Genomic DNA, 144,179 nt, shown 5'->3' with positions numbered 1-144,179 from the left:
TGGTGATGAGCGAGATATACGAGTAGGGCGGCTTAGCGTGAGTGTAACTGCGCCGGTACGTCTTGGGGTCCCGCGCGCGGCTCAGGCCCGCCTGCCCATACATGGGGCTCATGGAGTTCATGTTGGCATAAGAGGCCAGGCCGCCCATGGCCCCGCCGCCTGTCCCCCAAGTGGCTCAGGTTCGGACTCAGGTGTGGTCCCATGCCAGCCACACCGGTCGCCCCAGCCGAGCCTCCCATGCTCGCCATGGCTCCTGCCCCAGGGGACATGCCGGCTAGGGAAGGGCTCATGCCCGCTCCCACGTACGACGACATGTTCATGGAGCCAGCGCTCATGTTAGTGGAGCCACTGCCCATGGCGGCTGCCGACATGCTCATGTAGGTGTTCATGCCGTTCATTCCGAGGGCGGCGTTCATGTTGCTCACGGAGGAGTACCCCTGCGGACAAGAACCCAGGGACGGAGGCACACAGCGTTAGCACCAAGGCTTGAGCGCGCCCTGACCTTCCAGGCACCCGGCCAGCTCAAGACCCGGCCTCCGGGAAGTCCTTCCCTTGCCTGCGCCATCCCCCTCTCCAGGTCCCCTCCAAGTCCTTTTCAGTCAGAGAGTGCCTTGATAGCCCCTGGGGAGGTAGCCAGCGGGTAGCTACTCTGTGCGTGTGTCTGGTTTCTAGCCCTTCTCTGCCTGGCTCAGATTTTAAAACAAGGGTCACTTGAAGCATCCCCAAGCTAGGCACCTCAAATGCATCCGCCCTCTCTATAGTGACTCCAACCCTTCTGCCAGTATACTGAGTTCCCGCCGCAGCCCCAGACCCCACCTCGATTTTAGCAAGCAGTCTGTGATACCCCTAGCAGGGCGACCAGGGCAGCCTCAAGAGATTGTCCCAGAGTCTTCTCTTCTCAGTTTTCTTCACCGGACCCGATTCTTAGCCCCAGGGGAACTTAAACCTAGTGCCTGAGCAGAGTCTGGGGCCCGCCGGAGGCACTGAATGAAAGGATAAGGAGGAGATCGCAAACTGAACTACACGCGGCTGTGTTTTCCAGCCACCAACTTTCTTTTGTCCTCTAGTGTTTTACTGTTTGCTTCTACCTCAGCCCCCAACTTCTGCCCACCTTCTGTTTTCCAGCTCCTCACCCCCCTTGTCCCCGACCTCCCACCCCTCCCCAGCCGCGCGCTGCCAAACATAACTCTGTTAGGATAGTGCGTGGCTCGGCCACGAAGAGGATTTGGAGGCGCCGCAAGTCAATATTTGATCACAAAGTTAATATTATCTCAAGGCTAACAGTGTGTTCTATAAAAAAGAGACCCATTTGAGTGGAAGTAGGGTAGAAAACACGGCTGCCCAGAGCTGCTGGGGGGTGCGTGGGTGGGGGGCGGGGGCGGGCAAGGAAAGCAGTCCAGAGGTTGGGGAAAAAGCAGGAGCAGTCACCCCAAGTCCCTCCCGGAAAAGGCGAGTGCCTACCTCCGGTTCGGCATAGTAGCTGCTCCAGTCCGACGGCTCGTGCCCTTCCATCTTCACCGCTCCCAGCATACTGGAAGCTGAGTGCATGGCAGTTTAAAATTTAACAGCCACAACAAATGACCGGCAATCACCCCCCGCCACCTTAAAAAAAAAAAAAAGGAGTCGGCTATGGCACTGTCTCCTCCCTCCCTCTCTCGTGCTCCCTCTTTCTCTCCTCCACTCCCTCTCTGCTGGGGCTGGCCAGAGGCGGTAGTTGGAAGTGGGCGGGAGGGGTAGGTGGCGGGTGGAGGGGGCTGAGGACCGGAGGTGGCCCGGACTAGAGACCTGGTGCCCGCAGTGTGCTGCCGTCGCCCTCGCGGGCTGCCGATGGAGGCTGAGGTTGGCAGTGCGGAGCTGCCAGGAGGTCGCGGGAAGCTCGTGGCGCGGGGGCGGGTGGGGAGGGGTGGAGAGTGAAGGAGGAGGTGTGGATCGTGGAGCCGACAAGTGCCGCAGTGACGTGGGCGGCTGGTGATATAGCGAGGCGCGCGGGCGCGGGCCTCCAATCCCCAGACCCGGGACAGCAAATTTGAATAATCAGCTCACACCTAGGTGAGAGGGAGCTGTGGCCCGCGCTCCGCACCTGCTCCTCTGCGTCCGCAGCCCTCCGCGCCTGCTTTCGGTGATGCGACAGGCGATCTACGGGAGTGGGAGCCAGGGCTTCCCATTACCGCCCTCGTTCTTCCGAGTTCACCCTGAGCGGCCTTGGAAGGAAATCTTGAGAGGAAGCCACCCCAGGAGCTTCCTAGGGCTCTGACCCCCGCCCTCTCCCATAGCGCTTGGCGCCCCGTGCTACTGTCCGAGGGCGCGCCCAGCTTCGGGGCTCAGTTTCCTTCTGCAGAACTATAGAAGCTGCATTTATTTATCCCGGTTTCTTCGTACTCAGCGCTCATTCTCGGTCAAAACAACAAGACATTGACAGAGCCAATTTGCAAAGCGCTGTAGTATTTAGAAAAATAGTGTACACACCTTTAATTCGCCCTGCCGCAGCTCTGGGAGGCCCCTCCCTATTACAGTTAAGACTTGGAACCGCACTGGAAGGCGAGGACCGCGCTGGTTGGCCACTTCGGCTTTTTGTCTTATCTGAGCCCGGCCTCCTGCGTCCAAATGTGCGGCGGCCAGCGGGGAGGAACGCTGTCCCTGCGCTGGGCGAACGAGGCCTCCAACTGCAGCCGATGGTTGGGAGACTGTAATTTGTCTCTAACATTCAGGACACTATGTTTCAAGGTTACGTTTAAGTCACAACCTACAGAATTTTAGCTGCCCACAGTGTGCAACCTACAGGTGCCCACAGAATTTTGCAACTAAAACAAACAGGGCAGGAGGTAGGAGTGAGGCAGGAGAAGAGAAAAGAATAAAGGAGTCAATACGCGGCACAGGGAATCTCTTCCGGAGGGTTTCTCTCTTCTCCGCTTTCCTGGGGAAGCTGTTTTATAAGAATTAGAAACCCCAGCAACCGTATACTTCCTTTTAGTTTTTGCTCCAGCTTCTGGGTCCAAATTATCACCTGCCCTGGAGCAGCCCGAAGACCCCAGTGAGCCCAAATTTGGGAGGGAGGGTGGTGATACTACAGGTGTTTGGAAGCGGGCTCCATTTCTTGATTCTAGAAACGCACCTGGGAGCCTGAAGATCTAGCCCTGAGACTTCCACTTCAGAGATAAAGGAAAAACTAGAAAATCGTGGGCATCTGGCCCACCTGTCCAAAGTTGTAGGTAATGGTGGCAAAAGACAAGGGAGGTGGCAAGCAGAAGGATGAACATTGGGAAGGGAAGCACTGGATAAAGGCTAGAAAGTAAACAAGGAAGAGTACTACAGCGCTTTACAAACAAGTAGTAGATGCAGGGCACTCCTACACCTTCCCTCTATTCCAGTCCCTAGGGCCCTCCCGTATCTTTGAACCAAAGAACGCCGGATGGTTTGGACTGATTCGTTTTGAGGGCCTTAATGAACTAGAAAAGCGAGTTATAGGGGCAGGGTTCCCCAAAGCCAAGGTCTGCGTTGCCCTAAAGCCATGCGTAGCGCCGAGGGCTTCCAGGAGGAGTATATACATACTTACTGTAGGCATGCAAAGGGGAACCAGAGGAATCAGATCACCAGCATCTATTACGGAGTTCTGGGGACTTGGGAACGACAGTTGCGCACTGGAGGAGTTGCCTGTTGTCAAACTTTGTGCGCAGGCCCTAGGGCACAAAGGCATGCACACCACTGCCACCACCATTACTACCTTAAATCCCTTTTCTCCTCCCCATGGGTGCTTCTTACATTCAGTAGAAAAGAGACGCCAAACATAGACAAAACTCGTGAAATAGAGACAGATAGCTTTCTGGAGTGTATGGAATTGAAAATGCAGAAGAATATTTTGGTCTATGCATGTGTATGAGTATCCAGTCTCTTTTCTCTTTTGGCTCCTGGCCGAAATTATGGTTTTAGACATTATTTCTTGAGCAAAAGGAGCTATCGGGACAGGGAGAAGATGTCCACGGAGTAGGGGCGCTATTTTCTTAAAGAGCGGAGCTTGGGAGTTCTCCGACTTTCGGTGGCCGGCTTCTGCGGGAAGCCGGGAGTGGCTGGCAGTAGCGTCCGCAGAGATAGGGCGCCCCCTGTCGGCCTCACAGCCTTCGGATGTGACCCGAGCCTTCATTTATCCCGCCCTCTTTCTCCGTCTACCCGGCGCACAGCTGTTCTGAATCTCTCCGAAAGGGCCTTCAGGGGGTTGACATTTATTTCGAGTGCCTAGAAGTTATGCGCAAACTCGAACCTGCCTCCTCCCTCCTCGGAAGTTTCGGAATTCTAGGGGAAGGTCGGGTGGCCTGTGGCACTGCCTGGAGTTCCACTCTGCTCTTGGCCTCCAGGACCCGGGTGGGAGAAGGAGAGCAGCTCAGAATCCGAAACCGGGAGCTATGCATGAATCGGGGACTTTCATCCAGCCTAGGATTCGCTTTCCTTCTCCAGTGCCCAGGTTTTTGGAGGCGCTACCTCTCCTATACAATCCTGGTCCTCTCTGGCAACTTTGGTTTCTAAAGGTTTATTCAGAGTGTCTGGCACAATAGTCTCTGGTTGGTCTGCTGTAAATTGCTCCAGGAGCTTCTCTCCAGAAAAAAAGTTCACGGGTAACTCAGACTGAAAACAGATATTCTCCCTGATCGCCATTTATTTTAAACCCACCTAGTACTGAGACCCACAAAGCTTTCCTTGGCAAGTGTCCCCCATTCTCTTCCTTTTTGTTCAGCGTTGCCCCGGTTCTGTATAAAGCAGCTTATAACCTACGATTATGCTTGGGGTTAGCACGCTGTTTTTTATTCCGGATGGTGTACCTGCGGATTTGACTCTGGCTAAATCTGGGCACCCTCTTCTTTTCCTGGGAAGAGGACGCTATGATCCTGCATCCCGTAACAAAACTTCTTCCTCCCAGAGCCCTCTGTCATATGAATCTAGCTTGGGGAAGGGAACAGGTCTCATGTTTCCTAAGGAAGAGCCGCATTTGGTTGATCAATAATACCACGATCTCCGAAGCCTTTCAGAGAATACATATATCGGGCAGACCTTGCTTCAGGGCATGGTCAGACAGGTCTGTAGGCAAAGTCAAGATCGAAGAGAAAGAAAGATAGCTCGGTGAAGTCTTGTGAAAATACACATTTCACTTTCAAATAAGCTTTCGGGTTGGCAAAAATCAGAGGTTCACAGCTCACTATTCACAGAGTGGAATTCTCAGGGTGAAGCTCATGTCTTAATAAAAAAAGGCACACACACACATACTTGTGTCAAAGGTTATAACTAATATTTCACTTCCTATGGGTGGGTTTTTATTTCTGAAATTCTGTTTTTTAAAAATCAGACTATTAAAAGTAGTTTATGCAAACACACTTACAGATACTCTTTTTTTCTGGATTTCATAGTTCTTGGATGATCAAAACACTAGTTGTTATGTCCTTTCAACTAGTTGAAAGGACAACTGAAAAGATAAGCTAAGGGTTATCTTAACAAAAGGAATTTATTAAAAGGACTGCAGGAAATATTCAGCATGCCCATACACTCAAAAGAATGATACATAACTTGCTCTCATATTAAGCAGTGACAATGAAGATGAGTTTATATATTTTAGGGCCATTCAGCAACTGTTTTAATGGGTACTTACTATATTCCAGATGGTGAAAATACAGCCTTGAATAAAGTAGACAAAGCCATGTACTTAAAGAGATTGTTTCTTTCTTCTTTCTCTTTTCTTTCTGCCACAGGTTTCAGCAAAACTTGTCTTTCCCTATGTTTTAAAGTTTCATTTTAACCATAATCTAGGAATTTCCCAGTGCCAAAATCCCATTCCAAGAGGAATCTACATTTCACCCTTCAAAATAGTTTACCTGCTGCCAGGGATGCACTAATACCCAAGAAGTGTTCTGCTTGAGTTGACCCAGAATTGATAGGAAAACCAAGGGTTCAGTCCTTGAAACAACCAGCATGACATCAGCAGAGTAGGTATGGTCAGAGTGCATTCACACAAGAGCTCTAGGCAGCCCAATACTTTCCCCCACAATTTGTAATCTCTGTAGGTTATGTTTTCCTTTGAAAAAAGGAACAAGGCAGCAAGAAGGTGCTCCTGGTGATAGAGGGTGCTGGCTTGGGAGCCCTGTTTTATCTGTGTGAGAACTCTGGGCTTGGCACACAGGGAGTGCTCAAATGGTTTTAATGTATATGTCTGTATTCACTCTGTCAATTTTTACTTTTAAAAGTAATTGCAAAGGAAGGATGCTGGAATTTTCTGAAAATCCTGGAGCTTTATTTTACAGGGAGGGGTAACACATTACAGCAACAGTGACCCAGAGGGACTGAGGTAATTAACCAGGTTCGGGACCACCCCTCAAATCTTTATGTGCAGAGGAACTCCCTGGGGACCTTGTTAAAATGCAAATTTGGATTCAGCAGCTCTGGGGAGGTGCTTTGGAGTTTGCAATCTATCAAGTTTCCTAGTTATGCTGCTGCTGCCAGTTTCTGACCAAAGGTGGAATAGCCCCACGCTTAAAAGACTTTCACTCACTCATCTTGCAGTCTGTCCCAAGTTGCCTGTTGGCATGTGATTTGCCAAAATGAGCAGTATTAAATCCATCTTCACTGTCTGACAGGTCTCCCCTCCCATCCACTCTCAGCCACACCAATGCTCCCCACCGCCAAGATGACAGGATTCACCTTCCCAGCCCACAGAACTAAGAACCTGTCTGCTGCTGGAAGTCCAAGTAGTGGGGTAAACTCTTTGAAGCAAAGCTTCCTACTCCAACACCTACTACATCTCTTTCTGGGGTGCATTTTTCCTAAACAGGGACCTACCTGGTTGACTAGGGAGGAGAGGGGAACTGTGGCAATTATCAGGTTGCAACGTGAAAGCTGTCATTTTCCAAGCATGGAAAACGGTCTAAGCAAAGTTTTAGCAATTACACTGCACCTGTTAAGGTCCACCAAGGTCCCTTAGCTTTTCCCTTTAAGGAAGAGGCCCTAGGAAACCCAGTTTATCCTGCCTTCCTCTGAATCTCTGGCATTGGGCTCACCATGAAAAAGAAAAGGGATAGGACTGACCTGTTCCTAAACATCCCTCAAGCTATTGTCCCAATATGCATTTTAGCAAAGCAAAGTAGAAAGATCAAAAAGAAGAGAAAGTGACAAGTAGAGTCCCATTTATTGACTTTTGAATGGGGTTTGCATGCCCCCCTTCTGGACAAGACCTGGGTCTCTTGTGATGGCAGCTGGGAATGTTTTCTTCTGTTGTCCACACAGAATTTGACCCAGTGCTGAAGTAGCACTGCCTGCCAAAACATAAGAAAAAGAACATGATCCATGTAATGAAAAATAAACCCACAGACAGCATCCAAATTAACCCCCTTGTTAAGAAACACACTGTTTTTCTTGCTTTGTCATCCAAATACCTCCAAATATAAATAAAAGAGGCATTTAAAAATTAAAGTTTGAACCTCAAAGGTAGAAGAATTTAGAAATTCAGGATGTTTCCTTAAAGTTTATGCTATTTGCAATATGAACTTATAACTAGTGCTAAAAATATCTCATCCTTCTCCTAAGGCATTCATTCTGAAAAGGGCTCTTTTCTTCCACATAAGAACCGCTAAAAGGGAGTGAACATATTTTTTCCCTGTGGGCATATGTTTTTTTATTTCTACCATATTTATATAAGCACATGAAGAATGAATGTAAATACAATGGGAATTTTGAAGCAAGTACTTAATCTATGTTTGATGTTAAAGCAGTGTGGATATGGGGTGAGAAAGCTGTGAGGAAATTGCATTAAGCTGCTTTGACATCCCTGGATGAAACTGGATATAAAGGACAAACTTATTTTGCAGTTGTTCCTTTCACACCTGGCTAGTAAATCTCCCTATTAGTTGCCTCTTGTCAGACTAAAGGATTGACATAGGTGCTGCTGACATTGAATGTACTGTTTTATATCATATAAAAGATGACAAGTGCTGCATAATATTCTCCAGTGTATTCTACATAGTAGGCCTATATCTTTAAAAATCCTGAGTTTAGCTCTTCCTTTTAAGAGTGAAACTTCATAAATTCATTCCTCTAAGTTTTCAAACTTAAGTGCTAAGTAGGTACTAATGAAGAGTAACAACTGGTCCAGGTGGCAGTTCTGTGTTTCAGACCTGAGACCCATTTCCCAGTCCGTATAGTTACATAGAAACTGGAAAGGGAAACCTTACCTCTACTTCCCTGTTCATTTCATTCTTTTTTCACATTTAACATGTTGAATTTAGAAATACAGAAGTTTTTCTTTCTGTTCATTCCTTGAATTATCTGCCCCCACCCCAGATGCATCTTGAATAAAGAGATGTTGTGGAAGGGGCTAATAGCAACCTTGGATTCAATGCTTCAAGCAGGCCTCTCCCATGTGGGAGCTTGCTCTCTTTGTTGCCATGGGAATGGGAGTACAGGATGTTGAGGGCCTTCTTCTGGTACTAGACCTTCAATTTTAGCCTAGGCTCTATGACCCATATCTTGACCTGTTTCTACCTTATGTTCTCAACCTTCCCAATTCCTTCAGTGAGACAGAGAAGACACCAGAAGATGGGAAAAGAAAATGCTCACAGGCAAATTTCATCTATTGGTATTGTATGTGTATTATGTGTAGTTTACCAACAACATGCCCAAATCATGAAACATATGGTTAAACAATAACCTGATATCAAAATCACAATTAACTATACAACAGTAATTCAGCACCATCTGAAATCTAGCTAAACAGAAATCCTATAACTAAGGATTTAAAAAAGCCGCCTTGAAACTTGCCGAGACATGGAAAGAGCTCCCCATACCCATGTGTGGTGAAAATTGAGAAGACTGTCTCAGCTGTAAAGATGTTCACGTGTATCAAGGGGTCCCATCCCCACACCAGATTTCCCAGCTCAGGGCTCCAGTGCCACAAACAGAAGTCTCCATAACTTCCGGCTGTGAAAATCATCAGGACTGTGGCTGAGTGAGATGGAAGGCTCCTGAAATCTCAACATTCCTCTTAAAGGGCCTGTGAACATACTTACTTAGACCCACTTGCTCTGAGTTTCAGCTCTGGGGCAACAGCTTGAAAGGTGAAAAGGATGTAGAGGGAAGAACTGAATTGTCTGACTTCCAGGCAAGAGCTGGTTGTGGTGGGGGCAAGTTTCTCCCAGACAAATATGCTCATAGGGCACATTGTTTCTTTGTTGACCCTTCCTCCTGCAGGCACAGGCAAGTCTGAGTTTCCATCAACATGGAGATTCTACCCCACCTAACTTGTGGGCCCACCCAAGCTGCTTCCAGGAGCTTTCCCATATAAGTGGCCTGTCTTGACTCATGCTTTGGACTTTTCTAAAATCTCTCAAAGGATTATAAACCCCAAACAAGCAACATCTGGACTTGATGTGTCTGTCCTATACCTCTTGCTATGTGGCTTCAAGCCTGAAACTAGCAGCACCTGGGTTTACTTCACAGCTTGGCTTCTCCTGCGTATCTCCAAGCCCAACACAAGTAGCTTTGTAGTTCACACTGAGTGGCCTAGAGTGACATGCAGGTAAATGCGGATTTTGGCCTCTACCTCCTGAGAGACCTCAGAGCCAGTACATCTGATGGACAGCTTCAGACCATCCAGAGCACCACCCAACCACCTCCATGAGCTATGCACTCATGGGTGGACTTGGCATGTGCCAAAGCCCTGCTTAAGTGAGTCCTGCTCTATGGGGTCAGCCCAGTATGCAGTTCCTCTGCTGTGGTCACAGTCAGTCCTCTAAGGCTACCTGTCTGGGGGTAAATCTCTACCACTGATATGCTGACAGCAGTTAAGATTCAACTACAACAGAAGAGTACACAAGCTCTCATCAGGGAGCACCTGGAGCACACAGCCTTGGTGACCAAGGTGGCTGTGTTGCTGGTCCCTACAGGACACCTACTATATTAGGCCAGTCTACCAAGATTGGAAGACATAGCAGCACTACTTGATACATAGAAACAAACACAGAGAGGCAGCCAAAATGAGGAAAAAAGGAAATGTGCCTTAAATGAAATAACAGAATAAACTCCAGAAAAAAAAATAAATAAAATGGAGACAAGACATCTATCAAATGCAGAGTTCAAAACACTGGTTATAAGGATATCCAATGAACATAGGGGAAGAGTAGATGAATTTAGTGAGAACTTCAGTGAAGAGATAAGAAATAATAAAAATGGAGCCCTGACAGGTGTGGCTTAGTGGGTTGGACATTGCCCTACAAACCAAAAGGTAGCTAGTTAGATTTCCTGTCAAGGCATTTGCCTGGGTTGCAGTCCAAGCCCTGTTTGGTGGCATGTGGGAAGCAAATATTATTTTATTTTTCTATTATACATCAAGGCCTTTTCTCTCAATCCTTTCACCTCTCTAAAAATAAATAAATAAAAGTTTTTTTTTAAATAAAGAAAAACAAAAATGGAGATAGAAAACAAAAAGAACCTGTCAGAAATGAAGAATATAATACCTGAAATGAAGTATACATTGCAGAGGATCAACAGTGGAGTAGGTAAAGCAGAGGATCAAATCAACAATTTGGAAGCTACAGTAGCAGAAAATACCCAATTTAAGTGCCCATCAGTAAGTGAATGTGTCAAAAAACTATGGTACATTTACACAATGAAATACTACACAGAAGAAAGAAATAAGGAAATCCTACCCTTCACAACAGCATGGATAGAACTGGAGAGCATTATGCTAAGTAAAATAAGCCAGGTGGCAAAAGACAAATACTATATGATTTCACCTATAAGTGGAACCAAATCGACAAAACAAACAAGTGAGCAAAATATAACCAGAGACATTGAAATAAAGAACAAACTGACACTAACCAGAGGGGAAAGGAAGGAGAATAACAGAGGAAAGAATGGGAAAGGTCATCAAGGAACATGTATAAAGGATCCATAGACAAAGCCGCCAAAGGTGGGTAGGATTGTGGATGGCATGTGGGGGTGGGTGAGGCAGGGGAAAGTAGTGGCAGGTAAATGGAGACCACTATATTTGAACAACAATAACAAAAAAAAAAAAAAAAAAAAGAAGAACAGCAAAAAGAAAGAGAGAATCCAAAAAAGTGAGGATAGCATAAGGAGCCTCTGGAACAACATCAAGTATGCCAATATTCACATCATACAGGCGTCAGAAGAAGAGAAAAAGGAAAGAATTGAAAACCTATTTGAAAAAATAATGATAAAAAGCCTCCTTAACTTGGAGAAGGAAATAGACATACAAACTCAGGAAGCACGGATGAGTCCCAAACGAGATGAACCTAAGAGGTCATACTAAGACAATTCATAATTTAAATGCCAAAGGTTGAAAAGAAAAGAGATAAACTTAAAACAACCAGAGGAAAGCAATTAGTTACCTACAAGGGAGCTCCCATAAAGACTATTAGTTGATTTCTCCATGGAAACTCCGCAGGCAAGAAGGGATTGGCAATGTAATATTTAATGATGAAAAACAAGTACCTACAACCAAGATCACTCTATCCAGCAAAGTTATCATTTAGAATCAAAGGATAGTTAAAATGCTTCCCCAACAATAAAAAGGTAAAGGAGTTATCACCACCAAATCACGATTAAAAGGAAAGGAAAAGTCTTCTTTAAGAAGAAAAAGAGATAAATGGTATGAATAATAAAATGGCAGTAATACATATCTATCAGCATTTACTTTAAATGCAAATGAATTAAATGCTGTAATCAAAAGACAAGGGATGGTTGAAGGCATAAGAAAACATGACATTTAAATATGTTGTCTACAAGAGACTTGCTTCATATCCAAAGACATATACATGCTGAAGGTAGAGAGATGGAAAAAGATATTTCATGAAAATGGAAAAAAAAATGATGGGGTATACTTAGACCAGAGAAAATAGACCGAAAAACAAAGGCTATAGAAAGAAACAGAGAAGGATCCATCAATCCTACTTCTGGACATTTATAAGAAGAAACCCAAAACACTAAGTTGAAAAGACATATGCATTCATATGATCATTGCAGCATTATTTATAGTAGTCAAGATATGAAAGCAACCTAAGCATTCATCAATAGATGAATGGGTAAATAAGTGATGAATAGATACAATGGAATATGACTTGGCCATAAAAAGAGAATGAAATCTTCCCATCTGCAACAATATGGATGGACCTACAGGGTATTACAGTGAGTGAAATAAGTCAGACAGAGAAAGACAAATGCCATATGATTTCACTTGTATATGAAATCTAAAAACAAATAAGCACAACACAAATAGACTCACAGTTATACAGAGAACATTTTGGTGGTTGCTGTATGGGAGGGGGGATTAAGAGGATAAGTGAAAAAGATGAAGGAATTAAGAAGTAAAATTTGGTAGTTACGGAATAGTCATGCAGATGAAAACTACAGTATAGGAAATATAATCAATAATATTATAATAATTATGTATAGTATCAGATGGGTACTATTTTTATTGGAGTTATTACTTCATGAATTATATAAATGTCTGAAACTAATATAATATTGTACACGAACTCTAGTTGAAAAATAAAGTTATTGAAAATTTAAAAAATAAACTATAACCCAAACTTACTGTGGAATATTGCCAGGTGTTATAAAGAATTATATAAATCACTATGAAATCATATAAACAGTATATCCACTTTATGATGAAAGATTAAATAGTTGCAGATATGAGTAATTTTACTTATTCATTCTTACTGTATTTTATTAATTATGTTATTACAGTTGTCCCATTTCCCCACTTCATTCCCCTCCACCCTATACACCCTCTCCCACCCACATTCCCCCCCTTTAGTTTATGTCCATGTGTCAATAAGTTCTTTAGCTTCTACATTTCCCATACTATTCTTGCCTATTTTCTTTCCCTGTCTATTTTCTACCTACGATCTGTGCTACTTATTTTCCATACCTTTTCCCCCTCTCTCCTCCTCCCACTCCCCTGTTGATAACACTCCACGCGACCTCCATTTCTATGGCTCTATTCTTGATGTGTGCCTTGATGTGTTCCTTCTTGGATCCAACTTCTTTGGGACTCTCTGAGCTTCCTGGATTTCCTGGAAGTCTATTTCATTTGCCAGAATGGGGAAGTTCTCCTTTATTATTTGTTCAAATAACTTTTCCGCTTTTTGCTCTTCCTCTTCCCCTTCTGGTACCCCTATAATTCAGATGTTGGAATGTTTAAAGATGTCCTGGAGGTTCCTAAGCCTCTCCTCATTTTTTGAATTCTTATTTCTTCATTCTTTTCTGGTTGTTTGTTTTTTTCTTCCCTCTGGTCCACCCATTGATTTAAGTATCAGTTTCCTTCCCATCACTATTCGTTCCCTGTGCATTTTCTTTCATTTTTCTCATGGTAGCCTGCTCTTGTTCATATAATTTGTGACCAAAATCAACCAATTCTGTGAGCATCCTGATCACCAGTGCTTTGAACTGTGCATCTGATAGGTTGGCTATCTCTCGGTCACTTAAAAAAAGTGGCTCTGGACTTTTAATTTTGTTTGAGCCACCTTTTTTATTATTTTATTTTATTTTACTTAAGATTTTATTTATTTATTTATTTATTTATTTATTTATAGAGAGGGAAGGGAGGGAGGGAGGGGGAGAGAGAGAGAGGGAGAGAGAGAGAGGGACAGACATCAATGTGCGGTTGCTGGAGGTCATGGCCTGCAACCTGGCATGTACCCTGACTGGGAATCGAACCTGCGACACTTTGGTTCGCAGCCCGGGCTCAATCTACTGAGCTACGCCAGCCAGGTATTTTATTATTTTATTTTATTTTATTTTATTTTATTTTATTTTATTTTATTTTATTTTATTTTATTTTATTTTATTTTGCTTTGCTTTATTTTATTTTATTTTATTTTATTTTATTTTATTATTTTCCTTTGGTCTGGTTGCACCTGTTACTATGAGGGGTGGAGCCTTAAGTGTTTACCAGGGTGGGGTGCTCCAGTCGCTGGGTTGTGACGTTGTATGTGGGTGCGGGGTCCGAGAGGGAACAATGGTGCTTGCGCTCTTGGTGGGACCTCAGTCCCTTCCGCTGCTTCCCCTGAGCAAACTGGGACCCTCTGGTGTCAGTTCCCATGTAGGTGGGCTTGTGCACACTGTGGGACCCTCCAAGGACCTGTCCTGAGAGGCTGGGGGTCCCTCCCTGCTCCTCAATCCCCACAGCTGTCCTCAATCAGTGCCTCGAGGCTTTATTTTCCAGTTCTGTGATCCTGGGTTGCATGCAGTGCCTTGCTTCACAATTGCCACCTTGCTGTGTCTGCTGTTTGCCACCCCTTGGCCGGGGTCTGCCAGCTGCCCCTTGCGTGCTCAGGGTCCACCCGCTGCAGTCTTGAGCACCCAGTCCCAACACTCTCCACTCTCTGCCCGCAACCCTTGCCTGGCTGCCCGACTCTGCCCCTCCTACCGGTCTGGATGAATGCCTCTATTTTCCTGGTTGTCCTACTTCCATTCAGATCAATTTTCTGTCAGATCTGGTTGTTATCTTGTTTCTGAATTGTTGTTGACCTTATCTTGGTTGTGCGACGAGGCACAGTGTGTCTACCTATGCCTCTATCTTGGCTAGAAGTCTGATTTTTTAAAAAATTATTTTATTGTTGTTCAAGTACAGTTGTCTGCATTTAAACCCCACCACTGCCTCTTCATCCCAGCCAAACCCACCTTCCTTTCTTATTTTCACCCCGCCCTCCTTGATTTTGTCCATGTGTCCTTTAGAGTTGTTCCTGAAAACTCTTTCCTCCATTATCCCCTACCAGTTTCCCTCTGGTTACTCTCAGATTGTTCTTAACTTCAATGTCTCTGGTTATATTTTGCTTGCTTTTTCTTTTGTTGACTAGGTTCCAGGTAAAGGTGAAATTATATGGTATTTATCCCTCACCACCTGGCTTATTTCACTTAGCATACAATTCTCCGGTTCCATCCATGCTGTTGCAAAGGGTAGGAGCCCCTTCTTTCTCTCTGCTATGTAGTATTCCATTGAGAAAGTGCACCATAGTTTTTTGATCCATTCATTTACTGATAGGCACTTAGGTTGCTTCCAGCACTTGTCTATTGTGAATTGGGCTGCTATGAACATTGGGGTGCATAGGTTCTTTTGTATTGGTGTTTCAGGATCCTTAGAGTATAATCCCAACAGTGGAATTGCTGGGTCAAAAGTCAGTGTAATTTTTGGTTTGCTGAGGAAATATCATACTGTTTTCCACAGTGGCTGCACCAGTCTGAATTCCCACCAACAGTGCAGTATGGTTGGTTTCCTTTTCTATACAACCTCTCCAACACTTGTTTATTGCTCTGTTTATGATGGCCATTCTGACTGGTGTGAGGTAATATCTCATTGTGGTTTTAATTTACATCTCTGTGATAGCTAGTGATACAGAGCATCTTTTCATATGTCTCTGGACCCTCTGTATGTCCTCCTTGGAGAAGTGTCTGTTCAAGTCTTTTGCCCATTTTTTAATTGGGTTGTTTGTCTTCCTGGAGTGAAGTTGTGTGAGTTCTTTATATATACTTTGGAGAGCAAACCCTTGTCCAAGGTATTACTGGCGAATATGTTTTCCCATACATTTGGTTCTGTTTTCATTTTAATGTTGTTTTCTTTAGCCATGCATCAGTTTTTTTAATTTGATGAAATCCCATTTGCTTATTCTTTCCTTTATGTCCCTTGCTTTAGGGGACATATCAGTGAAGATATTGCTACATGGAATGTCTGAGATTATCCTGTCAATGTTTTCCTCTAGGACTTTTATGGTGTCACAACTTATATTTAAGTCTTTTATCCACCTTGAATTTATTTTTATGTATGGTGTAAGTTGGTGATCAAATTTCATTTTTTTTGTAAGTAGTTGTCCAGATCTCCCAATCTCATTTGCTGAAGAGGCTATTTTACTCCATTTTATGCTTTTTACCCCGATTTAATTTTTATAAAAATAAAACATCACTGTCAACACATATAAAATATTTGAATGTCACACACAAAACTGTTCACAAACTAATTCCTAGAGGCTCTACTGGGAGTGGTATGGAGGAGACTTTCTTCTTCTACTTTATATATTTCTCATTTTTTAACAATCAGTGCTAATATTTTTGTCATTAAATAATAGTAAATAACAAACATTGTAAAGAATGTTCTTTTCCACTAAGTAGCTAGTTGCACACAAGAATTTCTGGTCTTTATTAATCAAAACATACACTTTACTGTATTTTGTTTTAGAGAAAATTAACAAGTCCTCTGGAGGAGCATAGATCATATTTGCAAGAAGAGAATCAAACTGGGAACACCCACAGTGAAGGAGAATTTAGGTAAATAAATGAAACCACTAAAATTTTATAAATCTGACCTAACTTCAAAATAAATAAGTGAATGTCACAGAGCAGTCCTAAAGAACCATCTAGTACTTTAATTTCTGTGAGCCTTAATTTTTTATGGTCCTCAGGAAGTGAAATGCAGCTTCTCTGTGGTTGAGCTTAATTAATATTTATGTCTGCAGAAGAAAATTAAATAAGGGAAATGGTGTAATTTTAAACAGCCACTGGTCATGGTTAACAGGACTCACAACAAATTCAGAAAGTGAGAATTGAGAAAGTTGTGAAAACTGAGAATGTGGTTTCACTTTTCATTTCCCCATCCATTTTTTTTATGTTGTACGAGACCTTCAATTCTGACATCTCAGAATGCTATAGTGACTACTTCACTTATCTATTTTACACATTTTTTTCTTTGTGAGTGATTGTCTGAAGGAAGATTTTTGTTTTGGAGGAGGCATGGCTTATGTACAAAGATGTTAGCTCTAGAATCATCTATAATTGCTCTGATGAGTGTTTATAGGGTGCATATTTGCCACTTACTGATTCTTTGCATGATTTGATAATTTGAGTTTTTCCATCTTGGAAACTAAGGACTAATGAGATTAGCATAAATTTCTGTAATGAGAACCCCAGACCATAATTTTGGTTCAACTCCTGCATGCTAATAGATGTTTATTGAATGGGTGGAGGGATGGGAGGATGGTTAGAGAGGATGGGTCAATGGAAGAAGAGAGGAGAGTTGCTATGTGACTTTGATTTAAGGACTCACAGTTTATCTGTCAGGACTGGTTTTGGATGGATAACATCAGATTACAACAAATTCTAGCTGAATACTTTTCAAACTTTAATTGATGGCTTGCTCATTAATATATTGTGACTGCAGTGGACTTCATTGAAAGTATTATAAGATAAAAGAAAGGAATAAAATAGATAGAATCAGTGCATCTCACATAGTAAAGGCATGTGTAGTTTTGAAAAACCTGTTTCCATCATAAACGTGTATATCTGCATCAGGAGGGAAAATGCATTTCTTATTCTGGGTTCCCCTCTATAAAGCCTGAAAGACTGGGTACACTGGGGTGCTGAGGGCTCATTGCTTTCTCTGCAAAGCAGTTTTAGATTTATCATCTGTAAAGCAAGATAATAGTAGGAGCTGCCTTCATGAACTGGGTGAGGACAAAATGGGCTGAGGAACCTGGCATACTGAGAATGTCTGATCAATGTTGCCTTTGTATCCTGTGCAGTGTAGCAGCATTACACTGGATGAAGATCTCAGTGCTTTGCACAGAGAGATGCTTTACAGTCCTACATTTTACAATTCTTCTAACTCTAACCAAAAACAACCCTCTTAAAAGGCAACTAAACTTACTCAAAATGACATCATATATTTTAAAAGACCATCCTCATCTCTTTGCATGATATAAGTGAGCTCTGGGCGAATGACTGCTCCAGGATTAGCAAATGAGTTCTACCCACCCATGATTCTTACTAGCCAAGAGCTAAACCTTGGCATCAAATCAATAGCTATTCTTCTCTTGGAAGGCTAAATTTAGCACATCATTTTTTATGTTGACTATAATTCCAAACTTCTGCCTGCTTCCAATTTTTTCTAAACCCTTTATTACCTGCAAAAACTGTATCCCTTTTTGTCCTCTTCTTGAAGTCAGTTCACCCAGAAAGCCTTGGCTTTGAAATGTTTTTGCAGCTCCCCTCTTTGCCTTCCCAGTAATATATGTTGCTTTCCAATTCTCTTTCTGATTGACCTTCTGTTCTCTTAAAAGTCTCTATACTCTCTCTCCTACCCATAAAGCCATCTCCCACCCCAGTGATGCTCCTCATGTGACCCAAATCCACCAGAAGCTTACTTCATCCATCTTTACAGAAGGACACTCAGCTGCCAGATGCAGCCTGCCCCCTTCTCCCACTGGCTGCTTAATATCAGCTTGGGGGACCTGCTCTTGGAACATTTTCCAAGTTTCACCCATTAGATAAAAAAACAAACAACGGCAACAACAACAAACCCAGCTTTTTGCTTGTATTTATTTTAGATAACTTGGAGTTCTCATGCTCTTAAGCTGACTAATGTGGCCACTTGTTCCATAAGAAAATAGAAAGGGTTTTCAGGAACAAGTATAAAGGGCACATAGAGAAAATCAAGGTGGGGAGGAATCAGGGGAGGGAGGTGGGGATGGCTAGGGTAGGAGGGAGAGGTGTGGGGGAAAGGCAGACAACTGTACTTGAACAACAATAAAATAAAATAAAAAAAAACCCTTGCTGTTAATGATGAAAATTTGTTCCCTTTTCCATTGGACATAATTAGTTGGAAAGCCAGAGCAGAGGCCCCTGTGATCAGCAGCTGTTTTGCTCATTGCTTGGACAAACAGAAGAAATCAGGCTGGTGATAGGCAGTAGGAGTGGGAAGAGTACAGGAGTTCTTGGGGGTGGTGGAAGAGGAGTGTGTGTTTTACTTTTCAATAGCATTGTTCTGGAGTATTATTTTTCTTCAATGCCATTTTAGCACATACATCTACATCATATTTTTTAAGATTTATTTATTTATTTATTTTTAGAGAGGGAAGGGTGGGAGAAAGAGAGAGAGAGAGAGAAACATCAACGTGCGGTTTCTGGGGGCCATGGCCTGCAACCCAGGCATGTGCCCTGACTGGGAATCGAACCTGCAATGCTTTGGTTTGCAGCCTGCACTCAATCCACTGAGCTATGCCAGCCAGGGCTCTACATCATATGCTATGTTTTGTTTTAAAAAATATATTTTATTGATTATGCTATTACAGTTATCCCAATTTTTTCCCTTGCCTCCCTCCACACAGCACCCCCAACTCCTTCAGGCAAGCCCACTTTAGCTCATGTCAGTGGGTCATACATACAAGTTCTTTGGCTACTCCATTTTCTATACTGTTCTATACATCCCCCTGTTTATTTTGTACTTACCAATTTGTACTTGTGGATTCATGCACCTTTTCCCCCATTCTTCCCCTCCCCAATCCCAGCTGGTAACTATCCAAATGATCTGCCTATCTATGATTTTGTTTCTGTTCTGCTTGTTTGCTTAGTTTATTTGTATTCCATTGTTAGTAGTTGTAATTGCATTGCCTTTTAGTGTTCATATTTTGATTGTCTTGTTTTTCTTAAATAAGTCCTTTTAACATTTCATATAATAATGGCTTGGTGATGATGCAATCCTTTAGCTTCACCTTGTCTGGGAAGCACTTTATCCTACCTTAGATACTAAATGATAACTTTGCTGCATAGGGTAATCTAGGTTGTAGGTCCTTGCATTTCATTGCTTTGAATACTTCTTGCCAGTTCCTTCTAGCCTGCAAAATTTTTTGTGAGAAATCAGCTGACAGTCTTATGGGAACTTCCTTTTAGGTTACCATCTGCTTTTCTCTTGCCCCTTTTCAGATTATCTCTTTATCTTTAACCTTTGGAATTTTAATTATGATGTATCTTGGTGTGGTCCTCTTTGCATCCATCTTGTTTGGGACTTTCTCGTGCTTCCTGAACTTGTACATTTACCTCCTTCACCAAATTAGGGAAGTTTTCTGTCATTATTTTTTTCAAAGAAGTTTTAAAATTCTTGCTCTTTCTCTTCTCCTTCCAGCACCTCTATGATATGAATGTTGGTATGCCTGAAGTTGTCCTAGAGGCTCCTTACCTTGCCCTCATTTTTTTGGATTCACTTTATTCTTGCTGCTCTGATTGAATGTATTTTTTTTCTTCCTCATGTTCCAAGTAATTGATTTGATTGGCAGCTTCACCAATCATTCCACTGTTCCACTGTTGGTTCCCTGTAATTTTTTCTTTATTTGAATTAGTGTAACTTTCATTTCTGATTGGAGCATTTCTATGCAGTTGAAGTACCCAATGAGTTCCTTGAACATCCTAGTAATCAGTGTTTTGAACTCTGCATCTGATGGATCGTTTGTCTCCATTTTGATAGTTCTTATTCTGGAGTTTTGTTCTGCTATTTCAATCTGCAGCCATACCACCCTGAATACACCTGCTCTTGTCTATTCTATTCTTTCATTTGGGCCGTATTTCTTTGTCTCCCCATTTTTGCAGCCTTTCTGTGTTTCTTCCTATGGACTAGGTAGAGCTGCTCTGTCCAAGGACATGTCTCAGTAACATGTCCTAATGTAGAAAAGCCACTGTTAGCCACTTGGTTGGGCTCATAAGTTGGATGGGGGCAGAGCCTCATGTAATCTCCAGGGTAGGGCAACCCATGTGAACCAGGTTGATGGAGTCTTAGATATAATGTCACTGCTCTGTGTGGGTGAGGACTCAGAAAATGAACAATGGCTGCTGCCTGGCCTCTGAAGTTTTGTCCAGGAGGAAGCTATGCTTCAACTCTTGCCCTGATGCCAGGCAGTTCAGTTCCTACCAGTATGCCACTGGTGCCTTTCACACTGCTACCTTGAGCTGGAGCACAGAGGGAGTGAGTCTGAGTAAGGCCATTATGGGCCCTTTAAGAGGAGATGCTTGAGAATCTCACAGTTCCTCTTGCAGAGCCCACCTGCACTTTGGTTTTACAACCAGAACTTATCTTCTTGACACTGGAACCCTGGGCTAGATGGTCTGGTGTGGGGCTGGGATCCCTTGTTTCAGAAATATCCCTCTCAATTTTTATCCACCACACATGGGTTTGGGACCAGCCCATTCTGTCTGTTCATGTATCTGCCCCTTTTGCCCATCTGGATGAATGTGACTTCTTTAATTCCTTTGTTGTCATACTTCCATACAGCTTGGTTTTCTGATGATTCTGAGTGATAGCCTTTTCATAGTTTAGTTGTAATTTTTGCAGTGTTTGTGTAAGAAGGTGAGCCATGTTTACCTACACCTCCATCTTAAGCAGAAGTACATGTCCATATCATATTTCAATTTGCTTTTGGGATCTCCCCATGTTGACACATACAGAATTACCTTATTCTTCATTGCATTGCAGTGCAATATGCATATTTCACTGTTCTTTAGTCAATCTATTATTATGTCAGTGTCTCCCCAGAAGCAGAGCCTTAAAGAAGCTGGGTGTCTCTCGTGGGCATGTAAATTATTAAGGTAGTTGTCCCAGGAAAAGTCACTGAGGGAGTAAGAGAAGGTGGACAATCCAAATAAGGCACATCTAGGCCAAAGCCCTCAGAAAGGAGTTGCATCTCAAACCCACAGGGGACTCTGGTTTAAGTGAAACCTCTCTCTGCACCCTCCTGGTTCCAGGTCATACATTCCCGGGCACTTGGAACTCTCTGTGGATGCTCACTAAGTAGCTCCCAGAGCCCAAAGTCAGGCTCTGATAGAGAAAAAGGTACAAAAGTTTACTGAAAGTGCACCAAATGGCAAAATGAATAGAGGAGAGCAAGGCAGCATGGCAACATTATGTATTACAGGAGGATGCAAATTTTGCTATATAAAGAATACTCAAAGTGAATATTCTTGTACATGTCTATATATAGATATGAATGTGTTTCTCTGGTGCATGAAAGTTCTGGACAAATCCACAAAAAAATTCCCTGTAATGGTTATCTTTGGGGTAGAAAAGTAGACTGAGGTAAGGGGTTTAAAGGAAACTTTGCCATTATCTGTAATGCTTTAATTTTTCTGCAAAGAGAATGTATCTGCATGTTATTTGTGCATTTAAGTTATACTAAAATATTTCCAAGAGCAACAATAAATTTAAATATTAGAAGTTCTTTTCAAGAGGTGGGTCAAGTCTCTCTTTGATTTGAACCTCTTCCTTTTGGGTTGCAGTCAGTGGTAGCAGAGATAGGACCTGATTCTCCCTTGCTTACAACCATTGTAATTAAGGGTTCTGTGGTCCTAAAGCTCCTGAAGCAGCCCTCATTCTTTTTCTTTCCTGCCAGTTGCAAAAGGGAGTATAAATTAATTGTGGTCTTAGCTGCCATTTAAAGGCACAGTTATCCATGCTGCTGGAGCAATTCAGCCAATATGCACTTGACAAATATTTACCAAATCTCCAATATTCCCATGGGTTCATGTCTCATGGGCACCATGGATGTCTTTAAGTAGTTCACAGAGTTGGAGGTTCACCAGAGTTGGAGGTTCATGTCTCATGGGCACCATGGATGTCTTTAAGTAGTTCACAGAGTTGGAGGTTCATCATATTGTGTTACTGCCACAGCAGGCCATGCATCCCCAAGTTGAAAGCAATGTACTTTTTTCTTGGATGGAAGTGTCAGGGTGTCTCTTCCCTGAGAGGTCAATATTGAAATCAGACACTGGAGGAACAAGAAGTGTTCACATGGCTGAAAGGGACCAAGTGCTCCTCTAGAGGAGGGAAGCACCAGATCAGGGGCATGAGCATGTTCAAATGCATAAGCCTGACTCAAAAGCAGGGTTGGGGTAGAGGCATACTGGGACAGGCAACCAGCTGATGGGAGAAGGGAAGGTCACCAGAGGACCTGAAGCCTAAGAAATTTGTCCTCTTTTCTGAAAGATGGGGAGCCATTGAGGTTTTGGAATGATTGTTCTCTCAACAGTGTGAGAAGAAGTGAGTTTGGACTCTGGATCGCCACTTTGCTGGCCCTTATCAATAAAAGGTTTGTTAGCCAGCACTGGGAGTGTTGGCCACAGGCTACCTTCAGCTGTCAGTCCCTTAAGGGTCACCTTGGATCCAGAGGTCACAGTCCTTCCTGGGTGGCCCACCCAATACCAATGGATGAGAGTGTATAAAGGCCCAGCTATCTCAGTCCAACTCTAAACAAAGCTGATGGCCACACAGGCTTGGGGAGTGCCCATGGGGTCCCCAAGGCTACTTTAGGGCTTCATGGAATCTCAACTTCTCCTTCTTTCCACTTTCACTAACCCCCACCCTCACCCTCCTCAGCCAGTCATTGACCCTGCGGATTCTCCATAAACCTGACACATGCTCAACTTCAGCTCTGAAACTGGCTTCAGAAAACCCATCTGAGACAATAACACTGATGCAGGTGAGGAGGCTACATATCTGGAGCCAATATTCTCTGATTTTCATTATTACAACGTAATGAAGACAGCCTACTTCTGGAGGGAGAGATCTACTCGTCTCTGATGGTCTCTCCAGAAAACTCCAAAGTGATACAGACAGAAAAGCATCAGGTGAACCAGACTCATTCAAGCTGGGGTGGCCCTGTTCCTGTAGGACCTGGGGTTTCTACACTCTTGACTTTCATGGGAAAGAATTCAAGAACAAGTCCAACTGAGAGTGAAAGCAAGTTTTATTTAGGTAGAGAAAAAAAAGAGGCCAGGATGTAGGTTCCTGGACACAGAATCAGGGTATTAGTCCAAGACTGACTGATGCTTCCCTATGCTCCTTTGGCTGCAAGTCTCATCAGTGCACCACTGTGAAAGAAGCAAAAGTACACACCTGAGTGGATGTGGGTAAAATCGCAAGTGAGTTGTGCAACACAATCAGTCAGTTATTGAGATTTTATGTGTTTCCAAGGGTGGGTTGTTTATGAACTTTGTGGTGCCTGATTCTAACTCTGCTTTCTGGTGGGGGTGTCTTTTTCCTAATATGGTCCATTCTGGAAGTGTCATGGCAATCATCTCAGCCCCAATTCTACTTGTTGCATCAGTTTTATTATAATGATAGTATAATTAACTTTGTGACCATTCTCTGGTCAGTGTTTCCTCCATCTTGGATTGATCTGGTTTTGCCAGTTTTTGTTGTTGTTGACAATTCCCTTTGATCATATATGGCAGTGGGGGCTCTGAAGAGAGGACTTAGATGCTTATCAACTTGTGATGACTGCTCCTACTTCTCATTTCACTTTTTGGAAGTTTTCCTTAACTTCTTTCTATCTTGTCCCCAAATAAAAATATAGACCCTGGAACCTAAAGGTCTGTGTCTTAGTTTTGGCTTCTCTAGAAGTGGATCCAAGGATTTGAATACAAGCAGGGTATTTGGCCCAGGAAACACTAAAAAAGAGTTGGAAAGTTACTCCAAGAAGGGAAGGCAGCCACTAAAGTACAGGTCATCAAGCTAGTTTCTATGACAGACAACAGGCTTAACTTGCTGCAGCCTCTGGAAGGCAGAGTAGAACTACCACCTCAGAGATATTCCTATCAAATGGGGAAGGAGCTAATGTATTTATACACCAATTCCTGTTAGTTGTTGTTGCTGCTGGGGGGCCTTACTCCTCTAGGCATTTCTAATCCTGTGTAAGGAGGGTAGGATTCTGTTATCCAAAAATACCTCAAACACATAGGTACGGATGTTAGAAGATGGAAGTTGGGCTTAGGGGATATATATTCAGGACTCTGACATCATTTGTTTAAGTTCTAGTGTCTCCATTTTCTTACTTATTTATATATTGATTTTGGAGAGAGAGGGAGAGAGATATCAACTAACTACTCCACTTATTAGTGCATTCATACATGTCCTGACTGAGGATAAAAACCTGTAACCTTGACATATTGGGACAATGCTCTAAAGAACTGAACTAACTGGCCAGGGCTAATGTCTCCATTTTCTAATGGCAAGAGCTTAGAGGACTTATTCCCCATGAGCTTCAGCCCCTTAATGATAAACAAAGATAATGATGATAAGTGCCTCATAATGTTTGTGAGCTTTAAATGTGACTTTGTTTTAGTTATCAAATAATATCTTTAAGAATGAGCGATGTGGCCCTGGCTGGTGTGGTTCATTGGACTGAGTGTTGTCCTGTGAACCAAAAGGTCACTTGTTCGATTCACAGTCATGGCACATGCCTGAATTGCAGACCAGGTCTCCTGTTGGGGATATGTGAGAGACAAGTGATCAGTAAAATTCTTGCACATCAATGTTTCTCTCTCTCCCTCCTTTCCCCTCTGTCTAAAAGTAAATAAATAAAAATATTCTTTGAAAAAAGAATGAGCAATATGGAGGGAAGAGACAAGTAGCTGTATAATAATATTAAAGGTTATCACATGCCCTAGACCTCAGAATTGCATTCCCAAGTGTGCAGAGGCCATGAGTCCTCTCCAGCATCTTCAAGATAGAATTAACCTTCCAAATTTGAATTACCTGCATTCACCAAAAGTTATATTTTGCCAAACTACCTCCAGAACTATTAAAAAACTACTCAGAAAAATGTGTTAGAACTTAGTAATGTTATTTCTCTACTTTTTAGGAATAACATCTAGGAACAGTGAAGTTGCTATCAACTAAAGGGTTAACAGGATTTAGAATCCTATCTCCATTGCAACACTCACAGAACAACAAACTCTTTTTATTACTTAAAAGAAGACAGGTAGAAATACCCAGTTTGAGCAGAAACCCTCTAAAACTATGCATTTCCAACACTCAGTGTGAAAGAGTCAGCTAAAGTATTGAGTAATGATGAACTTTGTTCCCTATTAAATAGAAGGTGCTTCCTGGCAAGATGATTCACTTATAGTGAAAGGGAACTCATGATAACATTATATTGCCATGGAAAATCCTCATAGTAAATGCTGAATGTCTAGCTGCTCCATAAACTCTGGAGGCCAGAACATACAATACACTGTGAGTTCAAATAAAGTAGAGATCACATAGGAAAGCTCTTATAATTTGACTGTTAACACTTTTGTGAAAATACATGCCTTGGGAAGATAGACATCCCATTTCCAGGACCATTTCTACAAACTACTAATAGAATTTCTGCCATTCTTTTAAGAACTCTTACTCACTGAGTTTCAGATTTGCTTGCACCAGAAAGCCTTTGATTAGATCCCCATGAGGTTAATGGATCCTTAAATCAGTCACAGGATTCTTCAGAATTTATCTGGAAATCTCACCCTCTCTTTGTTTTTATCAGTATTCTAATGGTACTTCCTATAATTGAATTTTATGTTCTAGACATTAATCATTTTAACTTTTGAATCTAGATAACATATGAAGGACTATTTCCCATTTCCTAGTCTCATTTGGCACAGTACAAACTGAATAAAAAATACAGTAAAATAATAAAGATAAAAGTTAAACAATAACAGTAATAAACAATAATAAAATTAAAAGTTAAGTACAAAAAGACCTAACTTCCTCTGTTTAAAAAAATCACACACACACACACACACACACTTGACATATTACATACTTTATGATCTGAGCATAAAAGGGCTAAGCCTTTGATTCATATTCTATTCAATCACCAGTACAGCAGTGCTGAAGGGTTTGCATGTTTAAAGGAGTGTTCAGAAGGACAACCCACATAATGAATTCTCCAGGGGTCTTTGCAGAAGACATGACTGGTGTCTGCTGCAAAGTCAGTGTTCTCTCAGCATGTTGATTGGACATCAGTTCTCAACAGCAGTCAATGGTAAGGTATCAGAGCAGAGGCCAGTGTTTTGGCTAGATTTGAGAGTAGGAAAGGATGAGTTGAGTGGTCAGCAGGCTGTACCAACTGGGGAGTGGGGGTGTATTTGCAGTTATTGAGAGGTGGGTGATGGGGATGATTCCTCCTCTCAAACAATCTCTTTAGATGGGAACACTCTTTTCTATGGTTTGAAAACCTAGAGGTAACAAATAGAAATGACCCTTGAAAGTATGAAAGACAAATACCATATGATCTCACCTTTAATAGGAACCTAAACAACAAAACAAACAAACAAGCAAAATATAACCAAAGACACTGAAATAGAGAATAGGCTGACAGTGAGCAGAGGGGGAGGGGAGGGAATTTCAGGAGAAAAGGGCAAGAGTCTACAGGAACAAGTATAAAGAACACATGAACAAAAACAAGGGGGGTTGGAAACAGGAGGGAGGTGGGGAGGGCTGTGCGGGGTGGTCTGGGATGAGAGTAAAAGGCGGAAAACTGTACTTGAACAACAATTTAAAAAATAAAAGAAATTCTGAACAAGTGGTAAAAAAAAAAGAAAACCTAGAGGTACCCCTTTCTTGATTTTATGTAGGCAATTGCATGAATTGCTTCTTTTTCTTGTGGGAAAATATACTGGAGAATGGAATGGGAAGGCAACCTTTGGCTGTCAGATTGGTAGGAAATTCTACATTAAAATGTTCCATGGTCTATGCTAAAACTGCAGCATTCATGCCTGTCATGCAACCAGTGATTGTTCACAGTAAATGTGTTAGAGGTATTAATCATGACCTGTACAAATATGATAAGATTTCTTTATAGAACAGCTATTGCAGGTTGTGGAAACAACTGAATGGATTTTCACTGAATTTGGAAGTGGGCTGACTTATAATACATGCTGTATAGTATCTGAGAAACTCCCTTTGTAGAGCTGTGAGAGTTCCAGGAGGAGAAAAAGGTGACAATTATATATTTATTTTGAGGATGGTTAATGCTTCCTCCAATAAAACTGGATACCTGTTTCCCCTGTTCCTTCTCCTCCTCATTATAAAGGGTGGGAAATCCTAATATTTGAGGTTGACATGTTGGAGTCACATCCTATTTTCCCACACAAGTTTGTGTAGAAGTGTCAATTGATCTGACTCAAAGCAAACATTTTTATTCTGTTTGTGATTATTTCTAAAACCATAGAAACAGAGTTTTTACTGTCATTCTCTTTTTCAACAGCTTGGAAAAGTCATTGGGAATAGCTTTGCCCCCAGCTCTGACTCTTTGGAGCTTGGTAATCCTTAGTGAGTTGTTAAATTCACTGAGCCTCAGGAACTTAACCTGTTTTATGATCAGAGATTTCAAAGGTGATATGATATTGTAGGAGGATGGAGGCTTTGGCCCATAAGTTGGTGCTCAGCGACATAAAAGGAGGCAAGCTGAAAAGCTCTGAGAAGTCATCCCACACACCATTTTCAGTTTTTCAGGAAATGGGAAGGGTTTGGTTTCATTCAAGAATTTTTCTTATTTTTGCTTTTACAAAGGTACACACCTATTAATGACTAGGAGTAAACACTTACTATTACAATATTAAACCAGTACCTTCCTAGTCCCTTTGTAAATCACATTTTCTTTCAATCCAACCATTGTGACACTTAATCCCTAAGGGAAGTATCGAAGAATTTTTTTCTAAACCATTGCTATTTAAACTTTATTGTGCATACCAGTCACTTGGTTGGGGCAGGGGGAGTCTTATTCAAAGACAGATTCTGATTCACAAGGTCTATGGAAGCCTGAGATTTTGCATTTTGGCAAGCTCCCAGGCAATGCCAAGCTGCCACTCTGGGGACCTGTCTTTGAGCACAAAAAGTCAACAATAAAATGGCAAACAGTCAGCTTTGAGACTCAAAGTTCTCTATTTTGAGTACATAGCAAGGAAATAACATTAAAAGGCAAATTTTAAATAAAGAGAAAAAGATATTTTAAACTACAAATCTTTCTTTGCATGTCAAGAATGAAAGCAGACTGATACTGACCATAAAAATTGACCGTAAACTGTTATAAAGGAAAACTGCAGGGCCTGATGTTAAACCATTGCACAGAAAACAGCAAGTGGAAAGGAAGAACCCCCTGGTTTCTGAGAGGGTCAGGGGGATTGGAGTAATAGGCGGGGCTTTGGCTGTTCTTCCTGAGGGTCAAATCCCAGGATGAAGGAGTATGCAAACATCTAGAATGTGTTTGCTGAGATTTCAAAGACTTCTGGCTGCATGCTCCTTTTTCCAACATGGGAGGGCAGCTGTAGAGAAGAATGAAAAGAAGTGGGATTTGGCGTGGACAGTCCTGACCTGGTATTTTATCTTCTACTCCTGCCTCCAAGGGAAGAAGGCAGCCAGGCATTCCTGGGAGCAGGTGCACAGAGTCATGAGATCTATCTTGCCTGCTGTGGATTCCAGGGTGAGGAATTCCTCCTGCAAAGGCTGTTTGGTGAATATTTCAATTAGGGATTGAAGGTCAACATGCTTGAGACTCAGAAAATCTGCAGCTGCCTGGAGGTAAGAGTTAGCCTTCCTTGGGTGTGGCACTAGCCCACTCCTGGCTCTGCTCCAGATACAAGCTCTGCAGACAATCTAGGACAGGGAACCCCCCAGTCCCCCAAAAGGACCAGGCCGGACCAGCTCTTCATGGTGGCACCTGGAGCTAATGTCTAGATCAAGTAAGAGAAATTCCTCATCTACGGATTATTCAGACCTAGAGGAGTTCCAGTATGGGATCAGGAGCCTGCCCCATCACCTGAGGATATGTAAGGATTTCTTGAAACTGGAGTCTTCTTGAAAAGGCAGAGGGATAAACTGCTCTGGTGGAAAGGTGGTTTTTGAATATGTGATAATTAGCTGACAGAGGCTGCTTAAATAGAGGAGACTGTATGACATTTAATTATCAATTTTGCTCAGGCTTCTTCTACAACCACCTTCAGAAGGAATGCAGGTGAGAGGGCCTTCAGAGTTGAGTTCAACTATAGGAAAAAACCCCACTTTTTTCTTGGTATGTGGAAATAGTACTGTATAATGCCACTCCTGCTATAGTATCATTTAATCTATTTAACAATAAACTAAATCTCATTACTTACAAAACCACTTTACATTTTTTCTTCAAGACTGACTTATACATACGTCCACCCATATTTTACCTAATAATAATATTAAATCTGATATTTAAGTCTCAGAATTGGACATTGTGTTATACATATGTTAAAGCTTGCTTAAACTTCTTAATCTTTATTTTTGTATATTCAACCTTGCTATCATTCATTGAGAAAAATAACAAATATGTATATATGTATGTATATGTATATTTTAGTAAATATAAATGTAACATACAGGCATACTTCATTTTATCGCACTTCATTTTATTATACTTCACAGATATTGTATTTTTTACAAATTGAATGCAAGACCTTCCATCAGCAGTGGTCTGGAACAAACCCTAAATACTCTGACATATGTCTGCACATACTAATCGTTGTGTGCCTCTTAATAATGGGGATACATTCTGAGAAATTTTCCATTAGGTATTTAGTGCACGTCATAGAGTGCACTAACATACACCTGGATGAGACAGCTTACTACACATTTCAGCTATATGGGTTAGGCTATCATTCCTAGACTGTAAGCTTGTACTGCCTGACACTGTATAAAACAGCAGGAGATTAAATCAAGCACAAGAGACAATGATGTCCTGACTAGAGTGGCTCAGCTGCCTGGGCATTGTCCTGCAAACTGAGGGGTTGTTGGTTTCCTTCCTGGTCAGGGAACATGGGGTGGGTTAGGGGCAGTGCTAGAGGCAACCAATCAATGTTTCTCTCCCACATCGTTGTTTTTCTGCCTCTCTTTCTCCCTCTGTTCCCCTTTCTCTAAAAATAAATACGTTTAAAAAACAGAGAGATAATGATGCCCCCAAGAGACTCAGTAAACTTGAAAAGTATTAGGCTACTACTGGCATAACACAGCATGCTGTTTTATAGCAATCTTTTTTTTAGCAAGTAGAAAGAATACTCTCTAAAATACTGATAAAAATATAGCATAGTAAACACATAAATCAGTAACAGTAATTTATTATCATTATCAAGTATTATATACTGTACATAATTGTATGCACTATACTTTTAGATTACAAGGAACACAGTAGTTTTGCTTATTTAAGCATTACCACAAACATGTGAGTAATGTCTTGAAGCACTATGACAATGTTACGATAGCTATGAGAGGTCTGTTTCATATTTATAACTGCTTATCAGAATTACTCTTACAGAGTTTGATCAATTGGCATCGTAACAGGAACCAAATATAGCTCAGTTGGTAACTTTTGAGTGACTCACATTAAGCACATTATCTGCCATTAAGGACTGTGGTGTTATGCAGGATTATTGGGGAAAAAGGAAATGGGGTTAACAAAGCTTTACAAATATTTATATCACAAATACAGCCCATAGGAGAGTTTCTGATCATGTGACCAACAGCTGAAAAAACAAAAATAATCTTGAAATCCCCAGTGAGTTCTGATGGCCTAAACACCATTGACACATAGCATAAGTAAGTAGGACCCTCATCCCTGCTGTTTTCCCACCAAAGTTCTGTACTGTTGGCCTGAACAAGCCCCAGGAGAAAGCATGCACTATGATAGTGGGGGCCTCATTCCTAACATTAAGATATTGCTGATAGAGCCATAGTGACTTCCGGCCAAGATGGAGAGTAGGTAGCACACTGTGCCTCCTCACATAACCAAAAGAAGGACAACAACAAATTTAAAAACAAAAATCAGCCAGAACTGCCAGAAAATCTAACTGTATGGAAGTCTGACAACCAAGGAGCTAAAGAAGAAACATTCATCCAGACTGGTAGGAGGGGCAGAGGTGGGCAGCTGGGTGGAGAGAAGGTGGTAGCTGGAGGACCAGGGTGGGCAAGGCTGCAGCTGGAGGACCTGGGCAGGGGGTTCCACATTTTCATGTGGATAAACTGGGAGGAACAACTAGGGAGTGAGACGGACTGTGCAACCTAGGGTTCCAGCATGGGAAATAAAGCCTCAAACTTCTGACTGAAAACACCTGTGGGTGTTGCAGTGGCAGGAGAAACTCCCAGCCTCACGGGAGAGTTTGAGAAGAGACCCACAGGGTCCTAGACTGTACACAAGCCCACCCACACAGGAATCAGCACCAGAAGGGCCCAATTTGTTTGTGGGTAGTGGGGGAAGTGACTGAAAACTGGCAGAGATAGGAGCAAGTGCCATTGTTCCCTCTCAGACCCTTGCCCCATATACAGTGCCACAATGCAGTGACCTGGATTGCCCTACCCTGGTGAACACCTAAGGCCCCACCCCTTACTATGTAACAGGCATGCTGATTCAAAAAAAATGGCCCAAATGAAAGAATAGATCAAAGCTCCAGAAAAAATACAACTAAGCAACAAAGAGATAACCAACCTATCAGATTCACAATTCAAAACACTGGTAATCAGGATGCTCACAGAAATGGTTGAATTTGGTCACAAATTAGATGAAGAAAAGAAGGTTATGCTAAGTGAAATAAAGTAAAATGTACAGGGAACCAACAGTAACAGGAAGGAAACTGGGACTCAAATCAACTGTGTGGACCAGAAAGAAAAAGAAACATTCAACCAGAACAGAATGAAGAAACAAGAATTAAAAAAAAAAAAAATGAGGAGAGGCTTAGGAACCTCCAGGACATCTTTATCTTTAAACATTCCAACATCTGAATTACAGGGTTACCAGAAGGAGAAGAGGAAGAGCAAGAAATTGAAAACTTATTTGAACAAATAATGAAGGAGAATTTCCCCAATCTGGCAAAGGAAATAGACTTCCAGGAAGTCCAGGAAGCTCAGAGAGTCCCAAAGAAGTTGGACCCAAGGAGGAGCACACCAAGGCACATCATAATTACATTACCCAAGATTAAAGATAAGAAGAGAATCTTAACAGCAGTAAGACAAAAGGAGACAAAGGAGTGAGACAAAGCAGTAAGACAAAGGAGTGCCCTTAAGACTGTCAGCTGATTTCTCAAAAGAAACCTTACAGGCAAGAAGGAGCTGGAAAGAAGTATTCCAGGTCATGAAAGGCAAGGCCCTACATTCAAGATTGCTCTATCCAGCAAAGCTTTCATTTAGAATGGAAGGGCAGATAAAGTGCTTCCCAGATAAGGTCAAGTTAAAAGAGTTCACCATCACCAAGCCCTTATTATATGAAATGTTAAGGGAACTTATCTAAGAGAAAGAAGATAAAAAAAATATGTTCAGTAAAATGACAGCAAACTCACAGTTATTAACAACCAAACTTAAAACAAAAACAGAAACAAACTAAGCAGACAACTAGAGCAGGAACAGAATCACAGAAATGGAGATCACATGGAGGGTTATCAGTGGGCGAGTGGGTGAGGAGAAAGGGGGAAAAGGTACAGAGAATAAGTAGCATAAATCGTAGGTAGAAGATAGACAGGGGGAGGCTGAGAATAGTATAGGAAATGTAGAAGCCAAAGAACTCATATATATTTATGTCCCATGAACATGAACTAAAGTAGGGGAATGAGGGTGGGTGTGCAGGGCAGAGGTGAATAAAGAGGGAGAATGGAATGACTGTAATAGCATAACCAATAAAATATATTTAAAAATATATTGCTAGGAAATAGGAAATATTTCATTCTATTATTATCCTATCATATATACAGTTCATCCTTGGCCAAAACATCATTAAGCAGCACATGACTGAATATATGTATTAAACACATGTAGGTCTTTCCTTTCAGTAAATGATGAATCCATGTTATAATCTAATAAGTTAGATATGACTTAGAATTGTAAATTCTTCTTGCTCCCTCATCTAACAAATATTTACTGAGTGCTTTCTGTGTATGGAGCATCGCAGATACTCTGGTGACTATGACGGGTGGCCCAGTCATTGTCCTAAAGGACTGGGCATACATGTAAATTCCCCCAGCACATGGCAGTTTGGGAGGCCAGATAAGGAGCATAAAAATTGCTGGAGTGGTTTAGAGAGGAAGGTCTTGGAGGTGGCATTTAAACAGAATTTTGATGGATAAGGTGGGAAAATATCCCATTTAGGAGGAATGGCATGAGCAATAGGGAGGCAGGGAAGTCAAGATATATTCTGGAAATAATGGTTAGGCAGTAGGATGAGAATATGAGCAGGGCATAGAGAGGAGAGGTCAGACTCTGGTTAGAGTGTTCTAGGCCTGAATGCCAGACCCAGAAGCCCAGATTTTATTCAATGAGGAAAAGGGAGTAATTTAAGTCTTTTTAAGGTGAGAAGTCACAATGATTAAAGTGGTAGATTAACCTGATAGAAACATCCAGATGTAAAATGATGTAGTAGAAATAAGAAAATGGATGGCCACTGTAGCATTCTAGGCACAGAGCAAGTGAGAAGAGGGCAATATGGAGCCTGAGAAGACACTCAGGATTTGGCAACTTACTTTCCCCACCAATGCCCATCCATAGGTAAATAAATAAATTTACATGGTTTGGCAATCTTTATTGTGCTGCCACCTGCCAAATTTGGAAGTATGAAAACTGGTGGTCTCTGCTTTTTTTCTGAGGCTGGCTGGGATAAGCCTCATTGGTTCTGCTGACTGCAAATCATTTGCATATTTATAATGGAATTCAGGTTCAGAAGGCAGCAATTGAGAATCAAGATAGAGAGTGTTGTTGGTAGGAAATTTGTGGGTCAGTGAGGTGATAAAATAATGAGTGACAGTGGTCCTGCTGATATCTATCAGTGTTGGCACAGTAAAGTGTAGTGATGAGCTAACTGAATTTTCACTGAAATATTTCATTGTCCTACTGGCCCACTGCAATAGCCCACAGGGTGGTGGAACACAAATACTCAAAGTTTATAGATCTAGGTGGACAGAAAGTAGTTTCTCTCTAGATTCTAATGTGCATGAATACAGGCAGCACCTTCCCAATTTGGTATATGACACTGGTAGTGTATGTGAAAATTTTAACTGGTGTACTGTTTGGGGAGGGAGTGGGTAAAGAGAGAAAAATGAAGCCCAAGGCGGACAGAATTCTAAGGTCTCCCCTATAACTCTCATGTGCTGGTATTCATGACTTACAGAGTCCCCTCTTGGATAGGACCTGAGACTTCCTTTAGCCAAAAGATTATGGCAAAGGGGAAAGGATTTTGTAGATGTCATTAAGGTCTCAAACTAGCTGACTTTGCATTAATCAAAGAAAGATGATCCCAGCTGAGCCAGACTCCATCAGGTGAGGTCCTAAAATGTGACATGAGCCCTTACTGAGGTCAGAGGCTTTCTCTGCCTGGTTGAAGAAGCTGGAATGTGGTGAGCTGGCCTATAGAGAGGGTCACGTAACTAGGGCCCATGAACAATGGTCTGCCAGCATCAACCTACCCTTGATTCCTAGAGACAGCTTTAGTCTTAGCTACAGAAAAGGTGACTGGGACAGTTCTACAGTTGACCCAGGAGTGGACAGGGACTTCAGAAAGCCCTCCATTTAAAGCAGTCATAACTTTGCCAACAGCCCCAGAAGTCAACTGGCCACTAGGCCACCTGCTTAGGTTTGAGAGGACCCTGGGGCTATTAGTAACCCTGGCTACTCTGTGACTACTCAGTCATCTCCTTTTGAGATAAGCAGGCTTCACAACATCCATTTCCTCTTTTTCTGGTCAGTTCTTGGTAACTCTATATCTTAGATATTCATACATTTTCCATGTGGTCCTTGAATTTGGGGGATGCTATTACATGCCCTGGCTGTGGTAGGTGTCTTGGGCATCATGCCTGAGCTAATTAGCTCAACTCCACCCCTTGGCCACAAGTGTGAATTTATGAGTGGGCTCTGCATTCAAAATGAGCCACAGTGAACCTGTGTTGGGGGTATCAAAAGAAATGGTGCTTCGCTTTTCTGAGAAGAGATCTATATTTTCTTTCCTTGTGGTGGAAGAAGTTTACAATCATGAGAATTTCTAGGAGGTATTTGCAGTTCTGTATGAGGCTGCCCACACAGAGAAAGACAAGAGAAACAGAATAAATTGAAGGATTTGGTGATTCTACTATACCTTTGAATCAAACAAACTTGAAAGTTTCCCTCCCTCTGGACCTCCAGTGAGGTGATCCCTGAACTTGGGTATGGTGGTCTTTCCCTGCAAAGGTTTAGTTGGGTTAGCTGAAATGTTAGCAAAGTAGAACCTCATTGGCAATAAGAATTGTCTTTTTAGTAATTCTGTGTTTGCACTTTTCAAAGACTTCACCGCCCAGCAGACTTCATAAATGGTGGTAAATATCCCTCAAACCACTGTCAAATGAAAATACTTGTTTCCAATTTGCAAAATGTCTACATTCAAAAAGTCTGAAGTATTAGAGCAAAGTGACAGTTTCTTTTTAAAAAATATCTACACCAGGATTACAACAGCTGTAAGGATTACTGAAAGAAAAAGTCACAAAACTTTTGGGATTGGGATTTGCATTCACAAAATAATTTGCAACCAGAGCTGCCAGGTAGCACTTCATGGAAATTAAGAAGAGAGTTTTGAATATCTAGGTCATCCCCTTACCCAAAGCATCCAAATCTATAGTAAAATCAACTTTATAGCTGTCTGAAAGAGATGTGACTAAATGCTCAAAGTAGCTCTCCCATAAATGCTGAATAATTGTGATAAAAGCAAATGCATCTAAAACATAATACTATTTAATTTACTTTAATTTTCTAAATCAGTTTATTGCCTAAGAAACTCTTCAATTCAGTTGTCTTTGCCCTGTGGCCAAATTCTATAGTTCCCAAAGCTGGCTCCTCCACCTTTAACTCTGAACCTGTGGCATAAGCATTGGGGTTGGTTTGAAATGGCAGGGTTTTCCCAACCATTTCTCCATTCAGGATTTAGTTCCTTCAAAGGATACTTTGTATATTTCGTGTTTCCTTCCCCTGTTTGCCTACATCTAAAATGAATCTGAACTAAAAGTACTTGTTGAGTGGTTATAATCCCAGCTGTAATTTGGAGTCAAGGTATGAATATTTTCTACTCAAAGAGGCACTGAAGATTTATAGGAGGTTTTTAAAAATAAATGAATACGCTCATTTGTGTTGGCATAGGCATACTATAGCTGGGGAAAAACAAAAATATAAGCAAACCCTCAGTCATTAGTCTTTAAAAAATGAACCTGGACTTGTGATTTGGGATGACTGGGTGTAAGTGTGGTGAGTACACAGTGTCCCTTAGAAGAAAGAAATACCAGGATGAAGGAGAACTTGGTAGGAAACAAAAACAAAAGCCACCCAAAGCCTCCGATCTCTAATTGAATCCACCCAAATTCTAGAGGTGTAGTTTCAGAAGGTGCTCTTCATGTCCTGGCAAAAAATAGGTGTTGGGCTGGAGAGCCAGTGTTCAGATGCCTGTGGCTTCCTTTCACTGCAAAAATAGACTTAAAAATATTCCAGTCTGGCAGTCTCTCCCATGGTGGAGTGGCCTGAGTAGCCCCTTTACTTTCACAGTGTATGCCATTGCAGGGAGCCCACAGCTAGGTGAGCTCATAGATAATTCAAAGATGTTGAATACATTTGAAAGAGAATATTAATAAATGTTAACTAAACATTTCCTTTTTTCTTCTTTTATAAATCTGTGAGGTTTGTGCTCTTAATAACATCTATTGGTGTACGGGGAGGGTCCTGTTAAGTATTTTTTTTTTTGTCTTTAAAAAACTAGAGTAGAGACAAAGCATTTTGGCTCTTTTAACCTCAGAAAGGATAATAATTACCCCAGAAACCTAAGGATAAAAATTACCCCAGAAACCTAAGCTTTCCTTTCCTAAAGATTTCTGTAGAAGAATATTCCAGTCACAAGTCATTTCTGATTTTCATTAAGTACTCTATATATTATAATTGTGTCTAATGCATATTGCTTCTCTTATAATGCCCTAATTTTACCCTAGGCAAACTATGTGACAATTTAGAAGAAAAATGTGAGTTTCTAAACTTTTATGGGTGGCTGCCAAGATCATAAGCACCTGTGGGGGCTTGGGTACATTGCCTTATAGTAATTGTTCTTACAGGACAATTCTTTCTTTTTTCCCTCCATCTGTAAGGGTTTCATTTGTAATGTCTAACTTCTATTTACATTAGGGAGCCTGTAAGTAGATTAGCCTGAGAGGAGTTTATAAAAATTCAGATGTATGCAATATAAAAATAATTAGATACAATATTCACCTATTAAATTGGCAAAGGTTTTAAAATTTCTTAACATGTAGCATTGGCCAAAGTGTGGCTAAAATGTGGCTATTAAGATTAGGTGTGAGTGTAAAATGAGTGTAACCATTGAGGATAAATTGGCAACATATTCTACCCCAAAATGATACTTCTAGTTATTTATCCTACAGCTGTAGAAGAGAGCAAAGATTTACATATTGCATTTATTGTGATATATATTGCATTTATTGTGATAGCAAAATATGGCAACAATTTCAACGCTAATCAACAGGGTACTCCTTATAAAAATGAAAAATATTTATATAAAGAAATATTATACAGCCATGAAAGAGATAAGCTAATTGGAATATGTAGACATTGGGAGATAGCCAAATATCGGCTTGAAAAAAAGAAAGGAACGTGTCCTGACCAGTATGGCTCAGTGGGTTAGGCACTGTCTCAAACCAAAAAGTTGATTCGATTCAAGGCCAAGACACATGCCTTGACTGTGGGCCAGGTCTCCAGTTGGGAGCATGCTGGGCAATGTTTCTTTTGTGCACATGATATTTCTCTCCCTTTCCTACCCTCTTTTTAAAAATAAATAAATCTTACAGAAAAAGAAAGGGACATAACAGTGTTTATAGTTTTACTCCATTTTATAAAAAGGTATACATGTCCATTGTACATTTTTTAGTCTTCACCTGAGGATGTTTATTGATTTTATTTTATTTTACTAATTTTATTTTTATGTGATCTTTTCTTTTTTTAATTGTTGTTCAAGTACAGTTGTTTTCATGTCCCTTCCACCATTTCCCCCAATCCTAGCCATCCCCATGTCCAATCCTTGATCCTACCCCACATTGGCTTTGTGCATGTGTCCTTTATGTTCCTGGAAAATCCTTCCCCCTTTTCCTCTCTTTATCCCTTCCCATCTCCTCTCTGGTTACTGTCAGTTTGCTCTTAATTTCAATGTCTTTGGTTATATTTTGCAATTTCTGAAAGGACAGGTAAGAAATTGTAATGACTGGTGCTTTTTAAGGTATAGAACTGGGGATCTGAGAGAAGAGGAGAGAAAATTCACCTTTTAAATGTTATGCCCTTTTGAATTAGTTGGTTTTGAAAAAATCATTATGTCTGTATTATTTTACTGTAATAAAATTGGTATTATTTGGTGTGTGTGTATTATATATATATATATGTATGTATGTGTGTGTTTAAACACACACGCACACACACACACATATATATGGCACCTTTACAGCATTATATATATGGTATCTTTGCAGCATTATTTACAATAGCTGGATTTCCATTATTTACACATACATACATTCTATAGCTTTTTTATCTTGCCACTTACTCATGAATGCTTGGGTTGTTCCCATATCTTGGATATTCTAAATATTGCTGCAATGAACATTGGGGTGTATATATTATTTCTAATAAGTATTTTGTGTTTCTTTGAATATACACAGGAGTGGAATTGCTGCTTCATAAGGTAATACTATTTTTATTTTTTAATTTTTTAAATTTTTATTTTTTTAAAGATTTTATTTATCCTTTGCAATACCAGGGATGGAACTGGGCAGCATTATGCTAAGTGAAATAAACCAGACAGTGATAGACAAATAACATAAAATCTCATCTATAAGTGGAAACTAATCAACAAAACAAACAAGCAAGCACAATATAACCAGAAGACATTGAAATTAAGAACAAACTGACAGTAACCAGAGGGAAGGTGGAAGGGGATAATGAGGGGGAAAAGTGGGGAGGGTTTTCAGGAAACTATAAAGGACTAATGGAAAAAAAAAAAAACAAAGGGGGTAGGATAGAGGGTAGGAGGTGGGGATGGCCGGGGTGGGGGGAATGGAGGGATAAATGCAGACAACTGTACTTGAACAACAATAAAATAATTTAGAAAAATAAAAATAAGTGAATAACATAACATAATGGAGACTAAAAAGGATTTTGTTTGTTTATTTTTAGAAGGGAAGGGAGATAGAAGGGGAAGGAGAGAACATCAGTCTGTGGTTGCCTCTCACATGCCTCCAACAGCTAAGGCATGTGCTATGACTTAGAATCGAACTGGTGACCCTTTGGTTTGCAGGCTCGTACTCAATCCACTGAACCACACCAGCCAAGGCAGGCAGTACTATTTTTAATATTTGAGGATCATCCATAAGGTTTACTATAGTTGCTGCACCAATCTGCCTTCCCACCAACACCAACAGTGCATGGAGGTTCCCTTTCCCTCACACCCTTACCCACATTTGTTGCTTATTGATTTATTGATGATATCTATTCTGACCAATGTGGGACATTTTCTCATTGTGATTTTAATTTGCATTTTTGTAATGATTAGTGACATTGGCCATCTTTTCATATGTTCATGGCCATCTGCATGTCATCTTTAGTTGTCTATTCAGGTCCCCTGCCCACTTTTCAAGTGGATTGTTTGTTTCTTGAGTTGTATGAATTCTATGAGTTCCTGAATTCATGCAAGGGCTCTTTTACTACAACACAACTGAACTTCTTTTTTTAAAAAATTATTTTATTGATGTTCAATTATGGTTGTCTCCATTTACCTGCCACCACTTTCCCCTACCACCCACTCCATTGCAGCCATCCCCACCTCCCTCCCTTGCTTCCACCCTGCCTCGGTTTTGTCCATGTGTTACTGAAAACCCTTTCCCCACCCCCTATTATACCCTCCCAGCTCCCCTCTACTTACTGTCAGATTGTCCTTAATTTCAGTGTCTCTGGTTATATTTTGCTTTCCTGTTTATTTTGTTGATTAGGTTGATTTTGTTAAAGGTGAGGCTGAACTTCTTATGTAAAAATCTGGCTGGGGAGAAAGGCTTAATTTTAATAGAATCAAAATGTCATACTACCTAATGGCAAAATGAGCAGGAAAGCCGATTTTGATTGTAAAATGAGGGTCCACATATAGCCCACCATCTAGCACAGCATACTCTCAGATTTGAGACTTATTCTTTGTATGTCTTCACAAGTTCCTCTCTGGTGTTGAATTTGATTTGATTTTTTTTCATAAATTAATTTATCATTGTTCAATTACAGTTGTCTGCATTTTCTCCCCACCACTCTCACCCACCCCATCCAAACCCACCTCCCTTCCTTGCTCCCACCCTCCCCCTTGGTTTTGTCCATGGGTCCTTTATAGTAGTTCCTGAAAACCCTTCTCCCCAAAGTCCCCTCCCCACTCCTCTCTGGCTATTGTTAGATTGTTCTTAATTGTAATGTCTCTGGTTATATTTTGTTTGCTTTTTTCATTTGTTGATTATGTTCCAATTAAAGGTGAGATCATATGGTATTTATCCCTCACTCCCTGGCTTATCTCACTTAGCATAATGCTCTCCATGAGAAGCCTCAGCATTTCCTTGGGCTGATCTGGGCCAGTAAAGAGCTTCCTAAAGTTGCCATGTTTCCATGGTCAGTAGTTGAGTAAAATGTTCATTTTGGGGGTAGCACTGGCATACATGATACCCTGTAGTTTCTTTTCTGTTTGGCAATTTGTGCCTTTAAAATCCCCACTGTTATGTGTGTTCATTTATAAAAAATAAAAAATTATGAAGAATTTAAAAATGAGTTCTGTATAAATTTTGAATACTAACCCCTTATTTGATGTATCATTGCCAAATATTTTCTTCCATTCAGTGGGTTGTCTTTTTGTTTTATTCATAGTTTCCTTTGTTGTATGAAAACTTTTTAGTTTGATAAAGACTTATTTTGTTTGTTTGTTTTTTTCCCTGGACTAAGGAGATATGTCAAAAATACTAAGAGAAATGTCAGAGAGTTTACTGCCTATGATTTCTTCAAGGAATTTAATGGTTTTGAGACTTAGGTTTAAGTCTAATTCATTTTGAGTTTATTCTAATATATGGTGAAAGAAGGTGTCTAGTTTCATTTTTTGTATGTCCAACTTTTCTGACACCATTTTTTGAGTACTCTGTCTCTATCACATTGTAAGTTCTGTCCTCTTTTGTCAAATATTAATTGACCATAAGCATAAATTTATTTATTGGCTCTTTGTTATGTTCCATTTATCTATGTGTTGTTTTTATGCCAGCATCATGCTGTTTTTTTGTATTTATGGCATTTATTTTATTTTATTTTAAGTTTTTAATAATTAATATAGCCTCGCAGTATAGTTCAATATTAGATTGCATGATATTTTTAACTTTGTTCTTCTTTCTCAAGATTGCTGTGACTTTTCATGGTCTTTTGTAGTTCCATATAAAGTTTTGGATTAGTTGTTCCAGTTCTGTAAAAAAAACATCATTGGTATTTTGATAGGAATTTTATTGAATCTGTAGATTGTTTGGGGTGATATGGACATTTTAACAATGTTAATTCTTTCTTTCCATTAGCATGGTGTATGCTTCCATTTATTTGCATCTTTTCGATTTCTTTCTTCAGTGTCTTTAATTTTCTGAGTACAAGTCTTTCAAATCTTTGGTTAGATTTATTTCCAAGTATTTTTTTGGATGCAATTGTAAATAGGGCTGTTTTTTAGTTTATGTTTTTGATAGTACATTACTGGTGTAAAAAAGAGAAATCCATTTCTTTTTATGTATATTTAAATGGCTCTTTAAAACTGTATTTTATTGATTATGCTATTACAGTTGTCCTATTTCCCCCTTTCACTCCCCTCCACCCTGCACACTCCCTCCCACTCACACTTTCCCCCTTTAGTTCATGTCTATGTGTCATAAGTTCTTTGGCTTCTACTTTTCCCATACTACTCTTACCTTTCCCCTGTCTATTTTCTACCTACCATCTATACTGCTTATTCTCTGTAGCTTTTTCCCCTCTCTCGTCCTCCCACTTCCCTGTTGATAACCCTCCTTGTGTTCTCCATTTCTCTGGCTCTGTTCCTGTTCTAGTTGTTCGCTAAGTTTCTTTTTCCTTTTGTTTTCGGTGTGGTTGTTACTAATTGTGAGTTTGCTGTCATTTTACTACAATGTCTTTTACCTTTTTTTAAGGTTTTATTTATTTACTTTTAGAGAGGGAAGGGAGAAAGAAAGACAGAGAAAGAGAAACATCAATGTGCGGTTGCTGGGGGTCATGGCCTGCAACCCAGGCATGTACCCTGACTGGGAATGGAACCTGCGACACTTTGGTTCACAGCCCACACTCAATCCACTGAGCTATGCCAGTCAAAGTTATGTTTTTATCTTCTTTTCCTTAGGTAAGTCCCTTTAACATTTCATATAATAAGGGCTTGGTGATGATGAACTCCTTTACATGACCTTATCTGGGAAGCACTTTATCTGCCCTTCCATTCTAAATGAAAGCTTTCCTGGATAGAGCAATGTTGGATGTAGGTCCTTGCGTTTTATGACCTGGAATACTTCTTTCCAGCCCCTTCTTGCCTGTAAGTTCTCTTTTGAGAAATCAGCTGATAGTCTTATGGGCACTCCTTTGTAGGTAACTCTCTCATTTTGTCTTTCTGCTGTTAAGATTCTCTTCTTATCTTTAAACTTGGGTAATGTAATTATGATTTGCCTTGGTGTGTTTCTTCTTGGGTCCACCTTCTTTGGGACTCTCTGAGCTTCCTGGACTTCCTGGAAGTCTATTTCTGTTGCTGGAATGGGGAAGTTCTCCTTTATTATTTGTTCAAATAACTTTTCCACATGTTGCTCTTCCTCTTCTCCTTCTGGTACCCCTAGAATTCAGATGTTGGAATGTTTAAAGATGTCCTGGAAGTTCCTAAGCCTCTCCTCATTTTTTTTTTGAACTCTTGTTTCTTCATTCTTTTCTGATTAGATATTTCTCTCATCCTTCTGGTCCACTCCATTGATTTCAGTCCCAGTTTCCTTCCCATCACTATTGTTTCCCTGTACATTTTCTTTTATTTCACTTAGCATAACCTTCATTTTTTTTCATTAGTTTGCAACCAAATTCAACCAATTCTGTGAGCATCCTGATTACCAGTGTTTTGAACTATGCATCTGATAGTTTGGCTACCTCTTTATCACTTACTTGGGTTATTTCTGGAGCTTTGATCTCTTTTGTTTGGGCCATTTTTTTTTGTCTTGATGCACCTGTTATATAGTGAGGGGTGGAGGCTTAGGTGTTCACCAGGGCTGGGAAACTCAGCTGCTGGGTTGTGATGCTGTATGTGGGGCATGGGTCTAAGAGGGAACAATAGCACTTGCTCCACTCTCTGTTAGATTTCAGGCAGTCCCCCACTTCCCACAAGCAAATTGGGCCCTTCTGGTACTGATTCCCATGTGAGTGTGTGTTTGTATGTTCTGGGGCCCTGTGGGTCTCTGGAACGAACTCTCCTGTGAGGCTGGAAGTTTCTCCCAGTGTCACTTCAACCCTTACAGTTGTTGTCAATCAGTTTTTTGAGGCTTTATTTTCCTGCGCTGGGACCCTGGGTGTTGTGGTCTGTCTCACTCCCCAGTTTCACCTGGTTTATTTGTGCACAAATGTGGTACCACCCAGTCAGCCAGCTGCCTTGCATGCCATGCTCCTCCACAATTCCCTGCCTTGCTGGGTCCACCAGCTGCTGCCCTGCAGCGAGCCCTCTCTGTCTCAACTCCTCCCCACCTATCAGTCTGGATGAATGTGTCTACTTTAACTCCATGGTTGTTGGACTTCCATACAGTTTAATTTTCTGTCAATACTGGTTGTTTTTTTGTTTTGTTTTGTTTTGTTTTTAAATTGTTGTCCTTATTTTGGCACAGTGTGTTTACCTATGCCTCCATCTTGGCCAGAAGTCTGAGAAATCCATTTCTGAGTATTAATTTTTGTATTTCATTATTTTACTGAATTCTTTTTTAGTCCTATAATTTTTAGGGTTCTCTATATAGTATCATGTCATCTGCAAGCAATGATACTTTTACTTCTCTCCTTCCAGTTTGTATGCTTTTTTTTCCTTCTTTTTGTTTGATTGGTGTGCCTGAAAATTCCCATACTATATTGACTAAGAGTGGTGAAAGTGGACATCAGTGTCTTGTTCCTGATCTTAAGGGAAATGCTTTTATTTTTTTCCATTGAGTGTGATGTTATCTGTGGGGTTGTTGTATATGACCTTTATTATGTTGAGGTATGCTATCTCTATTTCCACTTTGCTGAGAGTTTTTATTCAAAAATAGGTGCTGGATTTTGTCAAATACTTTTTCTGCAGCAATTGATATGATCATATGATTTGTATCTTCATTTTGCTTATGTGATTCATCATATTAATTGATTTGTCTATATTGTACCATCCTTGCATCGCAGGAATATATTCCACTTGATCATTCTAGATGATCTTTTTAATGTATTGCTGAATTCAATTTGTTAATATTTTGTTGAGGGTTATTGCATATTGGCCCATAATTTTCTTTCTTTATAGTGTCTTTATTTTGAGTCAGGATAATACTGGCCTCATAAATAGAGTTTAGGAATCTTCTGTCCTCTTGAATTTTTTTGAATAGTTTGAAGATGATAGGTGTTAGCTCTTCTTTGAATGTTTGGTATAATTCACATGTGTAGTCAATCAGACTGGGACTTTAGTTTGTTGAGTTTTTTTATTATTGCTTTAATTTCATTGGTTGTGATTCATCTGTTCAAGTTTTCCATTTCTTCTTCATTCAGTCTTGGAAATGTGTATGTTTCTAGGAATTTCTTCCATACCTAATTTGTTGGCCTGCTGTTGTTCATCATATTTTATTACAAGTTTTTGCATTTCTGTGGTGCCAGTTGTTACAACCCCAGTTGTTACATCTAATTTTATTTATTTGAGGCCTCTGTTTTTTTTCTTAATGAGTCTGGTTAAAGGTTTATCAATTTTGTTTACCTTTTCAAAGAACCAGCTCTTGGTTTCATTGACATTTTGTATTTCCTTTAGATTTATTTTATTTTTCACTCTGGTCTTTATTATTTCTTTTTTTTTTTCTGCTCACTTTGGGCTTTGTATGTTGTTCTTTTATTTTCATTTATTAAGGTGTAAGTTTAGATTGTTTATTTGCATTTTTCCTCTTTGTTTAGGTAGACCTGCAATGGTATGAATTTCTGCTTTAGGACTACTTTTGTTGTGTTCCATAGATTTAGTGTTCATGTATTTTTATTTTCATTAGTTTCAAGGTATCTTTTGATTTCTTTATTTATCTCATTGTTAATCCATTCATTGTTTAGTTACATGTCACTTAGTCTCCATGTGTTTGTGTGTTTTTCAGTTTTTTTTTCTTGTAATTGATTTCTAGTTTCATATCATTATAGTCCAACAAAATGCCTGATATGATTTCAATCTTAAATTTCTTGAAACTTATTTTGTGTCCTAAAATGTCATCTATACTTCAAAATGTTTCATGTACACTAAAAAGAATATGTTCTGCCTTGGGGTTAAATGCTCTAAAGATTTCAATTAAATCTATCTTGTCTTGTATGTCTTTCAAGGCTTCTGCTTCTTTGTTGATTTTCTGACTTTCTCTCTGGATGATCTACCGATTGAGGTTGATAGGCTGTTATAATTCTCTGCTATGACTATACTAATGTCAGTCTCTCCCTCTGTGTCCATGGGTATTTGCTTTATATACTTAGATGCTCTTATGGTTACTCACCATATAAATGTTTACAAGGATTATATCCTCTTGTTGGGTTGATCTCTTTATCATTGTGTAATGTCCTTCTTTGTCTCTTATTGCATCATTATTTTAAAGTGTATTTTGTCTGATATATATTGCTACTTCAACTTTTTAAAATTGCTATTTGCATAAAATATCTTTTTCATCCCTTTGCCTTCAGTTCCTGTGTCTGTTGACCTAAAGTGGGTCTCTTATGGACAGCATATATATTGGTCTTCTTTTCTTTTAAAAATATTTTGTTTATTTATTTTTAGACAGAGAAGAAGGGAGGGAGAGAGGGAGAGAAATCTCAGTGTGTGGTTGCCTCTCACGTGTCTCATACTGGGGACCTGGCCCACAACCCAGGCATGTGTTCTGACTGGGAATTGAATCAGTGACCCTTTGATTTGCAGATCAGCCCTCAATCCACTGAACCACACTAGCCAGGGCTGGTCTTTTCGTATCCATTTAGCTATCCTATGTCTTCCGATTGGAAGATTTAATTCATTTACATTTAAAATGATTATTAATAGGTATATATTTATTGCCATTTTATTATACATATTTATGTTCTTTTTTTCCCTTCTTCTTAAAAGAATGCCTTTAACATTTCTTACAACACTGGTGGTAATGAACTCTTAGCTTTTTCTTTTTTTAGAAGCTCTTTATCGCTCTCCTTCAATTTTAAGTGATAATCTTGCTAGTTAGAGAAATTTTGGTTTTAGGTCTTCATTTTTCATTTTTCTGAAAATTTTGTACCAGACTGTCCCAAACAGTTTCTGTTAACAAATCAAGTGACAATCTTGTGGAAGTTCTTCATAGGTAACTAATTGTTTTTCACTGCTTTTTAAATTATCTCTTTTCTTTAACCTTTGGAATTTTAATTATAACATGTCTTGGTGTGGGCCTCTCTGGGCTCATCTTTTTTGGGAACCTCTGCATTTCCTGGACTTGTTTGTCTATTTCTTTCATCAGGTTGGAGAAGTTTCAGTCATTATTTCTTCAAATAAGTTCTCAATCCCTCTTTCTTTCTCTCTTCTTCTTCTGGTCCCATATCATGCAAATTTTGTTATGCTTGATGGTATACCAAAAATTTCTTAAACATTCTTCATTTTTTAAGATTTTTTTTTGCTGTTCTGATTTGGTATATTCTGCTACCTTGTATTCTCAATCACTGATTTGATCTTCTGCTTCATCTGAGCTGTTGTTGAATTTTATTTAGTGTGCTTCATTTCAATTATTATATTCTTCATTTCTGACTATTTTTATTTATTTATTTATTTTAATTTTATTTTAATCATTGTTCAAGTACAGTTTTCTCCCCTGACTATTTTTTATTTTTTATTTTTTCCTTTTTTTATTGTTCAAGTACAGTTTTCTGTCTTTCCCTCACATGACTGGTTTTTAAAAATATGGGTTATATGTCCTTTTCATGCTTACTATCTCTTTGTTTAAATTCTCACTGAGTTCATTCATTTTTTGCTAAGCTCCTTGAGTATCCTTTTTTTTTTTTTTCAGTAAACACATACAGATTTATTTATAGGGATAAGCTGGTTTCTCTGAGGGTAAATTCAAGACATGAGAACATTTTATTAACTTGTGATGTCTTTCCCTGGCAGGCAGGGCAGCAAATTCTAGTAGAAGCTAAAATCATCCTTAAAAAAGTTACCCCTGGCCCTGGCTGGCATAGCTCAATGGATTGAGCACGGGCTGCGAACCAAAGCATTGCAGGTTCGATTCCCAGTCAGGGCACATGCCTGGGTTGCAGGCCACGGCCCCCAGCAACCGCACATGGATGTCTCTCTCTCTCTCTCTCTCTCTCTCTTTCTCCCTCCGTTCCCTCTCTAAAAATAAATAAATAAAATCTTTAAAAAAAAAAAAAGTTACCCCTTAAAAGTCCTGGGATAAAGGTTAAATGAAAAAAAAATCCCAATGATTCTGAATTGTTTCTGAATACAGAGGTTTAGGAAGGAGTTTCCACTGGGTACATGAGGAAAGTGTGAATTCTGCATAGTGTTGAAGGGAAAGGGTAGGAGTAGGGTCTATGAAGGATGGCCTCAGTCCGCAGATGCCAAGATAATGTCTACTGGAAGCTCCTCTGAACTTCTGGCTGTCACCTAAATCATAACTGTGTCCAAAAGAAGCAGCCAGGAGTGCACCAGGATGTCATGAACACCCCAGCCAGGAGTAATGTGTGGGTGTTCTTGTTATCCGGCACTTTGACTTCTCACAATGGTGCATTCCAGGAATTTTGCAATATTCCTCATATCCTCTTCAAGTGTCTTGGTGGTAGATAAAGTGAATGTTTTCTCCTTCTTAAACTCATTTCCTATCTCATCCCAAGCATCTTTGAAGTTCAGCTTCTTAATCTTTTGAATGTGGTAAACTATAGTGACTTCCAAATCTTCCAGCACATATTCATCATCATACTCTTCATCATCAGTCTCCACTGTGGTGGGTTCACCTTCCTTGATAGTTGGCTTCATCATCTAGCTGAATATGCAGGTCACAGCTCTAGGGTCTTTCTTGGGTAGTGCCACCAGTGTGTTGCAGGTCCCAGAGTGGTTGTAGGGCAGGCTCTGGGCAAGAACATAACAGAGCACCTCACAGCACTCAGTGGGCTCCATCTACACTGTGAGATTCTCCAAGGTCTGGAACACCATGTGGTCAGTAAAGGTGTGTTTAGTGCAGTGGATGATACACTCTGTCTCTGACTCAGTGAAGGCCACAAGCTCAGATGAGGACTTGAAGAGGGGCTGCAGCCCATGGAACTTTGGCACCACTGTCAAGTGCTCCTGGAAGATCTCCTGTTGGGTAGCTGCTTATTTCTCAGCTTGTTTGGCTGCTGTGATGGGGGTGCTTCATGTTCTTTGTTCTACCATTGGTATGGTGGCCAAGGGCACAGACTTGAGGTTAAAAGATTTTTCTGTTGGTTCTAGAGTATACTACTATATAGCCCTTTCCAAACCAGGGATGGACACAGTCAAACCATTGAAGATGGTCTGCATTGAAGGCCTTCTGCTTCTGCTCCAGGACATTGAGATAGAAGATAGATCAGTCCCTGACTTCATTGTCATCATCCTTCACCCACCTCTTCAGAAACACCAAGATACTGGGTAACACTTCTTCATTCTGGGCTCCAAACTTGGCTAAAGCACTCACAGCACCTGCTTGGACCTCTTCATTCTCCAAGACCACTTGGTTATAGATGAAACAGATGCACTTGAAGGGGTTGTTGGTATTGGGCCCCTCCTGGCTCAGGAGATGGAGGATATTGGTATCCAGCAAAATGAAGTCACAGTCCTCGATGAATTCACACAAGTGTGACAGTCCTGCCACCTTGCCCTCTGAGTTCTCCTCAATGATGCTGATGATGCATTTCACAATGGCCCACTTATATTCAAAGCTACCTCTTTCCATAGCATGGTAAACAGGAAGTTCATGAGTACAATGTGTTTGTGAGGATACATCTGATACAGGGCACTGATGAGCTGGACAAGTGCCACCTTGAATTCATTCTAAGATCTCTCATAAAAGAGATATGCTTCATGAGGTGGTCAATGCTACTCTCACTGCTGGTCTTGAGAAGGTTGGTAATGGCCAATGTGACAATATTATGATTTGATTCTGTGACCATGTTCTCAAGGTTTACATTGCAAGCTGTCACTGTTGAAGGATGCTTCAGGGAAACCTTATTGAGGGTGTGGACAGCAGCATAGTAGAGGGCTACCTTAGGTGAACTGTAGAAGAGCTGGGGCACTGGTACAGCTGTGGCCAGCTCTTTGGCATGCAGCTTGGCATATTGACAATGGTGGAGGCAGGCTTGTAGACAACCATGTCATGCTTGTTGCACAAGCAGCTCTCAATGAAATCAAACAGTGAGCTGTCATGGCTGCTGTCCTTCTCCTCCAGCTGCTGGCCCCTTGGATCATCATGCAATAGGCAAAGAGAGACTTGAGGCCATGCCAGGTGAACTCAGTAATCATCTTATTGACAGCTAGGCAGTCATTCCTATGCATATGTTATAGGAGCCCTAATGCATGGTAGTGGAACATGATGTTATCACTGGATGCTACCTCCCGGGCTTTATTCACCTAAGCACTTGACCACATCAAAACTGCACTTTAACAGGTGAAGGGAAGACACCAGTGCAGAGCTGGAGACACTAGGCACCTTGTACACAATAGCCTATTTCATGTACCTCTCAATTGCCTGAAGCATAGTACTATCAGTGATCTAGCAAAGGGCTCATGTGGCCAAGCCCTGATAGTCATCTTCTTTCTCAGTCATGTCCTTTGTCAGGCTACTGGTGATGATGATGACATCCTCTTCAGTGCAAGACATTTCCTTGATGGTCAAGTAGCACATCTGATGGAAGGTACAATTGTTGGACTAAAAAAGCTTGGTCATGGCAAAAAAAAAAAAAAAGGCCTCATTTGCTTCAGTGGTCCCAGGTGCTCACCCTGGTTTATGAGGTAAAGGATCTTGGTGACAATGTGAACATATTTCTGAGGGTTGATGGGAGTTTCATTAAATACAAAGGCCTCCTTGAGTACTGCACTCTTCTCAAGGTACTGGAATGGGTTGGAGCCTCCACCTGATTACTTATCATTTTGTCGAATTTCTTCAGCTTAGTGGTACTGGTAGGGGCACAAAGTAGAAGCCATATGCTGGACTGCCACGGCTACTAACAATGATCTGATGGTGCTTCTGCACAAGCCACTCCTTGAGTATCCTTTTTACTTTTTTGTTTTTTGAACTGTGTATCTGTTATATTGCCTGCCTCCATATCACTTAATTATTTTTCTTGAGATTTTTCCTTTTCTTTCATTTGGGGCATTTTTTTTCTTTCAATTTTGATTGCCTGTCTTTATTTGTTTCTGTGTAGTAGGTAGATCTATGTTTCCCAGTCTTTGTAGATTGGCTTTATGTAGTCAGTATTTGGTGGGGTTAATGGGAAGTTTCCCTGATTACCTGAACTAGGTGCTCCAGGATAATTTTTTGTGTGGGTTACATGAGCCCTTCTGTTGTAGCTGAGTCAATATTTTTGTTGACCTCTTGGTGGTTGGGGTTGATCAGTCTGACTGATTGTGATGATTGACTTTGACTACAGTGTAACAGTTGCTATCCAACAATGGATCACATAAAGCAGAATTTGGCCCAGTAGGTTTTAATGCCTGCAGAGATCTCCTTTTCAGTGTGCAATAGGTAATTTCTCCACAGGGCAGAAGCTTGGCAGAATGGGTTAATTAGTAGTCAAGAGGGTGTGGTTAGTGCTTCCTTCCTGGCTAATACCATATGGAGAGGAGTGTTCAATCTAGAAAAAATATCATTTGTGTGTGGTATGGGAAAGGGACTAAGCACAGGGACAATGGTGGCCAACCCTCCAGTCCTCTCCCAAAAGTCACACAACCCAATGTTTCCCTATATAATGCCTGTCTGCTCTTAGTGGCTGGCCCTGCACTGGAGCCCAGGGTGAGTGCCTATGAATGAGATTCTGTGTCCTGACCATTTAAGAAGGTACCAATGTTTCTAGCAGTCTCACATCTCCCAGGTGAACGGAATCTCACTAATTTTGACAAGCAAAAATTGTGTGGGCTCCTCTTTCCAGCACTGATGTTCTAGGCTGGGGAGCCCACCATGGGACTGAAACCCCTGGTTCTCAGGGTGGACCTTTGTAGCTGACATATTTCTCCACATTCTCAAACATAACACATAGGTGCAGGTGATGACCCTTTATGTGTGTCTTCCTTTTTATATCAGTATCATGTGAATTCCTCTGTATATCCTTAGTTACACAATGTCTGTTCAGCTTGTCTTCAGTTGGTTATTCAGGTTGATTGTTCCATAGTTTAGTTGTAATTTCCATTTTGTCATGGGAAGAGGTGAGTATAACTTTTACCTATTCTACTGCCATATTGGATGTCCATCAGAAAGACCTTTAAACCACAGATGATTTTTTCTAATAGTCCCCTTATTTTTCAGTTACTTACAACTTCCCTTGGGTCTTTTAAGACCTCTTTTCACCCATCCTGTGCTCATTTTTGTATCTCCATCTATTTGAGCTTTGTCTTATAATGTCAACCTGTATTGAAAAATTAATTCCATTCTTTCTTCATTTGTGTCCCCTACTTCTGGTCCTGAGGGTTGGTAGGAAGTAACTTGGGAACCATGGGGATGGAACTATATAATAAATAATAAGTAATCCTGACATGTCTGGGCTCTGGTTCCTAGCTCAAATACCCTCTTCTCACTGCCCACTAACAGTTAGCCTACTGTGTTCCTGCTCTGCTAGTCATTACATATCACATTTTCCATTTTTTTTTTACTTCATAAGCATAATCACCATCTGAAGCTCTCTGGTCTGATTATTTGTTTTCTTGTTTATTATCTGCTCCCTGTGAAGAGTATGAGAAGCCAAGGTACAAAGGTCTTGTTTTTCATTGCAGTATCTCTAGGACCTGGGATGGCCGCTGGCACAAGGAAAACATTTAACAAGCGCCCGTGAAATTAATAATTGGATTATTCAGTGTATAATCAATGTACCCTGTGAATGCTCTATGTGGAAAAAGCACCACTGGTGTCCTGGCCCCAAAGATCATTTCTTACAGTTTTCCCAGGTGCCCAATAGCTGTGAACTTAAATTTCACCATCTTGGTGTTATTGAGTTTTGCCTTGGTAATACCTAAACATTCTGCACCTTTCACTCTCTTCTTACCAATCATTGAGCATTACAATGGCTGGGCTAAGGCATGATTCAGTAACTCAGCCCACAGGTTGAGTGGCATCTGGAAGTTGCTTCCAGTATCTGCATTGTTCAGTGGCTGCCAGATGTTTAATTGTGACCATGAAATAACTGCAAACTTTGGAGCCCATCAATGGCCCTTCTTCACCTGCATAGTTATTGCCAGAGATGACGTAATTACAGATGGAGATTGATATTCACAAAAATAATAAACACTTTTTAAAGTGCTCGATGTGCATCAGGCTCTCATTTGAGTGCTTTATCTTTAATAGTGTCTCCTTCAATCCTTACAGCAGAGCAGCACCATCAAGAACAGGAGGTGACATTTGTTCCCACTGTGGCATCACTACTTCTAAAAACAACTACCTGGTCAAACATAAATAAATTTTCTAAACCAGATTACTAGAAGAATATCAATAAAAATAATTTTATTAGCATTCTTGCATTAGGGAGAAGCCTTAAAAATACTATTTTACCATTGAAATAGCTCAGCACAGTACACATAATCTAAAATGATCTTACTTAAGCTCATATAGTACACTGACAAGTCAATATTGCAAGTTTTTAAGAAATAGATTTCTATATTTGATTTTTCATAGTGTTTATTCAAAATTTAATTTTACTATTAAAATTTTCATTGAGTCACTAAGATAACACCTTTCTCATTACTGTAACAAGAAAACATGTTTAAACAAAGGCATTTCATAGTGCTTAGGGTTTTCTAAAAGTTCACACCCACAGGCTTTCTTTGTGCTGGTTGGTGCTTTTTGCCCTTGGCTGGGGGAAACTTCTCTCCCATTTATGGAAATGAACATTTTAAAACAAATTTTAAGATCTGTTTTTCTATTATGTCTTTTCATTGGTCTTTTTTCCAGAGTTAATCTCTGAAAGCCAATGGTCTCTTTCAATATTTGTGTCCCTCCTCTGGACTCTTGTGGGCAAGGGAGTGAGAATGGAGGCAGTGAGGGTGAGCATTGCAAGTCCTCTTAATTAAAGGGACAATGCCATTTCCCCACATCATTCCCAAAGAGATTTTTCCCAGAGAAAGAGACAAAAGTACACAGCAAAAATATTCTTGCTACTGGACAGGAGACATCTCAGATGATCATGTATATGGGGTAACTAGACTCTGGTTTAGGTAACTTAATTGAAGCAATGTCTTGGCTGGGTCTTAAATAGTAAATGATATGTGCTAAAACAATGCAGACTCTGGAATGACATGAGACTGACTTTCATTTCTGGGCTATGTAACAATGGCTGCTTTCCATCTTAACTTCTTTTAATACTAATTTCCTTACCTATGAATTGAGGGTAGAGTGAGATGGCAACCTCACAAGGTCTTTGGATGCTTAATATTTAATTGACAAATTCATACATAATACCACTCCTCAGTTCAAAGGAAGAAGTGAAATGTGGTCCTTCCTGTCATGTATTCCTACCAGTTTCCACACAGACCAGTGCCTCTTCTTGCAGCTCAAAAATGTTGGTGCTGTGCTAGTGAGGACATTGAGTGAGGAGGATGCCCAATGTGTAGGCAAGCACAGTGTCTCCTCAACATGCAAAATCACATGAGAGATGAAGAATTCAGATTGTGAAAAAGCCTAATTCACAGGTACACATCCTCAAAACTGAATAAAGTAAATAGCACAGTCCCTAGAACACAGTGGATGTGCGTCAGATGTTGATTTATTTTCACCCATTTCATGAATTACAGGCATAGTGTGATAGTCTATTAAAACTGTGGGTATCCAAGATAAACAAATTAACTTTTATACTCAAAGTGGCTCTTTAATCTTAATTAGTGTGTGGTACTTGAAAGGCAGTGCTTGAGACTGAACAAACTGGAGTTTAAAACCTAGTTCCTTCACTTAGCAGGTTGCCCTTCCTCCTATGTAAAATAGAGTTAATACTGTTATGATGATGTAATAGTTGAGAGGCAATTATTCCACATCTGCATTAAATAACACCTCATTACTGTTTATATCCTCAAGGAAATTGCAGCCAAATAAATATCATTGACTGGTTCTTTTTTTGCTCTAGGTTACTGTTTCTTTTGTTTTAGGTTACATTTATTAACACTTTTGTGTCTCTGTTTCCCCAATTGTAAACTTGTGTTGCTTACATCCTCTGAAGGTAATCAGTGCCAAATGTATACAAATAATTCATACCAGGAAGCTGAAGTCTGCTCCTGGGTCACTCAGGGGATACCCAGCAGGATTCTGATCTCTCTGTAAAGTTGTTTCCTTATCTCTACAATGGGCACCACCAAGTTGACCTTCCTTCCCAGACTGCTTCTTGGTGAAGCTCATAACTCACAATAAAGTGCTTGACAAACATGGCATGCTGAATGATATATGATGGGGAATTTAAAACAAAGGTGAGGTATTGATAAGAATGGGGATGGTGACATATTTCTAATACCTACCCTAGGCTCTTACGAACAAAGTCTTCCCTGTGTATCATCATGCAGTGTTGTGTACTAACAATATTGATCATAATAATAATTGGCATTTATTGAAAACTTAGTTTATTCCAGGCAGTGGAATACCTGGTGAATTTGGTATCACAAGTAGGTCATTTTTAAATTACTTACCATATGATGCAATTATTTTTAGTATAATCTTGAAATAAAACAATAATAGTAATGGTCAGAAAAGAAACAGACATTGAACACTTTTTACTGAATTTTGTATATATAATCATGTCAATAAGAATAATAACAAAAACAATAAAATTGTAAAAGGGAAACAAGAAATAGATGAAAACTTTTTAATTACATTAAGTTATTCTTGGGAAAAATACAAAAGAATAAGTTCTGCAAGTTTCAGAGAATGATTTGCAGATAAATCAAAGTAATTATAGTTTTGTGTTTACAACTTTACAATCAGTTTGTTATCAAATCCCCAACCACTGTTTAAATGCAATATTGTGCCCAAAGTTAAGCTCAAACAGTTTTGAACCCTAATGACCTTCTAGAAACTAAAACCTGCATCTGAGTCTCTATGTCCAGGGTCAACTGTATAATTGCCATGTAAAATATGCTATTTAAGAAAGAATGTGCAATAAAAATGTCCTAATTTGAAGCCTACATATATGTATGAAACTGTAAAAACTCCACAGTAACCACAGCAATTGTTTAGAATGTTTTTCAGACCAGAAAATTTTTTTAGGGGGAGTATGTTATAACAAGAAATTTTTAGCATTATCAATGCATCGTGCTAATAATCGCAAGTTTTTATTGTAGTTTAAAATTCTCTATAAACTATGACACCTCTGATGATATATAACTCGGTCTGAATGTTGTTCTAAGTGCTTTGCATTCATTAACACACTTAATTCTATTATTATTAACTGTTATTATCCCCATTTGACAAATGAAGCTCAGAAAGGGTAGATAACTTGCCCAAAGTCTTGGTCAGTGGATAGCCAGCATGGATTTGAATTTAAATCCAGGCATTCTCTTCTCTGAGACTTTACTCATGACCAGGGTGGCTGCACTTTCAAAAAAACACATGTTATGGGTGTGTGAAAATAATTAATATTTTCATTGTTGTTTGTGTAACTTTGCCCCCTCCTTTTCTTTTTCCTTTTTACATTCAGAATGCATTTGGGAAGCACAAGTAACCTGAATCCCTCCTCTCCAGGTAGCTGATCTAGTAGCTGACATTTTCAATTTTCTCAATTCATATTTGAAAAGATACATTTCAATAAAGAACCTGAATGTATAAACCAGACTAACACAAAAGCTGTAAAAAAAACATTTTAAATATTTCTCAAAAGACCATGAAAAGCACAGAAAGCAGAGAAAAGTTCCAGAAAGACTTAGCAGGACAACTTAGTAAAATATTACATAAATGACTACTTTTGACTCTCTATGGAAGTTTCTTGCAAGTAAGGGAGGCCATTGAATTGTTCATATTTTTGTTTTTATTCCCACAACCTAGTCATTAAAGTGTCCCAGGGAGCCTTTGCTCAGTGGCACACTGAGCTGTAAGAAGAAAAGGATCTCCTGTGTTTGTCATGCACACACATCAACATTTGGGAGATATGAATCAAGCTGTTCAAAAAATTGTTCTTTCCCTCACATAATCTCAAGTGTGTTCATTGTATAAGTGAAATTACCTTTCTGTAATTTAACAGTTTTACTTATATAGTCAAGACAAACTTCTTCCAGGAAACTATTCCAAAAAAATAAAAATAAAACATAGATGTGGATAAACTCAGTTTTGCCTAAGTCCTTTTAAATCATCACAGTTTTGTCTATTTTCCAGGTCAATAATTTTTTTCTAGCTTATATTTTAAAGGAATAGAGATAGTTCCAGATGGTCAATTCTGTTGCATATATAATATACCAAATACACACAAGACAGATCGAGTTAGTATAACTGCAGAGAAATCAATGGGAAATCACTGATGTTTGGATGGATTTTTAATTCATTCACTGATCTGCTCTACTTTGATGCAAAACAAATTTTTTATTGGCTGATAAATAGATGGCTTCTAAGTAATATCAATTACTTGAATAACTTAATCCCACTTTTCAACTCTTTTTTTCTTCCTGGGCCTGAGTTTGGGGTAAGGAGATAGAGAGAGAGGGACTCACCTCTATATGATTTTGGTGCAGTCTTCCCTTTGGTGGATAATAAAGTATTCAATCTTCCAAGATCTATTTTATCCTAGGGTTCAAAGATAATAAAGGCAGAGCAAATCTCTAGTACCAAGATAGGCCACATTTTGTCAGTCTCGACAAGACAGTGTATGCATTTGCAGAAGACCTCTAGCTAGTATTGTAATCAGGGCAGAGTTGAAGCAACATAAAGTTATATTGAAATGATGCTGAATTTAGTATTCACCCAGTGTCATTCTTCAGAGAAGCATATTTTGCCCTTCCAAAGGGGTGAATTCATTTAGGCAGCTTTCTTAGTCAGCAGGTATTATTATGATAATACCTTAAATTTATTTAGCAACCCACCCCACTTTCAGGCGAGGTCAAAGTTGGTTGGGCAGTCAGTCAACAAAGCTTATTAAAGTCTGTTATCATGTAGAGCTATGTATTAGATCACTGCCAGACACCAGCCAGCCTGATCTTCACCACCCTCCAGATGCAGCTCTGTGGTTGGCCAGCTGTATGCCCACACATTTGCCTGTTTAAGGCTGTACCCTGGGCTATCTGATTCTCACTTGTCAACTTTAATTTGCTTCCATTTACTTAGGGATGTAGGAAACCTTTCTACATATAAACTTGGAGATTTCTCCCTCCAGATTCTATCTGGGCCAGACAATCCACCAATATCCTTTCCAGGGCTCTAGTCACTAAAGCTGCCCATGTAGTTAAAACCAGGAAGCACAAAATTGCCAGGAAATGAAAAGGAGCAAAATGACGAAATTAACTGAAATTTTCACCTAAGAAAAGGATGAGGTGGCTTTCTGAGAGCTTAGTTGGTCCACTCTAACCAGTTTGCCTGCCCCTGGTGAAGTGGATGCTAAGCTTTGACAAAACTGCTAGGTACACTGCATTGTCTACAGGATAATAGGGAAGGGTCTAGGCTGTGGGGGAAGGGCTATATATTGTGAAACTTTTCAAATGACATAGGAAATATGAGTCAATTGTTTAAGAATAGAGCTAAGCAAACAGAAAAAAAAAAAAAAAACAGTTATCTGGCTGGTATGGCTCAGTGGATTGAGTGCTGGCTTGTGAACCAAAGGGTTACTGGTTTGATTCCTAGCACATGCCTGGGTTGCAAGCCAAGTCCCCAGTAGGGGCCATGCAAGAGACAACCACACATTGATGTTTCTCTCCCTCTCATTCTCCCTCCCTTCCCCTCTCTCTAAAAATAAAATAAGTAAAATCTTAAAAACATTAAACCACTAATAACTTCCTAATCCATGATGAAAGCCATTTTCGTTTCAATGAACATCCACTCAATCCATTTTTTTCCATGTGTGTCTGTTTGTGAAACTAAAATTGTGTTATTCAAAATAGAACTATTTTACATACATGTCATAATATGAAGCAACAGTTAAATTTTAGAGGGCCCTTTGTACTTCTGTATTTTCCTACATACAACATGGATAGAATGCCTCTAGATTTCTAAAACTTGGCTCCAAGAAACACTGAGATTAACTGAACAATATTTAAGAACAATATTAGAAAATAATTTACTTTTTTTACAAATTATTAAATTCCAAAATATGTTTATTTTCAAAGATGCATAAATTATCTTATATGTATGCTACTTTTATATGTAAATTTTCACTTATTCTTTATAAGAGAATATTATATTTTTGTGTTTTGAGGTGTATCTGTTAGTAATTAGCAAACTATGAGTAACAAAGACTCTCCAGTGGCCTAGATATCAATGTTGTAAGGTTATTATATGAAACAATTTATGTACCCAGACAGTTCAAGGCTGGTATAGGAACTTCATAATGTCATTTAGGGCTAAGTTTCCTACCACCTGGTCTTTCCACCAACTATGATGGGTAGTCTTGTCCTCATGGTCGAGGATGATTCCCTTTTTCCACATTTGCCTTCCTTTGTTCTAGGTAGCAGGGAGAGGAAAGAATGTTACTCCTCATGGAATGTTTCATAACACTTTTTTTTTAGTATTAGCAGTAACATTTATTAGCTCTATGGCTTCAGATGTGATTTCATTCCATAAGTTCTTCTTCTTTTTTTATTGTTGTTCTATTATAGTTGTCCCAAACATTCCACCTTCTTTCCCCTTTTTTATTTATGATGTAAATTTTACTTTCTTTCTCTCTTTGCCTTGTCTCTATATCCTACTCTTATTATTGTTCCCCCTTCTACCCTCTCAAAATGATTTTTTTCAGTTAGTCATCTCATATTCATTTTTCCTTTTTTATAATACCTTTATTAATATTGACTGATTGTCGATAGTATGATTGTGGGTGGGAGTTATTTTTGCAGGTGTGAGTTTGTGTCCATCACACTTTTTAAACTAAAATTAGTTACATAGTCACTTCTGGCTATTAAGGAATTTGAGGGATGTAGCTTTGGACTAAGTGACAATGAACACAGATAAAAACTAGACTTCTTGACTAAGGAAAACCAGGAAGTAAATATTAGAGGGACAATTTCTGTGTCTGTCCCATTGGATATCCATATGTCCAAGACAATTTGAGTTGGAATATTACTCAATTTTGGTCCCTGCCAGAAGATTTGATTTAAAAATAATTATTGATTGAAATCTACAAAAAATTTTCAAGATTTCATCTTATTTTATTTTGTTTTTGACAAGTAGAACAGTTTTTTGTACATGTATTTTTTAAATATTTTATTTACTTATTTTTAGGCAGAGAAAGGGAGGGAGAAAGAGAGGGGAGAAACATCTATGTGTGGTTGCCTCTCATGTGCCCCCTACTGGAGACCTGGTCCACAACCCAGGCACATGCCCTGACTGAAAATCCAACCCGCAACCCTTTGGTTCACAGGCCAGCGCTCAACCCACTGAGCCACACCAGCCAGGGCTATACACATATTTTTATTGTTATTCTAGTATAGTTGTGCCAATTTTTTCCCTTTTTGCCTTCTTTGACCTAGCCCGCCACCCCTCATTCCCACAGCCAACCCCTACGCCATTGCCCAGTTCCATGGGTCATTCATACATGTTTTAAGACTAATTCCTTCCCCTTCTTTCCACCATTAACACCTTACACATGCCCTCTGTTCCATGTTTCCATGTCTCTGCTTCTACTTTGCTTAGTTTATTTTGTTCATTAGATACCTCTTAAAAGTGATATCACATGGTATTTGTCTTTCAATGACTGGCTTATTTCATTTAGCATAATATTCTGTAGTTCCATCCAGGCTCTCACAAAAGGTAGGAGTTTCTTCTTTCTGCTGCATAGTATTGTATTCTGTAAATGTACCACTGCTTTTGATCTACTCACCTACTGATGGCCACTTAGGCTATTGCCACTACTTGGTTATTATAAATAGCACTGCTATGAATATAGGTGTGCATAAGTTCTTTTGAATTAGTGTTTTGAGATTCTTAGGGTACAATACCAGCAGTAGAATTACTAGGTCAAAAAGCATTTCCATTTTTAATTTTTTGAGGAGACTCCATATTGTTTTCCACAGTGGCTATACCAGTTTGCATTCTGACCTACAGTGCACTAGGGTTCCCTTTTCTTTACATTTTCACCAGCACTTGTTGTTGATTTATTAATTATAGCCATTCTGACAGAAGTGAGCTGGTGCTCATTGTGGTTTTCATTTGCATCTCTCTGATGGCTTGTGATGTTGAGAATTTTTTTATATGTCTATGGGTCATCAGTATGTCCTCCTAAGAGAAGTGACTATTCAGGTCCTTTGCCCATTTTTAAATTGGATTGTTTGTCTTCCTGGTGTTGAGTCATATGAGTTATTTATATGTTTTGGAGGTTAAACTCTTGTCTGATGTGTCATTGGTAAATATATTCTTCATATGTTTGGTTTTCTTTTCATTTTGATGATGGTTTCTTTAGCCATGCACAAGATTTTAATTTGATGTAGTTCTGTTTGTTTACTTTTTCCTTTGTTTCCCTTGCTCTAGGAGATACATCAGCAAAACTATTGTTATGTGAAAAATATCTTAAATTTTACTGCCTCTGTTTTCCACTAGGACTTTTATGGTATCACAAATTATGTTTAAGTATTTTATCCATTTTGAGTTTATTCTGGTATATAGTGTAAGTTGGTGGTCTAGTTTCATTTTGTTGTATGTACCAGTCCAACTCTCACAACATCATTTATTAAAAAGACTATTTTCACTCTGTTGTATGCTGGCACCTCCTTTGTCTAACATTAATTGATCATAGAGACATAAGTTTATTTCTGGGCTGTCTTTTCTGTTCCATTGGTCCATGTGTCTGTTCTTATGCCAATACCAGACTCTTTTGATTGCAGTGGACTTGTAGTATAGTTTTATATCAGATATTGTGATCCCTCCAACTTTGTTCTTCTTTCTCAAAATTGCTGAGGCTATTTGGGGTCTTTTTTGGTTCCATATAAGTTTTTAGAGTATTTGCTCTAGATCGGTACAATATACTATTGATATTTTAATAGGGGGGTTACATTGAATCTACCTATTGTTTTTGGTAGTAAAGACATTTTAATGATATTAATTCTTCCAACCCATGAACAGGGTATATGCTTTCATATATGTGTATCTTCCTCAATTTCTTTCTTTAATGTTCTATAGTTTTCTAGGTATAGGTCTTTTACATCCTCAGTTAAATTCATTTCATTGAACTTGTTTCTTTTTGCTATAGCAAACAAGATTCTTTTCCTATTTTCTCTTTCTGATAGTTCTTTGTTGGTGTACAAAAATGCCAATGATTTCTGGATATTGACATTGCATCCCACCAAATTCACTCATTAAGTTGAGTAGTTTCTTGGTGGAGACTATAGGGTTTTCTATGTACACTATCATGTCATCTGCAAACAATGACACTTTTACTTCCTTGTTCCCTATTTGGATGCACTTTATTTCATTCTCTTTGTAAATGTTGTGGCTACAACTTTACTACTATGTTGAATAAGAGTGGTGAAAGCGAACACACTTGCAAGATCTCATTTTAATCTATCTGAATTTATTTTTCTGTCATTTACTAATAGAATAATTATGGAAGGTGCTCTAGCTGCATGTCTCAATATTTTAAATGCTCATGTTTTAGGAGGCCCTACAGGGAATGGAGATGGAGCCTGAACACTGGGGTTTTTTAAGCTCCCCAAATAATTCTCTGGTATTACCAAGCTTAATAGCAACAGGTGAGAAGGAAAAGTAAAATGTTGCATCGTTTAGGCTTCTGTGTGTGTGTAAGCAACTTGCTCCTCACTTTTTAGTTTCAGGAATGAAGGAAGTTAACTCAAGTAACATTTCCAGTAACTAAAATGTTCATGAAGGTAGATCTGGCTTTAGACAAGACTTTATTCAGAAATGAAAATAAAGTCACCAGAACAGTTTGTCCCTCACACTTTTGTCTCTGCTTCTTTGTTTCCTTACCTCCCTCACTGCCTCCTTCCTTTCCCTTATTTCCCTATTTATCTTTTTATCTCCTTCATGCTTTACACCCTCCTAGTTCAGCTCTGATGGTAAAATCCAGGCAACCTCCTTTTTGGGTTAAATTTAACAGTAAAATGAAAGTTTCCTTTTTTAATTTTTGGTTTATTTAATTTTAATTAAAGATGCCATATATACACAAATGTCTGTAATAAAAAATATTAAAATATAATAATACCGAGTCTCATCTATTCACCACACAGGTTAAGAAACAGAATATCATTGATACTTTAGAGAGCTCATTCTTGGCCACCCAACGCACCTCACCCCACAGAGAGCACCACAGAAAATATAGCTCATTTGTTGCTTACTTTTGTGCTGTTTTTGACTATCTACATGCAATCGTAACATATATGTTTTTCTAGAAGTGACTCTTTTCACACAAAGTGGTGTTTCTTCAATTATCCACTTTGATGTATCTATCTCTGTTCATTTCCATTGCTGTATAGTATGATATTGTGTGAATTTATCTCAATCTCTATTCATTCTCCATTTTTCTCTTAAGATTCTTTTTATTGTATCCATCCACCAAACAGCATTACAGGAGATGCTAAAGAGAGTGCTTTAAGAAGAGGATATATATATCTATATATCTATCTATATCTATCTATCTATCTATCTATCTATCTACCTATCTATCATCTATCTAAAGAGGGAGAGAGAGAGAGGAACACAGGTACAGAGAAAAAATGGCAATGAATAAGTAAATATCAATAGTAACCTTAAATGTAAATGGGTTAAATGTTTTAATCAAAAGACATAAAGGAGCTGAATGGATAAGAAAACATGACCTATATATATGCTGTCTACAAGAGACGCACCTTAGAACAAAAGATTTACTCAGGCTGAAAGTAAGGGGATGGAAAAGATAATTCTATGCAAATGGAGACAAAAAAACTAAAGTAGCAATACTTATATCTGACAAAATAGACTTCAAAACAAAGGCCATAACAAGATAAAAAGAAAATCACTACATATTACTAAAATACATCAATACAACAAGAGAATATAGCCCATGTAAACATATATACACTCAGTATAGGAGCCGTTAAATATATAAATAAAATTTTGGAGGACTTTAAGGTAGAAATTGATAGCAAAACAGTTTTTACAGATGATTTTAACTCCTTACTGCCACCAATAGATGTATCTTCCAGACAAAAAAAAAAATCAACAAGAAAACTGCTACCTTAAATGGTACACTAGATTGAGTGGATTTAATTATATATTTACAGAACATTTCATTCCAAAGCAACAGAATACACATTCTTCTCAAGTACACATGGTGCCATCTCAAAGCTCAAACACATGAGAGGATACATAATAAGTATTAATAAATTCATAAAAATATCAAGCATTCTCTCAGCTCACAATGGCTGGAAACTATAGATCAACCTCAATATAAACACCAAAAATATTCTAACACATGGAGGCTAAATAACATGTTATTAGATAATTTATGGGTTAACGATGAGATCAAGGACAAAATCAAAAAGTATGTGGAGACAAATGAAAATGAACACACAACCACCAAAAAATTATGGGACACAGAAAAACCAGTTCTGAGCAGAAAGTTCATACCATTACAAGCCTTCCTAAAGAAGATACAGTATCTTTTCATATGTGTATTGTTTATCTGTATGTCTCTTTGAAGAAGTGCCTATTCAGGTCCTTTGCCCATTTTTAACTGGGTTGTTTGCTTTTTGGTATCGAGTTTTATAAGTTCTTTATAAAATTTGGCTAACAACTTGTTTCATTTTGCAAGCTGACACTCAATCTACTAGCCATACCAGTCAGGGCTGGCTATTAACCCCTTATCAGATATACTGGCAAATATTTTCCCATTTAATGGGTTATCTTTTTATTTTGTTGATGGTGTTCATACTGGGCAAAAACTTTTCGGTTTGATGTAGTCCCATTTGTTTACTTTTTGTTTCCCTTGCTTCAGGCAATATATCAGAAAAGAATACTGCTATGAGCAACGTCTGAGATTTTATAGCCTATGTATTCTAGGGGTTTTATGGTTTTTGACTCTAACATTTAAGTCTTCAATCCATTTTGAATTTACTCTTGTAAGTGGTGTAAGAAGATGGTCTAAGTTTATTTTTTCTCCATGTATATGTCTAATTTTCCCAATACCATTTATTGAATAAACTATCTATCTCTTTGTATGTCCTTGATTCATCTGTCAAATATTAATTAAATGAAAAGGTGTGCATTTATTTCTGGGTTCTCTATTCTGTTCCATTGAACTATGTGTCTTTTTTATGCCAATATCACACTTTTGATTACTATTTTGATTACTATGTATTATTTTGATTTGATTACTATGGCCTTATAGTATAGTTTGATATTAAGTAGCATGATTGTTACAGCTTTATTCTTTTTACTCAAGATTGCTATTGCTATTCAAGGCCTTTTGTGGTTCCATAAACATTTTGGAAATATTTGTTCTAGTCCTGTGAAATATGTCATAGGCATCTTGATAGGAATTGTATTGAATCTATAGATTGCTTCCACTTTTCATAATCTTAATTGCTTACACATTTTCATAATGTTAATTCTTCCCATCCATGAACACAGTATGGGCTTCTAGTTATTTGTGTCTTCTTCAATCTCTTTTCTCATTGTCTTATAATTTTCTGAGTACATGCATTTTAAATCCTTGCTTAAATTTATTCCTAGGTAATTTATTCTTTTTGAAGTAACTGTCAATGGAACTGTAATTTTCCTTTATGTTAGTTAATTATTGGCATATAAAAATACAACTGACCTAGATATTAATTTTGTATCTTGCTATTTACTGACTTCATTTATCAGTTCTAGTAGCTTATAGAATCTTTAGAGTTCCTTATATACAGTATCATGTCATCTGCAAATATGGAAATGCAGTCAATGTAACTAATCATCAGAAAAATGAAAAATAAAACCAAAATGAGCTATCACCTCACACTTGTCAGAATTGCTATCATTAAAAAATCAACAAACAATAAGTGCTGGTGAGGATATGGAGAAAAGGAAGCTTTTTTGCATTGTTAGTGGGAATGTAGACCTGTACAGTCAAAAGCAGTATTGATTTACCTCAAAATATTAAAAATGGAACTCCCTTAAGACCCAGTGATTCCACTTCTGGGAATTTATCCAATGAATCATCAAACACTAATTTGAAATACTATAAGTACCCCTAAGTTCATTGCAGCATCATTTACAATAGCCAAGAATTAGAAGCTTTCCCAATGCCCATCAGTACATGAGTGGATAAAACAACTATGGTACATTTGTACAATGGCATACTTCTTGGCCATAAAAATGAAGAAGAAGATACTCTTCAAGATAGCATAAATAGACCTGAAAAACAGTATGCTAGCTGAAATAAGCCAGTCAGAGAAAGACAAATACCATACGATTTCACTCATGTGCGGAATCTAATGACCAAACTGAACAAATAAGCAAAGCAGAGGCAGAATCATAGATAACCATTAGGCTGACAGACCTCAGGGTGGAGGGTGGTTAGAAGGTGGAGGGATTGAGCAAAAAAGAAAAAGGACTGATGGGCATAGTAAACAGTGTGGTGATTATGGGCTGGAGGTGGTGAGTAGATGTGGATGATGGTGTAAGGGAGATAAATAGCAATGGGAAAATACAATTTTTAAAAGATAGAAAAAATAAACAATCTAACCCAGAACCTAAAAGAACTGAAACAACAACAATAAACAAAGCCCAGACTGAGTAGAAGGAAGTAATCAATATCAGAGCAGAAATAAATGACATAGAGACTAAAAAAAATTAAAAAGATCAACAAATCTAGGATCTTGTTATTTGAAAAGATAAACAAAATAGATGAAACTTTAACCAGATTCATCAAGAAAAAAGAGAGAGAAACTAAATAAATAAAATCCGAAATGAAAGAGGAAAGGTAAAAACTGATACCATGGAAATAGAAAGATGCATAAGGAAATACTGTGAACAACTACATGTCAAGATTGAACAAACTGGACAAAATGGATAAATTTCTAGAAATATACAATGTACCAGAACTGGAACTGGAAGAAGCAGAAAACCTGAATATAAACAGGAAGAAGGAGAAAACCTGAATATACCAATAACAACTAATAAAATTTGAGCAGAAATAAAATAATAACTCCCAGCAAACAAAAGTCCTGGACCAGATAGCTTCACAGGTGAATTTTTACAAATTATTCAAAGAATAAATCACAGCTATGCTTCTCAAAACTACTCCAAAAATTTCAAGAAGGAAGATTTTCAAGCATTAACCTAATTCTAAAATCAAGTAAAGACACAACAAAAAACCAAAATTATAAACCCATAACCCTGATAACTATAGATCCTAAAATCATTAACAAAATATTAGTAAACTGTATCCACCAACACATTAAAAAGATCACACACCTTAATAAAGTGGGATTTATATTGAGGATGCAAGGTTTGGTATAATATTCACAAATCAATAAATGTTAATCACCACATAAACAAAATAAAAGATAAAAGCACAAGATTATATCAATAGCTGCATAAAAAATGTTTGATAAAATCTAGCACCCATTTATTATAAAAACTCTCAGCAAAGTGGAAATACAGGAAAAATACCTCTATATAATAAAGGCCATTCACAAAGAAAAAAAAAACTATAGCCAATATCATACTCAATGGATAAAAACTAAAAGAATTTCTTTTAAGATCAGGAACCAGACAGAGGTGTCTGCTTTCACGACTCTTTTTTTAAAAAATATATTTTATTGATTATGCTATTTCAGTTGTCTCATTTTCTCCCCTTCATCCCCTCCACCTTGCAAACCCTCTCCCACCCATATTCCCCCCATTTAGTTCATGTGTCATGAGTTTTTTAGCTTCTACATTTCCCATAATATTCTTGCCCTCCCCCTGTCTATTTTCTACCTACCATCTATGCTACTTATTCTCCATACCTTTCCCCCCTCTCTCCTCCTCCCACTCCCCTGTTGCTAACCCCCATGTGATCTCCATTTCTGTGGTTCTGTTCCTGTTCTAGTTGTTTGTTTAGTTTGTTTTTGTTTTTTTTTTTTAAGGTGTGGGTGTTAATAACTGTGAGTTTGCTGTCATTTTACTATACATGTTTTTTTTATTTTCTTTTTCTTAGATAAGTCCCTTTAACATTTCATAAAATAAGGGCTTGGTGATGATGAACTCCTTTAACTTGACCTTATCTGAGAAGCACTTTATCTGCCCTTCCATTCTAAATGAAAGCTTTGCTGGATAGAGCAATCTTGGATGTAGGTCCTTGCCTTGCATGACCTGGAATACTTCTTTCCAACCCAGCCCCTTCTTGCCTGTAAGATCTCTTTTGAGAAATCAGCTGACAGTCTCCTTTGTAAGTTACTGTCTCCTTATCTCTTGCTCCTTCTAGGATTCTCTCCTTCATTTTTATCTTGGGTAATGTAATTATGATGTGCCTTGGTGTGTTCCTCCTTGGGTCCAACTTCTTTGGGACTCTCTGAGCTTCCTGGACTTCCTGGAAGTCTATTTCCTTTGCCAGATTTGGGAAGTTTTCCTTTGTTATTTGTTCAAATAAGTTTTCCACTTGTTGTTCTTCCTCTTCTCCTTCTGGTACCCCTATAATCCAGACATTGGAACGTTTAAAGATGTCCTGGAGGTTCCTAAGCCTCTCCTCATGTCTTTGAATTCTTGTTTCTTCATTCTTTTCTGTTTGATTGTTTCTATCTTCCTTCTGGTACTCCATTGATTTGAGTTCCAGTTTTCTTCCCATCACTATTGGTTCCCTGTGCATTTTCCTTCATTTCACTTAGCATAGCCTTCATTTTTTCATCTAATTTGTGACCAAATTCAACCAATTCTGTGAGCATTCTGATCACTAGTGCTTTGAACTGTGCATCTGATATGTTGGCTATCTCTTGGTTGCTTAGTTGTATTATTTCTGGAGCTTTCATCTGTTCTTCCATTTTGGCCATTTTTGTGTGTGTGTTGTTGCACCTGTTACATGTGGAGGTGGAGCCTTAGGTGTTCACCAGGGTGGGGCAGCCCAGTTGTTGGGTTGTGACACTGTATGTGGGGGCAGGGTCTGAGAGGGAAGAATATTGTTTTCTCTGCTCACTGTTGGATTTCAGTCACTTTCACCACTTCCTCCTAGCAAACTGGGCCTTTTTGGTGCTGATTCATGGTGGGTGGACTTGTGCATGTTCTAGGACCCTGTGGGTCTCTCCAACAAACTCTCCTGTGACCCTGGGTGTCTCTCCCAACACCTCAACCCCCACAAGTGTTTTTAATCAGTGCCCTGAGGCTCTATTTCCCATCACTGGGACCCTGGGTTGTGTGGTCTGTCTCCCTCCCCAATTTTGCCAATTTCACCAATTTCTCCTGGTTTATCTGGGTGCCAGTGTGGGCAGCCCAGTCAGCCAGTCAGCCAGTTGCCTTGCGAGCAGTGCCTCACTTCACAATCAACTCCTCGCTGGGTCTGCCCATTGCCACCCCACTCCCAAGGTCTGGCAGCTGCCACCTGTATGCCCAGAGTCCACCCACTGTGGTCTTGTACTCCCAGGATGCCTTACATGCCCGGTGCCACTGTTATTTGTGCCTCAACCCCTCTTCACCTGGTTGCCTGACTCCGCCCTTCCTACTGGTCTGGATGAATGTGTCTATTTTAACTTGTTGGTTGTCCTACTTCCATACAGTTCAATTTTCTGTCAGCTCTGGTTGTTATTTTGTTTCTAAATTGTTGTTGTCCTTATTTTGGTTGTGCAAGGAGGCACAGTGTGTCTATCTATGTCTCCATCTTGATCAGAAGTCCTCACCACTCTTCTTCAACATAATACTGGAAGTCCTAGCGACAGTGGACAGACAGGAGGAAGAAATAAAGTGTCTTCAAATGGGAAAGGAGAGCATAAAACTGACATTATTTGCAGACAACATGATATTGTATATAGACAGTCCTTTAGGCTCTACAAAAAATCTACCAAACCTAATAAATGAATTCAGCAATGTAGCAAGATGCAAAGTCAATACTCAGAAATGTATGGCATTAATACCCAAATAATGAACTATCAGGAAGAGAAACTAAGAAAACAATACCATTTACATTTTCAATAACAACAAAAAATAAAGTATGTAGGAGTAAATTAAACCAAGGAGGTAAAAGACTTCAACCAACCAATCTACAGGACACTGAAGAAAGAAATTGAGGAATATAAAAGAAGTAGAAACATATACCATATCCATGGATTGGAAGAATTAGCATTATTAAAATGTCAATAACTACACAAAGCAATCTATAGATTCAATTAAATTCTATTAAGACACCAATGTCATATTTTACAGATCTAAAAAAAAATTCCAAAAATTTATACGGAACCAAAACAGACCTGAGTAGCCTCAACAATCTTGTTAAAGAAGAACAGAGTTGGAGGGAACACCTGACATCAAACTACTCTAAGGCCACTGTAATCCAAACAGTCTGGTACTGGCATACAAACAGACACATAGATCAATGAAACAGAGTCAGAGCCTATAAATAAACCCACATGTTTATGATCAATTGATCTTTGATAAAGGAGGCAAGAACATACAATGGAGTAAGGACAGTCTCGTCAATAAATTGTGTGAGAGCTGGACTGGTACACTCAACAAAATGAAACTAGATCATCTTACATCATATAGTAGAATAAACTCAAAATGTATAAAAGACTTTAAGATAAGTCAGTATACCTTAAAAGTCCTAGAGGAAAAGATAGGCAGTAAAATTTATTATATCTCATATAGCAATGTTTTTGCATATATATTATCCTAGGGGAAGGGAAACAAGGAAAAAATAAACAAATGGGATTACGTCAAATTAAAAAAAAAACTTCTGTGCAGCTAAAAAAAAACCATCACCAAAATGAAAAGGGACCCACTGTATGGAAGAACCTCTCTGCCAATGATACATTGATCAAGTGTTCAATCCTCACAATATATAAAGAACTCGTACGTATGACTCAACACCAGGAAGACAAACAATCCAATTTAAAAATGGGCAAAGGATCTGAATAGGCACTTCTCTAAGGAGGACATATTGATGGCCCCTAGACGTATGAAAAAATGCTCATCACTAGCCACCAGAAAGATGCAAATTAAATCTGCAATGAGATATCACCTCACTTCTGTCAGAATGGCAATCATTAATAAATCAACAAGTGCTGGTGAGGATGTGGAATAAAGGGAAACTTAGTGCAGTAATGGTCGGAAGGCAGACTGGGACAGCCACTGTGGAAAACAATATGGGGTCTCTTCAAAAAGTTAGTAATGGAATTTCCTTTTGACCTAGTAATTCCACTGCTGGGAATATACCCTAACAATCTCAAAACACCAATTCAAAAGAATATACGCACCCCTATGTTCATAGCAGCATTATTTTCAATAGCCAAATTTTTGAAACAGCTAAGTGCCCATCAGTAGATGAGTGAATAAAACAAAAACAGTGATACATTTACAGAATGGGATACTATGCTGAAGTAATGAAGAAGACATTCTTACCTTTTGTGACAGCATTGTCAAAAATTGTAGACTGTTATACTAATGAAATAAGCCAGTCAATAAAAGACAAATACCATATCATTTCACTTATAACTGAATCTAATAAACAAAATAAACTAAGGACCAAACTAACCACAGGCATAGAAACATGGAACAGACTGACAGCTGCAAGAGAGGTGTGGGAAGGTGGGAACTGGTTGAACAAAGGTGAAGATATTAGTCAAAGAACATATGTGCATGACTTGTGGACATGGACAACAGTGGGAGGACTGACTGTGGGAGTGAGGCCCATGTTGGGTGGATGCAGTCAAAGGGGAGAAAACTTGGAAGACTGTAATACCAATAAATACTAATATATTTAAATTTAAAAAGAATCAACCAATTACTGCATAAATAAGTGGAACAACAAATCAACATTTCCCTCTTTCTCCCTTCATCTCTCTATAAATAAAAAAAAATTTTAAAAGTATTTTAATTATTTTTATCATAAATCTCAGTAGCTGGAACTTCTTTATCAGGACATTCTTGGCTGACCTTGACTTGTGGATCACTTAATCTACATGGTAGAGTCTGGTTGCCTCCATCCTATGCTGGGACCACAGTTCTCTGCCTTAGAGAGACAGAAACCTGAAAGTGAGGATGGCACATCTGCTTTTCTGAAAACATGGGCAGGGGTCTTTTTAAAGAGAGCAGCATGAAATGGGGAGGGACTCCCATCTTTGTCCCCGCCCTAATAGACCACTGAGAGGCTACAGCAGCTGTGGGTCTGTGTACCTCAGCCTTGTTTCCCAGCAATTCAGTGAGCATATGTGAGTCCAGTGTCATGGGGTGGGGATGGCACTTGCTTCTACTTGTTCCCTGTCTTTCTGCCCCAGTGTTGATGGAGGTGCTAATGGCCAGGTAAATGAGAAAGGCTGGAAGAACAACCCCTGGATAATGGATGATTCTAAAGAACTGGCTATAAAATTTGAAAATAATTTCAAAATCCCCAAACATGGAGTTTCTATAAGATTCACATGAACAGAAAGGAAAAATTTCCTTTTGATTTCTTTATTTTACCCTGAGAAGTGACCTTAGAAAAGACTTCAATTTTACACTAGGCATGAAGTTAAAAAGTAGTAGACAACTAAGGATGGTTTAATTTCTTTCTAATGTTTTTGATAAAATGTGAATAGAAAGGCAATTAATGTATAACCTCAGGTCTTTTTTTTTTTTAGTAGGATATAAACCTTCGAAGAATTGCATAGGAATTTAGGGGAGCCTTAGTTTTTCAACAAGTTTGTGTAAACTGTATAAATATAAAGAGCTCAAATGAAGATTCATATTGGAGGCAGACATCACCCCTCACAGTGATGCATCAGGAAATCATATTCAAAGAAATGATACTCTTTGTTCTGAATAGAATTTCCTCTGCTCTCTGAAGTTATCTCCACAGTGCTAACTTTCTATGAGAAAGCATACTAGGGAATTATCACAATTGCACTGGATAATGTCTACTCAGCTATTTGAAGAACTCTAGAGCTGAAATTTTGCTAATTAGATTCACCACCTAATGGCCATTCTTAATTTACATTTTTTCAGATAACTTAATAATCTGGATAAAGCACAAGTGTAGTATGCTGTTCACATATTTAAATGACTTCTTAAAAATTGAGAGGGTTGAGTCTAGGAGATTAGTAACCCAAATTCCATTTGACCTATCAAAATCAGGATCAGACCCTCAAATTCTGTATTTCTGCCCTACCAAGTCACAGGGGACCCAATTTGCTGAAAATAACTTGAGAAAAAAATCTTTAGGTAATTGTTAATGATTATGCATAGTTATACCAGTTCAACTAATTCTTTAACTGGAGCTGCTGGGGAAAAACAAAGAAAGGGGAAAGGAGTAGAAAAGAGATGGAGTTTTATATATAAAACTTTTATTTTTTAAGAGGAGAGGTTTTAGCCCTGGCTGGCATAGCTCAGTGGATTGAGCGCGGGCTGTGAACCAAAGTGTCACAGGTTTGATTCCCAGTCAGGATACATGCCTGGGTTGCAGGCCATGACTCCCAGCAACCACACATTGATGTTTCTCTCTCTCTCTATCTCCTTCCCTTTCCTCTCTAAAAATAAATAAATAAAATATTAAAAAAGAAAACTTCTCATCACTCGACCTACTAAAAAAAATCCACCAAAACTTTAAAACAAAAAAAAAAAAAAAGAGGAGAGGTTTTTTTGTAAACTTTTAAAAAACTACCTCTATTTGTTCTTATTGGAAAGAATAAAGAAACCAGGGCAACTCAGACAAGGTCCAAAAATGGCTGCCTGCTCATAGACAGTGTCCTCCCTGAGGTCAGCGATTGTGCAGTATTTGTTATGGTCTCTTTAGGGGCTGGACCATGAGGTCCTATGAGGAACTGATAAAATTTTTCTGTCTGGACCCTCTAAACACCATCAATTTCCCATTTATTGTGCATTTATAAAGTGTATAACTCAAGCCATTTTTATGCTAATGGAGTCATTAATTGTGCTAAACAGGAAATACACACACATACATATGTATGACATACATATGTATGACATATGTATGTGTGGGTGCATATATTTATCATTTATGTCTATACATCTACCTGTTGATTTGTAATTTCTAAGACTGATGAGCATATTGTTAATAGGCAGCAATTTGAGAGTCAGTTAGGCTCTTTGATGGTCAGTTCAGGTTTTTTCCTCTGGCGATAAGAAATTATTTCTTTTATCCTTTTGTGTAATTTAATGCACCACAATGAATTAAACCTGTTGTTTGGGTAACTAAAATAATAACTTAACAATTTGATCCAATCTTGTTATTAGGTCAAAGAAAATAAGGAAACAGTATCATCTGATGATCTGATCAACCACTTCACCAGGTTGAGATGCTGGCAAAGACACAGCTATAGAGTGAAGGTAAAGATAGCCTGTCCTGGGATTTTCTTATTGATTCATCTAGGAAATGTCCTTTCATCCTGTGCACATTTATTTATAAACATATAAAGATGTAGAAAATAAACAAAATGAGTTAATCTGTGTCCTGTTTAAGGTAAAATCCTTGGGAAGGCAGCCCCATGTGTTTCTATCCCTCATCCTGACAAATCCTCATGGTAATTATTTGTTGTTCATCAGCTCAGTATGCTAGAAACAGAGCTGGCAAAGCACAATCCAATAAATTATTGGGCACATTTAGCGGGGGCTTGGATTTGAGTACACACACTGCAGAAAGGCCAGATGGGCCCTGCCACCTGTCATTTCTGGTGCTGTTGTTTGCTTGGGTCACCACCAGCTATGGGGACTGACTGGATATGGCTGGAGAGCAAAATTAAGCCTGGCAAAATACTTTAACATCATGAAGGCTTTGGCATTTCACCTGATTATTATATTTCTTTTGTGAATTTCTAGACACTTAAATATTTTTTCTCAAACTTTCATTTTCAACTCATCATAAGCACTGTAAACATTTTATGTACATTATTAATCTTATTGTAAAATATTCAACAAAACATTAGTTGTAGGTTTTGCTCAATACTACACAAGAAACATCAGCAAATAGAAAGGCAAAAAATATTGAGTGTATGATTCCTTAAAATTTGCCCTTTTCTATAAAACTTGTGCAATTTTTAGTCATAGTAAAATTCCTGTTATGAAATTTTTCATCTTTTTTTAGTCTGACTGAAAGGGATTTTATGAGAGGAAATTAACACTAAAAGCTAGCAGTGAGGCTTAAGTGCTGGAGCTGTGGAAGTGTGAGAGGTATAAGACACACCATTCATGTTAGCAGCTGACTTGATAATTCAGATTCAAGAAACAAAAGGGAACTTCAAGTAGGAGAATGTGCTGTAAGGCTCAAGCTCTATGGAAGATTCCCCTATCTTTGATTTGATATGTGCAATCGGAAACCCACATATTTTTCTTGAGATCTAAATACCAAATATAATTACACAATTATTCCTTTTATGTAAAGTTCATTTTAACAACATAATACTCTTTCAATATACGTTTAGAAAAATATTAAGTAGATCAAAATGTCAGTAATATTCATGGAACCTAAAGGTAAAAATGTGAAATTTAAATGTATTTGTCATTGTTCTTTCCCTTTAGTCATTGAGAAATTCTTGAACCATTTTTCCCTTCTTTTTTCTAGAAGTTTTGTTTATTGTGAGAAAGGCCAAATAATGTATTTGAACCATCTGCACTGCAAACGTGGTAAATGAATTCCAGCTCTCCTTAAAGTTACAGAGTTGCAACTCAAAACTATCCTTAAAATGATGATTTTTAATATTACCTGTTTTAATTTAATGTGATTATTTATTACTGGAAAAGAAGCAAATTTAGAAAAGTGGAAAGTGAAAATGATTGCAATAGGTGTCTGTATGTTGCTGCTGTCCAGCACATTGAGTTTAAATTTAAATGGTTAAGAGCAAAATCCTTAAGCTCTCTATGATCATGGATTCAAAAACATTACTTTTAGAACACTAATTTCCAAGATTTTAAACCTACTACTAAAAAAGGGGGGGGGGTCCATGGTAGGTTGGGAGATTTGGGTGTCAAACAAAATGAAAAGGGTTTTCTTCCTGCAATATGACTACTCAGAACTAGAAATGTGCTAAAATGACCTGAGACTACCCAAAAAAAGAAGCCTTGGGCTACAATATTTCCCACATGTATGTGGTCAGAGAATTTTTAATGCCACCCCCCTGCAGCACATTGTGGTACTCCTATTTCAGAAAACTTGCTTTGGGGAAAATAAATCCATATATACTTATAAACCACAGTGCAATCTTACCTCAAAGAACCTCCTATTTTGTATTTATTTTCACATTTTTAACCTGTCATGCTCATCCTTACACTCAAAACTGAATTTCCACGGAGATATTATGGGCTCTAGCAGTTGCATTCCCTTCCATCAGTGGTATGACTGCAATCATGATCACAAGGGTTGCAGGTCTATGGACTCTCAATGATAGATCTATGCATGGATGTAAAATTCTGAATGTGGAAAATTCTCAACTTAATTGAAAATCAGCTTTCTCATTAAAAAAACTTCCTCTTGATATTCCTACTAAATTACTTTTTTTTTCAATTCTGAGTCTTTGTAAATTTTGTATTTTTCTATTGGTTATCATTCTTAGGCTTTAAAAAATATCCTCACTTCAAGACAGTTTTTCATTGAGAGAGAGAGAGAGAAATGATGTGAGAAATATTGACTGGTTGCTTCCCGAACATGTCTCCACTGGTGATTAAACCCGAAATCCAGGCATGTGCCCTAACCAGGAATTGAACCTGTAACCTTTCTATGTATGGGATGATGCTCCAACAAACTGAGCCACACTGGCCAGGGACATTCTTAGGCTTTTGAACAGAGAGAGGAGAAAAACAGAGGATAATTTAAATATAACTGTGTGTGACTTTTTAAGTAATAGTTACCTTCAAAGATATTTCAGAAGAAGTTGACAGTAACATGTTTTAGAATTTCCAGAAGAAGCAAATAAAATACCCTGAAGGTATAATATATTGTATTAAGAACTAGTGAACACCAGTATGTATTGCTATTAAAGGGCATGATATAGTTAAGATTTTTCCTTGCTTTGCAGATGACATAGTGAGAAATTTAGAAAACATGCATCAGTAAAGATTAATGTTGTATGAGCTATAAGCAAAATGACTCTGTGGTTTATGAAAACATATGAAGAGATAAAAAACAGAAAAATAGCTTGCATCTGTTGACTGTTTGCTGCTGGCAATGTGATGTTTGTGTTTGATACCATTGCCTTGCACATTTAGTTAGGTCAACATGATGCACAGATATCCGAGACAACTCTGGAACCAGACATTTGGAATTGCAAACCAAAAATTGCATAATTACTAAAGTGACCACCTCAGATTCTGATTGTATTATTAAGGGTTTACTTTTTGTTACTCAACCATTTTATTGGGTATTTCACAAATATTTAATCTTGATGGGTGTGTATATAGATGCACAGAGGATTTCCAAGTAATGCTGTTAAATGCTCACTACCTCCCTCATGCAGAGCATTTTAAGTTGGTTCCTAGAAGCAGTGCTGGAGGGAGGCATTCACATGTCGGGGACTTATTGGGGAACAGTTCTCAGAGGAAAGAAGTTCACAAAGGAGCCAAGCATAAGTGTGGTCTTAGGTAACATCTAAGACCAAACAATTACATAAATAAATAAAGCAGGCTAAAGGAATAGAGAACATTGGACTAGGGGGAGCAATTTTAATTTAAGATCTCCCTTACAAGATGACATAAAGCAGAAACCAAATGTGAATATTTGGGTGGAGAACATTTAGGAAGCGGTAAAAACATATGCAAGGGCCCTGAGGTGACAGTCTCTTTGGCATATTCATGGACCAGTAAGGAGACCAGTGGGGTTGAAATAGAATGAACCAGAGAACAGTGGAGGAAAATGAGACAGGACAAGTTTTCAGAGTACAGTTGGTACACGACATGGTGAGCCATGGTGGAAACTGGAATTCTACCCTAAGTCACTGGAGACCACACAATTGCCTGTGTGGCCCTCAACTGCCCAACATACCAGTTTTGTTATCTGTAAAATAAATTAGAAGGCCAAATGGTATCCCAAGATGTGAAATTCTGATTCCAGAATGATTTATTTGGTATTTCACACCTTATTTCCTTACCTTTCTAATGAGGATGGGTTTCAGTTAAGGCCGCAGAGCAATTAATAGGCCCTGTAAACTCTCCCAAAAGAAGAGAAATAACATTGTTGTACAAGAAATGGGATGGTTTGAAGAGATCGAAGACATTTAAGAAGCAAATTGAGGATCTCTATATTTCAGGGACTGTGCTACTGGTGCAAGGCAAGTCATAAGCATGGTTTTCTTTCTACCTTTTTTATTTTATTTTTATTGAGTTATTGAGGTGACATAGCTAACAAAACCATTCAGATTTTAAGTGTACAACTTAACAAAACATCATCTGCATACTACATCATGAGCCCATTGCCTAAAGTGAAGCTTCCTTCTGTCCCAATTTATCCTCCCTTTGCTCTCTTCCTACCCTTAAATTTGAGCTTCTAGTGGTTGCACACATAGGGGTTCATACACAATTGTTCAATTTTAAGGTTATGTTGTAGAAGAAGGATATGAGCATTTTAGGTTGCCTTGTACAGAATGTGTGGTCTAGTAAAAAGAATAGAGAATATTTATTATTGGTTTTCCAATAATGTAAGAAGAGTGAACCCTGGAATTCCCCTGAAATTCCCTCCCCTCTCCCCTCTGAAATTTCAGGGTAAAATGGGAAGGGCTTACAGGAACAAGTATAAAGGACACATGGACAAAAACAAGGGGGTGTGGAAAGGGGAGGGAGGAGGGGAGGCCTGGAGGTGGTGGGCTGTGATGGGAGTGAAAGGCAGAAAACCGTACTTGAACAACAATTAAAACTAAAAAAAATGAGAGAGAGAAAAAAGAGTGAACCCATTGGAGTAATGAGTTATTAGATCCTGTGAGGTGTACCTTGGGGTAGAATTTAAGAGGAATAAAAACACATAAAATAGCTCATAAAGCCTTGGCATTTTAAGACAAGATTACAGCTAAGAGTCAACAATGGGATATATCATGACCACAAAGTTTTTGTAACATGATTTTTTTATTGAGATATAATTCACATACCATAAAGTTTATAGCTTTAAAATATAAAATTCAATGGTTTTAACTGTATGGTAAGGCCATCACCACTAATTCCAAAACATTTCTATCACTCTGAAAAGAAATTCTTTACCCATAAATAATCCTTCTCCACTCCTTCCACCATCAATAGCTGGTAATCTACTTTGCCTACTTTGAACATGTCATATTAATGTAATCATACAATGTTTGGCCATTTGTGTCTGGCTTCCTTTACTTATAATTTTTTCCAAGGTTCATCTATGTTTTAGCATATATCAGTATTTTATTTCTTTTAATTAGTGAATAATATTCCATTGTACAGATATACAACATTTCGCTTATCCATTTAACAGCTGATGAACATTTGAGTTGTTCCTACCTTTGGCTATCATGAATAATGTTGCTATGACTATTCATGTACCAGTATTTATGTAAACATAATTTTCAATTTTTTTACATGCCTATTGGCACTTTATATACCTTCTTTGGAAAATGTCTGTTTAAATTCTTTGTCCATTTTAAAGACACATTTTTTTGCTTTTTAATTGCTGAGTTGTTAGTGTTCTATAAATATACAACCTTTATCAGATATATGACTTATAAATATTTCTCCAATCTGTGGTTATCTTTTCACTTTCTTGATAATGTCCTTTAGAGTACAAAATTTTTAATTTTAATGAACTCCACCTATTCACTTATTTTTTATTGTAGCTTGGGCTTCAGGTGTGTATTTAAAAAAGCACTGCATAATTCAAGTTCACTAAGATATACACTTATGTTTTCTTCTAACAGTTTTATAGATTTAGCTCTTGCATTTAGGCTTTTGGTCTATTTTGAGTCAATTTTTATGTATGGTGTTAGGCAAGGTTCCAACTGTATTCTTTTCATTGTTATTATTGTACCAACTTTATCCTTTTGCATATCATTCTCTGGTTGACCCAGCACCACCTGTTGAAAAGACTTCTTTCCTTCCCTATTGAATAGTCTTATACTGTTATTGAAAATCAATTCAGCATAATTATAATTTCTTTTGGATTCCCAATTCTATGCTGTTAGTTTATGTGTCTCTCCTTTGCCAGGACCAGATGACACTTAGTATTGTAGCTTTATAGCAAGTATTTTTCCTTTCATTTTCTTTCTTTAAAAATTATTTTATTGTTGTTCAAGTACAGTTGTCTGAATTTACCCTCCAACACTCCCTCCCTACCCCAAAAATTCTCAGCTCCCTCCTCTGCTTCCACCCTGCCCCTGATTTTCTCCATGTGTCCTTTAAAGATGTTCTTGAAAACCTTTAGACCCATCTCCCCCATTATACCCTCCCACCTCCCCTCTGGTTACTGTCAGATTGTTCTTAATTTCAATGTCTCTGGTTATATTTTGCTTGGTTGTTTGGTTGGTTAGATTTCACTTATACTTGAGATCATATGGTATTTGCCATTCACTGCATGGCTTATTTCATTTAGCATAATTCTCTCCTGTTCCATCCATGTGGTTGCAATGTGTAGGGACTCCTTCTTTCTTTCTGTGGCATAGTATTCCATTGAGAAAGTGTACAATAGTTTTTTGACCTATTTGTTTACTGATGGGCACTCAGGTGGCTTCCAGCACTTGGCTGTTGTAAATCATGCTGCTGTGAATATTGGGTGCATAGGTTCTTTTGGATTGGTGTTTCAAGGCTCTTAGGATATAGTCCCAACAGTAGAATTTCTGAGTCAAAAGGCAGTTCCATTTTTAGTTTTCTGAGGAAATTCCATACTATTCTCCATGGTGGCTGCACCAGTCTGCATTCCCACAAACAGTGCACTATGGTTCCATTTTCTCCACGTCTTCTCCAACACTTGTAGTTTTTGACTTGCTTATGATGGCTATTCTGACTACTGTGAAGTGGTATCTCATTGTGGTTTTAGTTTGCATCTGTACGATGGCTAGTGAAGCTGAGCATCTTTTCATATGTCTCTGGGCCCTCTGTATGTTCTTCTTGGAAAAGTGTCTCTTCTTTTCCCCATCCTTTTTATTGACTTGTTTGTCTTCCTGGATCGGATTAGTGTGAGTTCTTTATATATTTTGGAGATCAAACTCTTGTCCAAGGTATCACTGGCAAATATGTTTTCCCATAAAGCTGGTTCTCTTTTCATTTTCATGCTGTTTTCTTTAGCCATACAGAAGCTTTTAAATTTGATGAGGTCTTATTTGTTTATTCTTCTCTTTATCTATCTTGCTCTGGGGGACATATAGGTGAAAGTACTGCTGAGTGGAATGTCTGAGATTTTCCTGCCTATATTTTTTCTTGAGGACTTTTATGGAGTCACAGCTTATATTTAAGTCTTTTATCCACCTTGACTTTATTTTTGTGTATGATGTGAGTTGGTGATCGAATTTCATTTTTTTTTTTTTGCATATAGCTGTCCAGATCTCTCAACACCATTTGTTGAAGAGGCTATTTTTATTCCATTTTATGCCACTTCCACCTTTGTAAAATATTAATTGACCATAGAGACTTGGGTTTATTTCTGGGCTCTGTACTCTGTTCCATTGGTCTATGTTCCTGATCTTATGCCAGTACCAGGTTGTTTTGATTACAGTGGCCTTGTACTACAGTTTGATATCAGGTAGTGTGATCCCTTCTACTTTACTTTTCTTTCTCAAAATTGCTGCAGTTATTTGGGGTCATTTATGGTCCCATATAAATTTCTGAAATATTTGTTCTATATCTGTGAAATATGCCATTGGTACTTTAATAGGTATTGCACTGAGTCTATAAATTGCTTTGCTTAGCATGGACCTTTTGATGATGTTAATTCTTCCAGTCCTTGAGCATGGTACATGCTTTCATTTGTTTGTGTCATCCTTAGTTTCTTTTTTCAGTGTTGTATAGTTTTCTGAGTATAGGTCTTTTACCTCCTTGGTTAGGTTTATTCCTAGGTAATTTACTTATCTTGTTGCTTTGCAAATGGGATTTTTTTTCCTGATTTCTGTTTCTGATATTTTACTGTTGGTGTACAAAAATATCTTTGATTTCTGAATTTTGACTTTTTATTCTACTGTTTTGATTCACTTATTAGTTTGAGCAATTTTTGGTAGAGTCTATAGTATTTTCTATATACAGTATAATGTCATCTGCAAACAATGACTATTTTGCTTCCCCCTTTCCAATTTGGATGCCTTTTCTTTCGTGTGTGTGTGTGTGTGTGTCCAATTGCTGTGGCTAGGACTTCCAATACTATGCTGAATAGGAGTGGTGAAAGCAGTCATCCTTATCTTCTTCCTGATCTTAGTGGGAAATCTTTAAATTTTTGCCCATTGAGTATGATGTTGGCTGTAAGTCTCTCATATATGTCTTTTATTATGTTGAGGAATGCTCCCTCTATTCCCACTTTGCTGAGTGTTTTATTTTTTAAAGTATGTTTCATTGATTATGCTATTACAGTAATCCCATTTTTTTTCTCTCTGTTATTCCCTTCTGGACTTCACCATCCTCCCACATGCATTCCACCTTAGTTCATGTCCATGGGTCATGCATATACGTTCTTTGGCTTCTCCATGTCCTATATTATTCTTAACCACTCCTTCTATTTTGTACCTACCATTTATGCTTCTTATTCCCTGTAACTTTTTCCCCCATTCCTCCACCCCCACTGATTACCCTCCATGTGATCTCCATTTCTGTGATTCTGTTCCTGTTCTAGTTGTTCGCTTAGGGTTTTTTGTTTGTTTGTTTGTTTGTTTGTTTTTGCTTTTTAGATTCAGTTGTTGATAGTTGGGAGTTTGTTGTCATTTTACTATTTATAGTTTTGATGTTCTTTTTCTTATATAAGTCCCTTTAACACTTCACATAATAAGGGTTTGTTGATGATGAACTCCTTTAACATGACCTTATCTGGGAAGCACTTTATCAGCCCTTCCATTCTAAATGATAGTTTTGCTGGATAGAGTAATCTTGCATGTAGGTTCTTGCCTCTCATGATTTCAAATACTTCTTTCCAGCCACTTTTACCTGTAAGGTTTCTTTGTTAAATCAGTCTTATGGGAATTCCTTTGTAGGTAACTGCTTTTCTCTTGGTGCTTTATGATTCTTTCCTTATCTTTAATCTTGGATAATGTAACTACAATGTGCCTTGGTGTGTGCTTCCTTAGGTCCAACTTCTTTGGGACTCTCTGAGCTTCCTCGACTTCCTGGAAGTCTATTTCCTTTGTCAGACTGGAGAAGTTCTCCTTCATTATTTGTTCCAATAAGTTTTCAATTTCTTGCCCTTTCTCTTCTCCTACTGGCACCCTTATGATTTGGATGTTGGAATGTTTAAAGTTGTCCTGGAGGTTCCTAAATCTCTCCTCATTTTTTAAAAATTCTTGTTTCTTCATTCTGTTCTTGTTGAATGTTTATCTCTTCTTGGTTCTCCAAATCATTGATTTGAATCCCAGTTGCCTTCCCTTCACTATTGGTTCCCTGTATATTTTTCTTAATTCCACTTTGGATAGCCTTCACATTCTCCTCTATTTTGTAATCATACTCAACCATTTTTGTGAGCATCCTGATTACCAGTGTTTTCAACCCTACATATGATAGGTTGGTTATCTCTTTATCACTTAGTTCTTTTTCAGAAGTTTTGATATGTTCTCTCATTTAGGCCAGATTTCTTTTTCTCAGCAGAGGTGTTAAGTTACAAGGGGGTGGAACCTTGGGTATTTGCCAGGGCAGGTCAACCCACTTCACTGTGTTGTGGCTCTGTATGAGGGGGAGGGGTCCAAGAGGGAACAATGCCACTTGCTCAGCTCTTGGCTGACTTTCAGTCACTCCCTCCACTACCCCCAAACAGATTGGGCCTTTCTTGTGCTGATTCCTGGATGGACCATACAGGCCCCTCCAATGAACTCTCCCATGAGGCTGGGAGTTTCTCCCACTGCCCCAATCTCCACAGATTTTTACCATCAGAGGTTTTGAGGCTTTATTTTCCCACTCTGGAACCTTGAGTTGCATGATCTGTCTCATTTACCAGTAGTTCCTCCTGGTTTATCTGCATGCAAATTTGGGACCACAAGCTGCCACCTAGCCCACCTCGTCCTTCAGCTACTGCCTTGCCATGTGTCCTCTCTGCCCCAGATGCTGGTCTCCACCCCTCCTACCAGTCTAGATGAATGTTTCTTCTTTAGCTCCTTGGTTGTTGGACTTCCATACAATTTAGTTTTCTGAAAGTTCTGGTTGATTTGTGGTTTTATTTTTTATTTTGTTGTATTTATTTATTTAGACCTTTTTTATTGTTGTTCAAGTAGTTGTCTGCCTTCCCCCCACCCATCCTCTCCACCCCAGACATCCCCACCTCCCTCCCCTGTTCCCACCCTCTTGTTGTTGTACATGTGTCCTTTATAATTAATTGTTCCTTCAAACCCTTCAACCTTTTGAAGATCACATGGTATTTTCCCCTCACCACCTGGCTTATTTCACTTAGCAAAATGCTCTCCAGTTCCATCCATGATGTCACAAAGGGTAGGAGCTTCTTTTTTCCTCTGCTGTGTAGAATACCATTGTGTAAATATACCATAGTTTTTTTGATCTGTTCATTTACTGATGGGCTATTAGGTTGCTTCCAGCACTTGGCTACTGTGAATTGTGCTACTATGAACATTGGGGTGCATAGGTTCTTTTGGATTGGCGTTTCAGGGTTCTTAGGACATAATCCCAAAAGTGGAATTGCTGTTTCAAAAGGCAGTTCCATTTTTAGTTTTCTGAGGAAATTCCATACTCTTCTCCATAATGGTTGTATCAGTCTGCATTCCCACCAACAGAGCACTAGGGTTCCCTTTTCTCTACAACCTCTCCAAAACTTGTTGTTTGTTGCTTTGTTTATGATGGCCATTCTCAATGGTATGAGGCAATATCTCATTGTAGTTTTAATTTACAGCTTTCTGATAGCTAGTGATATTGAGCATCTTTTCATGTGTCTCTGGATCTTCTATATGTCCTCTTTGGAGAAGTCTCTTTTCAAGTCCTTTGCCATTTTATTAGTTGGGTTGCTTGTCTGCTTATAGTGGAATCATGTGAGTTTTTAAATTTATTTTGGAGATAAAACCCTTGCCTGAGGTGTCATTGGCGAATATGTTTTCCCATACATTTGGTTTCTTTTCATTTTAATGCTGTTTTCTTTAGCCATGCTTAAGCCTTTATTTTGATGAGATCCCATTTGTTTATTCTTTCCTTTATGCCCCTTGCTCTAAGGGACATATCAGTGAAGTTGTTGCTGTATGGAATATTTGAGATTTTCCTACCTATGTTCTCCTCTGGGACTTTGATGGTGTCATGGATTATATTTAAATCTTTTATCCACCTTGAATTTATTTTTGTGTATGGTGTAAGGTGGTGCTCGAGTTTCTTTTTTTTTTCCCACAGCAAATCTTTACATTTATTTTATTGTTTTCATCTTGTTCTTTTTTAATTACTTTATTCTTATTCAATTATAGTTGTCTCTATTTTCTCCCACTCTGCTTCCCCACCCCATCCAAACCCACCTCCCTCTCTTGCTTCCACCCCCCCACCTTGGTTTTGTCAATGTATCCTTTATAGTAGTTCCTGAAAAACCTTCTCTCCAAAGTCCTTTCCCCCATCCCCTCTGGCTATTGTTAGATTGTTCTTAATTTCAATGTGTCTGTTTATATTTTGTTCACTTTCTTCATTTGTTGATTATGTACCAGTTAAAGGTGATATCATATGGTTTTGTCTCTCCCTGCTTGGCTTATTTTTTCTTACCATAATGCTCTCCAGTTCTATCCATGCTGTTGCAAATGTTATAAGTTTATTCTTTGTCTCTGCAGTGTAGAATTCCATTGTGTAAATATACCATAGTGTTTTTGATCCTCTTATTTGCTGATGGGAACTTAGGTTGCTTCCAGCACTTGGCTATTATAAATTGTGCTGCTATGAACACTGGGGTGCATAGGTTCTTGGGTTGGTGTTCCAGGGCTCTTAGGGTATAGTCCCAGCAGTGGAATTGCTGGGTCAAAAGGCAGTTCGATTTTTAGTCTTCTGAGGAAATTCCATAGTGTTTTTCACAATGGCTGTACTGGTCTGTATTCCCACCAACAGTGCACTAGGGTTCCCTTTTTTCCCCTTCCTCTTCAACAATTGTTTGTTGTTTTGTTTATGTTGGCCGTTTTGACTGGTGTGAGGTGGTATCTCATTGTGGTTTTAATTTGCATCTCTCTGATGGCTAGTGATGCTGAGCATCTTTTCATATGTCTCTGGGCCCTCTATATATCCTCCTTGGAGAAATGTTTCTTCAAGTCTTTTGCCCATTTTTTATTTATTATTTTTTTCCTGGAGTTGAGTCATGTGAGTTCTTTATATATTTTAGAGCTCAAACCCTTGTCTGAGGTATCATTGGCAAATATGTTTTCCCATATAGTTGGTTCTCTTTTCATTTTAATGCTGAATTCTTTAGCCATGCAGAAGCTTTTGAATTTGATGAGGTCTCATTTGTTTATTCTTTCCTTTATGTCCCTTGCTCTAGGGGACATATCAGTGAAGATGTTGCTGTGTGGAATGTCTGAGGTTTTCCTGCCAATGTTTTCCTCTAGGACTTTTATGGTGTCACGACTTATATTTAAGTCTTTTATGCACTTTGAATTTATTTTTGTGTGTGGTGTAAGTTGGTGATCAAGTTTCACTTTTTTCCATGTAGCTGTCCAGATCTCCAAACATCCTTTGTTGAACTGGCTATTTTTGCTATATTTTATGTTTCTTCCCCTTTTGTCAAATATTAATTGACCGTAGAGACCTGGGTTAATTTCTGGGCTCTCTGTTCTGTTCTACTGGCCTATATGCATGTTTTAATGCCAGTACCAGGCTGTTTTGATTACAGTGGCCTTGAAATACATTTTGCTATCAGGTATTAAGATCCCTCCTATTTTGCTCTTTTTTTCTCAAAATTTCAGCTATTATTTGGGGTCTTTTATGGTTCCATATAAATTTCTGAAATATTTGGTCTATATCTGTGAAATATGCCACTGGCACTTTATTAGGATTGTGCTGAATCTATAAATTGCTGTAGGTAGTATCAACATTTTGATGATGTTAATTCCTTTGATCCATGAACACAGTACATGTGCCCATTTGTTTGTGTCTCCCTTAATTCCTTTTTTCAGCATTGTGTAGTTTTCCGAGTATAGGTCTTTTACATCCTTGATTAGGTTTATTTCTAGGTACTTTATTTATCTTGTTGCTTTACAAATAGGATTTTTTTCTGATTTCTGCTTCTGATGTTTCGTTTTGGGTATGCAAATGCCTTTGATTTTTGAATATTGACTTCGTATCCCATTATTTTGCCAAATTCATTTATTTGGTCGAGTAGTTTTTTGTTAGAGTATACAGGGTTTTCTATGTACAGTATAATGTCATCTGGAAACAATGAGTATTTTGCTTCCTCCTTTCCAATTTGGATGCTTTTTATTTCTTTTTCTTGTCCCATTGCTGTGGCTAAGGCTTCCAATACTATATTGAATAGGAGTTGTAAAAGCAGTCATCCTTGTCTTGTTCTTGATCTTAGTGAGAAAACTAAGTCTTTGCCCATTAAGTATGATGTAAGCTGTAAGTGTCTCATATATGGCCTTTATTATGTTAAGCAATGCTCCCTCTGTTCCCATTTTGCTAAGTCTTTTAATCATAAGTGGGCGCTGTGCCTTATCAAATGCTTGTCTACATTTATTGTCATCACCATGTGATCTTTGCCTTTCATTTTGTTTATATGATGTATTACATTTATTGATTTGTGAATATTGTGCCATCCTTGCATCCCTGGGGTGAATCCCACTCGATCATAGTGTATTATCTTTTTAACATATTGCTTGATGCAGTTTGGCAATATTTTGTTGAGGAATTTAAGGTCTATGTTCATCAGTGATATTGGCCTGAAGTTTTCTTTCTTTGTTATGTCTTTTTCTGATTTTGGGATTAGGGTGATGCTGGCTCCATAAAAAGAGTTTGGGAGTCTTCTATCTTCTTGGATTTTTTTGAATAGTCTGTGAAGGATAGGGGTTAGCTCATCCGTAAATACTTTGTAGATTTCTCCTGTCAGTCTGTTCAATCCAGGGACTTTGTGTGTCTGGAGGGTTTTTGATTACTGCTTCAATTTCATTAACTGCTATTGGTCTGTTCAGGCTTTCTCCTTCCTCATTCAGTTTTGGAAGATTGTATTTTGCTAGAAACTTATCCATTTCATGTAGGTTTTCAAATTTCTTGGCCTATAGTTCTTCATAGTAATTTCTTATAATCCTTTGTATTTCTGTAATATCAGCTTTAATCTCTGGTCTTTCATGTCTGATTGTGTTTATTTGGGTCCTCTCTCTTCTTTTCTTGATGAGTCTACTGTTTATCTTTTCAAAGAACCAGCACCTGGACTTATTTATCCTTAGAATTTTGCTTGTCATTTAATTCTGCTCTGATCTTGTTATTTCCTTTATTCCATTTGCTCTGGGCTGTTTTTGTAACAGATTTTTGAGATTGAAAAGTAAAAATCTTTCAAGTTTTTTATTCTTTTTAAAGACCACTTTGGCCATTCTGTGTACCTTGCATTTCCATATGTATTTGATTCAACTTTTCAGTTTTTCAAAAAAAAAAATAAGGAAGCTGAGTTTTGTTTTAGATTGTTTGGAATCTGTAAATCAATTTGGAGAGTATTGCTATCTTATGATATTAAGTGTTCCAACCCATCCATACAATATGATTCCCCTTGTACTTAGTTCTTGCTATTTTCCTTCAACAATATTTTATAGTTTTTAATGTACATATCTTGCAGATTTTTGCTAAATTTATTTCAATGTATTTATTATTGTTGATGCTACTGAAAAAGGAATTGCTTTATTCACTTCATTCTCAGATTGTTTGTTGAAGTTATAGAAATATAGTTGATTTTTGTGTATTTATCTTACATTGGGGAAAATTGCTGAACTCATTTACTTGCTGGAATAGAAATTTGTGAATTCTTTAAGACTTTGTATACAAGATATTCAAATAGAGATAGTTTTATGTTATCCTTTCCAAAATGATGGTCTTTGATCTTTCTTCCTAATTTCCCTTCTTAAAACCTTAAGTATGTTATTGAAAAGAAATGGTGAAAGCAGGCATCTTTGCTTTTTTAATACTCTTAACAAGAACACCTTTAGTCTTTAATATTTTTAAAGATTTTTTTATTGTTGTTCAAGTACAGTTTTCTGCCTTTTTTTCTCAGTCTTTTATCTTAAACATGATGTTAAGTGATTGATTATTTTTTGAGGTTTTATCATGTAGAGGAAGTTCCATTCTATTCCTAGTTTGTTGAATGTTTTTTATCGTGAAAGTATTTTGGTATTTTTCAAAGTCTTTTTTTTTTCTATTGAGAAGATCATGTAGTTTCTGTCCTTTATTCCATTACAGTGATGTGTAACCTTGATTCCATTTTTCTGGTGAATAATTTTAGAATTCCAGAGATAGATCTAGTTGGTTATGGTGTACAATTCTTATTTTACATTGCTGGATTCTATGTACTAGTCTTTTGTTGAAAGTTTTTACATTTATATTCACAGACACATTGGTATGCCACATTGTATATGTGTGTATTTTTGTAATATTTTGGCTTTGCAACCAGGCTATGGATGACTTAACAGGATGTGTTGGGTAGCATTCCTTTCTGTTTTATGCGATATTTGGCAGACTTTTGAAGAACTGGTGTTAATTCTCCTATAAATATGTGGTAGAATTCACCAGCAAAGTAATCTGGTCCTGGGTTTTTCATTGTGAGGAGTTATTTTATTTTTATTACTAATTTAATCTCATTAATTTTATAGGTATCCTCAGATTTCCATTTCTCCTTGAGACATTTTTAGTAGTTCAAATCTTTCTGGGAATTTTTCCATTTTTGTTAATTATTTAACACATTGGGTACAATTATTCATACTGCTTCCTTATAAATGCTCTTTATTCAGGAATTTGGTAGTACTATCCTATTTTACTTCTAATTTTAGTTCTCATATTTTCCCCCTTGTCTGGTTTACCAAAAATTTAATTTTCTTGATCTTCTGAAAGAGCCAATATTTTGCTTCATTATTTTTCTCTTTTTATTTTCTATTCTTTGCTTCATTTATTTATGCTTTAGTATTTATTTCCTTCTTCTTGATTTAAGTTTAATTTTCTCTATGATTTCTATATTCTTAAAATGGAAGGTTACTGATTGAATATCTTTCTTTTTTCTTACAGTAGACATTTACAGCTATAAATTTTCCTTTAAGAACTGCTTTGCAGTTCCAAGATGGTGGAGGAGTAAGTGAAAGCTACATAACACCCCCCCTCAAAAAAAAAAAAAAACAATCTGGAATTACAACTAAGTTGTAGAGAAATCATCTTCAATAACCAACTGAACACTAGGTGGAGAGAAGCCTTACAATCACAAACAGACAGAATAAAATACTTTAGCACAATGCGACTGATAGGGAGTGTGCAAGAGACAAGAGAGGGCTGGCCGTGCTCCCACAAGCAGCAGGTAAAGTGCCACAGGAATATTTCAGAAGCCAGAGGGTTCCCCCTAAGAAGTATCAGGTCTAAACTGCAAGCTGGGCCTCCAAACCTACAGCACCAGAGCTGGAAAGGAACCCAGATAACATCCAGCTGTGAAAAGGAGCAGGAATTCTGTCTGCCCAGAAGAGACAGCCTGAGAAGCAGAGAGCCTTTAAAAGTGCCAAAACACAAAATATCATTTGCAGTCCCTTACCCTGGGTGGTTGTAAAGGGAGGGCAGAGTAGACTAGAGAAGCTTGAGGAGAGTCTGGGGTTGGTGGCTCTGGAGAACTGAGGGAACAGCCACTAGGATCTATGTGCTGAGTCATTCCCTAAACTACAGGAGCCATCACTGTCAGGCAAAGCATCCTTTCTGAATGGCATCAGCCTGAAGGGAAGAAATAGCCCCACTCCTAGGAATTACTCTGCACCTGTGGTGCTTAAGGTTGACTGCTGATTACAGATTGATTAGATCAACAAACTGATCACTCGTGCAGTTGGTTTAAAGTTTAAGGCAGAAAATTCAAAGAAGCAGCCCAAATGGGAAGATATAGACCTCAAATGAAAAAACAAAAGAATTTTCCAGAAGCAGTAGATGACATGGAAGTATGCAATTTATCAGATAGAGAGTTTAGAGTAATGATTACAGGGATACTCCATAGCATGAAAAAGACATAGAATCATAAAACAGGAGCAGTCAGAAATAAAGAATGCAATATTTGAGATAAATAATACACTGAAAGGAATAAGCAGTAGGTTAGATGAGGTAGTGGATCAAATCAGTGTTTTGGAAGACAGAGCAGACAAAAACAATAAGGCAGACCAACAAAAAGTAAAATGAAGGAAAAAATGAAGAAAACTTAAGAAACATCTTAGACAACATGAAGCATAGCAATATCCACATCATGGGAATACCAGGAGAAGAGAATGAGCAAGGGATTGAGAACCCAATTAAAGAAATAATGACTGCGGGCTGTGAACCAAAGTATCACAGGTTCGATTCCCAACCACCCAGGGCACATGCCAGGGTTGCAGGCCACGACCCCCAGCAACCACACATTGATGTTTCTCTCTATCTCTCTTTCTCCCTCCTTTCCCTCTCTAAAAATAAATAAATAAATCTTTTTTAAAAAAGATAAATGATAACTGAAAATTTCCTTAATCTGCTAAAGGAAAAACTCACACAAGTCCAGGAAGCTCAGAGAGTGCCAAACATGTTGGACCCAAAGAGGCCTACAATGAGACATATCATAACTAAAATAATAAGACTTAAAAATAAGGAGATAAATTTTATCAGCCACAAGAGAAAAGCAGGAAGATACCTACAAGCAATCACCAACTAGACTGGCATCTGATTTCTCAGCAGAAACATTTTAGGCCAGAATGGAGTGCCATGAAATATTCAAGGTGATGAAAAGCTAGGACTTACAACCAAAGTTACTTTACCCAGCAGGGCTATCATTTAAAATCGATGTAGAAATAAGGAGCTTCTGAGACAAGAAAAAGATGAAGGGGTTTGTTAATAACAAACCAATACTGCAACAAATGTTAAAGGGCTTTCTTTAAGAAGAAGAAGAAATTGAGACAAGGGAAAAATACACAGAGGAAAACAGTCTAAATATAAAAGGGCACTACACACAAATCCATCAATAATTACCTTAAATGTAAATGGCTTGAATGCTCAAACCAAAAGGCATAGGGTAACTGAAAGAATGATAACAGATCCATATACATGTTGCCTCTAAGAGACCCATCTCAGATAGAAAGGCACACACAGACTAAAAGTAAAAGGGTGGAAAAAATATATCATACAAATGGAAAAGAAAAAGAAGCTGGGGTAGCAGTACTCATATTTGACAAAATAGACTTTAAAATCAAGGCCCTAGTAAAAGACAAAGAAAGACACTACATAACGATAGAGGGAAAAATACCACAAGATGATATAACCCTAGTAACAATTTCTGCACCCAACACAAGAGTAGTTAAATATGTAAAACAATTTTGATAGAAATAAAATGAGAGGTTGACAGAAATAGTCATAGGATGGTTTTAACACCCCATTGACTTCAATGTATATTCAATGTATGATATTACAGGCAGAAAGTCAACACGGATACAGTGATCTTAAATTACACACTAGATCAAATGGATTTAATTGATATTTTCAGAGCATTTCAACACAAAGCATCAGAATAAACACACTTTTGAAGTGCACTGGAATGTTTTCTAGGATGGACCACATGTCAGAACACAAAACAAGTCTCAATAAATGTAATAAGATTGAAATAATATCGAACACCTTCTCTGACTACAATGCTATGAAACTAGATATCAATTATAGAAATGCTGTAACAAACAAAGACATGGAAGCTAAATAATATATTATTAAGCAATGAATGGGTCAACAGTGAGATCAAGGAAGAAATCAAAAGATACCTTGAAACAAATGAAAATGAGGATACAGCAAACCAAATCTGTGGCACACTGGAAAAGCAATTCTAAGAGGTAAATTCATAGCATTACAGGCCTAACTCAAAAAACAAAATAGCTCAAACAATCCAACTTCACACTTAAAGGAAGTTGAAAAGGAGCAACAAACAAAGCTCAATGTGAGAAGAAGGAAGGAAATAATTAAGATCAGAGCAGAAATGATTGAAATAGAGTCTAAAGAATGATCCAAAAGAGAAATGAATCCAAGACCTGGTTCCTTGAAAAGATAAACAAGATTGAAAAACTTTTCACCAGACTCATCAAGAGAAAATAGAAAAGACCCAAATAAATAAGAGCAGAAATAACAATTAACACCAAAGAAATGCAATAGAAGGTAAGAAAAAAAAATATGAAAAATTATACACCAACAAAACTGGACAGCTTGGATGCAATAGATAAATTCCTAGAAACATACAGTCTTTCAAAATAATTCAGAGAGGATCAGAGAATCTGAACAGACAGATTACACCTAATGAAATTTAAGTAGTAATAAAAAAAACTCCCAGCAAACAAAAGCCCTGGACCAGATGGCTTCCCAGGTGAATTTTACCAAACATTGCAAGAATTAACCCTTCTCCTTCTCAAATGATTTTATAAGATTTAAGAGGAGAGAAGGCTCCCAAACTCATTTCACAAGGCTAACATTACTCTAATTCCAAAACCAGATAAAGACTCTACAAAGAAAGACAATTATACGCCTAGCAGGAAGGTGACCATGGAAATTGGAATCTGTTAAGGAGTGTGTAATGATTCACCTGATGAATCAACTAGTCCTAAAAATGGGTGGCACTGGAGCATTGGACCATACCCAGCCATTGCCAGAAGTCAGAAGTGCATGAGCAGGGGATGGGAGTGAGGCCCCAGGATGTGGGAGTTCTTCTCACCCCTGCAGCCCACCACACCGGAGATCTGGACAGCTACATGAAAACAAAATGAAACTCAATCACCAACTTACACCACACACAAAAATAAATTCAAAGTGCATAAAAGACTTAAATATAAGTTGTGACACCATAAAAGTCCTAGAGGAAAACATCAGTAGGAAAACCTCAGACATTCCACACAGCAACATCTTCACTGATATGTCCCCTAGAGCAAGGGACATAAAGGAAAGAATAAACAAATGGGACCTCATCAAATTCAAAACCTTCTGTATGGCTAAAGAAAAGAGCATTGAAAAGTAAAATAGAACCAACTGTATGGGAAAACATATTAGCCAATGATACCTCAGACAAGGGTTTAATCCCCCAAAATACATTTAAAACTTACACAACTCCACTCTAAGAAGACAAGCAACCCTGCACTCAGAAAATTATATGACACTAAAGGAGAAATTGAAGAAGATACAAATAAGTGTAAGCACATACCATGCTCATAGATAGGACAAATTAACATCATTATGATTTTCATACTAAAAAAAAATCCACACTACCCAGAGCAATGTATAGATTCAACATAATTCCTATCAACATTCCAATGAAATTTCACAGAACTAGAACAAATATTTTAAAACTTATATGGAACCACGAAAAACCCTGCATAGCAACAGTGATCCTGACAAAGTAGAACAAAGTGGGAAGAATCATGCCACCTAATATCAAACTATACTACCAAGGCCATTGTATTCAAAACAGCATGATACTGGCATAGAAACAGACATATAGGTCAATGGAACAGAACAGATAACCCATACCTTTATAGTCAATTAATATCCAACTGGAGAAGCAAGCACATGCAATGGGCTAAATGTAATCTATTCAATAAATGGTGTTGGAAACATTGGACAGATATGTGCAGAAAAATGAAACTAGACCACATTTTTGCACCACACAAAAGAATGAATTCGAAATAGATCAAAGGCTTAAGTGTTAGACTTGACCAAAAAAAAATCCTAGGAGAAAACATAGGCAGTAAAATCTTGGACATTGCTCATAGAAAATTTTTATCAGATATACCCCCAAGGCAAAGTAAAGAAAAGAAAAAAAAAACGGGGACTGCATCAAACTAAAATGTTTTTGCACAGCAAAGGAAATCATTAACAATATAAAAAGATAAACCATAGACCTGGAGAACATATTCATTCATACATCTGATAAGGGGTTAATATCTAAAATTTATAAAGTGCTAACAAAACTCAACACCAAAAAAACCCCAAAGAACCCAAATAAAAAAGAGGAAAGGACCTGATTAGGCAGTTCTTCAACGAGGACATACAGATGGCCAATAGACATATGAAAAGATGTTCAATGTCACTAATCATCAGAGAAATACAAATAAAAACCACAATGAGATACCATCTCACACCTGTCAGAATAGCTATTATCAATACTTGAACAAACAACAAGTGTTAGTAAGGATGTGGGGAAAAGAGAACCCTTTTGCACTGTTGGTGGTAATGCAGACTGGTGCAGCCACTGTGGAAAGCAGTATGGAGATTCTTTAAGAAATTAAAAGTGGATTTGCCTTTTGACCCAGAATCCTACTTCTGGGAACATACCCAAAGGAACCCAAAACACTAATTCAAAAGAACATAAACAGTGTTATTAAATTACCAACAAATAGAATCAGCCCAAGTGTTCATCAATAGATAAGTGGATGAAACAACTATGGGACATTTACACTAGAATGGAATTCTACTGGGCCATAAAAAAGAAAAAAAATTACCCTTTGTGACAGTATGGATGAACCTGGAGAACGTTATACTGAGTAAAAAAAGCCAGTTAGAGAAAAACATATACCATATAATTTCAGTCATGTGTGGAATATAAAGAACAAACTAAACTAACAAGCAAAACATACAGACTCATAGATGAAGAACAGAAGACAGGTGTGAGAGGGAAGTGAGGGGGTGGAAGGATTGATCAAAAAGGAAAAATGACTCATGGGCATGGACAACAGTGAGGTGATTGTTGGGGGGAGAGATGTATGAGGGGACTAAATGGTAATGAAAAATATAATAAAGGCTATGTGTATATGTATGTATATACATATGTGCATGTGTATATATATTTATATATACAAATGTGTGTATATATATAAATGACTTTGCATTATTCTGTAAATTTAATATGTTGTGTTTTGTTACATTCGTCTCAACATAATTGCCAATTTCTTTTTACTTGATTCATTTGTTATTTAGAAGCATGTTAATTTCTACATATTTGTATATTTCCCAAATTTATTTCATTATTAATTTGTAATTTCATTCTATTATGGTCAGGTGACATTCATACTTTGTATGACTTCACCTTTTTAAATTATTGAGACTTATGGCTAATATGTGGTGGATCTTGAATAATGTTCTATGTACATAAAAATGCATATTCTGCTGTTTTGGGGATATATATATTATATATACATACACACACACACATATATATATTTTTCTAGTTGATTTATAATTTTTGTTTGAGACTTCTATTTCCCTATTAATCTTCTGTCTAATTGTTATACCTATTATTGAAAGTGAGATATTAGTGTCAATATTATTTTTTATTTGTCTAGTTTTACAATTCTGTCAATTTTTGCTTCATGTATTTTGGGTCTGTTAAGTTTGGTGGACATATATTTATAACTGTTAGATTTTTTAAATCATTGATTCTTTTATCATCATAAAATTTTCCTCTTTTTCTCTGTAAATAATTTTTTCTTCTTAAGGTCTATTCCATTTCATATTAGTATAGGCACTCCAGATCTCTATTTGTTTTGCCTTTTCCCATCCATTTACATTGAACTTTTTTGTGTTTTTTAATCTAACATCTTTCTTTTAATAGAGAACATATTATTGGATTATTTTAAAATTCATTTTTGAATCTCTGATATTTTATTAGATTGTTACTTCATTCACATTCAATGCTATGAATATGATTAGATTTAAATTTGTCATTTTACTTTTTGCTTTCTGTATGTCTCTTGACATCTTGTTCCTCTATTACTCCTTACTGCCATCACATATGTTAAATAAACATTCTCTTGCATAACAGTTTTACTCCTTTATCTTTTCTTTTACTTATATTATTTTGAGTTACTTTTTAGTGGTTGTACTGGGGATTAATATTAACACATTAACTTATAACAATCATGTTCAAATTAATACTAAGTTCATTTTAATATGCAAAATGTTACCACTCTATAGCTTCATTCTTTCCCCCTTCCTTTATGCTATTATTGTCATACATATTGCATATTTGTGATGCTCTTCAACACAGATTTATAATTAGTGCTTAATGCAATTGCCTAATAAATAAGATAGGAGAAAACAGTGTTACAAGAAAAATGTTTCTAGTCTTTTTTAAATTTATTCTTTCATGTTTGCCTTTTTAAAGTACATTTTATGATTATGCTATTACAATTGTCCTATTTTTTATCCCTTTTATCCTCCACCCAGTACCTCCATCCCCTGCAGCATTTCCCCCAACTTAGTTCATGCCCATGGGTTGTACATATAAGTTCTTTGGCTTCTCTAATTTCTGTACTATACTTAACCTCCCACTGCTTATTTTGTATCTATTAATTATAGTTCTTATTCCCTGTACCTTTTTCCTCTTTCTCCTCCCATCAACTCCCCACTGATAACCCTCCATGTAATTCCCATTCCTGTAACTCTCTTACTGTTCTAGTTGTTTGCATAGTTTGTTTTTGTATTTGTTTTTGTTTTATAGGTTCAGTTGTTGGTAGCTGTGAGTTTGTTGTCATTTTACTATTCATAGTTTTGATCATCTTCTTTTTTTTATTTTAATCATTGTTCAAGTACATTTTTCTCTCCCCTACTCCCATTCCAGCCCACCCACCCAACCCTCCCCCCTTCCCCCAGATGAAGATGATCATCTTTTTCTTAGATAAGTTTCTTTAACACTTTGTATAATAAGTGCTTGGTGATGAACTCCTTTAACTTAACCTTATCTGGGAAATACTTTATCTGCCCTTCCATTCTAAATGATAGCTTTGCTAGATAGAGTAATCTTGGATGTAGGTCCTTGCCTCTCATGATTTCAAATACTTCTTTCCAACCCCTTCTTACAACTAAGATTTCTTTTGAGAAATCAGCTGATGATCTTATGGGAACTCCTTTGTAGGTAACTCTCTTTTTTCTTGCTGCTTTTAAGATTCTCTCATCTTTAATCTTGGGTAATTTACTTATGATGTGCCTTGGTGTGTGTTTTCTTGGGTCCAACTTGTTTGGGACTCTCTGAGCTTTCTGGACTTTCTGGAAGCCTATTTCCTGGGCCAGCTTAGGGAAGTTCTGCTTCATTCTTTGTTCAAATAAGATTTCAGTTTCTTGCTCTTCCTCTTCTCCTTCTGGCACCCTTATGATTCAGATGTTGGAATGTTTAAAGTTGTCCCAGAGGTTCCTAAGCCTCTCCTCATTTTTAAAAAAAAAATCCTTGTTTCTTCTGTTTCGATTGAATGTTTATTCCTCCCTTCTGGTCCAAATTTTTTATCTGAATCTTGGTTTCCTTCCCTTCACTGTTGGTTACCTGTACATTTTTCTTTATTTCATTTTATCTAGCCTTCACTTCTTCCTTTATTTTATGACCATACTCAACCATTTCTGTGAACATCCTGATTACCAGTGTTTTGAACTCTGCATCTGATAGGTTGGCTATCTCTTCATAGCTTCATTTTATTTTTGGAGCTTTCATCTGATCTTTCATTTGGGCCATTTTTGTGTGTTAGTGTGCCTGCCTCGTAGTAAGGGACAGAACCTTAGGTATTTGCCAGGGCAGTGCAACTACGTTTCTGTGCTGTGGCACTGTATGTGGAGGAGGGTTCCAAGAGGGAATAATGCTGCTTGTTCATCACTCAACTGGCTTTCATTCACTTCCCCCACTACCCACAAGCAACAGTGTTCTTTTAGCCTTCTTTTTATGGGAAATTTCTTATTTTGCTTTCCATTTTAATTGAGATCCATTTTGGAAAATTTAGTCTTAGTTGAAGACATTTCCTTCCCATTACTTGGAATATTTCTTGCCATTGCCTTCTGGCTTGTAGTGTTCTGTTGATAGACCAGCTGCTAGTTGGTTTCTCCCAGGCTCCCTTGTATATTACTTCCTGTTTTTCTCTTGTGGCCTTTAGGATTTTCTGTCTGTCTTTGAAAAATGGCATTTTAATTATGATGTGCTTTAGAGCAGGGCTTTTTGGGTTCATCTTGATTGGGCATTCTGTGCTTTCTGAAGTAGCATGGATTTTCCTCTCTCCAGGTTATGGAAGTTTTCTCTTATTATTTTTTTCTAACAGGCTTTCTATCCCTTGCTCCTTTTTTTTGTCTTTTGGGTATTCCTATGATTCGAATGTTGTTGCATTTCATGTTGTCCTGAAATTCTCTTAAGCTGTTTTCATATTTTTTAGTCTATTTTCATGCAGCTGCTCTATCTAGGTATTTCTTTCTACCTTGTCTTCCAGCTCACTAATTCAATCCTGTGTTTCATCTAGCCTGTTTGTAATTTTTTCAAGTTTATTTTTTATTTCAAATATCATGTTCTTCATTTCTTCCTAGTTCTTTTTTATAGTTTCTATTTCCTTTTCCATACTGTCATAATTCCCATTCAGTTCCTTATAGTTGTCAGTGAGTTATTTGAGAATCCTTATAACTATTCTTTTGAATTCTGTGTCTGTTAGTTTGCTTGCTTCCATTTTTTAGCTCTTATACTAGGGAGTCTTCTGCTCCTTTTAATTGTGAGCTCTTTCTATGTCTCCTCATTTTTGGTGACACTTTTTGTTTGCTTCTGCAATTCCAGATGCTTTCTTTTGCCAGTTATCTGCATAGGGTGAACTTCTGTGGTATGAGTTCTGTGGGACTCAGTGGTGTGGTCTCTTTGGTGTCCTTGTCTCAGTGCTCGAGGGTTGCTCTTTCTTCTCTTCATGTGGGCTCTCTTCTTGTACTTGGGCTTTACCTGTTGGTGGCTCCTTTGTTGGTTGGTTCCCCCCTCCAGTGGGTTTACTGGTATTCACATCTCTCACCTTGCCTTCTATGGTGTTGCACAGGTGTTTGTTAATAAAGCATTATAACCAGATAACAATACCTATGCCAGCAAAAGAAACCCACTACCACATCTGCAGTCCCAACTGCAATTGAACTAAGATCAATAAAGGTAAAGAGAGACCACAGGTATTATAAGGGATGACAAAGTGCATGTGAGCAAAAGAAGGGAAAATATTTTGTGTGGTTAGAGGGAGAATTGATAAGAGTTGCGATAGAACTGAGGTGAAGAAGGGAAGAGAGAAAAATTTACAATGTAGCTAAAATATGAAAAGGCAATGGGGACCCTGGGATTAGAAGAAGGGAGAGTATACCATGAGATTTGAAGTAAAGTTGAAAAGGTACTGGACCAATGGGAGCAAAATTGCAGAAAACACCACAACAGGATCCATAGCAATGAGTGTCCAATGAAGTTTAATAAAGGTGTATTGGAATAAGAATATGTAGAAAAGCAAAGGTGAATATGAGACGTCTCCAAAAAAGAATATGATTTTGAGAGGAGGTGGGAAGCAAACTAAAAAGAGTAGGAGTAAAGACGGGGTGGGGGGTGGGGGGTAAAGAAAGAAGAAAGACAATGAGAGTGAGAGAACAATGAAATAAAATCCTTACTCAAATGATCAGTGGTAGGGTAAAGGCAAAATGCAGTAATCAGCAGGAGAGTATCTAATGGGATTTAAAGTACATGCAAGTAGTATACAAATAGGAGCTCCTTTGGAGAAGTACAGCAATAGCTATGACATTTCACCCAGCTAGCCACTGGTTATACAAGGTGAAAAAGAAATAAGACTTTATTAAAGGCAGGAAAGATTGTGAGCTGACTTAAGAAAGAAGAGCACTTATGCCAGGTTTGATGGAGGAGAAATAGTGAGAATAAGGGATAGGAAACTGGTGTAATGTGAGAGAAAATAAAGTTAACCACAACAATAATGAAGCTCAGGAAGAGAGTGAAATGGATTAAGATCATGATAGAGTGCTGTAGTGGGATGTGGAATAACAATAGCATGATAAGAAATATATAATATAAATAAAATAATAAAAATTACAAGTTCAAGAGTAATATGTTACTTGGAAATGAGTGAAGTGAAAGAAGAAATACTCAAATGAAATATGCAAGGGAGAATAAAAATAAATCAATTGGTAAAAATGAACAAAGAAAACAAAAAAACCTAAATTAACAGAAGGAAAATAATAAAAAAAAAACATTTAAGTTCTGAAGATAGCAGTGAATTTGTGCTCAGCTGTTTGGTGTTCACCTTCTGACTGCTTTCTGGATCTGTCTCTGGTTTTCTCACAACTCCAGGTCTTACTATCTTAATCTTGAAAAAATAAAAGCATCCTGCTGATTTTTCACCTGCCCAAACTGGTTTGCAGTCTTCCTGGAACATGCAGGCTAGAGGGGGCTTGTGCTTCCTTTATTTTCCTTTTCTGTGGTTCTTCAAGGATGGGGACTTTGTCAGGGGGAATAATAACCACAGTGTGCTCAGTTTCTAGCCCACACCCTCAGGAAAAACTGTGAGGCCCACAATGTCCACTCTGTGCCATTTGTGCCAGGCTGGGGTTGATAATCCACCTCATATTCTGCAACCCTTTGATCAGTCTGTGAGGTGTACTGAGTGGGAGCAAATCAATGCCCTCCTCCTCTCTCTTTGTTAGCCTGGCTACAGCACATGCTATGTGTGGTCCCTGCAACAGCAGCTCCGTTCTGCTATTTGAAAAAGTCTCTCTAGGCACTGTGGTCTCTCTGAGCTCCTGCTGTCACCCTTGAATCAATCAGGGAGAGGTGCCTTATGTGAAAGCTAATCATGCCCCCACTCCTTCCTCTTCACTAGCCAGGATGTTGCACCTGAGGTCCCTGCACTGCTTCTCAGTTCTTTTTTTCTGAGAAAAGTCCCCTTGGGTGCTGCCTACTGCTCCTAATAAGCACTTGGCTTTCCACACAGTCCAACTCTCTGACCAGTCCAGAGCCCATCTGAGCCAGTCAGTTGTCCACTTCAAGTATCACCCAGATCCCCAAGTTCTCTGGTACTGTCCCAGCAGGTGAACACAGGCTGTTTGTCACTGACTGCTTTTTTATCCCCCTAGAGACTTTACATGCCCAGGTCTCTGCTGCCATGGATCTGAAACTTCTCCACTCTGGGAGGGGAGGGAGTCAATCAGAATCTGATGGAGGCACTGACCCGGTTCTCCCCCAATTCTCCCCCCGCAGCTATGGTTTCTGGCGCATGCCCCGGGACCTACCTATCGGCCTACAAAATCCCCTTACTGCCTGTTTTCAAGCATCATCTTCACACTTTGGCTTCCAAACTTTATATCAGCTGGGATTCTGTTGGCTGTTCACTGTGTTCTTCAGAAGATCATCTAGGTGTCCCAGTTGGGTGCACGAGCAAGTGGGCTCAGTTTCTATCTACATCACCACTATCTTCCTCACTTGTTTCATATACATTACTTAATTATATGTATTAGCTCTGTAAAATATGTCATTGGTATTTTGAAAGAACTTGTGTTGAATTTATAAATTGCTTTGAGTAGTATAAACATTATAATGATGTTAGTCCTCACTAATGCAGAACACAATATATACTTCCATTTATTGGTACCTTTTTTAATTTATTTCTTCAGTATCTTATAATTTTCCAAGTACAGGTCTTTTGTCTTCTTGGTTAAATTTATTGCTACATATTTATTTATTTGTTTTTTATGAAATGATAAATGAAATGTTTTTCTTCATTTCCCTTTCTGATAGTTTACATAGGTGTATAAAATACAATGGATTTCTGAATATTTTGTAACGTGACTTTCCTGAATTATTTATATGTTCTAGTAGTTTTTTGGTGGAATCTTTGGGGTTTTCTATATGCAGTATCATCTTCTACGAATAATGTTGGTTTTATTTTTTCCTTTTTAATTTGGATGTTTTTTGGATAAGGAATTTAATTTTTTAAATTATTTTATTGTTGTCCAATTAGAGTTGTCTGCATTTACTCCCCACCACAACCTTCCACCCCAGCCAAACCCACCTCCTTCCCTTGCTTCCACCCTCCCACGTTGGTTTTTATCTATGTGTCTATAGTAGTTTCTGAAAACTCTTGTCCCATTATCCCCTCCCACCTCCCCTATGGTTACTGTCAGATTTTTCTTAATTTCAATGTTATATTTTACTTCCTTTTCTCTTTTGTTGATTAGGTTGTGGTTAAAGGTGAGATCGCATGGTATTGGTCCCTCACGGGCTGGCTTATTTCACTTAGCATAATGCTCTCCAGTTCCATCCATGCTGTCACAAAGGTAGGAGCTCTTTCTTTCTCTCTGCTGCATAGAATCGCATTGTGTAAATGTACCATAGTTTTTTGATCCATTCATTTACTGATGGGCACTTAGGTTGCTTCCAGCACTTGGCTATTATAAATTGTGCTGCTGTGAACATTGGGGTGCATAGGTTGTTTTGGATTGGTGTTTCAGTGTTCTCAGGATATAATCCTAGGAGTCAAATTGCTGGGTCAAAAAGCATTTTTAGTTTTTCTGAGGAAATTCCATACTGTTTTCCACTGTGGTTACACCAGTTGGCATTCCCACCAACAGAGCACTAGGGTTCCCTTTTCTCCACAACCTCTCCAACATTTGTTTGTTGCTCTGTTTCCGATGGCCATTCTGACTGGTGTGAGGTGATATTTCATTGTGGTTTTAATTTACATCTCTCTGAGAGCTAGTGATGCTGAGCATCTTTTCATATGTCTCTGGACACTCTGTATGTCCCTCTCAGAGAAGTATCTGTTCAAGTCCTTTGCCCATTTTTTAATTTGTTAACTTGTCTTCTTAGAGTGGAATCCTATGAGTTCTTTGTATATTTTGGAGAGCAGTCCCTTGTCTGAGGTGTCATTGGCAAATATGTTTTCCCACACATTTGGTTTCTTTTCATTTTAATGATGTTTACTTTAGCCATGCTGAAGCCTTTTATTTTGATGAGATCCCATTTGTTTATTCTTTTCTTTATGTCCCTTGCCCTAGGGGGACATATCAATGAAGTTGTTGCTGTATGGAATATCAGATTTTCCTGCCTATGTTTTCCTCTAGGATTTTGATGGTGTAATGGATTATATTTAAATCTTTTATTCACCTTGAATTTATTTTTGTGTATGGTGTAAGTTGGTGCTCAAGTATCATTTTCTCGCATATAGCTATCCAGTTCTCCCAACACTATTAAAGAGGCTCTTTTAACTCCATTTTATGCTGCTGCACTCTTTGCTGAATACTAATTGACCATAGAGACTTTGGTTTATTTCTTGGCTCTCTTTTCTCTTCATTGGTCTCTCCATCTATTCTTATGCCAGTACCAATTGTTTTCATTACAGTGGCTTTTTTATACAGTTTGATATTAGGTATTGTGATCCCTTCTACTTTGGTCTTCTTTCTCAAAATTGCTACAGTTATCCGGGGTCATTTATGGTTCCATATAAATTTATGAAATATTTGTTTTATATCTGTGATATATGTCATTGGTACTTTAATAAGTATTGCATTGAATCTATAAATTGATTTGGGTAGTATGAACATTTTGATGTTAATCAAATGTTAACATCAGATGTTAATTCTTCTGATCCATGAACACAGTATATACTTCCGTTTGTTTGTGTCTTCCTTGATTTCTTTATTCTGTGTTGTGTAGTTTTCTAAGTATAGGTCTTTTACTTCCTTGGTTAGGTTTTTTCCTAGGTATATTATTTTACTTGTTGCTATATCAAATAGGATTTTTTTCCTGATTTCTATTTCTGATGTTTCATTGTTGGTATACAAAAATGCATTTGATACCTGAATATTGACCCTGTATCCTGCTGTTTTGCCAAATTCATTTATTGGTGCAAACAGGGTTTTTTTTTTTTTGGTAGGGTATCTAGGATTTTCTATGTACACTGTCATGTCACACAATGATAGGATTTTTTTCCTCTTTTCCAATTTGGATGCTTTTTATTTCCTTTTCTTGTCTGATTGTTGTGGCTAGGACTTCCAATACTATGTTTAATAGATGTGGTGAAAGGAAACAACCTTGTCTTGTACCTGACCATAGTATGAAAGATTTTAGTTTTTGCTCATTGAGTATGATGTTGGCTGTAAGTCTCTTATATATGGCCTTTATTATGTTGAGGAATACTCCCTCTACTCCCACTTTGCTGAGTGTTTTTTATCATGAGTGGGTGCCGTACCTTATCGAATGCTTTTTCTGCAACTATTGCTATGACCATGTGATTTTTGTCTTTCATTTTGTTTATGTGATGTATTGTGTTTATTGATCTGCAAATGTTGTACCATCCTTGAATCCTTGGGATGAATCCCACTTGGCCATGATGTATGATTTTTCAGTGTATTGCTGGATACAGTTTTCCAATATATTGTTGATTATTTTAGCATGTATGTTCATCAGTGATATTGGCCTGAAGTTTTCTTTCTTTGTTATGTCTTTATCTGGTTTTCAGATTAACATGATGTTGGCTTCATAAAAAGAGTTTGGGAGTCTTCCATCTTCTTGAATTTTTCTGAATACTCTGTTTAGGGGAGTGGTTAGTTCTTTCTTAAATGCTTTGTAGAATTCTCCTGTAAAACTGTTGGCTTCAGGCCTTTTGTGTGTCTGGAGTTTTTTGATTAATACTTCAATTTCATCAGGTTCTATTTGTCTGTTCATATTTTCTGCGTCTTCTTCATTCAGTTTTGGAAGATTGCATTTTTCTAGAAATTTTTCCATTTCATTTAGACTTTCAAATTTCTTGGCATATAGTCCTTCATAGTAATTTCTTACAATCCTTTGCATTTCTGTGGTATCAGTGGTAATCTCTCCTCTTTCATTTCTGATTGTGTTTATTTGGGTCCTCTCTCTCTCTCTTTCTTTTTCTTGATTAGTCTGCTTAAAGGCTTGCCATTTTATCTTTTCAAAGAACCAGTTCTTTGATTTATTGATCCTTAGAATTGTGCTTTCAGTCTCTATCTCATGTAAAACTGCTCTTGATTATTTCCTTCCTCCTACTTGCTGTGTGATGTCTTTGTTGATGTTCTTAAAGTTCTAGTAGGTGTAGGGTTAGGTGGTTTATTTAAAATGTTTCTATTTTTTAAGGTAGGCTTGTATTGCTATGAACATCCATCTCAGGAATGCCTTTACTGTTTTTGGGTTGTTGTGAGTTCATTTTCATTTGTTTCCTAAAACTTTTTAATTTCTTTCTTGATCTCATTCTTGACCCATTCATTGCTTAATAGCATGCTATTCAATCTCCATAAGTTAGAGTGTTTTTGAGTTTTTCCTTGAAGTTGGTTTCTAGTTTCACTACTTTGTGTTCTGAAAAAAAGCTTGATATGATTTAAATTTTTTTGAATTTGTTGAGCTAGCTTTGTGTCCTATCATGTTGTCTATCATTGAAAATGTTCCATGTGCTTTGAAAATAATGTGCATTTTTCTTCTTTGGGATGAAAGGCTCTACATATATCACTTAAGTTCACTTGATATTGGACGTTGTTCAATGTCACAATATCTTTGTTGATGTTTTGTTTGGAAGATTTATCCATTTTTGTCCATTTCGTGTTAAAATGTCCTACTATAATTGTGTTGCTGTCAATATACTTTTTGAAGTCCTCTGAGATTTTCTTTATGGATTTGGGTGCATATATATCTTCACAATGTTTATTATTTTCTTGATGGATTCTTCCCTTAAGTATTATGACATGACCCTCTGGGTCTCTTTTTATGGCCCTTTTTATGAAGTCTACTTTGTCTGATATGAGTATTGTTACCCTGGCTTTTTTCTCTGTCCCTTTGCTTGGAAAATTTCTTTCCAGCCCTTCACTTTCAGTCTGTATAGGTCTTTTTTCCTCAGGTGGGTCTCTTGTAGGCAGCATATGTATGGGCCATGCTTTCTTACCCATTCAACTATTCTATCTTTTCTGTCTTTTGATTGGAATATTTAATCCATTTGCATTTAAGGTTATTACTGATAGGTACTTATTCATTGCCATTTTTGTTTTCATACCTGTGTTCCTCTCTCTTTCACTCTTTACCTTCCTTTTCTTGAAGAAGTCCCTGTAGCATCTCTTGCAGAGTTGGTTTGGAGGAGGTTTATTGTTTGAGGCTTCTTTTGTCCAGTAAGCTCCTTATTTGGCCTTTTTTCATAATTGAGAGCCTTGTTGGGTAAAGTAACCTTGGTTTACAGGCCTCTGGTTCTCATTACTTGTAATATTTCTTTCCATTCTCTTCTGGCTTGGAGAATTTCCACTTAGAAGTCAGCTTCTACGCTTATTGGGGCTCCTTTGTATGTTACTTCCTATGTTTCCCCTGGTGCCTTTAAGATTCTCTCTTTGTCTTGGAATTTTGCCATTTTAATTATGATGTGTCTTGAAAAGGAACTCTTTGGGTTCCTCTGAGTTGAGACTCTCTGTGTTTCTTGGATTTGTATGACTTTTCCTCCCATCAAATTATGGAAGTTTTCCATCATTACTTTTTAAAACAGGTTTTCTATCCCTTGCTCTTCTCCATATGGTATCCCTATTATATGGATATTATGCTTCATGTTGGCCTACATTTCCCTTAATCCCTCTTCACTCTTTCTGAACCTCTTTTCCTTTTCTTGCTCTTTCTGGGTGTTTTTTTTTTTCCTACCTTGTCATCCAGCTCATTGATCCAATCCTCTGCTTCATCTAGCCCGCATTTGATTTCTTCTACTGTGTTCTTCAGTTCAGAAAATGTACCTTTCATTTCTTCTTGGCCCTTGTTGATAGTTTCTATTTCCTTTTTCATGTTGATATAATTTGTAGTGAATTCATTGTAGTTTCCCTGTAGTTTCTGGGAATTCTCGGTAAACTCATTGAGCTTCCTGGTAACCATTTCTTTGAACTCAATATCTGATGGTTGACTTGCCTCTGTTTCATTTACCATTCTTTCTGAGGCTTCCTCCATTCCTTTCATCTAGGGATCATTTCTTTGTCTTTCCATTGTTTGTGAGACTCTTCTTGTTAGCCTCTGCTTCTTAAATTTATCTATTCTGACTTCTTGGGCTTATGGTGTGAACTTCTATGGTAGAAGACCAGTGAGATTCAGTGGTGCAGTCTCTTTCATCTCTTAAGCTTGCTGGTGTTGGGCCGTAATTTATGTTTGTTCTCTGTATGTCTTTGGGTTGATTGTTGTGTCTTTCTTTGGTGGGTCCTTCCCTCCAGCTGGTTAGCTGAGGGACTCCATCTCCCACCTCTTGTATTCTGTTGTGTAGGTATGGACAGGTTGTGTTGAAGCTGATTCTTCTATGTATACATGTTTTTGAGGTTTCTCACTCACTCTTGTTCAGCTGTTTGTTCTGGGTAATTTCTTCACCATTTAGTTGTATTTCCAGATCAGATTGATGTTAGTGTGGCTTCCACTCCCTCCTTCACCTTCTTCCATTATCTGTGTGTGGTTCCTTTTTTGGTGGGTTTCCTCTTCCAGCAGGTATACTGGTATTCACAGCTACCACCTGCTTTTTTTTGTGATCAGTTGGAGGGGGAAGACAAAATGGTTTCAGACACCAGAAGCACATTCCATGGTATTTAAAGTACAAACCTGTAGAGAAGAGATAAGAGATCCTTTAGATATGTATAGTGTTAACCATGATATTTCACCCAGCTGGCCACTTTTCAAAAAGTGTGGAAAAACAATAAGACTCTTGTTAGGGGCATGGGAGGGATTGTGAAATGGATCTAGAAAACAGTGAGCTTGTGGGAGGTCAGGTTATGAGGTAAAGTGAGAGTAAAGGATAAAAAAATGGATGTACTGTGCAAGAGAATATAATTAACCACCACAGCAATAAAGTTCAGGAAACAGTGAAGCTAGCTAAGATTTGGGAGGGGTGCTAGTAATATTTACAGTTGTGTGGAACAGCAATTATTTGCAATATTAATGGAGCAACAATCATATGACAGAATCTATGTGATGTGAATAACAAGAATAGGAAGTGCAGGACCGAGAGTAGTGTGCTATTGGAATACAACTGAAGTGAAAGAAGGACACTTAAAAATACGCTATGTAAGAGAGAACAAGGGAACCCAGTTAAACAATGCAAATTAACAAACAAAGAAGACTAAACATAAAGAAGAGAAATAGAAAAATACTAATAAATAAAAGAAATAAGAATAATGAAAAAAATAATAATACAGATATACAATAACTTGCAAGTTTTCTGGAGTAGCAAAGTGAAATTTGTCTTGCCGTCTCAGTTGTTGGGATAACTCTTCTTTGCATCTAACTTGACACAGACACTGGCCCCGCAGTGCCTGCGGCATCATGGATGAGACATGAGACATTCACATGGACTACCAAGTCCTGTGCAGAGGAAAAGGGATGGTACAGCTACCCTCTCAAAGGGAGGGCATCTTGGAGTGGCCTGGCCACTCTCTTAAAGGAGAGCGCCCCAATCCTTCCTTCACAGGTTTTTTTATTGGCTTTTAATTTGCCCAAGAATACAGGTAAAGTTCATTAATAATTGTCAGGCAGTATCTATCAAACAATAGATAGCATACAAAGAACTCTGAGGGCCCATTCTGAGTCAGGGTCTGTTAGCTAATGGACTACAAAACTCTGGGAAGCAAACTCATTTCCTGCCCAGACCTTTATCATTTAATTAAGAGTATTCTAGCCCTGGCTGGCATAGCTCAGTGGATTGAGCATGGGCTGTGAACCAAAGTGTCACAGGTTCGATTCCCAGTCAGGGTACATGCCTGGGTTCCAGGCCATGACCCCCAGCAACCCCACATTGATGTTTCTCTCTCTCTTTCTCCCTCCCTTCCCTCTCCAAAAATAAATAAAAAATAAAATATTAAAAAAAAGAGTATTCTTAGTGAAGCAGGTTTCACAGGAGTTTATGTATTCTTTCTCAGGCCTGATCACCATGGAAAACCCACCCTTTCCAGCACAGGGCTGCACCGCCCTCTGTCATTGTTTTAGGATTAAGTCAGGCATGGGAAGTAAGGCAGCCAAGAGATAGGAGACTTCTCACAGGCAGAATGAGGACTCAGGCTTTGTCAAAGGGGTGAGGATCCATCACCCCCTTTCTCCATAGCCCCCCAAGTCCTTCCTTGGGGCCTCCATGTGATCATGCCTGTCTTAGGTCATTCCCCCCTTGAGAAATCTTACCCATCATTGGCTAACTGATCAAGCATTGGGGGCCAGTTATGAAAAGAGGAGCAGAAGCAGTGCACCTGCCAGGGAGATAAGCTTTGTCTCCTTAGTGGCTTCTGGCCCGAAGGTCGAAAGTGGCTCACTCAGCCTTAGCCATGGGGGGTTACAGCTCCTGAAACCAGGCAGGGTGGTTCCCGACACTAACTCCAGTCTTTTGACAGCTCCAGAATTTATTGACTCACTTGTGGGAATAAAAAATTTTTTAAAAAAAAAGGAAAGAAGAAGGAATAAAAAAGAAGAAAAGAAAGGAAGAAGGGATTTTTTTTAAAGCCCTCTTCTGGCTTTAAACCAGCCAAACCATTTCTGCTGGTCTTCCTGGTTGCAACAGGCTGAGGAGGGATTGATTTTGCTTTTCTCCCTTCCTGAGCCACTCTCTTGCAGTTGCCCAGCTTCCAGCCCAGTTCCTCAGTTTGCTGCTAGACCCCCAGTGCCCTTCTGCACCCAGAGCAGAAAGACCTTCAGTCCACCAGTTGTGCTGTCCTTGAGGTGCAACAATTAACAGCAACTCATACACCACCTTCTTGCTCATTGCTGTTCTAGATGCTAGGGACTCTCAGTGTCCCTTCAGGGTAGTTTAGCCCTCCTACTGAGTTAGGTCTTTCTGGGGATTGTTTACTCCCTGAGTCCTGCAACTCTCCTCTGCAGCAGACCTCTCTGTTTTCTTCTTAGAGAGCCAGCTGACCCTGCAGGACCCTGGGCACAGGGGCAGGGTGGAAGTTGCCTCTGGGAAGTGGGTGTGAGCACTCAGCTTCTGCTGCTGGGGTGGCAGGGGCAGCCACCAGGCTGCATGGTCAGGTGCACACCATCCCCAGGTCTGTGGGCATAAGTGCAGATGGCCAACAACCAGGCAGTGGAATCAGGTGTGTACTGTCTCCAGGACTTAGGGTGTGAGTGCTTGGCCTGGCTTGATAGGGTCTCAGGAGGCAGGGGTGGCTGCTGTGTAGAATTACCCAAACAGCTGCTGAGTGCCTCTTTTTTCTCTTTTTCTTTTTGAAAAATTCCTCCTATCCAAGCCTGCCACTCCAAACAAGCACCTGGCCTCTCATATGGCCTAACTCTCCAACCAGATTGGAGACTGACAGGGTCAGGGTCTGTCACTGCCTAAAATTTCCCCACTGGCATCCACAGTCTCAGTGGGTACACACCACCCCTGTGTGTTTGCCACTTCATCCTTATTCTCCTTCTGTGACTTCAAGCATCTAGGTCCCACCTGGTGCTGCTCAAACCTTGTTTGGTAGGGAAGGGAGCCATTGACTTGGCTCTCTCCCAAGAATCCTGTGGCAAACCTGGCAGGTGCTAGGACTGGGGTTGCAGCCACCCAGGTCCTCACGCTGGTCCCAGGGACCTTATTGTCCAGAAGCACTCTCCTTATTGTCTGATCTTTCATGTCCTCTACGATTTTTGGTCTCCAATCTTCATAAATGCTGGGATATCATTGCCTGTTCACTCTGTTCCTCAGAAAATTGGCTAGGTGTTTCACCCATACACAGGAAAAGTGGACTCCGCTTCCACCTATCTTACTGCCATCTTCCCAAATCTCCTCATTATTCTTAATTTGTTTTTTTTTTTTCAAATAGGTTTTAAATTCTTTGCTCTCTCCCTTCTCCTTCTCATATCCCAATGATGTGAGTGTTCTAATCTTTTGTGTTGTCCCTGAGGCCCTTTACATATCCTCCTTTTTATTTTTTTTCCTTTTTGCTGCTCTGATTGGGTGTTTTCACATTTTCTTCTAAATCACTGATTCAATCCTCTGCTTCATCTAATCTGTTTTTGATTCTTTCTAGCGTATTCTTTATTTCAGATATTGTATTTCTATTTCTGACTGGTTCAATTTTATCATTCCTGTCATTTTTCATGCTTGCTATCCCTTTGTTGAAGTTCTCACTAAGTTCTTGAGCATCTTTACAACTATTTTTTTAACTCTATATCTGGTAAATTCTTTGCCTTTATTTCATTTATCTCTCTTTTCTGGTGAATTCTCTTGTTCATTCATTTGGGGGATGTTCCTCTGTCTTCTCATTTTAGCCCCCTTTTTGTGTTTATTTCTATATATTAAGTAGATATCTATGTCTCCCAGTCTTGTTGGTATGACCATATATAGTAGGTGTCCTGTGGGGTCCAGTGGCACAGTCTTTTGGATCACCTGAGCTGGGTGCTTTAAGAATATTCCTTATGTGAATATTAATAAGCCCTTTTGTTGCTATTGACCCATTCATTCATGGCCAACACCCTCAGGCTGGCTCACTACTAAGATTGACTCTTGACTATAGTGTATGAGTTGCTGTTTAGGTGCTGATTATGTGATGTGGAGATCACCTTTGCAGGGTCTGGTGCCTGCCTAGATCTCACTTTGGATATTCTACTTGTGGAGATAATTGTTCTTGTTCCTATGTTGTCTGAAGCTGGCCACTGGGTATGTCTGTCTTGCAGTCTCCTGGGAGGGACTCTGGTACAGATCAATGATGAGCCCTGCCAGTAACTGGCCCTGGACAACCTCCTTGGAACCACAAAGCTATCCACACTTGTGGCTGCCTCTTCCAGGCCTAAATGTGTGTGGGAAGGACCAAGTTGCACAACAAACCCAGGTTCCAATTTATACTTTGAACCCAGCACTGAACCTGGGGAAAGGTTAGTAAATGTCTGCAGCACCCCAAAATCTGCCTCTGCCTGTCAGCTGTCTGTTAGGCTCAGTCACTGAAAGATCCTCTGGTGGTAGTCAAGTTATATAAGGTGGGTCTCAGTGAGTCACCATGTAAGAGTGAGTAGTGTTCACCAGACCAATACGGGTTCAAACTTCATGTGTGAGCTGGGTTTGAGGTCACTCAGTAAGATTTCTAGGGTATACCAAGGGTCGCAGCCACCCCCTGGGTGCCCGCAGACTTCTGTGGTGAGATGGAGTCTCAGGTAGTCACTAGTGTGAGGCCAGCAGAATTCATCAGGCCTAAACAGACCAATACTGGTCCTAGGAAAGGAAAGCTCTGCATTGGTTGGCATGCAAGTGAAAATTGGGTCCCTTCCAAGGGCCACAAAATTCAACCTCTTCCAGATTCTACTGAGAGCCCAAGTTCAGTAGGATGGTGTTGTCAGGGTCAAGAGGGCTGGGCTAATGAATCTCTCACAAGGAGGAGTTGCCAGTCAGGCTTGGATGAAGGTGGAGGAAGTGGTTCCCTGTCCAGTAGACACATAAATTAATCACTGCCACATCCCAAGTCTGCCCAGACATCTATATCTGGCCCAGGAACCTGACTCCTCAGCAGGGCTCTTAACTTTTCAGGATATCCAGAAGGTTGAGCTATTGCTTTCCTCTGGGCTGTTGCAGAATGGAAGGAGTGTTCCACCCCAAAAAAGATGGCATTGGAAAATTACCAAGCACAGAGTTCCTGGTGCCTGTCCCTTCAGCTCCTTCCTCGGAGCCACAGACACCAGTCTCTCCTTAAACAACTATAGTCTGTTCCACCCTCCCTCTGGCCCAAGCCCAGGGTGAGTTGCTGCAAATGATATTTTGTATGTTGACCCTTTAAGAAGGCACCTGTGTCTATAGCAGATGTCTGTCTTTCTTTGAACAGCAGAATCCTCAATAATATTCACAGCCAAATGTTATGTGGGGGCAACCCTTCCTGGCTCTGGTGCTCTGAGCTGGGTAGGCTGGGTTGGGGTTTAGAACCCATGCTTCTCAGGGGAACATTTCCTCACCCTTCTCAGCAGCTGAGATATCTCTCTGGAACCTCAGCTCCCACCCATATGAGCAGGCCATACTTCCTCATCTCTTTCCTTCTTACCAGTTTCAATGTAGGTTGTACTGGTAAAAAGTAAAAGTGATGAGGCAAAGAATATTTTAGGAATTTTTGGTGAGGAGTTTGAAGTGAGAAGCAACGCACAGATAACAGGGAAGGAACACTCAAAATGGGAAAGACAGGAGTTGGCTGCCATCTTGACCCAATAGGAAACAAAAGTTTTGGAGTTGCTCAAGCTTGCTGATAGCCTTGTTACTGCTTTGATCTTATCAATGTGGTCACAGGTGATTAGGAGACCTCCAGTTACTTAAATCTACTTAATTATAAGCTGGAATGCATATATCACAATGAGTACCCTGAACTAATTTTATCTATATAATAAAATTAGAGGTTTTGTTGATGTTATTTTTTATCTAAGTTATCCTAAAGTGGTTGGTTATTATGATTTAAAGAAAATAATAATAATCTTGCTTGAAATTTTTCTTTTTCTTCTATTTCATTTTGAGACACTGTGGATAAGTCTTTGTTAATTTAGTGCTTAAGATAGAGGTATGATGATTTATCTAAATGAAAAAATATCTGAATAATTAAAATTCAAATAGGACTCATGTCTTAATTGCCTTTAATGGAACATTTGGGGGATTGTCTAGAATAAGTAACAAATTGCAAAACAATAGCTGATCGGAGTAGCTTTTGACTTAAATAGACTATGTTATAAACCATAAAGTGTGCTTTTCTTTTCCTCTTTTCATTGTCTCAATCTTCAGAGTAAACCTGTAACCAGTTTTATAGCTTTTCAGGTTCAGAGTAATAAATGAAGTGTTTATAATGGCCTACAAGGCCTTATAAGATCTGCAACTTCTACCCACTGTCCTTATTTAATGTTATCTTTAGTTAACTTATCTCTACACATGGTGGACTTTGTGCTGTTCCTCAAACATGATAGACATGATCCTGCCCCAGGACATTTACACTTGCTGTTTTCTCTATCTGAAATACCCTTGCCCTAGATTTTCATATGGCTCCCTCTCCCTTTTTCTTCAGGTCCTTGGTTGTGTCACTTACCAATGAGGACTTTCTCGTTTATTTCTTTTATTAATAAGTAGTAATTTTATACTGACTCTTAATTTCCCTGTCTCCCTTTCCTAATCTATTTTCTCCAAAGCATTTGTTGCTATGTCATAGACCATGTAGTTTATCTTCTTATTGTTGGTTTTTATAACCAGAGTTTCAGCTTTGTGATTGCTATTAGGTCCATTTAGTTCTTTTCTGTAGTTTAGTACCTAGAAAAACACTTGGTACATAATGGGTGTGCAATAAATGCTTGATGAATAGATGATGGTTTATTAAAGTTTCACATTAACCTCTGGAGCTTGGAATATGGCAAGAATTTTTAACTGTAAATTGCTGTTGAAAGGTTAGCAGTAGTTAGATGCTATTTCACAGGATAAGGCCATCTGTGTGAGGATAAATCATGAACTACTGCTGGACAAGGAAACCAAACTAACCAAGGGTGCTTAGTACCATGTGAGGGTCTGAGCCTAGACTTCAATCCTCCTGTCTTCTGGGCTTTGAGCAACTCTTTGATCTTTCCTAGAAATGGGAATTTAAAAACTGGTATGTCCTACAAATCACAAATTATAGACTTTTCTTGTAACTCTGCCTTCTTGTTTTTTAAACTTGAAGCACTGTTCCACCTTAATACCTTTATCTTGATGTCTACTGCTGGATACTGTCCCTGCCTGTTTTTTTTTGTTTGTTTTTTTTTTTTTTTCCTGGATGGCTCATTCCCACTCTCCAAGTCTTAGCTTTTGTGTTATCCTTGCCAAGACCTCTCCAACTGATTATCTACTATGATTTCCTTTCTCACTATCTTATCATTTTGTTCTTAGCAGTCACCTCTAACATATGGTTTGCAATTGCTTTATTTACTTAATTGCTTCATATGTTTATTGTCTGTTTTCACAGTATAGAATGTAAGCTCTATGAGATCCAGTGCCTGGCCATAGCATTAGCTTAACAAATATTTAATCATTGAATGCACCTAGACTTTCAGAAATTATTCCTAGTATATAGCAGTGTCATAAAATACTTTGTTTCCTGCAACTGACTCTTAATCTTGACAACTATGCCTAAAATATGGTGGAATTGTAAAGTCTCCACATATTTTTCTTTATTTTTTGATCCTAGATATTGTATTTTAGTTGTAAAAGTAATACAAAATTGCAGAAATTTTAAAAGTATAATAAATGTCCTATGATCTTATCCTTTGAAAATAACTGTTTAATGGCAACCCTTCCAAATTAAAAATGAGATCATCCTATATAAACTAACTGTATCTTGTTTTTAGAGTCAAAAATATAGAGTTGCACATATTTTTATGTTAACATTTTGTGGAAGACATCATTTCTCCTAATAACATTTTATTGTATAGAATATTTTTATAATTTATTTAAACAACTTATTAGTATTTAGCTAGTCATTGGTGAGTTTTGGGTGAATTGTAAAAATGCATATATTTTCATAGACATCTGTATAGCTTTCTGTAGTACAAATTAATATGTATAAGAATGTAAATATGTTATAAGTGTATATTGTGAGTGGTTTAAAGAAAGGGAAAATTAAGGCTAGAGTAAAGAAGACTCTTCCCTTCCATCCAAAAGAAATGCTTTGGAAACACTGAGAACTTTCCAGAGGATATACCTGAAGGGCATGGGTTCAAATTGGATTATAGTTGCTAGAATGATAATTATGATTATTAAACAACATAAAATAACACTTATAGCCTGATTTTAAATAAAATAGTATTTTCAAAATTATATATGCACTGTGGTGGCAACTATAAAAATTATGCATGCTTATTAATCATTATAGAAAAAAGATTTTTAGTTTATTAATTAAGAAGTGTGAACCATAGTGGTAATTTCTCTTTCATTTTTATTGTCCTCATGATTGAGGTAGCCATAAATTTGGCCCAGTTTCAATAAGGAGTGGAACCAAGGGTATGACAAAGACTGAAACAGGGAAGGATTCATGGAGTTAAGAAAAAGGTAGAAACCATGAAAAGATCCAACCAGATGGAAGAGAGAATATTGGCACAGGAGCATTGGCACAGGGGCGTGCTGTATCATGGACACCAGCTACCACAGCTGTATAAAGATAATTTCTGATTCCATGGAAGTAGTCAAAGGAGATATGAAAAGCATCATTTTGATATTTAAATTCATTTGAAACTGAGTAGCACTAACAATGTTCTGGAGGATTTGCTATAATATCAGTGTTTCTTCTTCCTTAAAATATGAAAGAATTCAGTAGTGAAAATATGGGTCTGAGATGTCCTTTCTAGAAAGGTTTTTAATAATAATAATTTCTTTACTTTCTATAGGACTATTGAAGTTTTTTATTTTTTCTTACATAAGTTTTTAAACATCATTCTTGTCCATTTCATTTAAGTTGTTGAATATGTTGGTAAAAGCTATTTATGATCACTTACCTTATGTTTTTAATTTATTATTTTTAAATCCTCACATGAGGATATGTTTATTGATTTTTTTTAGAGAGAGAGGAAGCAGGGGAGAGAGAAAGACAGACAGACAGACAGACAGACAGACAGACAGATATCAGTTGCCTCCCTCATGTACTCTGACTGAGGATTGAACCCACAACCTAGGTATGTTCCCTGACTGGACATCTAACCTACAAGATTTTGGTGTACAGGATGACACTCTAATCAACTAAGCTACCTGAGCAGGGCATATTCTCTTATCTTTTAAATGTCTCTGGAGTTTGCACTCACATTCTCTTTTTTGTTTCTGACATTACATTTGCTCATTCTTGCTTTTATTTTTGGTCAGTATTCTTAGGGATTTATATATTTTATTAGTCTATTTAAATAACTGATTTTTGGCTTTGCTTATTTTCTTAAATTGTATACATAAGAATCCTCTACTTCTTAGAATCTTCCCTCACACAATTACCCTGTCTATTTTTCCTAGACTATGGCAAACAGGAAGGGATTGAAATGTCTCAAGATATGAACTAAGAAAAAAAAAGCCACCACTGGTAAAAAGCTACATCCATCCATCCAATTTCCCTGAAGTAGTGTCAACAGCAAGTTCATCTCAGATATTTAATATGTATAAGGAAGAAAATGGTTCATTTAACCACAGGTCGGTTAAATTCTGAAATTTGTTTTTAGAAAGGGAAGGGAAGGAGAAAGAGATAGAGAGAAACATTAATGTGCGGTTGCTGGGGGCCATGGCCTGCAACCCAGGCATGTGCCCTGACTAGGAATCGAATCTGTGATGCCTGGTTCACAGCCCATGCTCAATCCACTGAGCTACACCAGCCAGGGCACAAGTTTCTTTCCAGGTGGAAGATATGGGAATTCAAAGTGGCTCCGCTCATTTAAACATTTTTTGTGGTTTGATTAGTAAGCTGGTTAAGAGTATGAATCCTGCAATTATTTTTCCTGGTTTGGTCTTCTACTTTCTAACTATGTGACCCTGGTGGGCCAGCACACATTCGAGTTTGAAAAGCAAGGACCTGGATATTATTACTGGGTCAAAATTCTTCAGTTTTATATCGGACTATTTTGGTGTTTCAGACACTTACAGTCTTCTGTTTTTCAGAGACAATGTTGTCATTCTTTTAAATGAGAAGGATGAAGAAGCAGAGTCTCACAGAGGTTTATTTTCAACCCCAGACCTCTGATCACCTCCAAATGAGTGTCACAGAGATAGTGCAGAGGCTGGCTGACTTCTTTCTGCTCCCCTATATGTTGAAAATTCCTGCCCCATGAAGCCCACTCCTGCTATTTCTCCATGCGTCATCTATTAGGGGGTCTTAATTATTTGGTTTAATATTCAAAAACCTTGCTTCATTTTAAACTTTTGCTCTGGCAGAAAAAATATTCCCCTGGAGCTGAAGTAACTTTCCTTGCTAAGGTATTTTTGTGCCCCAGGTACACAGTGAAAAGGCCCACTTCATAGAGTGTTAGTCATGACCTAACCCATAAATAGATGTTGGACATCTGGATGACTCTCACAGTTTGCTTTCCAGCCTGAAGACCTCATCTTTCCCTGCAAGAAATTGGTACTTTTTCAGTTCAGAGGAGTTTTTTAAGATTTAAGAAGTTTATTGTTTTTGATTAAGTGAGATTGAGCACTAAGAATTCAATTTAATGTTTTTAAGTGAATCCTTACATGAGGCTCATAAATTCTGGAGCAAGGCAACCACAGATTCCAGCAAAACTGGTGTAGGCAAAATTCCCTGTGAAAGCTTCTTTCTGGTGAACTATGGAAAATATTTGCTGCACACAGCCTGCGATGAGGGCAAACATTCCTGTGTAGCCTTGGTGTCGGGTGCCATGGTGTGGCACAGCTGCTACCATTCTCGTTGGTCTTTGGCTTATAATCTGTCACAGGGTATTTACCTAAGAATGAATCTGAGAAGCTGCAGGGCTGGACTATGTCTGGTGGGCATAGCAGAATGTGCACAGCTATTTTAAATCTGCAGGCTGAACAGCTTGTCTGAGGCCTGCTGCTCATGAGGACAAACAGAGCTCACCTAAGCAAGGAACACTCTCCAAACAAATCCCATTAGACTTCAACAGTTGCTTTCAGACCGAAAGAAAGGGGCACAAAAATCTCTTATATGTACCTATAATAAGGGGAGCAAACAATTACTGAGGGAGAATCAGGCGCCTGCATGTTCCTGTCACTGAAGAGGTAGCCTTGAGAGAGAACCAAACGGGAAGACTCAGTGCACACCCACACTCACATGCATACACTCACATGCAGAAACATACATATAACCATGTACATGCATTCATGTTGACATCCATACACACACATTAAAACACACACAAATATGAACACAAAGTCACAGTCATATGCCTATAATCTCACAGTCACAAAATCTAAACACACAAACACAAAAAAAGTCACATAGGTGAACATGCACAAATGTATACACATAAACACACACATTCTCACATATAGCCACTAGAGACAATTCAACACTGGAGCACATATATGCTTATGCTCAGTTCACAGACTTACACACACTCACATAAACCATTATATATATGCACATCCTCACATATAGCCACTCATACACATCTGCATACCCACACACATATGCACACATACATTCCCTCACACACAGTCATACATTGTCATTCACACACACACATTTAGCACACATATTTACACATATACAATTCACTCCAGTGAATGAACGTAGTGTCTCTGGTTCTGCTGAACAGTTTTAGAAAGTGTAAAGACATTTTATCATCTCCAGCTCTGTGGGCACCTCTCCCCTGGGAGCTTAGCTTGAGTAGGGCTGCCCTAGTGTGCCCTCTGACAAGGATTGGGATTTGGATTGAGAGGTTTGCTACTTTCTCTGTCACATGTCCTATGTGGAAGACAATGACTTCTCTGGTGTTTTTGAGGCCAACTGGGGACTTGTGGGTGGATTCTCCTTGGTTGTTTGAATCTTCATGATCAGGTTTATTGACTCGCAGAAGTTAATGGGCAATTTGCATTTTCCTGTTTGATTACCTGTATTTGTCAGCTGCAGTTTATCTTATGCAAACGGGTCACCTCTCTGCATCCTTTCCTCCTTTCCAGGTGTTTTCATGTGTTATCTATTTCATATGAGATAACTTTTTAATGAGTCGCCTGCTCCTCTTTGATCTGAAGTTGTCTTGAAAAAATGTAAGTCTACCAAATATGACGTAAGTCTGACTTCAGACAGCTCAGGTCCACCAAGCTTTGATACTGCTTTGGGTACAGATGGTGAGTCAGGGTACTTTCAATGTATTATCTGGAAAACAAATGTATTTTTGGACATTTAAATTATTGTTACAGCACGGAATATTATAACACTTATTATTAAAATAAAAATGTATTAATGAATTTTTCTACCAATCAAATCATTTTAATGTTCTCATAATTTCTTTCAGTACTTATTCATATGACCATATAATAAAGTACCTAGAGTTTTATAAACAATTGGCATTAAAATTCTTCTCTAGCCCTGGCTGCTGTGGCTCAGGGGATTGAGTGCCGACCTGTGGATCAAAGGGTTGAGGTTTGATTCTCAGGACACTTGCCTAGGTTGCAGGCCAGGTCTCCAGGTGGGGGTGTGCGAGAGGCAACCATATACTGATGTTTCTCTCCCTTTCTTTTTCCCTCCTTCCTCCACTCTAAAAATAAATAAATAAAATCTTTAAAAAAATAAAATAAAATTCTTCTCTGGATCCCTGAGTCCCAACAGTCATTCTCTAAAACAACTAGACACCTTTCTATGTGTTAATGTCATTGAAGAAGGCAGTAAAGTGAAAAAAAATTAGAAAGGAAGACTGCCTCAGGTTCAGTCTTGTGTGTGGGTGTGTGAGACAAAATACACATAATGTAAAATTTACCATCTTAGTAATTTTTAAGTGTACAGGTCAGTGGCATTAAGTATATTCTAATGATTGTGCAACCATCACTATCATCCATTTCTATAACCTTGTCACATGGCAAAACTGAAACTTTGTACCCCTTAAACAATAGCCTTCCATTAGTCTTTCCACTAAGCTCTTGGCAATCATGATTCTACTTTCTGTCTTTATAAATTTGCTTATTCTAGACACCTTTATAAGTGGGATCATACAATATATGTTTTATGTGTGTGTGACTAGCTTATTTAACTTTATATAATATCCTCAAGGTTCATCTATGCTATAATATGTACAAAAATGTCTTTTGCTTTTAAAGCTGAATAATATTCCATTGTATGTATCACAGACCACATTTTGCTTATCCATTCATCTGTACATGGATACTTGTGTTTCTTTCACCTATTTAGTGGCTGTTGTGAATATGCTGCTGTGAACAATGGTGTTCAGAGTCTTTTTTTTTTTTTTCAAAGATCTACAAACTACAGGTTTCTTGTTGAGTTGTCCCTCATTTAGTTTTTTAGTCACAGGTGTTGTTTTTTTTTTTATCGGTAAAGTGACTTCACTAAGGCCACACCATTAGTGTATGAGGGCTGGAATCCTGAACTCTATTCTGAGTTCTGCCTGAGGTTCAGAGAGAGAAGCTCACAGCGGGACCATGGATGAACTTATGTTTTGAGCACCTCTTAGTTCTCGGTGCAGGCTGGGCTGAGCATTCTTTGGCATTCAGTGGCTTTCCCAAGTAGATTTACAGAAAAAAAGCAGATCCTATGGGCCTGGTGTCAGTGGACCATTAGTCACCAGTTGGCGTGAGTTGTGTGAAAGTAAAATTTCTCTAATAGGATATTATCTAAGGAATTTCTCTAAATTGGATCCTGCACAGTCATACTTGAATAACTGAGAGACCAATTCTTTCACACAGAGACAAGAAGGATGCTTAAAAAATAGAAGAAAGCACCAAAGTTAGGCAGTGTCTCAACTCTGGCAAAACTTAAGAGCTATTGATTACATTACCATGGGTGCTATTGAATGAATGAAGTGTTTAAGTCAAATTTGTCATAAGTAAGAATATTTATTTCTATGTTTTCAGTGTTACTGGTTCTAACTTTATTTTTTTCAAGGTCTAATGTGATTGGTTTTATTCTAGGAATAACATTGGGAGTGTTTTCTAGAAATGCATGATTAGCTTGAGGCTACACTGGTGTGAATAACAAAACTGGATTTGAATCCAGTTTCTTAGTCCAATTTCTACAATTTTCCCCCAGAACCACTTCCCCTCTATTCCATCTCTTCTGAGCAGGAGCTGGAGGCTTTGAAGGACACTCCCATTCTTTCTGCTTTCCTTTCCTCTCTCCTTCCCCACCACCTTCATTCCTGAGGAACAGCACAGATGCCATGGTCTGCTGCAGAGATAGTGATGCCCATTCTGAATTCTAGGCTCAGCTCCTCATTGTTTAGGGGCTTAAACATAAATTTTTGTAAAAGAGAGGCAAAGAAAATAAACAGCTTAAACTTGGCCAACTGTTCTCCAAGGCATATCCACTTTCTTACTGAGAAAGGCCGAAAGGCTTCCCTTTTCTTAAACTCTCCATTCTCCAGAAAATGCTCTGATCGAATGTGTTGGGGGTGGTCTTTTCTACCAGGTTCCTGTGTAGTGCAGTCAGATTGGTAACAATTAGGGTCCCTAGAGAAGGCAGCAAATACTCAGGCAAGGCTTGACCAATGCAACACACAAGGGCTTGACCGTATCCTCACCTTCCCCATTCCACCATTTTCTGAACCCAACCAACTGCCTCCAACCTACCCTGCTCTTTTCCATGGGACAGCTTATAGTTCATCACTGGGTGGACTACAAATGCCTACTGAGAATTTACTAGGGAACTGCGCCCACTCTTGACTGCAATATGGATCTTCTCTACAGGGATAAATCAGTGTAGGACTTGAGAGATGCCATGCATGCACCAATGAGAGAATAACATAAGAGTTTTGTCAGCTAGTACAGTACCAAAATGATTCTAAATTTAAGTACAGATATTGAATTTCTTAAAGCATAAAATTAGATAAGAAACACAATTAGAAAATATAAAAATGCATGCAAAGGTTAATATTTGTTTTATTCTGTTTCCCCAAAGGACAATACAAAGTGAATATATTTAACTTTGGGGAAATGCAGAGTGTAATGTTCATATACCCTGCTCTCTGTTCTTGTATAGCCACCTCTCTTTTCTTTAAAATCCATGCAATAGAGGAAAATAAAGAACTTTCTACTTTCCTAGGAATTGGAAAGCAGATGTCAGGTCCCATAGCCAAAACAATTGATGCTGCTGTGCCTGCCTTGGGTGTCCATTCCTGTTTAACACAGAATCAACTGGGAGAGAGAACCATTCAGGTAGGTTCATAAAGAGCAGATCTTCTAAGAAAGGGGCCTTTCATCTCTGTTTTAATAAACCCTTCACTCAGAGGATTGTGACTATAGTTATGGATGCCCATTTCTCTTCTTAGCAACTATGGTATACAGCCATACCTTGGTATTCACTGGCTTCAGAACTCATCAAACCTTCTACTCACCACATTTTGATGGGGAAAAATGTTTCATCATTCAGCACTTGCTTGGGACTCACAGCATTTGCCAGTAATTGTGAGTCATGATGCTGCCCCTCAAGAGAAAATGCTTTATCACTCATCCCTTGCTCAGTACTTGTTGGTTTTGGCATTTATCACGAGTTCCTGAAAGAATTAATGATGAGTAGTGAAGTGTACATAGAAACCTTGTACACAAGGAGTCCTCCTGCACACAGCAGCCAGGACAGTGAAGAGAAGTGTGGGAGTGTGATTTGCTTCCACTCCAGGTGCCTCATAGATTGATCAAAGGGGGATAACAGGGGCTCAGAGGTAACAGTGCCCAGAAAAACTCCCTTCAGTAGGGGAATTGAACTGTGCTACATGGACTTTTTGCAAGAGCAGCACTCAGGCTGACAAAGGGGAGGGGGACACAGTTTCCTCCCATTCAGTGCACCACAAGGACTGATCAATGACAAAAGGGTGTGGATTATTGGCACCAGCCTGTTGCATAGGAGCAGAGTGGACACTATGGGCTGCACAGCACTCTGAGGGTTTGGGATAGAAATTGGGCACCTGTGATTATTGTAGCTCAGACTAAACCTCCATCCTCCTGGAACCACAGGAAAGGGAAAAATGGAGCAGATTTTTCCCTCTATATGCCTGCAGGATCTGGGAAGATCTGCAAAACACACTTTGCATGTTTAAAGTCAGCAACAGCTTTTTTTTCCCCAAGAGTAAGACAATAAGACCTGGAACTGTGAGAAAATCAGAGACAAATCTAGAAAGGAGTCAAGGCAAACCCCAAGAGCTCAAATTTAACTTTCTTATCCTTCAGAATTTGCATTTTTTTAAATTTCTCTTCTTTCCATTTAATTAGTTTTTTTGTTTGTTTGATTTCATTGTTTGATTTGTTTTCTTTTTTCTCCCTTTCTTTGCATTTCAATTTTTCTCCTTTCACTTCACTCATATTCCAGTAACAAACTACTCTTGGACTCTTAGTTTTATTCTCTTTATTCAGATCATATGATACTATTGTTACTCCAAATCCCACACAGCACCCTATCCTGGTCTTAATCCATTTCACCATCTTCCTGAACTTTATTAATGTTGTGGTGAACTTTATACTCTCACACACTTTGCCAAGTTTCTAGCCCTTCCTCTCACTATATCTCATCATCTAAACTTGCATAAGTGCTCTACTTTCTGAAGTCAGCTCACACTCCTTTCCCCTTTTAATAACAGTCTTACCTCTTTTCACCTTTTATAAAAACAGACTAGTTGGGTGAAATATTATAGTTATTACTGTACTTCTCTAAAGAATTTTCTATGTGTTCTCTACTTGTTAGTACTTCATATCCCATAGAATACTCTTCATCTCTCTTACTTCATTTTGCATTTGCCTTGCCCCTAATCAGTTCAGTAAGGAATTTTATCTCATTGTTTCCTCTCTCACTTTTTCCTCTTTCTTCTTTTTTCTCTCTTTCTCCCCCCAACCCCCATCTCAAGCTGGGTTTTACTCCTTACTCTTATTAGTTTGCTTTCCCCATCCTCTCAAAATCATTTTTTATTTACTGTAGACATCTCATATTCACTTTTTGCTTTTCTACAAAATTCGTATTCCCATTCCACCTTCATTAAATTTCATTCAATTGTCATTGCTACCAACCTTGCTGTGAGTTTTCTACAATTTGCTCATGTTGGTTCAGTACCTTTACAAATTTACTTCAAACCTCATAGTATACCCTTCCCCCTTCTTACCTCACTGCTCCTGTAGCCCTTTTGTGTTATACTTAGATTGTAAATTTTTCTTTCTCCCTTATTTCACCTCAGTTGTCTCCCAACTCTTATCAGTTCTCCTCCCTTTTACCACACAACAGCATTTTCCTCCTCTTATAGTCATCTCATATTCCCTTTGCCAAATCATAAAACATCTACAATCCCTCTTCACATTTAGTAATCTTTGTTCTATTGTAGTTGAGACTGCTGATGTGGTAAGGGGGGTTGTTTTCTTTGGCATGGATTTGGTGGTCTTGTAATACTGCTTTGTTAACCAACACATGTACAACAGTATAGAATACAAGGTGGGAGTTATGAATACCAGTAGACTCGCTGGAGGGGAGAAACAACCAACAAATGAAAAAACAAACAAACAAATGATCCACCAACAGGTAAAGCCCAACTACTACAAGAGAGCCCACATGGAAGAAAGGAAAAACCTAGACCCTCCAGACAAGGAAATCAAAGTAACTACACCACTGAGCCCCACAAAACTACCACTACAGAATTTCACCATATGAGGACCTGGCAAAGTAGAGCATCTGGAATCACAGAAACAAAGAAAAAGAGTTATCTAAATGGGGAGACAAAGAAAGAAATTTCATTTAAAAAGGATGGAAGATTCCCCAGGAAAAGAACTAAAAGAAAAGACACACAAACTACCAGATATCAAATTGAAAAAAAAAATGGTTATAAGGATGCTCAAGTAATTTACTCATGACTACAAGGAACTGAGTGGCAACTACAACAATACGAAAAAAGAAATAGAAACTATAAACAAGAACCAGAAAGAAATGAAGAGTACAATACCTAAAATAACAAATACACTAGAAGGAATTAAAAGCAGGCTGGATGAAGCAGAGGACTGAATTAGTGAGCTGGAAGACAAGGTAGAAAAGAATACTAAGGTAAACCAGCTTCATGAAAAGGGACTGAAAAATATGAAGGTAGTGTATGGGAACTGCAGGGCAACATGAAACACAGCAACATTCAAATCATAAGAATATCACAAGGAGAAAAAAAAGCGAGCAAGGGATAGAAAAACTGTTTGACAAAATAATGACAGAAAATTTCCCTAAACTGGAGAGGGGAAAATCCATGGCAGTTCAGGAAGCACAGAATGCCCCAATCAAGATGAACCCAAAGAAGCCTACTTCAAGACATATCATAATTAAAATAAAAAAATTCAAAGATAAAGAGGAATCATAAAGGCACCAAGGAAGAAATTGGAAATAACACACAAGAGAACTCTGATAAGGCTAGCAGCTGATTTTCAACAGAAACAATAGCCAGAAGGGAATGGCAAGAAATATGTAATAATGAAAAACAAAAGCCCGCAACCAAGACAACTCTACCCAACATGGCTTTTAATTGAAGTGGAAGTGAAATAAAGAAGTGGAAAGTCAAATAAATAATATAACCCTACATCTATAAGAACTGAAGGAGCAACAACTATCAAATACCAGAGTGAGTAGAAGGAAGGGAACAAAGATCAGGGAAGAGTTTCTAAGACAAAAGAAGGTTAAAAGAATACACATCTGCCAAACCAGCTCCGCAAGATATGCTGAAGGAAATATAATAGGAAGACTAAGGAAAAGAGCAAGAGCTAGAAGACCACAGGTACAAAGGGAGAAAATAAATGTGTACTAATAATAACCTTAAATGTTAATGGATTAAAAGCACCAATCAAAATACATAAGGTAGCTGAATGGATAAGAAAATTTGACCTGCACATATGCTGCCTACAGAAGACCCACCTCAGAACAAAAGACCTACAAAGAATGAAAGGGAAAGTCTGTAAAAAAATATTCCAAGCAAATGGACAGAAAAGAAAGCTGGTGTAGCAATACTTATATCAGACAAAACAGACTTCAAGACAAAAGCCATGAAAAGAGAAACAGAAGGATACTTCATAGTACTCAAGGGAGGAATTCATTAAAAAGATATAAACATTATAAACATATATGAACCCAACATATGAGCACCCAAATATATAAGGAAAATCTTGGAGGACTTCAAGAAAAATATAGACAGCAATACATTTATATTAGGAAATTTTAACTCCCCACTGTCAAAAACAGATAGATCTTCCAAACAAAATATTAACAAGGATATCACGGCATTAAACAATGCCCTAGATCTAATGGACTTAACTGATATTTATAGAACCTTTCACCCCAAAGAAGCAAAGTACACATTCTTTTCAAATGCACATGGACCATTTTCAAAGATAGAGCACAAATCAGTCCTCAAGAAATTCAAGAATTTTGAAATCATATCAAGCATTTTCTCTGACCACAAGGGTCTGAAACTAGAAAGCAAACTCATAGAAAAAATTTAAAAACACTCTAACTTATGGAGAATGTATAGCATGTTGTTAAAAAATGAATGGGTTAATAATAAGATCAAGGAAGAAATCAAAAAGTTTCTAAAAACAAATTTTAGTGAACAAGCAACAGTCCAGAACTTATGGGACACAAAAAAGGCAGTCCTGCTAGGGAAGTTCATAACAATATAGGCATACCCAGAAAAGATAGAAACATTTCAAATAAATAATATAACCCTACATCTATAAGAACTGAAGGAGCAACAACTATCAAATACCAGAGTGAGTAGAAGGAAGGGAACAAAGATCAGGGAAGAAGTAAACAACACAAAGATTAAAAGAACAATGCAAAGAACCAAGAAAGCCAGGTTCAAGTTCTTTGAAAAGATCAACAAACTTGATAAACCTTTAAGCAGACTCATCAAGAAAAAAGAGAGAATCTAAATAAATAAATCATGAATAAAAGAAGAGAGATTACAACTGATATCACATATATACAAAGGATTGTAAGAAATTACTATGAAAAACTATATTCCAAGAAATTTGAAACCTAGGTGAAAGGGACAGATTTCTAGGGAAATATAATATTCCAAAACTCAGTAAAGAAGAAGCAGAAAGCTTGAACAGAATGATAACAGCTGTTGAAATGGAAAGAGTATTAAGAAAACTCCTGGCACACAAAAGCTCTAGACCAGATGGTTTCACACAAGAATTTTACAAATATTAAGGAGAGCTAACCCCTATCATTCTCAGGACTATTCAAAAGAAGAAGAAAAAAAAAAAAAAAAAAAAACAAGAAGAAGAAGGAATACCCCTAAACTCTTTTTTATGAAACCAGGATCATGCAAATCTCCAACCACATAAAGATTCAACAAATAAATAAAACTACAGGCCATATTGCTGATGAACTAGATGCTAAAATCCTCAACACAATATTGGCAAGTCACATCCAGCAATACATTAAAAAGATCACACACCATGTTCAAATGGGATTCAACCCAGGGATTCAAGGATGGTACAATACTTGCAAATCAATAACTGTTAATACATCACATACAAAAAAGGAAAGATAAAAAATCTTGTGACCATATTAATAGATGAAAAAAAAAACATTTTGATAAGGTACTACACCCATTTATGATAAAAAAACACTCAGCAAAGTAGGAGTAGAGGGAGTTTACCTCAATGTGATAAAGGCTGCACAAGAGAAAGCTACAGCCAACATCATATTCAGTGTGCAAAAACTAAAACTTTCCCATTAAAATCAAGAATAAGACAAAGGTGTCCACTTTTACCACTTCTGTTCAAAATAGTATCAGAATTCCTAGCCACACCAATCAAACAAGCAAAAAAAAAAAAAAAATATGTCCAAACCAGAAAGAAGGAAACCAAATTGTCATTGTTTGCAGATCACATGATAGTGTACATTGAAAACCCTATAGACACTACCAAAAAAATACTCAACATAATAAGCAAATTTGGGAAAACAATGGGAAAAAGAGTCAATATTAAGAAATTTTGGGACTGGGAAGATGGTGGCTTTACTCTAGGCAGCGTGTTTCTCGGCTTCTGTGAAGAGAAGGGAAACTCACGGATCAGTGGAGAAACAGAGCAAGTGGACTAGGTTACCAAATCACTTTTGAAAGCAGGACATCAAAAATTATTGCGATCATTGAAAAACCAGATGGTAAGAAGACTGCTTAAATACAAAAGGGACCCAGGGATCAGCGCAGGGACTAGTGGTGTGCAGTCCCCAGGCCAGAGCTCCTGGGTCTGCCTCAGGGCTACCGGGAGAGGGGAGTCGCTGCTCCCTTCCCTGAATGTGGGGTTTGAGCAACTCCAGGGGAGAACATGGTGCTTGAAGGAACAGATTGGCCAGTTGGACTGGGAAAAAATCACCCAGGGACTATGAACACCCACCCAGAGACCTGGGAGAGGTGAGGGCCTCCAGCCAGAGCTACCAGGGGTGGCTGGGAGATGCACCAATACCCCTGGTGTGCCCGCACCCCTGGCCAGGTGGGAGAGCAGATCAGTGGAAGACCCAGAGCCAGGAAGGGCTCTGCTCACACCCCATCAGGAATCCTCTCTTTCGCGCTGTGAACCCGGAAGGGTCGCGACACTTAGGGCATTCCTAGAGCCCGAATCTCAAAAGTTTGATGGAGGGGCGCGTCCTATTACAATTCCCAGGGAGGGTGCAGTGATTCCCAAAACATCACAGGTGCCTCCTGAGATCATACAGCTGGAACCCTGCAGGGACCCCGGAATCCAGAAGAATGTGGCAGTGAGTTCCGGAGAGTGAGTGTGCTGGGGAGTGCCCAGGGTACCTGAGAGACTTGCTGAGATCTGGCTAGGAAGAGAGAGAAGCATTTCAAAGGTCCCTCAGACAGCTGAAGCCAGCAAGATCAGAAAAACTGGTCTGGCCAGTTAAAAACCAACAAGAGGGTTTTGTTGTTGTTGTTGTTTGTTTGTTTGTTTGTTTGGTTTGGTTTGGTTTGGTTTTTGTGGCTGTTGTTGGTTGGTTGATTTTATCTTGTGTTTTAAGTAACATTTTATTTTTGAATTCTTATTATTTTTATATCTCACAATCCCTCATGTTTCTCTTCCATTCATCCTAATATTATTCTTTCCACTCCAAATTTATCTCTCCTGCACTCCATCTTCTGCTTTTCTTTCCTTTTTTTGTTTTAATCTTGCAAGTTACTGTACATTTGTATTATCTTTTTCTCACTTTTCCCACATTTTTTATTTTAATAATATTTTGGTGTTCTTTTTCTTTCTGTATAATCTTCTTTGTATGGCTGGTTATACTGTCATTTGATAGGTTCCCCCTGGTATTTCAGTCACAGTGTGTTGATAAGTTACTATCTTTCATCTGTGTTCCATTAATACACCTCTCAAAGTTCTATACTCTTTATTCTTCTTACCTAGATCTCATCGATTCTGCCACAAGACTGTCACTTTACTATTACTGTTAATAAGACCTAGTCCATAAAATTGTAAATACTGTTCAATACCCTTACCTGATCTCAGCCCACTTTGTAATTTCCTGAACTATACTATTGTGGGGGTTGTCTCTATTCTTTTACAAACTACTCCTATATACTAATCTTTAATCCAATCCTACCTTAGAATCTGACCTCTCAAAGCCTCACAGCTTTCTAGATCCAACTAACAATCCTCTCATCCTCAATAAGAGTCTTACCCTCTTTCCATTCTTTCTAAAATGTGGATGGTGGGGTGGAGGATCACAGTTAACACTATAAGGAGCTAAAGGATAACCCATCTCTTCTCTACTGGCTGCTAATGTAAATATCATAGTACACTGTCTTGCTGTCTGAAACCATTTCGCTCTACTCCTCCAACTGATCACAAAAAAAGAGTAGGGGGAAGCTGTGAACACCACGATGCACGAAGGAGATTGCACCACTGAATCTCACAAGTATTCTGCCACAGAAGTTCACACCATACTTACAGGGAACCAGAACAGATTAATTTAAGAAACAAGAAGAAACAAGAAGAAACCCACGAACAATGAGAAAACAAAAAAACAACCCCCAATTGAAGGGAAATGAGGAAGCCTTAGGAAACATGCTAAATGAAATAGAGGCAACTCAAGTATCAGTGAGGTCAAAACAATGATTATCAGGAAGTTCAATAAACTCACAATGAGCTATTAGAAATTAGAGGGAAACTACATCAATCTCACTGCAAAACATATAAACATGAAAAAGGAAATAGACACTCTCAACAAAGGTCAAGAGGAAATGAAGAATACAATTTATGAACTGAAGAACACAGTAGAAGGAATGAAAAGCAGGATTGAGGAAGCAGAAGATCGGATTAGCGAGCCAGAGGACAAAGTAGAAAACAACATCCAGAAAGAGCAAGAAAAGGAAAAGAGGCTCAGAAAGAATGAAGAGGGATTAAGAGAAATGCAAGAAAATATGAAACGTAATAGTATCCATATAATAGGAATACCAGAAGTAGAAGAAAAACAGCAAGAGATCAAAAACCTAGTTGAAAAAGTAATGAAGGAGAACTTCCCTAATTTGATGAGAGAAAAAGTCACACAAATCCAGTAAACACAGAGAGTCCCAATCAAGAGGAACCCAAAGAGGCCCACCTCAAGACACATCATAATTAAAATGGCAAAACTTCAAGACAAAGAGAGAATCTTAAAGGCGGCAAGGGAGAAACAGGAAGTAACATGCAAGAGGGTCCCAATAAGACTAACAGCTCACTTCTCAATGGAAGCACTTCAAGCCAGAAGAGAATGGCAAGAAATACTCCAGGTAATGAGAACAAGAGGTCTGCAACCAAGGCTACTATATTCAGCAAGGCTCTCATTAAAGATAGAAGGCCAAATGAGAATCTTCCCAGACAAAAGAAGTCTAAAAGAATACACCTCCACTAAACCAGCTCTGCAAGAGATGCTAAAAGGACTGCTTTAAGGAAAGAAAGGAAAAGAGAGAGTGAGAGAGGATCACACGTACATAAAAGACAATGAATAAGTACCTATCAATAATAACCTTAAACGTGAATGGATTAAATGCTCCAATCAAAAGACATAGAATAGCTGAATGGATAAGAAAAAAATGACCCACATATCTGCTGTCTACAAGAGACCCACCTCAGGATAAAACACCTACACAGGCTAAAAGTGAAGGGCTGGAAACAAATCTTCCAAGCAAATGGACAGGAAAAAAAAGCCAGGGTAGAAATACTCATATCTCACAAAATAGACTTCTACAAAACGGCCATAAAGAGAGACCCAGAAGGTCGCTTCATAATACTCAAGGGAAGAATTGACCAAGAAGACATAAATATTGTAAATATATATGCACCCAACACAGTGGCACCCAAATACATAAAGAAAATCTTAGAAGACTTCAAGAAAGATATGGACAGCAACACAATTATAGTGGGAGATTTTAACACCCCACTATCAAAAATGGACAGATCTTCCAAACAAAATATCAACAAATATATTGTGGCATTGAACAATACCCTTGATGAAATGTACTTTACTGATATATACAGAGCCCTCCATCCAAAAGAAGATAAATACACATTCTTTTCAAATGTACACAGAATATTTTCAAAGATAGACCACATGATAGGGCACAAAATAAGCCTCAAGAATTTCAAGAAAATTGAAATCATACCAAGCATTTTCTTGGACCACAAGGATTGAAGCTAGAAACCAACCCCAAGGAAAGAAACCCCAAACACTCAAACTCATGTAGATTAAATAGCATGCTATTAAATAATGAATGGGTCAAGAATGATACTAGGGAAGAAATCAAAAGGTTTCTGGAAACAAATGAAAACGAACTCACAACAACCCAAAACATCTGGGACACAGCCAAGGCAGTCCTGAGAGGGAGGTTCATAGTGATACAGGCCCACCTAAAAAAGTTAGAAACATTCCAAACAAAAAACCTAACCTAACATCTACAAGAACTGGAGGAAAAACAACAGAGAGAGCCCAGAGCAAGCAGAAGGAAGGAAATAACCAAGATCACAGCAGAATTCAATGACATAGAGACTAAAAGCACAATTCTAGGGATCGATGAATCCAAGAGCTGGTTCTTTGAAAAGATAAACAAAATTGACAAGCCTTTAAGCTGACTCATCAAGAAAAAAAGACAGAAGAACCAAATAAAGACAATCAGAAATGAAAGAGGAGAGATTACAATAGATACCACAGATATACACAGGACTGTAAGAAATTACTACAAAGAAATAAATGCCAAGAAATTTGAAAACCTAGGTGAAATGGACAAATTTGTAGAAAAATATAATGTTCCAAAACTCAAAGAAGAAGAAGCACAAAGCCTGAACAGACCAATAACAACAAAAGAAATTGAAGCAGTAATCAAAAAATTCCCAACACACAAAAGCCCTGGACCACATGGTTTCACAGGAGAATTCTACAAAGCATTTAAGGAAGAGCTAACCCCTATCCTTCACTGAGTATTCCAAAAAATCCAAAAAGATGGGAGACTCCCAAACTCTTTTTATGAGGCCAACATCATCCTAATTCCAAAGCCATATAAAGACACAACAAAGAAAGAAAACTTCAGGCCAATATCACTGATGACCATTGACGCTAAAATCCTCAACAAAATACTGGCAAACTGCATCCAACAATACATTAAAAAGATTATACGCAATGACCAAGTGGGATTCATTCCAGGGATGCAAGGATGGTTCAGTATTCGCAAACCAGTAAATGTAATGTATCACATAAAGAGAAGCAAAGACAAAAACCACATGATCATATCAATAGATGCAGAAAAAGCATTTGATAATGTATAGCACCCATTCATGACAAAAAAACTCGGCAAAGTGGGAATAGAGGGACCATTCCTCAACATAATAAAGGCCATATATGAGAGGCCTACAGACAACATCATACTCAATGGGCAAAAATTAAAATCTTTTCCACTAAGATCAGAAACAAGACAAGGTTGTCCACTTTCACCACTTCTATTCAATATAGTACTGGAAGTTTTAGCCACAGCAATCAGACAGGAAAAAGAAATAAAAGGCATCCAAATCAGAAAGGAGGAAACAAAACTGTCACTGTTTGCAGATGACATGATAGTATACATAGAACATCCTATAGACTCCACCAAAAAACTGCTTGACCTAATAAATGAATTTGGCAAAATATCTGGATACAATGTCAGTATCCAGAAATCAAAGGTATTTCTGTACACCAACAATAAAACAGCAGAAGCAGAGATCAAGGAAAAAAATCCCACTTGAAATAGCAAAAACAAAAATAAAATACCTAGGAATAAACCTAACCAAAGAGGTAAAAGACCTGTATTCAGAAAACTACATAACACTCAGGAAAGAAATCAAGGAAAATACAAACTAATGGAAACATATACTGTGTTCTTGGATTGGAAGAATCAACAATCAAAATGTCCATACTACCCAAAGCAATTTACACATTCAATGCAATTCCTATTAAAGTATCAATAGCATATTTCACAGACATAGAACAAACACTTCCAACATTTATATGGAATCATAAATGACCCCGAATAGCTGCTGCAATTTTGAGAAAGAAGAGTAAAGTGGGAGGGATCATAATACCCGGCCCTAAACTATACTACAAAGCCACTGTAATCAAAACAGCCTGGCACTCGCATAAAAACAGGCACAAGACCAATGGAACAGAACAGAGAGCTCATAAATAAACCCAAGTCTCTATGGTCAATTAATATTTGACAAAGGAGGCAGCAACATAAAATGGAGTAAAAATAGCCTCTTCAACCTCCCTCTGTGTTGGGAGAAGTTGACAGCCACATGCAAAAAAATGAAACTTGAGCACCAACTTACACCATATACAAAAATAAATTCAAGGTGCATAAAAGACTCAAATATAAAATGTGACACCATTAAAGTCCTAGAAGAGAATGTAGGTAGGAAAATCTCAGATATTTCACAAAGAAACTTTTTTACTGACTTGTCCCCTATAGTAAGGGACTTAAAGGAATGAATAAACAAATGGGACCTCATCAAAATTAAAAGCTTCTGCACAGCTAAAGAAAACAGTATCAAAATTAAAAGAGAACCAACTGTATGGGAAAACATATTTGCCAATGATACCTCAGACAAGAGTTTCATCTCCAAAATATATAAAGAACTTACAAGACTGCACTCTAAGAAAACAAGGATTCCAATTAAAAAGTGGGCAAAGGACTTGAACAGACACTTCTCCAAGGAGGACATACAGAAAATCCAAAGACACATGAAACGATGTTCAATATCACTAGCTATCAGAGAGATGCAGATTAAAAGCACAATGAGATACCATTTCACACTAGTCAGAATGGCCATCATAAACAAAGCAACAAACAACAAGTGTTGGAGAGGTTGTGGAGAAAAGGGGTCCCTAGTGCACTGTTGGTGGGACTGCAGACTGGTACAACCACTATGGAAAGCATTATGGAACTTCCTCAGAAAACTAAAAATGGATATGCCTTTTGACCCTGCAATTCCACTGCTGGGACTCTGTGCTAAGAATACTAAAACACCAATCCGAAAGAATTTATGCATCCTGATGTTCATAGCAACACAATTTACAATAGCTAGATGCTAGAAGCAACCAAGATGCCCGTCAATAAATGAATGGATCAAAAAGTATGGTACATCTACACAATGGAATTCTATGCAGCAGAAAGAAAGAAGGAGCTGATACCCTTTGCAACAGCGTGGATGGAGCTGGAAAACATTATGCTAAGTGAAACAAGCCAGGCAGTGAAAGACAAATACCATATGATCTCACCTTTAACAGGAACCTAAACAACAAAACAAAGAAACAAGCGAAATATAACCAAAGAGACTGAAATAGAGGACAGGCTGACAGTGCCCACAGGGGAGAGTAGAGGAAATTTCAAGGGACATTGGGAAGGGTTCACGGGAACAAACTTAAAGGACACATGGTCAAAAACTAAGGGGAGGTTGGTAATGGGAGGGAAGTGGGGAGGGGTTGGAGGGGGATGGGGTTGGGAGTAAAAAGGAGAAAACTGTATTTGAACAATGATTAAAATAAAAAACAAAAAGAAACCAAAAAAAATTTAAGTCATTTTTGTAAATGAACAACAAAATATCAGAAACAGCATTCAGGAAAATGCCCCATTTGCTATAGCAACAACAAAAATAAAGTACCTAGGAATAAACCTACCTAAGGAGGTAAAATAGCTGTGCTCAGAAAACTACACGACACTTGAAGAAAATAAATTAAGCAAGACACACAAAAAATGAAAGCATACACCGTGTTTATGGATTGGAAAAATTAACATCATCAAATTGTCCATACTACCCAAAACAATTTATAGATTCAACACAATCCCTATTAATGTACCAATGACATATTTCATGGATACAGAACAATTATTTCAAAAATTTATATGGAGTCATAAAAGACCCTGAAGAACCACAGCAATTTTGAGAAAGAAGAACAAAGTTGAAGGGATCACAATACCTGATATCAAACTGTATTACAAGGCATCTCTCATCAAGATAGTCTGGTACTGACATAAGAACAGATACATAGATGAATGGAACAGAATAGAGAGCCCAGAAATAAACCCAAGTCTCTATGTTCAATTAATATTCAACAAAGGGGGAGGAAGCATAAAATCTAGTAAAAATAGCCTGTTCAACAAATGGTGTTGGGAAATCTGCACAGCTACATGCAAAAAAAAGTAAACTCGGCTATCAACTTACACCAAAAACAAAAATAAACTCAAGGGGGGATAAAAGACTTAGATATGTAATAGCACCATAAAAATTTCAGAACATAGGCAGGAAAATCTGATATTCCATGCAGCAATATTTTTTTCACCCACTTTTTGATGGGAGTTCATCAAAATAAAAAGCTTCCACATAACTAAAGAAAACATCAGCAAAATGAGAAAGGAACCAACCATATGGGGAAATATATTTACCAGCAATACCTCAGACAAGTGTTTGATCTCCAGAATATATAAAGAACTCACACGACCCCACACCAGGAAGACAAACAACCCAATTAAGAAATGAGCAAAATACCTGAACAGACACTTCTCCAAGGAGGACAACCACAGGGCCCAGAGACATATGAAAGGATGCTCAGCATCACTAGCCATCAAAGATATACATATTAAAGCCACAATGAGATACCACTTTACACAGGTCACAATGGCCATCATAAACAAATCAACATACAATAAGTGCTGATGAGGTTGTAGAGAAAAGAGAACCCTAGTACATTGTTAGTGGGAATGCAGACTGGTGCAACTGCTGCAGAAAACAGTATGGAATTTCCCCAGAAAACTGAAAATAGAACTGCCTTTTGACCCAGTAGTTCCACTCCTGGGATTATACCCTAAGAATCCTAAAACTCCATTTCAAAATATCCTAGTCACTCCAATATTGACAGCAGCACAATTTACAATAGCCAAATGTGGGAAGCAACCTACATGTCCATCAGTAAATGAGTGAATCAAAAACTGTAGAACATTTACACAGTGGAATACTATGCAGGAGAAATAAAGAAGGGGCTCAGCCCTGGCTGGTGTAGCTCAGTGGTTGAATGCTGGCCTGAAAACCTGATGCAAACACTGGCCTGCAGTGTCCTCATCATTTTGGATGAAATGAGACATTCACATGTGATGCGTGGGTCACCGGCCAGCAGTGATCACGGAACGCTGCGGATGGCTCGACGATAACACGTGAGAAAAAACCATGCATAGAGACAAACTAGTTTCTGTGGATAAGTAGGGATGAAATGGCCACCCCCCCTAGTGGGGAGCACACTGATTAACCATCCATACCTGCTTTTATTGGGCTCATTTTGCATAATAATTCAGGTAAAGTACAGTACTCATTTGGGGGGGAGTAAGGAACCACAGAAACCAAGGAAGTCTGAGGGTCTATTTTGAGTCGGGGTAAAAGAGCTGTGAGACTTTGAGGAACAAACTTCCTCCTTGGACCCTTCTCATTCAACTGAGAGCATTCTAAACAAAGAAGGTTTCACAGTAATTTACATATTCTTTCTTAGGCCTGATCACCCAGGGAATCCGCCCTTTTCAGCACAGAGCTGCACCACCCTGTCATTGTTTCAGGCTTAGCTGGAGCAGGGGAACTAAGGCAACCAAGAGATAAGGAGATTTTCTCCCAGATGATGAGAACTCAGGCTATGTCAAAGCCGAGGAGCGAGGGTTCATCACCCCCTTTTGCTGCAGCCCCCCAAGTCCTTCTTTTGGGGGGCCTCCCAAAGTGATCATGCCTGTCTTAGGTCATTCCCCCCTTGTGGAATCTTACCCGTCTTTGGCTAACCGACCAAGCTTTTTGGGGTTCAGTTATGAATAAAGCAGCAGAAGCAGCATTCCTGCCAGAGAGATAAGCTTTTGTTTCCTTGCTGGCTTACAGTTCCAAGGGCATTCCCTTAGCCTTAGCCTAGGTGGGGGTTTCAGCTTCTTATACCAGTCAGGGCAGTTCCCAACACACATGGATTACTGAATCCGGTGGAGGAAAAGGGACACCATGGCTTTTCTCTCAAGGGGATCAAAAGCCATGGCCTCTCCCCTGACAGGCTTTTATTGGGTTTCTCCCCCCATTACATAATGGTCCTCATTTACTATGCACAGGTTCACTTTAGGTGGTTACCTTTTACAGAAAACAAAGGAGCTGATGCTTCTAATCACAACACAGAAGAGGGATATTTGCAAATGAAAAGGCAAAAGTGGTTGAACCAGTTACACTGATCCTTGGAAGGTTTAGCATGGATTTTAGGAAGTTACTTTGCAGTGCATGTCCTCAGTTCAGGGTGAATGAGTTTTTAGCAAAAAGCAAGACTCAAAGTGGCCTAGGCTCATTGCAGGCCTGATTCCCCATGGGAGAACCTTTCTGTGGGTGTGGGTCCTGTGTATCTCTGAGTGGGAGCTGGGCCCACACCATGCAGAATTGTCTCTTACACAAACCAAAGGGTTATCAGTTTGGTTTGCAGTCTAGAGCACATGCTTGGGTTGTAGGGCAGGTCCTCAGAAGAGGGTGCACAAGAGGCAACCACACATTGATGTTTCTCTCCCTCTCTTTCCCCTTCCCTTCCTCCCTTTGAAAAAAATAAATAAAATAAAAGAATCCTGATGCTTAAAAAATAAAAAAGAAAGAAGGAGCTCCTACCCTTCATGACAGCATGCATGGATCTGGCGTGCATTATGGTAAGTGAAATAAGCTAGGTTGTGAAAGACAAATACCATATGATCTCACCTAAGTGGAACCTAATCAACAAAACAAACAGGCAAGGAAAATACAATCAGAGACATTGAAGTAAGGAACAAACTGACAGTGACCAGAGGGGAGGTGGGTAGGGACTAATGTGTGAAGGAAAGACATGGGTTGTCAGGGAACATGTATAAAGGAAACATGTACAAAGCCAAAGTGGGGTAAAATTGAGGGTGGGTGGTGGGCATGGGCATGGAGGGAGGAGTTGTGGGGGAGGGGGGAATTGAGAGAACTCTATTTGAACAACAATAAATAAAATTAAATAACATAATAAAATAAGATAACAATAAGTACTGAGGTACTACTTTGATGGATTTTGGCAAAGAAAACTGGACACATCATGGATTATTAAGAAGCTCCTTCTTAGATTTTGATGTACAGCTGATGTTAAGATGCATGTACTTAATAAGTGGAAACTGAGACTCCTCACTGGGGAAGTTTTCACAACTGTGAGGTGGGGTCCTTGCCAACATTTGGTAAGCCCTATTCTCCTCCAACTCAAAAAGGAATGGACACTTACAGCTAAGTAGAATCTTGTCACCAGTGGACAAGAGCTCATGAAAGAAAGCTGACCTATTTCCTGTGGAAGAAAAAACCTGTATATGCTGGTGATCAACAAGTAACCTTAAATTCTCACATTTTTTTAAAGAAATGAATTACAGTTTAAACCATAACACTCTCACCTAGCATAAATGCACTAGCCCCATGTCCTGGGGTAAAGCATGTCCCATCTTCCTTGTTTATTCCAGGGTCTTATTTTAAGCATTAGTACCCTGGGTTCATCTGCTATCAGTTGAGTGTGTACGTGTTAATCAATGGTCATTTGTGCCATTTCAATGGCAACAGTAATCCCCAATTTGGGTTGTGATGAAGAAGGAAACATTATTCAGTGCAAGGCAGGTCAATTTTGATACAACACAGCTGTGAAAACAGCATGGCTGTGGAACAACTCAATTGTGATACAGCATGGCTATGAGGAAGCCCTGGGGCTAGGCCTCTTTCCAGTTAGACAGCTCAACTCTGTTCCTCAATGGTCTGCTCTGCTCTGCTCCAGCACATCATTGGTGTTCCATACAGTCTTCTGTCTTTGATGGAAATGAAAAGCATGCTCTCCTAGCTAGAGGGGAGCTGGCTTATATGGACAGGAGTCCCTGCCCCTGGTCTATGATTAGTTTATCCTCATGCAAATAAGGGCTCTAAATTCTTGCAGTTTAATTGGTCCAAATGCACTGTCCTAATTGGTTAGAAATAATCTGCTCTTGGCTAGAGTGGATGGGAAAAGTTTCAGTCTTATTGGTTGAAATAGGATTCTAGGAAATCCTTCACAAGGGCCGACTCAGATGGCAGAAACACAGTACAGGCAGGTGGTTCATGGTAGAGTCAGATGATTCTGTGCAGGCTTTTTCTTGAAATACAGTTTATGTGAGAGGTCCCTGTTCAGAAGTGGCTGCTAGGCTATGTTTTTTGTTTGCTTGTTTGCTTGTTTGTTTGTTTGTTTGTTTGTTTTTAATTTGAGCCCAGGTGGCCACCAGGAGCCCTCACATCTTAGTAGGTGTCACTTTTTCCCCAGGTTCACAGAGGAGATTTTACAGCTGTGTTCTCCCCTGATGAATGTTCCTTGGCTCAGTTTTCTCCACATGAGTAGTGTGAACTGCCCACAACTTAGGGTGCCAGGTCTCAAGTTGATACCCATCTACTGGGATGAGTAATGAAAGGACTATAAGCTCTGATTACCAGAAATATTTTTTTATACCTTGTTCTGAAGGGTCACACTTTACACCTGGACCAGGATAGCTAAAGTCAATTACAAAATGAGTGAAAACCAACTCAGACAAGGGAGACAGTGCTTCAGGGACACTTGAGTTATTCTTGGTTGAGTGTTCTTAATACTCACTGGCTTGGAATCATACATGACAATAATATGACTAGAAGGATTTTGTTGAGATCAGAGGATGTATTGGAAAGGGGAGTTGGTGATATCTTCCAGAAATTTCTAGCCAGTTTTTGTAAAGCCACTCAAGGACTAATTAGAGAAAGTACAACAACAGTAATAGATGATTATGTTTTGCTAATGCCTATCATTGTCAGATATGATGATTTATTCTCATTATCTGATTAAGATTTCAGTAAATATAGCAAAACTTTACAGATAGGGTAATTGAAGCTAAGAGAGATTAACTCACTTGCCCACTAAATAGGTAACATAACCACTATGTGCCAGCTTTGGATTCTAAGCCAAATCTATTTGATTTGAGGCTATATCACTGCAAACAACAATTGTCAATAATCATTTCTTCATTAAATATTTCCTACTGTGCATTCTCACTGCCACCCTACCACCCACTCTTATCAGCTGTATGTGTCACAATCCATTTTACCCAGTGAGTTTGGTTTCATTGTCCCAAAACACACATGTAACAGCACAATCTGCTATTCAACACTCTTGTCTGTATTTATGGGATAAGTCCCAGGTTTATCACCCACAGCCCTCTACAGTAACCCTTCGTAGAAACTGGTCTAAGTAAGTACACATTCCGACACTGGAGCTTTGTTCCCTTTTCTCACTCCTAAAAAACCTCCCAATGTTACTTACTGAGCTCCTACCTATCTTTTAGCAGAGTTATATGGAGTAATGATGCCAATGAACTCAGAATCAGCCAGACCCTGGATCATTTATTAGCTCTACATGGGAGAGGCATAACCACTCCAAAATAGGAGCTATGGGGTCATAAGTACAAGATAGCAAACTAAAGACCCAGAAGATAACTGATGTTCAATAATATGCTCAAGCTCTCTCATGCTTGTCCTCAGTTTGTGTTCTTTCTTTACCTCCTGGCCCCCCACCTACGTTCTTCAATTCCTGGTACCTTCTAGCTGGGATTTCTTAGTAGAGTATTCCTCTTGCTTCTAAATGCTCACTTTGTAGCAAATGAACTGCAAATTCTTTTATTTTTTATTTTTTAAATTGTTTGTCAAGTATAGTTGTCTCCATTTCCCAACCACCACTCCCCTACCCACAACCATCCCCACTTCCCACCCTTGATCCCACCCTGCTTTGGTTTTGTCCATTCATCCCTCACACGTGTTCCTGAAAACCCTTCCCCTTTCCCACCATTATCCCCTCCCACATCCCCTCTAGTTTCTGTCAGTTTGTTCTTAATTTCAATGTCTCTGATTATATTTTGGTTGCTTGTTTATTTTATTGATTAGGCTCCACTTATAGGTGAGATCATATGGTATTTGTCTTTCACCACCCGGCTTATTTCACTTAGCATAATGTTCTCCAGATCTATCCATGCTGTCACAAAGGGTAGGTCCTCCTTCTTTCCTCCTGTTGTGTAGTATTCCATCATGTAAATTTACTCTAGTTTTTTTTTTTTTTTTAATCCATTTATTTACTGATAGGTGCTTAGGTTGCTTCCAGCACTTGGCTATTTTAACTTGTGCTACTATGAACAATGGGGTGCATAGGTTCTGGGTTCTAAGGTTATAATTCCAGCAGTGGAGTTGACGGGTCAAAAGTAATGAACTGCAAATTCTTGAAAACAGTTTACTAACAAGCTTTGTACTGTTGTAGACATTGGGTTATATATAACGACATTCTGGCCACTAATTCATTTCAACAATAACTTACAAGCTTTGTTGGAATCAAGAGAAAATATGACTTTTTTTTTTGGCTAAGTGCTTAAGAAAAGGCTTATTTGCTTTTCGCCAATGCAACCAACCTGGACCTGCAGAGCCTTCCACATCAACCAGTGAAGACCTACCAGATGCACAAACCCCAGCCTGAAAGCAAGACTATTCACCATGTTGCGTTTTATATCCAGATTATACAAATGATAAGATACTTACAAGTAGTAATTTCCCAACCTGTGAGTCAGAAGATCTCTGTAGAAAATGATGATTTTCAAGAGCAGAGAAATTACACCAAAACATGGCCTGTGGGCAGAGTAAATTTTACACTACCTACACAAGGTGTATTCCATTGCATTTAGG

General features: G+C 38.5%; 1 protein-coding gene and 1 pseudogene across 1 annotated transcript in view; both read right to left on the bottom strand.

The window, feature by feature from the left end:
- Positions 1 to 2,010, bottom strand: part of FOXA2 (forkhead box A2) — a 3,567-nt gene extending 1,557 nt beyond the window's left edge. Inside the window, 4 exon segments of the mRNA XM_028524709.2 lie at positions 1 to 158; positions 160 to 437; positions 1,462 to 1,538; positions 1,786 to 2,010. The exon segment at positions 1 to 158 is cut by the window's left edge and continues 401 nt beyond it. Coding sequence (XP_028380510.2) covers positions 1 to 158; positions 160 to 437; positions 1,462 to 1,530 — 505 coding nt within the window. The 5' untranslated portion in view covers positions 1,531 to 1,538; positions 1,786 to 2,010.
- A 46,337-nt stretch (positions 2,011 to 48,347) lies between these two features.
- LOC114506053 lies at positions 48,348 to 119,674 on the bottom strand (annotated as a pseudogene).
- Positions 119,675 to 144,179: the final 24,505 nt, after the last annotated feature.

This window comes from Phyllostomus discolor, chromosome 9 (genome assembly GCF_004126475.2).
Source record: "Phyllostomus discolor isolate MPI-MPIP mPhyDis1 chromosome 9, mPhyDis1.pri.v3, whole genome shotgun sequence".
Lineage (NCBI taxonomy): Eukaryota > Metazoa > Chordata > Mammalia > Chiroptera > Phyllostomidae > Phyllostomus > Phyllostomus discolor.
This window is presented reverse-complemented; position numbering and strand designations above follow the sequence as displayed.